The sequence below is a fragment of the Colletotrichum fioriniae genome, assembly GCF_027942845.1.
Source record: "Colletotrichum fioriniae strain IMI 355084 chromosome Unknown scaffold_7, whole genome shotgun sequence".
In the NCBI taxonomy this organism is placed as follows: Eukaryota; Fungi; Ascomycota; class Sordariomycetes; order Glomerellales; family Glomerellaceae; genus Colletotrichum; species Colletotrichum fioriniae.
In genome coordinates this window covers 2,366,199-2,467,841 of record NW_027076843.1, presented here as the reverse complement: position 1 = coordinate 2,467,841, position 101,643 = coordinate 2,366,199, and the positions used below count along the sequence as shown (strand labels likewise).

The following is a 101,643-nucleotide window of genomic DNA, read 5'->3' as shown; positions in this document are numbered from 1 at the left end:
CTGGCTGATTCGGGCCACGATCGATCATGAGACGTTGACTGTGTGTAACAATTGTGTGACGTTTGCAGCTGCAGCTGAATTTTCAGCAAAAAGTCATGGCTAGAAGTACACATAAGGATGCACTGAACCCTTGATATCTTATCGTAGCTGAGTTTCGAAGGATTCGTCAAGTCAATTTGATCAAGCCTTTGGCTTGTTGCAATAGATAATTAAGTAAGTTGGGATTCCACGATTCGGTGTAACGAAATGCGTCAGTTCAATAACAAGTCAAACATCAACTAGACTTTATGATGACAAATGGTTTCGTAGAACAGGCATCGACGCGACTTGTAACTGATTGTGGGACACAAGGCTGAATCACTGTCAGACTTGATCTACAGATTCGCCTCGCTGGATCTCGGTAGTAGCGCCGACAGCCTGACCACGAAAGATGATCGATCGTACAGATCTTATGGATCGTCCTATTAAACGCATCAAAACTGAGCTATAGTAACTCGAGTCGACACCCTCTAGACTTGTTCTCCTTATCAATTATATTACGTACACACACCCAAAACGAAGTATCTTTAGATATCAAAGCAACCGCTACACATTCAAAGATGCTCCAGAACATCCCTTTCATCGCCCTGGTACTTGCAATTACAGCATCAGCGGCTCCCCCTTGATGACACCAACCATCTCAACAACGCGGCCTCGGGGCTCAAAAGACGACAGGTCATCCCTCCTCCTTGTATCCCCTACATCAGAACGCTGAAGCACGGCGACGGGAACCCCAAGAAGAAATTCCTACACAAGCAGGTTACCGTGAGTAAGAATGAAAGCTTTCGCAACTTCCAGCTTCTCATCAACGTGTCAGACCACGCACAAATGCACCGACGGCCCATGCGGCATCGAAAAAGAGGACAGCGAGACCTACACAAAAACGAATGGAGCGCCTCCATCGCCGACCCGCGGGGCTTCTTCAGCGCCGGCTTCGCCGTATCCCAAGCCATCACGACGGGTCAGACGCAGGTCTGCAACAACAGTGACGACACGGAGAACCAGTCGCTCTGCGTGTCGTGGTCGATTGCGCATACCGAGTACGAGGTCCCAGGACTGGGAGATATCGGGCTGCGGCAGTTCAAAGCCGAAAAGAGGATGTGTACAGCATCACGGCGCCGAACTCGGACTTGGGAGAGAATACTTCGTATTGTGTGAGGAATAGCTGTAGGGGGGACGGGGAGGAGTACTGGGCGGATAACTAGGCGGTACGGGCTGATGAATTGGGGGGTTATACGCAGCCAAGTTTGGTACAGTTCTTGTTGATCATGCTCTCGTTCGGCTTTTGATTAGGGAGTTATATGAGAATAGGTGGCCGAAATCGTGATGAAGATTCTGTTGAGGTAGCCGCCAGGGGGGAACCATCACTTTGTCGATGCAGGGTAACGACGCTTGCACTGGCTCAAGGATTATCTTCTGTATGTGTTCGACCCATCGTTGTTTCTACGCCGATTTCACGTCTTGCCCTTTTCCCAAGACGGTGTGACAATGAAGGCGTCGTTCACAGGTATACAGGTAAGTTGGATATGGCTGTCAAACCCCCTCCCGGAGTGGCATCTGGGAAAGCAAGACGCCGAATCACGGTCCCTGGATTCAGTAACCGAACTTGGTAAAAGCAACGTTTTTTAGTATTTCAACCATTGTGTATCTGCATTCTGCAGTCCCTAATCTATAAGACAAAGTCCACAATCCAAATCCATCCGGAAGACGAACGAGTCCCAGTATGTAGCCACCTGCTATCACTTCCTCTATTTGATAGAAACCTACTCCGCCAAGCTACTCGATCTACCTCGCAGTACCTGTTCCAGGTTGAAACAAGCTGCAAGTTCACCACAGTTAACATGTCGGGCTCCTATCGTCACGCCATCGTCACCCACCACTACAGAAACATCAACACACTTCAAAAAAGAAATCAAAAACATACAACACCAGGTATTCGCTGGTCGTCACCGACCCAACTACTAATCCGGCCCTCATTGGCTTATCTATGGGAGAGCGGACGGGATCCCGAGTTTTCCAATGGGTATGGTCGTATGTGCTGGAAAGTGAAGTCAGAGTTGACTATAGTCCGCGATATTGCAACAGCCACATATCACGACTTTGCCAAGACTTGGGAGAAACATTTATCCATAGATGTCTTACCATTGGCACTGCATCTAACTTGTGTTCAAATCTTATTCTTCAAGACTTGGGTTGAGTATGTGGCTCATCACAACAGGAGACCCTCTGGCTCGTTAGTCCTGATAGATCATGGCTCACACCACGTCTCTATACATGCACGGCCTTATTCTTTACCAGTTTCAGAAAGAGGCAATTTGTAGTGAAGGCTTCATCAACAGTAAGTGAATCAAGAAAGGCGAGATGTCTTGAGAGAGCTGCCTCTTGTTCGTGTTGCTTTCTCATAGTGTGTAACACTATCGGAATGTCTTGACAGCACAGCGATGGCCCAATAGACAACGAGCATGGTTCGAAAGAGTCACAAAGAAAAGAATATGCGACTAATTCATCAACAGGAGAAATCTCAGTAGGGTGAGAATATGAAGCAGAACGCTGTGGAGTGCCATTTGCTAATCAGTTGGACTTTATCCCCACCCATAAGGTCCTACACGACTTACACTGAGTACATGGCTCTTGGCTATGCCAAACAATTGCAGCGACCTAAATGGGAAGTAGTCAAATATTAATTGTCTCTATTGCCTTGGTATTATCCTCAATATCAAGGCATGCTGCAATACATTGCATATATAATAACCGTGTCGATTGCTCCGGTTGCCGATATTCCATTGCTTCCACGAAAGCTCCTTGCCCAGTGAACGATGTCACCTCAATATCCGAGGTGTCGAAGCAGCAATCTCGTCGAACAGCCGTGAACTCGTTCGTCTGCGTAAATGTCCGCAAATGAGTTCCAAGCAAGGTCCAAACCCAACTCGATGGCGGCTGTCCTACCTAATTTCACCCAAGGACGAAAGAGAAGCTCCTGTGTACGGTGTACCCCTAGCCTTGCCAAGTGGGTGACATGATAGGTTGTCGGTCTATGGTACCTTCACTCTGCTTCTAGAATGCCTATTACTACTACTGTCGCTGCTGCCATTGTTATTTTATGTTTTATGGATATTCATTAGGAGATACGCCTTAGAGAGTACACGATGCCAATGATAATGGTAAAGAAGGCGGCCACGTGTGGGCCGGCATCCCATTCCGTCTCACACTTGCGTGCTTCCCCGATCTGGTGCTGGTATGTGCTTAGATCTTGCAAGCCTCTTGATACTTTAATTCTCCTGGCACTGGGGTATTATCGTATGATCTTGTGAAAACCGGAATTCGGTCGTTGAATTCCTTGATAAGATGCGTCGTCCGTCTTCGATAAGGGGAAAGATCAGCAAGAGTCCATCTCCATTCTCCAACTTCCAAGGCTCCAACGTGGGAAGAGGAAACCCCATTTGCTGCGACATCAGGTTTCTTTGTACCGTGTACTCCGTACCAGGCTGGGCATTCCTGACAGGTCGGCAAAACTTGCAAAGTTGCATCCGACGGATGATTTTCCAGAATCGGGTTGGTAGAGGCGGCTGGCCACCTTTGAGGGTAGTATCTGCCAATCTGGATCGTTGATGGTCCCTGCATGGTGGCCCCCAAGACTTCCCGAGTCCCAAGTGATGCGTCAATGAAAGAGGTTTCACCATCGAAAGGGTGGAATAGAGGACGTTGATGGGCGCATGGACGTGGAGAACAAACAGCCAACTCCAAACTCGATGTTGCAAATAACTTGGTCGTGATTGTTGACGCCATGGGCCATGGCATCGCTAGACATCACTGGCAACTTACACATAACCGAGTCAAGAACGCCAGAGATGTTACACCGGGTAGTATTGAATCGAGTCATTCCATCTAGCTAAGTTAAGGATTCCAAGACATCAAGGTTAGACAGACTACTCCGTTCTACTTACTGGATGTATTGTGCCAATAAAGCAATTTGCTCGCGTCTTAGGCCGCAACACAGCAAACTCACCTTTGCTAAGCGCGAACAAAAACTGACGCCCGAAGCGCATAGGTAGTGAGTCCAATGCTGTACCACTGGAGAGAAAAAAAACGAGAGGAAGAAAAAAAAGACACGGACACCGGTCGGCGCTCTGGATTTCGGTTCTCAACACGGCTCTCCCCCGTCCCGAGGCTCCCCGCCTGGGTAGCTTACATCTCACCCCCCCACAACGCTTGAGCCCATATCCGTGCGCGCCGCGCCATCACCACCGGCCGGCACAGGGCAGCCCTATATGTGGTGGTTCATTAAGACGAACCTCACCTATTCGTACGAATGGCCCCTTCTCTCCTGTAATAGCCGAGATATACACTTTCGGTCAGGTAAACAAGCCAAGCCAAGCCGAAGCTGATTCTACACCCGAACGAAGAGATAACGGCCCGCGGGATCCCTGCTGAACGAACCAGTGACGAGTTTCCGGTCGCCGTCCCATTTCATATCCCGGGACCTTCATCTTCATCCTGAAATGCTTACGCCTTCGTGCCACCGCGTCCCTTTCTAGACGTACGTATTCGTACGTGTACGTGCGTCTCTCGATTAATACATCCCCAGTCATCGGTATTGTACGGATTAGGTACAGACAAACAAGCATTTAGGAGGATACACCCCTCTCTCTCAGCTCTTCCGTGCCTCGTGTTGTACGAGTATCGTTACCCCTACCTTATATTCAACAAACAAACAATACCGCAATTACCTTTCTCGAACCCAAGCGTAAAGGAGAACATGTCCGCAGGGGGGTTCAGCAGGAGGGACGGAAACTGGCATCTACAGAAGAAAGGGCAATCCCATTCATACCCAATTACGCATTTGTACACTCGTAAGCCAGGTAGCACCGCCAGGACCGGTCAGATTCTCAATCAGGAAATCAAGCCCATAAACCCAGTGAGCTAGTTACCCACGCCCAAAAGGTCTCGAACGCTGATGGTGAAATCCAAAACAAATGCCCACATTCCTCCCCGCCAGGAGGAGTGACGATTCGACGGATGGAATCTCTCTGACATGTCAAGTCGAGAGTAGAGACACTGAAAAAAACAAAAACGAAACGAAGCTACGGACAATTAATTAGACTTGCGTCAAAGTCAGGGCTGGCGGGCCATTCTTCTCGAGGTAGCTGTCATGCTGGTGGTTCCTGCTCCCGTGCCCTCACCCCCATCCGGGACGGACACATGGAATGGAAGCGAATACCTGCCATCGTTTCGGGTTGAATCAGAATTGGGACCTGTCCTGCGTAGAAAAAAGTCTTGCCCCGCCCAAGTATACTTACTTACCTTAGGTAGGTAGGTAGGTACCTACCTTACCTCACGTAGTGCCAACTCCCTGTACCTTATCCTGAACTGCTGGCGAAGGTACCTTTCCGCGTGTACATACATTGCTCCTGGTAACGGTTCTCTTTATTGCCTCATTGCTTTTTCCACGTTGAGAGCGCACAAGCTCAAGAACCAAAAAGTTAAGTAGCCGTAAGGAACTTGAAGTCAAGTACGGATGAACACTGATTCAACAAGAACTGCTGAATCAACCAATGCCAACGACGCGGTTGAGCGCCCGTGTGGCGCACACCCATCCAGTCAACCGGTTTCGAGACGCACTGTCCCCAACCCGATCCGCGCGTCAGAAAGGGGGAAAAAAAAAAAAAACACACCAAGCCAACAAAAAAAAAAAAGACGTCGAATCGTCCAATGATCCAATACCTTGAAAGACCTGGGAAAATCCGCGCCCATACAGACTTAGACTTACCTCGGATGTGCACCTTGACCTTGGCCAGATCGGGGAGGGGGAAAGAGAGTCAGGCACAAAATCCACCCCCAACGTAACCAACGTTGTAGGAATAAAAAAGAAAAAGAAAAAGGGAGCGAAACTCTCATTACCGACGTCGACGCAACCTCGAGGTCCGGGCACCCGGCACGGGCAATGGCCCATGGCCACCCACGGCGGCGGGCGACGGGCGGAAGGGCGGCGGCGGACGGGGCTCACCCGGCAGCTAGGCCCCACCGGGAAAAAAGGAGGGCGGGCCATGATTACCCATTACCACTGAGGGGGAAAAAAAAGAAGAGACGCCCGGGCACCTTGGAAGTCCAAGAGAGAGGGAAAAAAAAAAAAAAAAAGCCAAGATTCTCCACTCCTCATCTCCATCGCCGAGGGGATGCTAATCTCCCGCCCCGAGCTTAATCCAGCTCTGCTATACCATCGTCATCCCTTCTGAGCGTTAGTGTAGCTCCCTCCCACCCAAGTCTTGAAGTTTGCCGTGCGCCGTGTCAACCCAGTGCCTAGTGGCCTAGGTGCCTAGGTAGGTAATGCAACGTCCGAAGTTGGTGACTGACTTTTCATCACTCTCTCTCTCTTCCTTTCCCATTGTCCTTACCTTTGGCCATTTCCGGCTGGCAAGGGGGGGTCAAGCCACGAAATGGCGAGAGAGTGAGAGAGAGGAGAGGAGGGGTAATAGGACAACTCGGCGCAGGGCGTCATCTAATTACCCTGGTTCCCGGCCCCCTTCCCAAATCACCCCTCCGGCCTTCCCACACCCCAACGCGCAATAATCAAACAAGCGAGATAAGGTATCAATCTCCAAGGGGTTGAAACACGTCTGTCCGTCTCTGCAAAAATGCGTCTTGTCTTGTTTTTTGTCTTTTCTGCAGGGTATCATGATACATGTAAGATTGCCCAAAAGAAGCCAGCCCTAGATTTCAAGAAGCCAACAAGAGTGAAGATATTGCCAAAGTCCACCCTTCCATTTCGAGAAGAACTTGTCCAAATCGAGAAGTTGAAAAATAAAATAACTCCAACCTGAGTCTTAATGCTCTCACCAAACCCCCTTGATGATTCTCACTTCGCAGGTGGATTTTGGCCGGCCGTTGATGATTTCACCACACCCGACAGCTATAGGTACACCCAAACAAACAAATGCAGTGTTGACAGTACCATACACGTCAAAACACCAGGTGTGGGAAGAAAGAGAAGCAGAAAAATTGAATCCATGGTAAAACCCGAGGCTCGTCGGCTGTGGATGTACCCGCCCGCCTGAAAGAAGAAGAAAAAAGAATCGAAAGAAGTCAAAAAGTGCCGTGACCCGTGCATGCCTTTGGAAGAAGTGAATAATGCGCGCCTCCAGTTCCAGATCTTCTGAAAAGGCGTCAAGATGGGAGAAGAAATCCAAGCCTCTCTCGTTGAAAGCGAAATCATCGACGGCAGTCTGAAGCCGCCGTCGAATGCTCTCTCTGCCTTTTCCGGCCCCCCCACGCTGTTTCCAGTCAAGAGGGTAGCAAAGGCCGAGAGTCATAGCCGAAGAATAATGTGGCGGAATGAATCCGATAGAAGCGAAAAATTCGGAAGAAAATGTCGTACTCATGCATCTCGTTTCGCGAAATTTCGCCGTGATGGTATGGCTGAAACAAGTCGTAAAATTGGCCCGAGCCAAATTTCAATCAGTGCTGCCTGTCGCATGGCTGCTGATCCTGCGACCCCACGCGTCCATCTCGTCCGTCCACCCCTCACATTGGGGATCGTCATCGCTCCTCGCCCTGCCCTTGATAAGCTTCCGTTGGCGTCGGTCCGTACTGAGCCGCGTGCGATGGCTCTTCGGACAACAAGGATGAGACCGAATGTCCACCAACACTCCTCGGTGCTTGTTGCTGCTGCTGTTGCTGAGCAGATACCGAACTGGCGCTACCATACTCCGGTGCCGTGCTGAAGCTTGCGACTTGAGGAGACATGCCTCGAGGCGTCCCGAAGCTCTCACCTCGGCCACGACCCGTCGGCCGATACGACGAAAGATCGCTGCGCTGTCGTGTATGCCCCCGTCTTCGCCCCGGCGGGGGGTTCTCAAGCGTTGATCCACCGTGGAAAGGAGGCGACCGCAAGCGTTGATGTTGACTTGGCGGTGGAGGGGCTGGCTGCGGGCCTGTGGCCTTGCGCTTGTTCCTAGGAGACTCCCCTAACGGCCACACCAGCCAAGGTTAGCCTAAAGCGACTCTCTCTTTCGTTTGGTCTTGCTGGACGCACCGGAGGGTGTCGCAGGCTGAGTAGAGCCACCTCCGGCTTGGGATGTCGGCGGGTGCCAGTGGTGAAAGTAGATGGACGGGCTCGGCTGGGCCTCTTGTTGAGACTGCGCAGACTGCGCTGCTGCGTGCTGGTGGCTCTGCAGTGCCGACGGGCCTGGTGGGCCAGAATGGGGGACGTTCGTGTTAAGGCTGGGAAGGTTGCTAGATCCCAGTGGCCGAGACACTGAACCGGTCGAGGACAAAGTCGTTGCCCTTCCCCGCTGGGGAGAGCCCGGATAGGCGGGGAATCCGTGAGGTCCGGGGGCGGAGCTTGGGGTCGAAGGGACGCCCGTATATTGACCATAGGGCTGGGACTGAGAATCGCGGCGATGCTCGGGCGAAAGAGGACCTTGAGAAGGCAGCAGCTGGGGGTGCTGAGGCTGTCCCTGCTGGGCGAGAAATTGCTGTGCCCATTCCAGAGCCGCAGGAGGAACACCGCCTCCCATTCCGGCAAAGACAAGAGGGACGATGGGCGGGGGGATTCCGCCGCTCAGCGAGGTTCGTAGCATGTCGGCCTCGATGCGCCGTTGCTCTAGACGCAGAGTCTCTTGCCTCGTCTTCTCCTCTTCCTGTCTCCTGCGCTCTTCTTCAGTCTTTGCTGCCAGCCAGCTCCTCATGGAATCCTCGGCGCCTTGCCACTGCGGCGGTGGTCCAGGTAGCTGGCCCATCAGGTGGCCATGGCTAGATTGAGCTTGGCCGATGGATTGGGGCGCCGGAGGAGGTGGCGGAGGAGGAGCCGAGCTTGCGTGAGGCGGCTGGGGCGGCAAAGTCATGGCCGCCGGGGGAGGCAGGCCACGATGATGTGCCGACATAGGCTGGCCAGCTGGACTGTGACTACGGGGAATGGACGGCAGCAGCTTGTGCGAAAGGTGATCTTGATAAGCCAAGGGAGGCGAGGGTCGGGATGTCGAGGGCGGAGTAGGTAGGTCATGGACGGACTTGTAGCCGTAGTGTGTTGGCTGCTTAACTGTGAGCATGGTCATGTATACTCATGTGCTCCAGGTGTTTTTAAAAGTTGTTGAAGGTGAAATCAGACAACATGGGTGGCTGATATTTGTTTCTGGGGTTGATGTGTGTGTGTGTGTGTGTTTTTTTTGTTTCCTCGGGTTGTTGCGTGTGTAATCGTGTCGAGTCAAGAAAGTGAAGCTGAAGCTCAAGCTGCTGGTGAAGAAGAAGAAGGCAGCGAGCAGTCGGAGAAGAAATTGAGACAAAGGGGAGTTTGAAGGAAGGTCAAGAAGTGGAAAAGTGAGGAAAAAAGCTGCTGGCTGGCCAGTCAAGATGGGTGGAAGGAAGACAGGTGAAGAAAGTTTGAAGAAAAAACCCGAGGCGAGAGGTGAGGTAAGTAAGGTAAAAGGTAGGAAAGAACAAATGGAGGTATGGGGGGGTGCAGGTGGTGGAAATAACCTTTTTTACAGGCGCGAAGCTGGAAGGGCGGCCAGCTCCAAGTTGGGAAAGAGACTTGGGTTGGACTGGGAAGGGAAAGGGACAGACACCACCTCACAGACACCACACACCGTTCTCCGTACCGAGTACATACATACACGCCTACTCCCTACCTACGCCTGCCCTGGACACCTCTCTTTCCACCTAGGTAGGTATTTCACGCCCGAGAGGGGGGGGTACGCATCTTCCTCAGACTCCCACCCAGCAACAGCACAAGCACAAGCGGCAGTAGCCAGCAGCTTCTACCTATCCGCAAGGTAGACACATACTGCGTACAGAGTAGTAAGGTACTCCGTAGTCCAAGGTACGGAGTACCTCACTTTCCTTTCTCAAAGGACGAGAGGGACCGGAGACCCAGAGATCCAGAGACCCAGACCTAGACCCAGACCCAGACCCAGACCCGAACCCCAGGGCCTAGAGAGAGAATGAGAGGCAACTCCGTGCCCGGCTGGGACTAGTAAGGCACAGCAGCTTGCAAGGAACAGTCCAGCTAGCAGCCATGCCATTGTACGGATAGGTGTGTACGAATACTTAGTCCGGATAGTGAGGGAAAGGCGAGCCAAGGTCAAGGAAAGCAGAGTAATCACATACCATGGCACGCGTGGGCTCTTCGTTCATAGTCCTCGCCCTCGTCTCTCCCAGTCTCAGATACCTCACCTCACAATCCTGTACTGTATCCATCCGCATCGGGATTCGTAGTATAGACCAAAGGGCGGGGCGTACGGTGCTGAACCCAGCCCCACGAACGGGCCCGGCCTCATTTAGGCATGAAGACGTTTTTAGTGCCGTCTATGTAGGGCAAGATTAGGAAGGGCTGAGGTGGTTGCTCTGGGTTGGCACAGCAAGCAAGGCTGATGGACGGACAACTTGCATCGTGGAATCGATGTACAGACACGCAGTACTCGAGGCGGAATCACAGTCTAGGCTAACCCAGAACTTGGCGGTGACACTGACCCCCAATGTCCCTTCCCTTTGACCTGTACCGTAGATCTCCGGAGCCTCGAAACCTCTACGGCAGGATATGGGTTGAATCAAAGCGCCAGGTGCTGGCGATGTGCCGATGCATCGCTGGAGTAGTAACGAGAGCCAGGGCGTAACTGTGGGTATTGTAAATTGTGGTTTCTGGGAGGATGAGGATGGATCATGGCCATGGAGGGGGCAGGCAGGCACGCTGGCAGGCATTGAACGGCTTCTGTTCTTTGGAAACCCGCGGGCCCACGGGCGGGAAGAGTGACGGGGGTGTGTCTTGTACAAGTACAATGTGCAAGTGCCTGGATATGGAAATCTGCAATGTGTGTGAGTGTGAGTGTGTGAGTGTGTGTGTGTGTGTGTGTGGTGTAAGTTCCTCCTCTCAACAGAATACACCACATCGTAGCGTAGTCTCTCGTGTGTGCGCGTGTCTGTCTCCCTCTTGTGTTATTTCGCCATTTCCCTTTCCCAAGGAACCCCGGCCGGGAGTGCAGGTGCGGATACAGATGCAGATGCAGATGCTGGATGGAGACGCGGGAAAGGAGATGAACCACTCCAGCAAGGCCCGACTAATTCGACGAGGCGTGCAGGAATCACGGTATGGATGCCCAGGCCCATCCAAGGCCGTCGAGGTACTACGGATACTCAGGAGTCAGGAGTCAATCTAGGAGTCTCCAACTCTCCTGGCAAATTTGAATCGCAAGCACCACCCACAAAGTGATAAGTGCGGATAGTAGGAGAAAGCACAGGACAGAGAGAGAGAGAGAGGCATACGAGCCTAGGAGATGGCCCGGCCGTTTACGGACAGTTCAGGATAAGGCTCGGTGCGGAATGGATGGTGGTCAAGGTGCGTTGCCCGTGGTGGAGAATGACAGTGAGCCTGGTTTATTTCATTTACAACCAGCGCGTATCAGAAGAGATGACACATGGAGGGGGATGAGCACAGGGGGGTGCGCGTTGTTTGTGTCCAAGCCCAGCTCAGTCCAGTCCGCGGTCCCAACTCCCAACCCACAGATCAAGTGGCGCGAGGGGGTGTCTGCACGCCCACGCCCACAGGGACTCCTCCCACTCCCAAAACCCCAGCAAGGGCCCCCAGGGAGGGGGGTGATGGGGATATGAGGAGGGGTGTAAACCCGGGAACTGTGGCGAAGGCGGCTAGTCAGTATTGGGCCAAGATGGGGAAATCCCACACTGGCGTAGAATCAGACTTCAAGATGAACTGACGGCAGAGGCGAACGAGGAATGAGGAATGAGGAACGAGGGATGTGGGATGTGGATGTGGATGTGGGTGTGCTGTCTGTGGATGCTAGATGCTAGAGGGCCAGGATGCCGGATGATGGATGCTGCAGCAGAGACAGTTGGAAATCGGAAGTTGGGGGCGAGAAGTGATGTAAGAAATCTACCGATCCCTCTCCCAGGACCAGAAAAGGCTGCATGGTGGTTGGGCTTGAGTTACCAATGTCGAGAACACCGACGTCTTTGGACCGGCTATTGCCTTTTCTCAGCCAACCTCGAGCTGTTGTAGCAGTACTTCCTGCGCCAGTATCGGCTTCGTGTTACTGTCAGCTAGAAGTAGAAGTGCCAGCCCAATCATCACCACAGCTCTAGGGACTGTACCGTGACCCAACACCTACGGCTTTTGCAGCCAAAAGAAAGAGTTGAAAAAAATAAATAAACCGTGACCGCATACCTACAGTATCTATACTAGGCTCTAATACGAGCTAAAGAGCAAGAGCGGGGGTTAGACTGCGGTATCGTCGAAGTGAGACGAGAACAGGAGGAGACCAGTGTCCGGTGGCAAGGCACAAGCCACCCTCACTGACAGGATACGCACGACACGCAAGACAATGCATGAGCAACGCTGCGTATGACTACCAAGCGGTGCTGGCAAGCCAGCTCGAGTGAAGGTAGGGCAGGACGAGCCGGGACATAAGAACTTCGGGCCTTGGCCTTGATATTGACGTCCATTTGCTGGATGTTGACGCTACTACCGCCGATGAGACTGCTGCAGCTATTCCCTCTTCTGACTGCGCAAGGTGCTTCTTGCTTGCATCGCACACAGTCATCTTTGTCCCCTGGTCCGTCGATAATTCTCCGCGCCCTCATGCTTGGCATGCAGCTTTGTGACCTGATTATGTATAGAGACTCCGCCAGGAGCTGCCGTCGGTGGGTAAGCATTGTAGCTTCGCCTAGCTTCCCAAAGTGGGTAGGTGATTGAGGGGTGTCGTCGTCGGGAAACCGTGTACGCGTGCGAGTGCCGCTGTGTTCTGTTTGAATGCAGTTCAACATCCGTAGTTAGCAGGGATAGCCTGGAACGCACCTTTGAGGTAGTAGACAAATGCAGAAGTGTGTGAGCAGAGTTCGACCAGAGGCGCAGGGTCGATCCTGATGATGAGTTGACGACACCATCACCTGTAAGACAGAAGGAAAGAAAGAGGAGAAGTCTCAAAAGCGCATGAAGAGTTAGTTGAGAGAGAGAAAGAGAGAGAGAGAGAGACAAAGAGGTCGATATCAGGAAACTCGGTGACGAAAAACGTTCTCTAAGCTTGATATCAACCCATTTTGATCTGGCCCGTACTCGGGGCTTCGTCTAGACTCTGCGCATTGATTTCTCACTTTTGTATCCTCAAGCTCAATACGTACATCAACGAGATGGAGCTGGGCGGGGTTGTGGCCGCAGGTCAGCTGAGAAAGCGAGTTCGAGTGAGTTCACTCGCAAAGCTATCATTTTAGAGATACTGATTGGACGCTTTCGCTGCAGACGCGAATGGGACGCGATGCGGTCTCGTGCTGAAGCAGGCAAGAACAAGGATACGTCTCCTGGCTGTGCTGATGTTTTGTCTAGCCCCTTCTTGTCTCGTCTGGGGGCTTGCTGGTGCGTGTTCGAACATGAAAGTCGCCTCGTGGAGGAACCATAATGCGTTTCGGGGTTTCTCAGATGATATGTAGTATTTGCTGAGCTTCTTTTGTCTTCACTTAGCAACAGCTCACAGATCTCATCTATAGCTTATTGGACTATATGGTAGGTAGGTATCGTTTGATTCAACAAGCTCAGCCAAGCAGGGATATACGTACCTTGACTGCTGAAAGCGAGTTGAGTGATGGATGGGATGTCGAGCCCAAGATTCAGGTCTTGAGTTCGGCGCGGAGCTCCTACTCCAACGCTTGCGTTTCCGCGTCTGCCTCATGTACTCATCATCCTTGACCGTAGCAGCAGAGTTTCTGGCCCAAGAGAAACAACGAGGTATTGGTACTGTAGCCTTCAGTAAACAGACTCGAGCTCTGCAGCAGCAGCGGCGGCGGCGGCGGCGGCAGGTTGGAGTGGGGTTGGCTGTCCGTGGTCAAAGGGGATTCAAAGGAGGCCAGCCACAGTTGGTGGTTCAAGAACCAGCGGAGAGCTGGAGAAGAGGGTGTGAAGGTGCCATAAGGGGGTGTGTGGATTTTTTTGGTTTGACGAGGTATTAAAAAACGGGCTGTCGTTGCTGGTGCGAGAGAGGAGGCCACCGAGGACGAGGTCAAGGGAACGAAGAAGCTGGGAATGGGCGTTCGTAGTTGGCAGAAAGAGAACGGGACAGGGTGCCTTAGACGCCTCAGTGAGGTACGTAATTGATGAGGACGTACCGAGTTCCCAAGGGGCGGGCGGCGTGTGCGTCCGAAGGATTCTGGATGCTCGGGAGATACCTGGACACGTTACATCGATACGTACCTACGGCTGTGCGCCATCTCTCCCCTAAGGTTAGGTAGCTTACCTTCTTTACCTTTACCTTGCCTTGCTGCGAATGTTGGCATGCAAGTGCATTGGGATGAAACCGCGAAAACTGCCTTGTAGATTTTGGATTGGAGAGCACTGCCCAAGTCAAGAAGATCTGTGTAAGGTATTCCGAGATACCTTGAGATGGTAAACATCCTCTGTTACCCGTGCTGCTTCTCACAGCTCAATTATCTTGTAGATGATGAGTATTGCTTTTAGAATCAGTATTGAGCCATATGTTTGTCTGACGTCGACATTCAATCAACCTGTCAGCTGAATAAAATACCAGGTATTCTGTGCCGTAAGCTTATGAGATCATCATTGAGATGAGCCAATGTCAATGTTTGTTGGCATTCGAAGGCACGGCAATGTTCACGCATGGTAGATCATTTACTTCGGCTAGCCGACTGACAGACAATGGTAACGGGAGAAGGTGATGTCCCTCATATAACTCCGCACTCGAGCTGGTATAGAGATAGCGCCCAGCAAGCAAGCCATCTGGCGTTGTTGAATCCTCTCAGTTAGGCGATCTGGCGGTGCAATCACTCCAAATTCTAGCGGTGTGGCTGTTGGCCGGGAATATAGTCAAGACAAAGGCGAGACCCGATGTAGAAATCGAGAAACCATGTCTTTCGTGGGCGCTTCTGTAGCGCCTTTTGCTCGCGTACTGCTTGAAAACCTATCGATGGACGTCGATTCGGAGAGCCAGGCTCAAGCCGTTGAGGTGTCAAGGAGAGATGCCAACCCCGAAAGATTCTCTCCGTCACCCATGGGATAGATAGGTGGTGGGAAGCCTGCCTGGTCCAACGGCGCCTGGGCTAGGGCTAGGCGGCCGCAGCTATTTGATGCAAGTTCCTGTCTCGTCTGCCGCCCGCCGGCGCTCGTCTCGTCCTCGGTAGGTCTACGGGCAGGCAAAGAAGCCTCTCCTGCACCATCTCTGCGCAGCATTGCCTCGATTCAGCCGGGCGCGTTGCGCTACATGGCTTTCAGAGGCGGGAACGGATGGTCAAGTCATGTCCGACATCGCATTGTCTACATCTGAAGGAGGCAGAAGACGTATGTGCGTACGGATAGTCGTTGCTAATTAGTTTTGACGCTGGTTCGGCTCCGACAGGGGACTGGCTGGAATGGGTATGGTGGTCGAATGCATCGAGAACCGAGAGGAGATTGCAAGCGTTCTGAGCGCGGTCCACAATGGCGACTGTGCGCAAACGAAGCCAAAGTTATCAACCTAAATTGCCCAACGGCCAACGCATCGTGATCGGGGAACGTCCGGCTAGGCAGCGAAATGATAGATACACCTAGTTGAACATGTGCTGCGGTAGTGTCATGTTGGCGGCCAAGAAAGATCAATAGCATAGTTCTCTCCGTTCTCAAAACCGAGGTGAGGAGGAAGTTGACGCGAGCTTGGTGTTGAGCAGCCTTCCTTCTGGTCCCGTCGCTCAAGCGAGAGGAGCTCGGCGATTGGGCTATGCGACATCAGTCTTGTAGGAGCCTATCGCTGAGTACTCTGTGGAAAAAGAAGCAAGGGGTGATCCGAAGTCAGGGTTGAAGTTATTGCAGTTCGTTTTGATGCCGTTCCGCAAGTTATCAAGATGCGATGCACAATTCGACATGGTCTTCGCGGTAGGAGGCAGATGCGTCAACTATTAAGCTCACGAGCGAGCACTCGTCTCCAGGAACGACCCTCAAGCTTGAGCGATGTAATCTGTTCATCGAGAAACTCTTTGAAAGGTTGTTGCTACTCGTCATCCTGTCAGTCGCAAGTGGATTTGTCGACTAGGATGGCCAAATAGGTCACGCCGACAGGCCCATCCCGGATTCCCAGGCTAATTGGGCATGCTGCTTTAACTCAGCTCAGCAAGTCTAGAGTTAGAGACGAAAGAGTTTCGGTCTTGTGATTGGATGCCTCTTCCAGACAACAGCGGCGTAGTTGCCAGAATAGGATATGAACTCTCTTCTGGAGTATCTCGTTACGCAACATGGAGGAAGGCGGTGGCGGCCAAGTTTCGGAGCATTCGTATGTTTAGGAGCACGCGGTACTCTGTGACTCTGTACGCCATGGCCGAAACTTAGTTGTATGGAACAGCTCGTTCGACTGCGGCTGGATCCCATTGCCGTAAAAATAGCCCTTCACGTTACACTGTGGATGAATGGCCGCGTTCTCGTGATGAGCGTTACACTACTTTGCTGGACTCGAGTTGGGACCAGATACTGACTGATGAGTCGCGATGTGCAGCGGCTGAAAGCAGACAACATATCAAAAGTGTACCACTCTGTTGAACATCGGTAGAGGAGTCGCCGTTCATTACGTGGTGGTGGTTGTGTTGACTTTTCATTCTGGTGGTGTTAATCTTTCCTGTGTTGGTGTATTGGGACTAGGGGACTGGGCTAGACCGGAATCTGGAATCCAGATTCTCGACTTTGGACCCAGCAAATCTCTTTGCACTTGCAAATGCGATGGCGCCCGGACGATCCCAGATCGCTTTCCATCGAATGTTGACCAATCAACGGGGGCGGCACTTTCCCCTCTGAGAAGTTTGTGGCAGGAGCGGTTCCGTCCCTCGATTGGCTCTAGTCTCCTTTTGGATAGCGATGGAGACCAATCTGCATGACTGTGCAGTACGTATCCCCGCTAGGGTGTGGAAACAGGGGGACATGCGTGGATGTATCCCGCGTGCCCGCTCCTTCTTCACAACCACGACGTTTCCTGGAAGCTACACCCCTGCTCACCCACCCAGTCGGAATGAGCTCCCAAGGAAAGACACTGGGCAACTAAGAAGGTGCGGAGCTAAAAGACAGGTGAACCCTTGTCGTGACTGTTAATCTGAAACACGGTGACGAGGAAACAGGGGCCATCCTTTTCATCCACGTTGACCACAACTGCCTGCACTACTGCAGTCACGAGTGACCACATAGCACCACTTGATACCTAGGTATTACCACCACCACAACAACGCAGGAGCGACCAGAGGAAGGAGGATGCGCCAAAAAAAATTATCAAAAAATAGAGGATAACAATGAGAACAAAAATAACGCTTGATTTCGTGAGTGTAGCAGTCACTACATTTATCAATTGTCGCTGATGGGAAGCAACTTCAGTTTCCCGGAATTGCACAAGGCGCCCGAACACGCCCCAGAATCGCTCAACCCGTCGGCTGCAGTAACCTGCAACCATTCCATTGCGCTTACTCGAAATTCTCTCTTTCTTATTACACCTGTCCAGCCTCGCTACGACCCTCACCCGACCTCTTCCAGTCATCCAAGCATCCTGCAAAGCATCTATCCACTACTAATCAAACCGCCATCTTTGTCCCCAGGGTCACTGTCCGTTACGGGCGTACGCATCTCTTGATCCATGCTAAGGTACTCAGACGAACATGGTCAGCGCCCACACAACACGTCCATTACTGTAAATGGCTTCGGACGACCTTGCCTCAACGTGACGGACAAGTGCCACCTTGCCATGGCCTACAGCCTACGGATACTTCTTCTTTCTATTGTCAGTGGCCCAGGCTAGACTGAAGCTCCTCAGGACGTGCATGACAAGCTTCTGGCGACGCCACGCATCTCAAAACTAATCATGCGGCTCTGGGGCACTTGACTTCAACTTTGGGCTTGTGGCTCGATCCAGCAGCTTGGCTCCAACTATCGCCAGCCCAGCCTCGCAATATTTGCACTGAGGTGCACTCTACGCCCGCCGCTACCTTGGCCACCAGCACTCGGAGATCCATCCTCTCACCTATTCCGGTCACGACAAAGCCGAGTCCTCGATGGTGCATTCGTAATACCGCCAAAAACGGTATCGTGGTCCCGCAAGATGGTCTGTCAACCTTATCCGGAATTTGGGCGGTGGTCCTGCGCTTCTGCTTCTCCCACGACGGAACACCGAGGCATGGCCGTTACCCCCCATCCCCAAGGCCGGACAACGCCACGTCCCTGACCGTTCGATTCACCCGCCCGCTGCAGGAATCTCCAAATCACAATCTCCCCTAATGCCGTCAGCCCTGGACCCGTCAGACCCCGCCAAGCCAGCGCTGGACACACCCACACATCCTCAGCCTTCCACTGTCCAATTTGGTGGCGGTTTCATCTCACCCTTCTAAGATGCCGACAAGGGCGTTGGCACTCTGGGAGGCTCTTCTCCTCAGCTGTGGAAGTTAGGCCCTACGGAGTCCCAAGCAGTCTTAGTGTACCATGGAGGACTGAAAGCGAAATCTACCATGCTGTGCATCGACAGCCTGGCATTATAGGCTCTCGAAAAGGCACGAAAGGACTGTAGATCCCTCCTTCTAACGAAACGAAACGAAGGAACCGTTGGCTACCGCTATCCGAGAGGCTTGCTCAGCTACCACAACCCAGGAACGCAGTTACAGACTTGGCGGGAATAACTTTGGATTCGCGGACTTCCGGAGAGAACTACAGAGTAAACTGTGCCCGCTACAACAAACGCATGTTCCACTGGTCGAACCAAGCATCTAATTCGGCATGCGACGATTCGCGGCGCAGGAAAGGTCTTCTGCATTCTGTGTTGATGCTCACGAACTGAACATGCAAAGCGCATTCCTCAGCTGCAGCCGACAATCCGATTGGCTTAGTCTAGCCGGGAGTATCGTCCAGAAAGTTGTGAGGACGGTTCAACATTGCTGTCAGGCTCCAGGCAGGGGTTTGATCCAGCTCAACTCCCGCCATCATGACTGGCCTGGCATAGGTCTCGTCTTTTCTAGCGATTGCAGTACCTCGAATTTGGTGTGGTACTTTCGGATAGGCCTTTTCTATGAAGAATCAGCTCCAATGATGGCCAGCTCAGCACAGCTAATATCCAAGCTAGCTCGGCACACTTGGCAGAAAAAAGGCACGATCGTCAGAGTTGGACCAGACAAGTGTGGCAAGCATGTGCTTTGCATGCGTTCCGCGGCGCATCATGCTCGTGCTTTTACTACGCTGATCCTCCACGAAGCTTGCCCTAAAGATCTACGTAGTACGTGGGAGAGGGGGAAGGGGCCGGGTTATCGGCGGAACGCGATCGATGGGCTAGGGAGGACAGGACGGGGACGGATAACGAACATCACCCAGCCCCACAAGCTACACTGCGACACTGACAACCACACCGTCCGAGTCTCGACTCGACACAGAAGCATCGCTACGCGCCAAAGTCCCGCTCCTTCGGCTCATTGGAGCTTGCGCAACTGTCCTACATGCCTAAAAAAGATCTGTTGACCGAGCTGATCTGCGATGAGGCCGCATGAAGATCCTTGGTCAACGTGATTAGCGAAGTGGAAGAGTACGCTCAACCAAGCGTAACCCCCGGAAACGCGGCTTTTTCAGCGCATTCTAGACACGAGCAAAGAAGACACATTTGTGATCATCACACGGAAGTTTTGCTCTATTCTTCTCATTCGAAGACTCTGTCCGTCTATGGCTAACGAAAACACCTTTCTCTTCCCGACCGTCGCGAGCTTCGCGCTAAAGTCGATCCTTTAATCAGGGACTGGGCTGAATTATGCAGTTAGCTAACTAACAGCTTTGCCCCTACGAGCGGCGCGGTACTAGCCTCTCTGGCCTATAACATATTCGTGCTAAAACACTGGTTTAGCAAGCACGTTTGCCCGCCACAGGGCACATCAGCAGATTGGTTGGGAAGCGTGCGTGGTTGACAGATGTCGACCCAAGCCAACAACGCCATGTGACGCCAACTCAGTGATTTCTGAGACAATATCGTCTTCTTCCTTCGAACTCATGAGATGGCCCTACCTACCTAGGTGCCCGGCATGCGACTGCATGCAAAGTTATGACAGGCTGCCATTGCTATGAAAACACAAGCTTCACTTGTGAATGTCGTTGTCTCGAAGGGCTCTGGCCACCTGTTCCCGAGTCGGCGCTAGCTCATGGGAAATTCTGGGCCTTCGAGGTACTAGAATTACCTCTTTGTCATCTCCTGTGAGAGTGAGCCATGGCTAACCTGCTTGTGGACGACAGAGAGATTGGAGGGCAAAGCGCCGCCAGGCCTTCCCTTCCGATTCCCCTTCCGTTCTCCAGAACGCCAATGTGGAAGGGAACAAGGATCCTCTCAGCCGGCTCTCTGCCACTCTGTTGATTGGATCGAAGTTTCGATGATAGTTGCTAGGGAGGTGAAGCTCGACTGATTGCGGCATTGGGCTCGCTAGCTTTTGTCACAAGTTTATTAGGTGGAGAAAGTCAATCCGCCTGCCCTCCCATCCAACCCATCTCATGCATCTCGTCTCATCTCTTTCTGCTTGAGTCGAAGATGATGCTAGGGAATGGCCCGTGACGCTCTGGCCGATTTGGGACGATGTCCTCTCGAGTATCCCTACCGTTCCATTTTGAGACGACTGGATAGTCACTGGAAGCATCAGGCCGCCGTCCGAAATGCTCTTCGACGATGCTTATAAGGCTTGCGTCGAAGATAAATGAGGGTAGCGAGGGATACTACCCTGCCACGCCTCGGATCCTCGGAAAAGGAGATTGTCCCGCACGTCATGGTAATTCCCTGTTCCCACCGTCTCTTTCCAGGCGTGCCAGGGGAACTGGACCAGTGTCCATAGACAGGTCCAGGCCAAACTCGACACAGCTCGCCTAAGCATAGTCCATACGGTGTACAGAGTACAGATTACGGATACAATAACCTCATCCTGTCGTGAAGTGGGGGATGCACAAGCAAGGAGAGGATATGCAAGTGTTCCTAGCAGATGCGGGCTGGACGGCAAGATGGTCGCATCCAATTTGCAAGGCGCAACACCTTGTTTCTCTCGCTTTTAGGGCTCGTAGGTTTCATCTCGTCTACAACGGAGAACTCAGCACACGTTGGCCGACCATGCGAGGGCGTTTGCAAAAGCATCTCAGGGCTCGCTTGTCAGACTAGGCCAAGGTTTTGACCGAGTCTGGAGTTCACAGCACGTCATTCCCACGAGTCTATCCCGTTGTGCAATAGACATCCCAAGGGCAGCGTACAGGGAGGGCGGCCTTTGTGAGGAGTTTGAAATCGACCAGACACGAGCCCAGGGCATCAGCGCCCTACCGAGACAACGGCAGGGCTAGTCAGTGCCACTTGGCCATGCGGACGTTCCCCGGCGAGACGAGGCCTTTTGTCCTTTCCAGCTAGCGTCCCGATATGGAAATGATCTTTGAGAGGTTGCATCTCAAAAGCTCACTGTGGCCAAACCCGTTTTTCAACGTGCCAACCTCTATAGTCTCAACCCCCCAACCCCCCAAATTCACGGATACTACATCCGGCGAGTCACTGCGGGAAATAACGACAGGCCAACCGCCAACCGGCCAGGGAACTGGGACTGGCACCGAATTGCCAGAGGCATGGGGTGCCCCTAATCCCGCAATGCGTTTTCTCGCCATGTTCTTGGATGGTCGAATCCCTACCCATGCCTTGTTGTACCTGAGAGGTTGAGGCTTGAGGCTTGAGTGAAGCCCATCCGCATCGGAGGTTTACCCCCCAAAGGCGAAACAATGTTTGCCTCCCGTCTCAACGGCTCGCGTCTGCCGTGCACGCCGTGTCCGCCGGGGACCTTCTTTACGATCCCCACCTTTGAAGAGAAAAACAGACGATGATGTTACGCGAATGACGGGGTGGGGACAGCAGGCTCTGAGACGGAGTCAGCAGGACGCATCGCGGAAGAGGGGAAGGGTGAACGGCGACGGGAGGACTGGACGGGCGGAAAATGGCGAGGCAGACACCAGTTCTGCTTCTGCCAGTTGCCCCCCACAGCCGAGGGAAACTGAAGTCGCGCTGGGCAAGCGGAGAGGCGGAAATCATCGCAATTACAGTGAGCAAAGAAGACCCAAGCAGGACCCAAGTATGTTGCGGTCACCGGTGCTCTCGAGTCTGGAAACGGATCGGTAGGAAACGGTATTCAGGTGTGTCTCTCTCCAGAAACCCTTCCCGCCCTTTCGCCCTGCCCTTTCCCATTCTCCACCATCAGGGAGATGAGAAATAAAGCGGTTCTCGATGGACCGCGGGGAGGCTTGGCACTAAGCAGAAGGAAAGGCAGCAGGCCAGAAGACGCTCTAGAAGGAAAAGCAAAGCCTTGTCCATCAAAGGGATTCCTGGGATCTGCCTCTTTGCCATGGCTTTTTTCTCCATTCAGGCTTTCCTCCCTTCATGAGTGGACCCTCGCCATATTTTCGGCATTTCCTTCAACTCGGCGTTGACATCCACATGGTGGCAGAATTCGTGGTCTCGGAGGCTGGGAGCACGGTGTCAGGACAAGTTGAAGCGTCGTGTTCCCAACTTCCGACGACTTGACATGATTTGTCTCGAGATTTTCGGCGTGGCAGGCTGATGTTCTGCCCACCAACTCCACATCTCATCTGTCTGTAATCCATTTCCCCCTTCTCCTCTCTGTTGTTACCCCCCTTCCTTCGGCTTTTTAATCTTGACATGGAAAGTCAGAGTTTGAACTTTGAAGATGAGATGAGAATGATCATCACGAAAGCATCATTGAGGAGACATCATGCCTGTTGGCTATCAACCAAGTATAGACGATGACGGGTCGGCGGGAACAACCTGAGAAGAAGAGCATACTAAGCTCGCACAGACGTGAGGGGGTGTAAACTCTGTTGGTCCAAACATGGGATGATCCTGTGATCTGAGCTGCTGCATTGATAACGTGGACCATTAGAGGAACCTTTTATGATTGCCTTTTGGTTTCTTTCGTCAATCTTTGGGTGTAAGGGCATTGCTTGATCCGGAACAAAAGGTTTCTGACAAACATGGGACGGAAACTGTCTACCGAATTTGTTTCCCATTCCGATCACATTTCTGTTCGATGCGAGAACTAGTGCTAGTGCTAGTTTGGACTATGTGCCTTATTTGACTGCCCAGTGTCTAAATTGAATGGATCTCTCTTACTATGTCCCTTTGTGGGATGATGCCTCTGCCTGGAATGAGCGTTTCATAGGATTTGTATTTGCTTCTGAACCTTGGAAACTAAGGCATGCAGAACGGGCGAGCGTAACGAATCAGGCAAGAGGCAAAGCAAGAGGCAAAGCAAGAGCAGGAGATGATGAAATGAGGAAGAGAGAAAGAAAGAAAGAAAGAAAGAAAAAAATAAGTCCTGAATCTCCAGCCCAGCCACACAACGGCGAGGCAGATTTTCTCCCTTGGTTCTTGCAGAAAACAAGTTGTCCAGATCCATTTCGAGAAAATGGTCCATAGGTACAGAGTACCCCATGAGTTTGTAGAAGGGGAGATAGGAAATAGAAAGAAGGAAGGAGAAACGAAGCTCCACTCTGAACACCTCGTTCTCTTTCATTGCGGCGGCTTCGTTGCCGCAATTCGGTTTACGAGTAAGTTTTGGCCCAAGTTGGTCAGCCATGGATTCTGTCGTAATCTCTTTTGTCTCTTTCTCTTTCTCGATTCGTATCTCTTGTGTTTCCCCTCTGGAGTTGCTTGGAGACAATCAAACTCCCAATGGACGTTCTATTCCATTCATCTTCTTCTCTGAGGCTCTGAGCTCTCGGTGAGATTCTCTGATAATGTGTGATGTGAAACCGCGGGGGTATTAGCCCCTCCGATGAAAATGAGGCCATTTTGCGAGTCGTTCTTGTTAAAGCTGATGACGATGGACATTCTTCTTCATCTATGATAAACCCTCTTTATTTCTTTCCCATTTCCTTACTCCGTATTATGGCCCCCATTCTATCTAATTGAGCTTCTCTCCTCACGCCCACCCGTGCACACACACACGCGCCCCCCTCCCCCATCACTCCCTCATCATCCACATCCACACATACGCACACAAGGCTAATCTGGAGTTCCGAGGGACCGATTTACACCCTGGCGACTCAATCTAGATATCCTTGTCAAGCTGGGAAGAATCAAAATGCGGTGATGCCTGTTCAGGGTACTTCTTTGGTTCTTTGGTGACTGGAAGTTCGGATCGGGCGAGGGATAGTATATTAGATCAACCAAAGAAAAATCCTCACGAGATCCCAAATGTGAACTTACTAGGCATCCTAGAAAAGAGGAAGAACAGAAGAGAACAATCTATCGAAGCAGCTCCACCTTCTCCTCCTCCTTCGTGTTTCTCCCATCTTGGAGCTTCCAAAACGGCCCCCAAAGAGGTCGCACCCCTCCCCCCGCCGGCCTTCCCGGCAGAAGTGACGAGCATGAATGAGATGAACTATATCGCACTCTCACCGCCAGCCGCTCGGTCGGCCGGTAGGTCCTCCCCAGATTTGGTTGTCCAATTTGAAGCAGTGTGGCCGTGTAAGTAAGATGAGAGGTCCCGGCGATGAACGGCGGTGGGAGTTGTGGGCTGGGAAAGAGGCGCGTGAACGCGTAGACCCTGTTGCCTTCGTGTTATTCATCTACGAAAGAGCACTGCCACGGGAAGAGACCAGGGAAAGGGCAGAAGTCGTCAGAACCCGTGAGAGGGAGGCAAGAAACACTGTTCGTAGCATGGGTGGTGGGGGTGTGATGCCGTAGCCGGTCATTCACCTCTTCTCGAGTTGCCCTGCTCACTCTCCTCGATCAAGTTCATCTGGGGAAGGGGATTCTAGCCATTATTTTGACTCAACGACCGCGCGATACCCGCTCGGCAGTCGGACAGTGAGCGGGCAAGACCGCCTTGTCTTCAATACCCAGGTGAAAAGCTCTGTGTTCCTCCATCTCCGATGCCCAGGGGCGCAATGAAGGAACCCGAAACCTCACAGTCAATGGATGGATGGCCCCATCTCAAACTTGAAAAGGTAAGTAAAGTACTCTTGGGGGCCGAAAGAGGAAAGGAGCTCGCAGACAGGAAGGGAAAGGAGCTCTGCGAGTCTACCTTACGAGTGAGGAGTACCTCGGTAACTACCCAGGTAAGAGACAGAGAGAGAGAAAAAAAAAGAAATAATGGACAGAGAGAGACGGTTCATAATGTCTTAGACGCTTAAATGCAAATCACCAGAAACAAAGAAAAAACCGTTCTCCTTTCTTTGCGCAAACACCCCTTCCAAAAGTTCCAGTCCATGATCGAGGCTCATGGGAGAGACAGAATGGGAGAGGGAGGGAGAGCGTTTGGTCCGCCTTGCCCGCTTTGCCGCCCCTTCTTCCCCCGATTAGGGAGCGGCAGAGAGAGAGAGAGAGAGAGAACGTTGCATGGGATTTGCATTTCCGGATCTCTTGTCTCACTTTTACCACTGCCCTACGCCCTCTTTCAAATGCCCCTGATATCAGACATGCCAAAGACAGGCGTGAGTGTCGCGCAACGCGTAGCAACGTCGTCTACTGTTGGCAACCCTCGAGTTTATATCCTAAAATTGCTCCCTCTTTGAGAGGGGATAATGAATAAGTGCGAACGTGATACGTTCCAGCCTCCCCCCCCCCCCTATTTAGATCCTTGATCTTGCTGATTAGCGGTTGTGAAGATCTGTTGGTAAATCGAAAATGGACAATAAAACATTCACACCTCGTGGCAGCTTCTCAAAAGGGGCCGGAAGGGAGGTAGACGTGTCTCGGTCGATCGGTGAGAGCACGCGGGAAGACAGGAGAGAAAGCCGCAGTACTCTGTACAGACATGAGCTGAAGCAGAGAGAGGATTTGCAATTCTAGCCCATCTAGACCCATCTGTACATTCCCGTTGTCTCAAACCATCTCATGCACGTCAACGGCGCCACTTGCGACAGGCTGGACTGGGCTGACTGTGACATGGCCCATGAGAGACAGTACAAGCGGAGATAGACAGACGGAGGTGTGAGAGTGGGGATGAGGAGGGCTCCCGTCATCAGCTTACTTCTGCATCACGGTACGTACGGGCGTGCTCAGGAACGACATAAGCTTGCTTCACCTTCAGACCTACCTCTTGGCAAGACAGGACGAGGCAACCACTCAGCATATAAGGCGCGGCGAGATGGACCCGTAGATCATTTGCAATGATATGTAAAATTCCTTTTACCTCCTAAAACTCCCTTAAACCCTCGACGGGCAGGCTACGTGTCACGGTGATGCTGTGGTGTGGTGTTTGAAAGGCAAGATGGCCTGGAACTGTGGTGCTCGAAAGATGCCCGTTCAACTCCCTTTCTTCCCTTTCCGATAATATCAGACACAATTCCTGCCAGCTGCAAAATAAATCAAAATCGGAGATGCCTTGCCTCCCGTTTGGAGAGAGGAAGCCGTTTCCTCGAGCCTCCTTTCCCTCCCTTCTTTGGCCCTATGCTGTGCCCATACTGGGCCATGTTGATGTAAGACAAGAGAGGAGATGATCGAAGCCGAATTCGGGTAAATCCAGCTTCCACCCACCCTGACCATCTCCGTCTTCACTGTTTTTTTTGTTTTTGGAATCACACCCTCCTCGAAAGACTTCCCCCTTCTCCGTCCCAGCCACAGCTGGCTAAGTTGGTATGTACCGAGTGTCCTTTTCCTTTCTAATCAAACGGCATCATTCACTCGTCCCAACACCCTAGCTAGTCGTCCAGTCCCGTGGATTGAGAGGGAAGGAGGCGGCCTCCGTGGCCCTAGCTTGGGAAGATCTTGTCTCTGCTACTGGACCCCTGCGAACTCACACTATTGCGGTTTGTGTGGTATGGTAAATTCTCCGGCTTGAGATTCTCATCCGTCGAAGAGGCCGTGCCCTGGCGCTGCGGCGCTTTCTTTGTGAGCACTGCCCTGGGTTTCTCGGCCGGTAGCGACTCGCTGCTGGTGCGTGTCTTGGTCAGCTTGCGAGACGCACGTTTCTGCGAGGGCGCTTGCGACTGAGTCTCAGCAATGGACCCCAGGTCCGTAGTGGACCTTGTGTCGCTCGATACACGACTAGGTGTCGAGGTGCTGTTTGACGGTCGGCTATATGCCGGGTTGTCTCTAATGGGAAGGTGGAAGCTCGCTGCGGCTCCGTTCTGGTCGGTGGTTATGTATGAAGGCGAAGTGGAAGAAGAGCGGATGGCATCAGGAGATGGGGCGGCCTGGGTGGCTGTTAGCGTTGAAGCCTCGAAAATACGACTTGAGTCTCGCTTACGGATGCTTGAGGGCTGACATAGGTGTCCAACTTCTTCTTTAGCACCTCCGAGCGCACCGGCTTCGCGAGATAGTCGTTCATGCCTGCCGCTAGACACTTTTCTCGATCTCCTTGAATGGCCGATGCCGTCATGGCGATGACGAGGATCTTCCGTACAGCGTCTATAGAATCCTTGCGAATCATCTTGGTCGCCTCGTATCCATCCAATACGGGCATCTGTACGTCCATGAGAACCACATGGTAGGGTCGACCTTCCCTAGCCTTTTGCCGCAAGCCCTCCACTGCCTTCAATCCGTTCTCGTAAGCATCCACGGTAGTGTAGCCTAGTCGCTGCGCATACTGAATGGCAATCTTCTGGTTGATGGGGTTATCCTCTGCAACGCAAATCCTAATCTGGTCTTTGGGAACGGCAGTGAGGTCCAAGAATGGATTGGGCGACTCGCCGCGCTCGAGGTACGCAGAGCGCTCTACGGCTGGAGGTGACTTCATTTGCTGCGCGTCTCCGGCAGAAACGTCAGACTTGGCTTTATCGAAAGTGACCTTGAACCATGCCGTTGTTCCCACGCCTTCTTGACTGTCGAGTTGAATTTTGCCCTTCATCATCGTTTCGATCAGAGACTTGCAAATGCTCAGACCGAGGCCACTGCCGCCATACTTCCGTGCTGTGCTAGTATCTGCCTGGCTGAAGGGCTGGAAGAGCTTGACCAATTGCTGTTGGGGGATACCAATTCCGGTATCCTGAACTCTGAAGAGCAATGTTGCTTTGTCGTTGGTCTCCGATTCCACCCGTGCACCAATCGTAATCGAACCGTCCTCAGTAAACTTCAAACTGTTGCTGATAAGATTGCCTAAGACCTGATGGAGTCTGATGGGGTCTCCAAAGATGAGCAGAGATGGCAGGTCGATATCCTGTATGATCTTGACGTTTTTCTGTTTTGTCTTTTGCCGGTTGCTGTAGGACACCGCTCGAACAACCTCCCGGACCATTTCTTCTGGATTGAAAGCAATCACGTATAGCTTCATCTTGTCGGCCTCCATTCTGGAAAAGTCGAGTATGTCGTTAATGACCGTCAGCAATAACTCTGCCGACACCTTGATGTTGTCCGCCATCTCTTGTTGGTCCTTGTCTAGCTCGCTGTCTTTCAGCAACTCCGAGTTGCCAATAACACCGTTGAGCGGTGTTCGCAGCTCGTGCGAAACGTTGGCAAGGAATATCGACTTGGCCTTGGCGGCCTCTTCAGCGAGCTTGACGTTACGCTTGGCCTCAGCTTCAGCGTGCTTGGCTTTCGTCTCTGCTTCCAGTGCCTTTGCAAGGGCGCGCTTCTGCAACGCAACCATAGAGACGTTCTCTGCTGAGACTTTCTCTACGGCCTTCATGGCCAGAGCATTCGAGTAACTGATGCCAATCTGGTTGACTAGCAGCTGAAGGACGGATACATTACGATCAGTGAAAGACCCTGGCTCGCCCTCGAGATAGAGAACTCCGAGTAGCGGTTTTGAGCCGTGGCAGATGGGGATCGCGATGATGGCCTTGCTAAGGACGTTCCGCTGTAACCAAGCCTCGCTCACGTTACCAAAGCGCTCATCACTGATGATGTCGGGAATGAAGACAGCCTCTCGGAACCGCGTGCAGTAGAGAATAACGTTCTCAGCAACGAGTGAGGTGCCAGCAAGTGGAAGACCAGGGATATGAGCTGATGCTCCCCGTTCCGGGTCGCCGCTGGCTGCGAGAGACCACCCAGACTCGTCCGAATCCTGCACCACAATAGCGGCTAGCGTCGCCGAACCTCCGCAGGTCTGCAGAATGACATCGCACATGGTTTTGAGGAGCTCGTCGACCCGAAGAACGCCAGAAATGACCTGGGATGAGAGCAGGATCGCGTGCAAATCGATCATATCGAGTGCTGGCAGACCTGCCCCAGGTTCATTGTGCTCATGCATTGAGCCACGCCACGCGCCAATCCGATCGCCTTTGATATCGGCGATGGCGGTGTGGTTGGACTGTTGCATCCCTTCCGGTCCTTCCTCACCATCTACAGCGCGGTAGTCAACAGTTCCGCTATCTCCCGCGAAATCGGTCTGAACCGCAGCGTCTATCGCTCTGGGATTCCTTGTCGGGCTGTGAAGAAGGATGGCGTGTTCTTCCTCTAGGCGCTCGGCGACGGCGACGGCGCCGAACTGACGGTAGAACGCAATGGCATCCCTAAAGGCAGAGCGAGCCAAGCGTCGAGCCTTGCGCCTGACGAGTGTGCCGGCCATTAGTGTGTTGCCTAGTGCCGCTTCGAAAATGTAATTATGCTCCTCGGCGTTATCCAGAGCCTCCTCGTAGAGCTTAACCGCGCCACCATAATCGCCGGTCAATTCTGCAACTTGAGCCTCTAGAATCTTGGACCATGAAAGGTAGTTCACTTCGGTGTAGACCTCCCATTCCTTGATCCGTTTGGTCAGTTCGCGCAGGGAGCGTAGAACACTTTCGGTTTCGCCGTCCAGGCTGCTGGGATCTAGCCGGGGGTCGTTGAGCCTCCGAAGCATCCTTCCCGCGAGAGCGAGCCCGTAGAAAAAGATGACTAGCCTGCTGTTGCGAGCCGACCATAGATTCTGGATGGACTCGTAGCACATCTCACCTATCTCAATGGCGCGATCGTAATGGCCGTAGATGAAGAGCGGAACTATCTCAATGGTCTCATACCAAAGAACCGACCGGTTGCCGTTTTGTGTGTTGGCTCTCAGCCATGACTTGTAGTTGGCCGAATTATGATGATCATCAGTCATGACCTCGTAGGGATCAGTCGTCCGCGTCTTGCCCTGCAAAGCTCGACAAGCTTGCCGGATGGAGATGAGAAGAGTGCCACCCCGCGTGTCCTGGTGCCAGTTGGGGATCTCTTCACAGCCGTACTGGCAGAAAGCCTCCAGGTCGGCACAATTCTCGCTTGCAAAGAACTTGAGCTGCGCCGCAAGTCCAAAGCTGAGTATCGAGGAAATCCGATCCCCTGCTGCAGCCGCATAGTCGACCGAGCCCTCCAGGTGCGTCAAAGCCACGGCGATCGGAATCTGAACATGTCCGATGAAGTTGGCGTACAGCATGTAGCCTCTAGCCATCGAGAAGGGATCACGGTATCGGTCAAGTAGCTCAATACAGACGTTGCCCACCTCAACTGCAAAGCTCACCATGTTGAATCTGGCCAGGGCGATGAGACCAAGATGTAGAAACGCCATGCCTGATTGGGGGAAAGCGCCGTGGGTGAGATGTAGATCCAGCATGACGAGGGGAGAGATGGTAAAATCGTAGGTAGTCGCTCCACCACGCAGCGCTTACAGTCTCCGCCAAAACAGCACCGATAGACGGCAAGCCGGGGTCTGATGATGGTGTCGGATTCATCAGCTCGTTCTTGTCCATGGTCTGTATTCTCACAGACATCTTCTCAAACTGATCGTCGCATTTCTCGAAGGTGGGCTCGTCATCGAATTGCACGTCAAGTGCCTGTAGACATTCTTTCAGTGCAGCCAGCGCGCCTCGAGCATTGCCACCTTGCGCTAGTGTTCTGGACTGGAGGACATAGGCTGGCGCCTTGTCCAGAGGGCTTCGTGCACACTGGAAAATTGTCTCTAAGAGGGAGTTAGCTGCGGCGTGGTTGCTCATGTAGAGGTAGCATTCCGCAGCCCTTAAATGCAGCTGCATCGTCTCATCATACGAGACATCCTCAAGCTCGTCGTTCCATGGGTCTGGCTGAAGTAGAGCGACTGCCGTACTGTAAAGTTTTGAGCCAGTTGGACGGGCACAGTTCTCTACGGCCGACTGTGCGCACTCGTACAGTAGCTTACGGTACGTCTGGCGTCTAGGGACACGCTTCTTGATAATGTCGACGGACTCGCAGATGTGCGCAGCGGTATTGTCCTTGGCCCTGGGATCAACTGAATAGTACTTGAGAAGCGTCTGCGCAATCACGAAATGCATCTTTCGCGCGTTGCATTCCTTTAATGCTGCCGACGCCTGGATAAATCGGTCGTGGGCGAAGCGGAATCTATCGTCTGTCTCGCTCGGGACGATGATGTAGGCCTGAACCGCGGCTTGCAGTCCATTGATTGCCTCTTGCTGAGAGTACGTCGCGTGGTATTGTTCGTTACCTGGGCCTTGACAGGATGCCTCCTCATTGTCTTGGTACTGGAACTCGCCACTCAGAAGTCTGCAAATGAGCTCGAATGAGAAGGAAGATCCGAGGAGTGCAGCCCATGCAAGTATCGCTCTAGAGGCTGGAGGTAGCTCGCTCAATCTTCGTGTGATGAAACCAGTATCGAGTATGTCATAATCGCTTGCGCCTTTGAAGTGTTCGAAGAGTCTATCAAGATCGAAATGCCAATTGCTGTCTCTGTAGTCGTACCATATACACTTCTTCCGGTAACATGCGCTCAGCATTTCTCGCATATAGAACGGGTTACCTGCTGTTTTGGACTGTATGACTAAAGCCAGAGGGAGAACCTCCTCCTTTGGTCTGCACAGAGTCGTCGCGACGTATTGAATGATGTCGTCCTCGCAGAGGGGAGTAAGTTTGATTCGGGTCACTACGGGACCGCCTGACCGTGGGAACTCTGCTTTCTGGTCAGCATTTAGTGACGGCCTTGGAAGGTGCGAGAAACTTGCCTTCGGACTCAGGGGGTTGAATGATAGATTGGACTTGTTCCGGTGATAGCTCCTCTGGACGATAGGTTATGATGACGACCATCTTCATTCGTGCCCCAATAATCTGGGTGATCAACTCCATGGACTCATCATCCGCAAAGTGAAGGTCATCCAGCACAAAGCATATAAACTTGTGTGACGTGAACATGCGAAGTACGTCGAGGAAGGTGTTCATCAACCGCATGGTTTTGGTTGCACCGCCAGTTCGTAGGAAGTCCTGGGACGCTTGCGAAGAGATGACGGTAGGCTTGTTCAGGCGACCCGGTGAGCTTCCTGGTGAGGAGCCACGCCTCTTGAGCCCTGCCCTGATGGACCGAGTCTGAGTTATGCTTTGAGTGATGGACACTGATCGTGGAACGGAGTTGTCTAGGGCGCCAATGAGGAAGTCCGGTAACCCAAGAACCTTGTGCAGCATTGGCCACACCGGACGAACGTACTGCTTTAGCGCCTGGTGAAAAGGTGTATCCGTATTCCGTTCGCCGAACACCTGTTTGAAGAGTGACGACAGCAGCTTAAGCAGTGGTCCAAAAGCAGTTCGGCGCGCGGTATCGAATTTTGCCGTGGCACAATATCCCCTCCGCCTGGCTTCAGCGAGTACCGACTGGTAGAGGCAGCTCTTGCCCAAGCCCCCGGCTCCTTCGACGAGGACGATCTCGCAGTGCCCGCGCCTACGGAACTTTGCTGATCCGAGCTGACGTGACAAACTCGAGGACGATGATTCCACTGCACTCAGTCGGTTGCTGTCTGTTGGCGTACCTACACCATCAATGAGACTTCGGGTTTCGATCGAGACCGACTGGTGTCTTTCCCATTGCCTCTCCCACGGCCTGGTCATTCTTGCAAACGGCCCAGAATTAGACGAGGCGATGGTGTCGCCCGATATCGTCTGGGTGTCGGATAGGACGGATGGAACAAAACTAGCCTTTGACTGCCTAGGATCAGAGGACGTAGTATGTGTGAAGGATCCGCTGCGACGTGTTGTGCCTTCTGCCGAGCTTGCGCCCTCGCTCGACAGGTCTCCGCAGTCAGGGAGCTCAACCGAGAGCTGCGAACCATCGGAGAAGCGGTTATTTGTTGTAGACTTTTGATTCATCGAATGGCTCTTGGCGACCCGCTCAATGACTCTGATAACTTCTGCTCTCTCCTTTTGCCGACCGATCATCATACTGGGTAGAATGAAGAAGGACGAAATGTCTTTTTCGCCAATCTTCCACTCCTTAAGCGCTAACCAGTCGCCGTCGGTCAAGAACTGCTGCACCTTGAGAAGGTCATGCTTCAAACCACTAGCCGAGTGATATCGATCAGCGACGGTCTTGGCCGTGCACTTCTGTATGATACGCCCGATAACGTCGGGTATATCGAGCCGAACTTGCGATACATTGGGAATTCTCCGCCCTAGGACGCCTTGCACAATATCGAGGGGCGTTTCGCCATCAAATACCGGCTGTTGTGTGAGTAACGTCCAGAACACGACCCCAAGTGAGTAGATGTCAGTCCGACTATCAGGTTCTGCCGGCATACGACCTGTCTGCTCTGGGCTAATGTAGAGGAGCTTATTCTTGGCGCCTAATTCTTTTGACAAGCTCGACCACGAGGTGCTTGACAGGCCGCCCTCGAAGGATCTCGTCCCCGTGCCGAAGTTGATGAGCTTAACCGAGTTTGTCTCGATATTGAAGTGGAAGGCGTCTGGCCTGATCTCTCCATGCGTAATCACCTGCCCATAGTGGAGAATTTCGAGACACTGACTTGCGCCAATGGCAAAGTCGAGAAAGTATTGTAGGTCTATCGGAGGCTTCAAACGTAGATTCTGTTTGCGATACGCCTCGTATCGGTCGTCAACCTTCCTGGCCTTGTAGAATGCCGGTCCCATGTCCATCAGATCAAAGAGGTAATTCTGGCCGGGATGCTGATAAATTGCGACCACAATGGAGCCCCGATCGCCAGGGTGAGGGGCGAGACGGATGAGGTCGAGTGGCTTGACAATGTGCAGTCCTTGAGGGTCGGCCGTGGCAAACAGGTTCTTAGCTATGTGGAAGGCTCTCTCCTCACGGAGCACATGGTAGGAGACGCGAGCCACCACTGGCTCTTCTACGTATGATATCTCTGCGGCGCCGGCGGGAACCGCGGGCGGCGAGGTGGCCGAAAAGTCGCTGCTTGCATCGCTGGGTAGGCCTGAGTGAAGGCTGGAGGAACTCGCATGTTCGGAGGGCGACGGTCGGCCGGACTGTAGTCTCGCGATCGAGCCGGGACTCGAGGCGGGTAAGGATGAAGAGGACGAGGGCTGGTATGGAGATACAAATCTGGTGCCGCAAATGTGCCTATCCGCGCAAGTTAGCCGTTGCAATATGCTCGAGGAGAGGTAGAGAGAAAGCGACAGAGATTACTGGTAGGCAATGATGTGGGGGCAGGACTCACCAGATGTCGTAAGATGTATGGAAGGGAAGCCGGGACTCGTCCCAGGTAAAGCCGGCGATCTGGCGAAGGCGCTCAAAAAGGCGCGAGGGAGGGTCGAAGTGGTCGTCCGACACGATGGCAGTGCCGTCCATCATTGAGGCCGGTCATTAGGCGCAAGCCGGAGCTTGGAGGCCAAGTGCAGTTGTCGATGGTGGGGGTGAGTGGGATTTGGGGGGCGCGCAGTTCCTTTAGTATCGGCGTCGGCCTTTGTTTCGCAATCGGCGATGATGTCGTCGCGAGAGTCAAAGTTGACGTAGATGGGGTCGAGATTGTCAGCTAGAGACTACCGTCCATGTCATATTTCTATGAGAAACTCGAGGCGCAACTTGTACGACGGTGGTTGGTAGGCAGGAGGATTACAGTGCGGATGGTGTTGATGTTTCTGTGCATGCAAGAGGTCTCTCGCATCGGCCGGGTATGGGTATGCGCGCGCAATCGGATCAGGTGGACGAGGGGTGGTCGGCCTCGCTATGGATACGGCGAAAGGCAGCAGCAACAGCAAACTTCAGCAGTCTGGGAACTGAGGCAGACGCAGAATAACTATGACTTTGGAGGGCGTCGTCGGGCGACGGACGGGTGAGCGAGTGGGCAGCTGTCGGAGGAGGAATAACCAGACGTTGACGGTGCTGTTTGAACCTCTCGCTTTCACACCTTGGACCTCGACAGAACAGGACAGGACAGGACAGGACCTTTGCTTGGCCGCCTTGCTGACCACTTAGGTTCGAGATGGGGCAGGATGCACGTTGCACGGAGACGTTGGGCGATGGTGGCATCCGGCGACAGGGCAGCCGGAGGTTGTTTAAGGTGCGGCACTGTACAGGCGCGGGCAAGGGCAGGCTGAAGTTCTGAAGCAGCAGCACCCTTGAGGAGTGGAGTACGTAATGATTTTTAAGAGGAGCAAAGGGCACCTCCCAAGCGCCAGGGACCAAGCCCACGCCTTCCCATCTCAAGCACCAAGTTCTCTCCCACCTTAGCTGCTACGGAGTACGGATAACTTAGGTACCTTTACCTTGCTGCGTGAGTGCTAAGGCATCTTTAGTATCCATCCGCAATGGGACGTATCTATCCAGCTTCCAAGTGACAATGGAAGTCTGCACCTGCCCTGGAAAACTTGAACCAAACCAGGCCAACTCCGGGCACTGTAACCTTTCAGTTGTCTCTTGGAATCGTTCCAAGAAAGCAGAGAATACTTACGCCTGGAAGTTGCGGTTGAAGTTGCACACAGAGCACCCCACGTTGTGTTAGGTATCCGGACAAAACAGAGAATTCCAGGACCGACACGCATGTGCCTTAACAAGTTAGAGGCCAAATAGGGAATGGGGTAGCTATCCAGTATGGGAGGCATCAAACGCCTCCCCAAACTCCCCTCGTCAAACATGCAAACGTTGGTGTCTCTGTTAGACAAAATCGGGACCCACGCCAGTGACATCTCGGCGTCTTTTCCTTGTCTCGTTCCTTTCGTTCCCCTCAGGTCGCTCCTTGTTCCTCTTCTCCTATTCTCTATACGAATACACAGAAAAGCAGGCTCTACCAGGGGAATTCGATACTCTTATGAACAAGGCTCCGCAGCGGACATGTCTGCGCTGAAATTCGGAGAGATGAACAAAACAGATCACCAAGAACGAGGAAAAGGAAGATGCATGCCAATCTAACCCCTGGTCACAGCAGTGGAGGAAGAGAGAAGCTATCCACTTATTTGGGGGCTCTAGGCCCTTGGGCAAAAAGCATTCCCAGCCCATCATTACTCGTTCCTATCTCCAGTGCTCCAACGGAAACCGCAGATAAACGTGAATGGAATCATGAAAGGCGTATTCGGCAGGCAGAGGTAGCTCGAAACATAGGTAGGCATGCAGAAAACAGTACAAGAAAGGGGTAAACATCCACCACGGGCAATGATTGGCAGGAACAAAAAAACAATCAACGCTACGTTCTCACCTTCTCTACGGTCTGTTTGGCCGAGCTCGTAGATACAAAGTGTCGATCATCGGAGCTCTCAGCCGTCCACATTCGCAACGATAAACAGGGCTAGCTGGGGTGACACACAGCATCTTTTGCTCAATCCCCCCCAATGGGCGCCCATCCATGCCCACCAGTCAATCGACAGGCGGTACCTCATGCTCATCGACTCTGAGAGCCTCACCTCACCTCTTTCATCCACCAAGCTCCCGACGGACTTTTCGCCAGTTGGAAAATGACGGGAGACATGAGATTACAGAAAACCTTCAATTCGTTCTCAAATCTACGGATAGATCAGGCCGCCCTCCTTCACACTTGAACTGCCGGAGCCTTTGTTCCCTCCTTTTTTTTTGTCCGTTTCCGCTGCTTTCCACCCGTCGCCCTTTCTCCGTCTCGCTTGGTCCGCCGCGCCATGATGGAACCTATTACTTTAGCACCACCGGCTTTTCTTCCCCTTCCCCCCATCCAACGAACCCAACTCCCGGTTCCCGTCCTGTTTTTCCTTGCAACGGGCACCGTTGACCGCTAATTCCTTTACTGTTCCGTTTCAACACCCAGGCCTCTTCTTTGCTGATGTTTTCTGCACGCCCGGTAATTCGCCGGAGCTGAATGTTTCCGTTTGACGCCTTGCTCGAAGTCTTGAAGCCCGAAGGCTACCAAACGCTCTGTATATAACTGCTCGAGCATAGACATGTTGACCGATCTCAGTAAAGACATATTCACTGATCTTCTAAGGTAGCCCTGGTTCCAACCTCAATCTACTCTAAGGACACTCAAAGGGTCCAAAGTTCAATATGAACCAAACATCCAGCCGTTTCTTCATGCCAGGGTAGGAACAACGCCGTCCCTTTCACCAAGGAAATAAAATAAACAGCGCCCCCACTGGTCGTAGGCTCCGCCTTTTGGTTCTCAATCTCATGGCACTGACAGCGCCGTCGCGACTCATTCGCATACCCAACCCCTGCTCTCCAAGTTTTCTAGTCCCAGAATTTCAGCTTTCCCACCTTCCCTAGAGAAATTCTCGAAGGTGTCTTCGGGGGGACGGGGGGGAGTAAAGATCTAGTAACGAGACTAGCATCGAATCATCGAAGCTACCTTGGGTATCCGTCTCATCTTTTTTCAAGATTTCTTGCAGATACCTGAGTCGTGACACATACTGCACACACACACACACACACACAATAGAGTCCTGCTTCGAGAGTTTAGGGCGAACAAGTTGAGCCCAAAAGACAAAAAAGAAAATGATGTCATTGGCGCACTGCCAAACTAGTCTGTGCTACGATGCTACCTCACTCGGACCCTGAGATTTATTGATTTTATTTTTTGGGCTGCGTCGCTTTAGTTTAGCGTTGCTGACGCGCATTTCGAGAAAAGGGTGTGAGAAAAGAAGTATCCGTACAAGCAAGCCATGAAATGGTGTTGACTTGCGTGACTGCAACAAACCACTTCGCCACTTTTTTTTTTTTCGTTTCCCGTCTGATAATACCCAGATTCTTTTACCCGCGGGGTCTGGGGACATTACTAAGAATAAAAGCTCTCGCACGACCAAAACACCGAGTCCCTGTTTCTACGTGCAATAATGGCATAGGAATATAGGTCCCTGAACCAGTTTTCCATTGAACTCCATAAACCAAATATCAGGAATCAGCGTCGTATTAATGGAGAAAATAAAACACAGAATCTCGTATCAACTCATCCGAGGTCGTGATGGCAGTCCCAAATTCCTTGGTTCTAATGAATTGAGCCTCGCATGCTAGATATACGCCGACTAAGTTTACGTCAACGAGAAATAGCGGGGGAAAACGAGAAAACAAGCGAATAAGGACATGTCAGACGCCAAAGACAAGGGTGCCAAACTCAACGGCTCGCTGGATCGTGACTTTTTCAGATAGACGCTAGTTCGACCGGATGGCGGACCGTCTCCCTTGATATGCCCAGTACGCATCAGTCACACTACACCTTCATGCACAACGGTCGCAGCTATGCGGACGCACCTCCGGCGCCGAGGCCAGACGGGAGACGACATAGCAGTATCATCAGCGTAAACAGACAAATGCTCGAATGGTGTGAGATTGTAGAAGCCAAACATCTATACTCTATGTAGGTATTCTTTTTCGAGGGCATGTCAGCCCCTCGCGCCCACAGTTGCGCACGACTCTCAACATCGACATCGTGGGTATGGCGCACCGGATGATATTCCCTCCCCCCGCCCCAATTCAACATCGTAAAAACTCCCAGGTATTCTCTTTATGCTTAGCCAAAAGCAGCTCCCTTTTCCTGAGCTTGCCTCCTTCCATTGGTCATGCCCATGCTTCTTTCTATTGCTTTATAGCAACAAGACTTGAAAAATCAATGCAATTCTTTGCCTCCTTTTCTAACAGCTTCCGCCACCAAATGGTAGGCTTACTTGCTGTGCGAGGGAATGCCGTTGGCTTGGGAGCCGAAGGCGAATGACGCGGCAAGACGACGCTCCTCGTTCTTGCGGCTGTTGACGAAGTCGGGGTAGTTGAGCGTGAGCTCGACTGCGCCGTTGACAATGTTGTCGGCGGCCTCGACACCCAACATGAAAGAGTGGTCCTGGTTACCGACCTCGTATCTCCAGGAACCGAAGCGGCCACGGGAGTAGATGCCCTGGTCGAGGAGCTTGGGAAGGAGGTCCTTGAGGACACCCTCTCTCTCGAGCGAAGGAGTGGGGTAACCGTGGTTGAAGCGGCGGTGGTATGTGGAGACGATCTCGTCCTCGGGCTTGATCATCTCAGTGTTGATGAGACCCTGGATGCACTGCTGGAGGAGCTTCTCCTGCTCGACGGGCTTCATGGAGGACTCGGAGACCTCAAGCATGATGGACCAGTAGGGACCCTCCTTGGCCTCGGTGGAGGAGGCCTTCTCGCCGTTGGCGAGGTACAGCGTAGGCAGCTTGACGTCGGCCTCGGGCTGGTTGTAGGGGGAGTAGTTGGAGAAGATGGTGGCGCGGTAGAAGGGGCAGTTGTCCTCGGGGAAGTACAGCCAGCACTTGTCACCAATGCGGTCGGGGCGAGCACCACGGATACCGACACCGATAACGTGGGTGGAGGAGTAGAACAGGCCCTTGGACAAGCTGACGAGCTCCTGGTTGCCCATGCGCTCAACGAGCTGGTCGACGTTCATGGTGGAGATGAGCTTGCCGTACTGGACCTTGGTGCCGTCCTTGAGGGTGACAATCTTCTTCTCGGCGTCAACCTTCTCGACGGTGCCCTTCTCGCCGTAGCGGGTCTTCTCCTTAGGCAGAGTGTTGGCAACAGCGATCCAGATACCACCGGTACCGTCACGGGCGGGGAACTTGAAGGTGGCGTTGGGGCCCCAGTTACCGGCAACCTTGTTCATGACGACGTTCTCGGTGACGAGCTTCAGGTTGGGAGCAGCGACACGCTCTCCGAGCCACGCGCATTGCATCTGTAGAGATTGACGTTAGCAAGCAGGTCCAGTCTCAAGAGGGATGTTGTCGCATGGGGAAGTAGGCTTACCTTGGTCGTGGGAACAGCCCAGACCTTGTAGTTGTAGGGGCGCATGAAGATGTTGGCGACACCCTCACCGCAGTTGCGGAGAATCCACTCGTCGAAGTCCTTGGGCTTCTTGTCGGCGACACGGCACTCGAGGGCAGCATCAATGAGGCCGTTCATGCACTTGACCTGGTCCTCCTTGGGCAGGATAGAGATGTTGTTCTGGAAGGGGTAGGGAACCCAGATGCCCTTGTAGCGGACGTAGGAGACACGCTCGTGCGTGAACCAGTCATCCTCCTTGGGGAGCGCCTCCTCGATGCAGTCGTCGAAGTACTTGTAGTGGGAGAAGATGACGTGGCCACCAACATCGTAGAGCTGTTCATTGGAGGCTGGTTAGAAGAGATTCTGGCAAAACAACACCCAACTTCCGAGCGAGTCTTGCTGCTCGGAAGCGTGGCAAAAAACAAAGGAGGCACTCACGAAACCCTCGGGGGTGGTATCAGTGCCAGCAAGACCACCGGCCTTCTCGGCGGAGTCCACAAGAAGCCATGAGGGGCCGTTCTGCAGTCAATGTTAGCATTGGAACAATGGGCGGGCCAGGGTGGTGGCGATTTGGCGGTGAAGACGCACAATCTGGTTCAGACGCTTCGCAGCACCGAGACCGGTCGGGCCAGCGCCGATAACCAAGACGTCAACGTTGCTAAATGAGGGGAAACCACAGTCAGTCGCAATTCTTCAATGATTTGAGCGTATGGAATGCCAGACAGATCCGGAGCCTTGGCTCTGGAATGGGCGCAATGGGCAAGCGAAAGACAATTGGGGTGGGAAGGGGGCGAGGAGAATAACTCACATGTCAGCCATGGTGGGGGATGTGTGTAGAAGGTGTTGATGATGCAGCAACAGAAAGAGGGTGGCTCTTGTGGAAGATGATCTAGCAACAAGAGAAGGATTGCAAGATCAAGGAGCAAGTGATGCACCGGAGGGGAAGAGAAATCGAGGTTGAGGATTGGCAGCAAAGAAAGGAAGGAGGAGGAAAGGAAAGTCGCGCGGGAGATGGTAGTCGTGGCCGTTGCTGTAGATATGGGTTTCTGGTTTCGAGCGGTTCCAGAGAAAAAGGGGACACACACACACACAGGACTGGACTGGACTGGACTGGACTGGCTCTCAGGTACCGAATTCGACTGGGACGCGAGGTGTGTGTACCTGCTTCCTGACTGATGGAGGTAGGTAATGAGGTACCTGACTGACTGACTGTTCTTGCTGGCCCCGACGGAAGATGGTGGTGGTGGTGCTTCTGCTGCCACTTCCTGCTTCCTTCCCGCACCGCAACTGTGATGGAGGGGCCAAATTATTATTTGGGACAAGGGGTTTAGCGGGGCCCCCTTGTCAAGGACATGAAGCTCACATTTGGTGTCTTTCATGGGTGATGGGTCCATGGTGCCAAGTGCCAAACGGTACGTACCGTGGCTCCTACTGTGCATGTACCTTAGGTAGCCTCAGCTTAGTGTCATGTTCCAAGATGCTCCGTTCACCATCTCATGGAAGGCACGCCGCGCTCTTCTATGTAGACACACCCCCACAATTCAAGATAATCGCAACATCGACACCACCACTGCCACCAGGAATACACACTTCAGTACTGCCATTTGAAGCTTGTGCTCGTACTACTTTGCCAGTGGCATCCTCTTTTCGAGATACTGTTACTGCTGTAGATCCTCAGCATTAATTGAATCACCAGTGTCGAGTCTCGACGAGGTGTGATCAAAAAGGCGGAGACATCCTCCGGTACGCCGTACAGCAGATTTGCTACTTGCTATACCTACCTACCGGTACTGGATTGGCGGCTGGCGGCGAAGCTACTTTATCTGCAGCCACCACATGCCTCGCCGTCCCCAAACGAGGCTCTCAAGTAAAGCAAGCGGCCAAGCGTGTGTGCTTCCCGTCTCTATAATAAAATAAAAACGTTTCCTACGTCCCGGCGCATCTTGTCCCGACACTTTGAGACAAGGTCTTATTTGACAGAAACTCTCCTTGCCTCGTGGCAACCGCCGCCGAATGGCAATGCTAGTATTTGCCATTATTATCTCGGTCAAGGAACAGACTCAGGTCTCTCGCTATCCGTGCCGCACTCTATCTATCCGCAGATGACAGCCCGCACCCAAGTTCGACTTCGCTCCCTCCCCTCGTCCGTCATCAGCCAAGACAAACCACCTCATTCTCCTTCTCACAGGGGTCTGGGCCCTGGCCTGCACAGCAAAACTGGAACGGGAACGTCGACAGGCGGCGCGGACGGCAGCGAACCGCAACCCCAGGCCGGGCCCTCGTGCTGGCTCGCCACACGCTTTCTTGCATTGCCTTGCTTGCTTCCTTCCCATTGCCCCCCTTGCTCATATGAACCCCCAACCTCTAGACTCTAGAAGTCTGGGCATTTCATGATTTCATGTGGGAGCAAGAGAAAGAAGAAAGACGCGGCGGCCGTATGCTCACCACTAACCATACAGGGGAAGACTCTCGACTCACTTGAAAGTTGAGACTCTTGCTCGAGAGGACGACGGATGCCAATGTTACAGCCACAACAGTGGAGCTGCCAGAAGCTTGTCCACCATCGCGCACCGCTCAGAAGACAGGCCGTCCGGATGCACATACCGCATTCCAATGATTTCAGTCTCCAAGTTTCTGCAATAGCGGCACCGGGGCCTGGGTAAGTTCCTGCGACCCACGGCGGGTTACAGAGTTGAGAGTGCGGATTGCCTGTAATTGGCTTCACGGACGATATCATCAGAGACGAGTGGGTTTTTTTCTTGCTTTCTCGCGATGCAAAGGCACTGAGCCGTACGATCATGACCGTATCACCCGTACGTAGGGGGATTTAGTGAGACCAAGTCTCGAGAGACACAGGCTGAAAGTCCGAATCAGCCCTCAACAGTCCAAAGCGAGGCATTATAGACGGGAACCGCGAGCGTGAGTATGATCCGAGATCAGGCCCGTATCGAGGTTCAAAGGTGGGATGGAGGAGAGATATGGGCCACACACCCGCCATCCACCTGGGTCTGGTCTGGCCTGGTCTGGTTTGTCCTGTTCTTCCTATCCACAGCTCTTTTTTGTGCGGTCTGGAAACCGGGAAATGGAGAGAGATGTGGAGGCAAACTTGCCTTCGCTTCCCCAAGGACTCGAGGACACGTTCCCTACTTTCCCATTTTTTCCCTTGTCCCCTCCCCCCCATAGGTGCCCATCTACTACGTACGCACACGCACCCGTCAACCCGTTCCAATACACTAGTAGGGGTTGGTACTGGGCCGTAGAAGAACCCAAGAGGAACAGTTCATGATCCACCCTGAATAGGTCCGCAAGTTGCAACCCCTCCATCATACGGAGTAGACACAAGTTAGTATGGATACTAGGAGCGAGCAGAGACTCGTAACAAAGTAACAACAAAGAACAAAGGCGGGCAGGCATGACGGGAAGAAGTATAGCAGACTGCGGCAGACTTATTAACCAAGTCACCCTACCAATTTGACACCTTGGAGAGATTGACTTTCCAAACATGCAGATCGTCCGTGGTGTAATCAACGACAGACGGGCACAGGGAAGAGCCCGCAAGGTTCACAACCCAATCTCGAATCTACGTCGAGCGTACCCGTAGTTGTAGGAAGGTTGTCGCGAAACTCGGAAACACACGCCTCATGGCCGCTGCTCATCATTCTGATTGATGAAAACCTCCAATCTAATTCGGCCTCGAAGCACCCACCAGCAAACACCCACCCACCTTTTCATGCACTACCGCAGTAGACGGTGACAGACCGCCAAGGCGATGGTAACCTATCTGCACGTCTCTTGTTGACCGCCTCCCGTCGGGGATTCAGTGCGTTGGTTCCGTCGAGATGCTGCACCTTCATCAGCTGCCGGCAAACCAGAAGAGAGGGATCTGAAAGGCCCAAGGGCATCGACAGCGACCATCTGTGCCTCTCTCTCTCTCTCTCTCGTCCTCTGCAGGGTCCCTGGTCCTGCCGTCAAAGCAAGGCTTCCGAATGGTCAATTGCCCATCAGTTTGTCGGACGCTGTTGGTGCTGGCTTTGCTGCCCGCTGCCGCTCCTTACCCTGTCCCGGACTCCCGGCAACGCAGATCCTATGCTGGCTCCTGAAGTTCACGATCCTCTTTGGGCTAACTCGTTGTTGCTCTGAACACCTAGTCTTCGACAACTTCGGTCGTTCCCCAAAAAGGCATTTGGCTGAATCTGTTCCATACTGTCCTGGCAATGAGCGGCGCTTCTCTGACCCGTGAACTGCCAGTTCCCGGATGGCAGATGCTGGCGTGCCAATCTCTCCGCCATTCGGAAGTGGGTTGGACCTTCGATGTGGCTTGCGCTAATATATTTTGATAATTCGACTAAAACCCACTGTCAATCTGCATTCACACGTTGTTTTCGCCTCCATTTCCCAGTCGGGCAGCTGCCGTCCGTCATTTCGCTCAAACTCTCAGACTTCGGGGCTTCAAGCCTTCACCTGTCATTCTTTTCGAGTGCGTCTGTGTACCTGCCGTTGCCGCTGCCGCTGCCGCTCCCGCCACATTGTCATCCTTCCGTGGACCGTGGGGTTTGACCAACCAAGTTGGTATGGTTGGCCGGGGAAGGATTCGACTCATCTTGGCTATCTCTCGGACATTAGCCAGATGGTCGACCACGTTTCTGTGTGGTTTGATTCGCGTGCTATAGAGCCTCCATGGTGACATGAAGTACGGGGCGCCTAAGGTAAGGTAGTCTGGGCCTGTCGCAGCCCGCCTTCTTTGAGATTGTCTAGGTTGGAGAGCCCTGAGCCGAGTTGCGATGTCTTCGATAACGGAACCCTGCTCAGTGTAATCTCATAAAATGAGCGCAATCCCACCTCCGTGGGCACGCTGCAGCTCGTCAAAGAGCCCGTCATGCAAAGCAGCAAAACAAACTTGCCTCCATTTGTTCAATTTGTTGTCCCGCACGGCAGCAATGACACCATGGCTTGTTGTGAATCGTTTCGGCCTGGCGACAACTCGGCGGTTCTCCATGAGTCGGGTACGCGTCCAAGGCCGAGCCTGAGTCGCAGACAAATACCCAACCGTACCTTTGCTCCGTACGAATAAGTACAAAGAGCCGAAACGTGATATTCGTCGACGTTTTGGACTACGTTCATGCCGGCGCACCTCAAGCTACTTTTGCTTCTGCGCCAGTAAGACAAGCCGAAAAGGGACGCCAGCAGTTTTGTGATTCAGTGTCCCGTCGCCTCTACCCGCACTTTATCCTAGCGGAATGGGGCTCTCCAATCGCCTGCTTGCAAAAGCCCATGTTCCATCTGCTCATTTTCATCAACTTCGTGCATCGCCAATCAAGATGCGGGCAGGGATATCGTTGTTTCCCGCGCTGGTGTGAGGTGGTCTGCAACTCGCCTTTCACTCAGCGATCGTCGTCTCAAGAAATTTGAAGTCGGCCTTTCTTATTTCTTCTCGCCTTACCACTGCCCATGCTGCCCCCACGGAGCCAGCGAGCTTGTTGTGTCTTGTGTACTAAGGAAATAAGATGAGCCAGGGCAAAACGGTGCAAGGGACTGGGAGACAGGCGGCAATCGGGCCAAGTGCCACCGTTTGAACATCTAGCAATCTGGGAAATCTTCCCGTGCTCTTCTCTTCACTCCCCGTCCGTTGTCGTCACCGCTGGGTCCGCGTTGGACTGTTGATGGAGCAGCACGACTTAATTTCGATCCGTCGGTAGTTGTTACAAACAGACGCCGTTCTGGGTCCCTTGCCAGCTTTGGTTGTTGGCGATTGACGTTTCCATCCCAATGTGGGATTGCCCCTGCCTCTCATCTGCGGAGCAGCAAAGGAGGCTGTGAAAGTCGATCACCAACTGTTGCCCATCGGTCCGTCAGTTGGTAAGTGGTCCATTTGGTAGGCATCTCCGTGTTCGTGCATTCGAGCACGCGTGTCGTCCCCAGCACCACCTCCATACTCCGTACTCCGTACTCCAGTATCGAAAGACGGCCTCTCCCCCAAACAAGACATTTGCTGGAGTGCTTGCCCGGCAGCCGGCACAGGGGTACGGGACCCATCTCATCAACATTCTGAAACAGACAAACTGGGCCTCTTGTAGATCAGCCTGGCTAGTTTTGGGGCACCGCATGAACCTCGACTTGATCAGCCGCCGATTCAGGGAAGCACTCCAAACACTGAATTTCTAATAACAGCAGCTCCAGCTGGAGAATTGCAGCGGAGACTTTGGCTGACAGAATGCTTGGTATCGAGGCTGTGATCACTCATCCGTTGAGCGAGTACGAACATGTAGCATCGAGCGGCTTGGAAGTACTTTCATCTGATGAACATTCGAATACCTGGTGCTGTATGCACAGGTCACGGGTTGATGTAGTACAGCAAGCTGCAACCCCGCGGCCAAAAACACAAATAGCAACATCAAGGAGATGCAAGCCAAGATGCATGGCCCATCAAACAGATCTAGACGGATGGATCCAATGATAATTGCCAACTATGTCAGTCTTTCCGAGATGAAAGTGGCAGCCTCGTCGCAAACACAGACTCGAAGCTTCCTAAGATCGATGGTTTGCATCTGCAAAAACGGCATGCTGAGTCGAGGCTTGTTGGCTCCGGTATCTGAACTGGCGTGCCATATGCCACATGCTACGTGCCACACGGCAGCTGCCACCGTTAGGTTTGGACATAGTCATACGGATACTGAGGAATGATTTGGTACGGGAAGTGTGGCAGTATAAGTAAGGCTGGAGTGAGACCTGGCTGGACGCAGAAGTTGGAATGAACTCTTCGGGGCCTGGAGATGATGGCCGAAAGCATGAAGGACGTGAGGCGAGCAGACTTCAGCCTCCCGAACCCAAAGGACCCAAGCGGCCGGTGTCCACGATCTGCCATCTGTCCGAGGAAACCCGAAAGGCGCCTCAAGGCGTGGCATGGTGAAGATGGCGTCCCATCTTTGAGAGTAGGGCGATGGGAGGAGCAGGGGGCAGCTTGGAGCCGTGACCCAGGGACCAGCACCCACGTCCCGGATTCCGCTTTCCGGAACGAATCATCACCAATTTGGCACACTGATGGGCGACATGTCGACGAATTCGGTCTTTGGAGGCGACGAGAACAAGAACAGTGAACGAGAGCGAGGGCTCTGCGTGTCAGTCGTAGGACGATCCAAAACTAGGTTGGGTAAGGTATCCGTAGGTGTAAAATACCAGGGTCCCACCAGCTCGCGACTCGTGGGATGAAAGGGCAATCAACTTGAAGGCAGATCATAGGAAACGGGGAATGGTCGAGTTGCATGTACGGAGTACAAGGGACAAACTCGGGTGCCTCGGGGACCTTATTCGTACAAAGTGCGATGTTCCAGGTGTCAAAGTGCCTCGCAGATTGAAAGACTCGGGAACAGAAGACAACGTCTTGGGGGTCTGAGACTTTGAGATGTGAAAATACAAGCAGCATGGAAGGTGCGACTTCAGGCGGCATCCCATCCGGAGCGGTCTTACCTGCGCAAACCTGGAAGGCGCCGTGGCACCTCACAAGAAGGAAGCACTGACTGATACGGATAGTGACGGAAGGGAGGATGGGGTGTTGAACCGCGTCCGCACGTGTTCGAGAAGGGTCTGTAACCAGTAAAGCAAGCGCGAGTCTGACATTAATTACAGCCGAGGAAAGTGCCCATATTAGGAATGATGCCATCTTTGTTAGAACAACCAGTTATTAGTGCCTGCCGTAGAAGACGGAAAGAAGCAGTGCGGACTACCTTGCTTTTGCTAAGGTATGGATGGTGCTAATGCATGAGCCTCCCTCCAAGGGAAGCAAGTTTCTTTTCTTCTTTCCTCCTGCGGCTTCTAGCTTATTTTTAAGATCAGTTTAAATTGCAGCGTTGAGAGATAAGGCGTCGAGATCTCAGATACACAACTGGAGTCACCAAATATAGTCATATAGAGCAGTATATATGTATACCTCACGGTTACCGGCACTAAGAACGCATGCCAGTTACAGAGCTTAAAGGCAGTCTAGTCTATCACATGGCCAGAGACCATGGCCTTTAAAGATAGACTTGACGATAACTATGCTACATCCTACTGCCACAAGTGACAAACGCATTGAGATGTCATTTGGACACTGGCGACAAGACCTGACCGAGACCTGCCTTAGCTGCGGCTGTAAGGTCAAGGCCCGATGTATGAGACTGCAAGACTGAGGCGAGGCCGGGGTGGCTTGGCCCCCCTTTCGGAGCAATCGTCCAATTCTCTTAACCAACAGTAAGAGCCTCTTTTCGCCTAACACAGTAGCGATAACACCATAGGGTTGAATGGCACGTATGGATAATGGTGGTGATGGTACTCCTACTGGATCTGTAAACGGCCGGAAGGGCTGCAAGGTACGGATACATGTACAGCCGCCCAAGGGGACAAGAGCTGCATGAGATGCAGTCCAATGTAATATCGAGTGCCTGCCACAATATAACGCTCGTGAGTCTCATTAGGACTAGGTGGTGGTAGTGCTCTTGAAGGTATCCATAGCGAGCGGGACACTTTCATGAGGGTTCATTGACAAGAGTCAAGCATCGCTTCGCAGGTCTACAGTCCGGTACCAAGACTCAGTTGATCTTCATAGCTCTTGCTTTGCTGAGCCACGCAGAAACGACCTTCCTAACTCTATCTGCAGCGCCATCGCCGTCGTCCGACCTGCTCAAGAGTCAAGCCTCGCCCATTGTAATACTTCAAGGTTCTGAGGTGAGAGAATGAGAGGAGCCAGATGCCGTGGTACCTTACCTTAGTCACGTCGTTGGTGAGATGCCAAGGACCAGAACGTGGGTGAGCGGGCAGAGCTTGATTTGCGGCCCCTATCCAAGATTGGCAGCACTAATATTAGTCCCATCGGAGCCCCTGAGAGGGTGGCGTACCACGCAGTCGCATCCACGCTTGCCACGGCCGACGCTGGAGTCTGGAGTCTCTGTCAGGACAAGTGGCCCCCTCCATCCTGCTCTCTCCCTCACAGTTGCAGAGTGGGACCTGGGTATCTTCTCTCTGTACCAGGTACATGCGGGTTGCGCTCCGGCCAAGGTGCCAACACCTTCTTAGCGGGTAGACTGCTCCACTCTACCAAGTATCCGTGACTGTACATCGCCTGCCGGATCCTGGATTGGGCGGGCTTGATCGCGTCAACGTGAACCTCAATTTCCAGAACAAGAGCAGGAGCAAGGAGAGAGAGGGTACCTACGCAACTACACACGTACCTACCACACAGTATGCGGTAAACACACCATAGAAAAGGGAAAGGAAGAGGCAGAAGAAAGAGAGAGAGAGAGAGGGGCGGGAAATACCTACGAATACACTACAGACGAGGAAATCGATTTTTTTTTTCTCTCACGCCCATCGCTGCTAATTGCCGAGGGGCATCCATATCTTTGCTGCACTACAACCTCGCCTACCCACCCCCCTTCCTCTTTTTTCTTTCTTTCTTCCCCTTTCCCTTTCCAACACCCTCCAAACAGCCGCTGTCCTCTTTTTTCAGACCTCTATTAAACTCTTCCCGTAGGGTCGTGGTTGTCAAGAGCTTCCTACTTCCGGTTTCTCCTTTCGATTCTCCTTCTTCCTTCATCACAGGTTACAGATTCACAAAGCCGTGCTCAGCCCCATTCCAAGGTTTGAACCGGCTCAGGTACCACCACAGGTGTCCGTTAACGTCTAACTTTGGGACCCCCCATTGCATACTGTTAAAGCACCCGTCGCCTACCCCACGACACCTTTAACGAGTTGCTTGGCCGTCCCGTCCACTCGCTCGCTCTCGTTTTTGCGCGTCTCGTCTTTTTTTGCCCTCGAGCTGTATCAACTTGCTCCTGCATCAACATCAACCACCACTACCGACGACTTCAATCAATCCTCCGTCCACCTCAACCCCTCGTCCCCTACTTCCTTTCCCCCATTCCGCACACCAAACCGTCACAATGGGTGCCGACGAGAAGACGCGCGTTTCAGGCGAGGTTCCTCGTGGAGAGAACGGCTCTATCCTGCCTACCACGAACCAGGACGCCGAGAAGTCCTCACCTCAATCCAAGGGTCCTCAGATCCATCCCGCTCTCTACGTCATGTAAGAAACCAGAGTCTTGAATTTCTGCTGCTGCGACAGTTAGCTGACCCAATCCTCTCGCAGTGTCTGGATCTCGCTGTCCTCATCCGTCATTCTGTTCAACAAATGGATTCTCGACACCCTCAACTTCCGTAAGCCGACCGAGACGAAAGCCTGGAGCTTTGGACAGCATGCTGATTGACCACAGGCTACCCGGTTATTCTGACGACCTACCACTTGACTTTCGCAACCATCATGACCCAGATCCTCGCTCGCTGGACCCACGTTCTCGACGGACGCAAGTCGGTTAAGATGACTGGCCGTGTCTACGTGCGTGCCATCGTGCCTATCGGTGTCTTCTTCAGCTTGAGCTTGATCTGCGGTAACTTGACCTACCTGTATCTGTCGGTCGCTTTCATCCAGATGCTCAAGGCCACGACCCCCGTTGCTGTCCTCCTCTCTGGATGGGCCCTTGGTGTCTCTACCCCCAACCTCAAGGTCTTCCTGAACGTCTCCGTTATCGTTGTCGGTGTCATCATTGCTTCGATTGGCGAGATCAAGTTCGTCTGGATTGGTGTCATCTTCCAGATTGGTGGTGTCATCTTCGAGGCCCTGCGTCTGACCATGGTCCAGCGCCTGCTTAGCTCTGCCGACTACAAGATGGATCCCCTCGTTTCCGTCTACTACTTCGCTCCCATCTGCGCTGTCATGAACTTGGCTGTTGCTCTCATCTGGGAGATTCCCAAGGTCACCATGGACCAGGTGTACAACGTTGGCCTGTTCACTTTCTTCCTGAACGGTCTCTGCGCCTTCCTGTTGAACGTCTCTGTCGTCTTCTTGGTAAGTTTTGATGTCTCTGAAATCGGCCAATCATTGTTGCTAACTCTCTCCAGATCGGCAAGACCTCTTCCCTGGTCCTGACTCTCTGCGGTGTCCTCAAGGACGTCATGCTGGTTGCCGCCTCCATGGCCATCTGGGGCACCCAGGTCTCTGGTCTCCAGTTCTTCGGATACAGCATCGCCCTCGGTGGCATGGTCTACTACAAGCTCGGCTTTGAGCAGATCAAGGGCTACATGGGTGAGGGCGGTCGCCAGTGGGCCGAGTTCGGCCAGCGCAAGCCGATTCTTCGCAAGCTTACCATCATCGTGTTCTCCGCCTTCGTGCTCTTCACTATGCTTGGTGGCCTTGCACCGACGTACGCTCCCGAGTACGACCCCCACAACCTCATCAACGAGGTCAACAGCCACTTCGGCAGCAGCAGGGCATAGGTTATGGGATAGAAGGCGATAGCATCTTTTCTTTGGCCTGTCATTTTCCTATTTGTGGGCGTAGAGATGTGATGATACCAAACTCTCTACGCGACGATTACCCTGTTCTGAGTACATATTACGAACTTCCTTTCAACCGTGTGCACTGTTGACCTCTTTTTCTTTTTTTTTTTTAATCCGGAAAACGGAACCAACTTTTGTTTGATTGGGAAGTTACACCCGTGTACAGCTATAGAGCAACGGCGCAGAGCGCAAAAGGGTTCAGGTTGCATAGCTTGCATCATGAAGTTCTAATCTCATGTACTCTAGACGGAGGAGGATATAGACATGTACGTACGCAATGATACATAAAGCTTAAAGCAAAAGATGGCGGTAGTTCGCAACGAAATGGCCGGTGACATGCGAGGCGATGTGCGCGGGGTTCGAAGCTTGCATGCCAGTGGTGTAGAAATACATCGACTCGGCTCACTGAAGACCATTTGCTAGGCATGCCAGACTTAGGTACGCGAACGGAACCTTCGACCAGTAAGACTGTTTCTGGCGTATAATTAATGCCCCCAGCTATTGTGACGTATCAGGCCAGAAAACAACATCAGGTGGCCAGCATCGAATCAGGTGCCATTCATTGTTCTCGAAGAGAGTGCTCAATCTAAACGGCGACGGTCTCATCATCTAACGTAAGTCGTGGTTTCAGCAATTCGGTCTTGGCTTGTAATAGAGGGTTGTGTGGGTGGGTTGCAATATTTTGTGCAACAATTGATGTGGGTCGCACAGCACCTGAGCCGGTGGGCATCCGAGCATTGATACGTGAAATTGAAAGCAAGCACCCAGCATAGGAGGACCATGGCAATTATCACGACTCGACTTGGCTGGAAAAGTTGATTTGACTTGCTTATTTCATGTTCCATTGATCATGGCCATCCCACGGCCGAGGGCTGAATCATACCCATCAGTCATCATAGACCCTTGACCCCTTTTTAATCTCATCTTCTTTTGTGTCTATCACTCTTCCGGTCACAGCAGCAGCGGCGGCATTTTTTCCATGTTGTTGAGGTATCACAGGGCAAACGTCTTGGATTTCAATGGTTTCTCATTGGGAGCCCTTAAACCGAGGACCTCAGATGCCAATTGATGCTCTTTACAAGCCAGCCCAACTCCCCGACCTGTTGACGATTGCAGAAAACGGTTTGTCCTTTAAAATCCTGCGCACATGATGTTAGTACATGGACGAACTACCAGTAGCCGACGCGTAGCCTCTGTCCCGTGGGGAGGGCAAATCCCGGAGGCAAGATAGCACACGATCGATATGGGGAGGGGGGGTGACATACTCAGAGGCGTGAAGAACCATCTGTTCTTTCCGCTCGTGTAACGCTCCTCCAGAACCTTCTTCACCTGCTTCTTGGCATCCTCACGCTGGGTGACCTCCTTGAAGGTGTCGTTGCTGACGACGCCCTTGAGGCCTCGAGCTCGAGGGTGTAGCGGGTGGGCATCAAGTGGTTGTAGTTGACAAGCTTGACGAAAGGCTTGATCTTGTTGCGCTTCTCCTGGCGAGTCTTGGACATGCGCCGGGTGATCTTGGAGGGGTAGCGCTCGATGCCGGCGACCAGGGCGTGACCGAAGGGGTGAGCCTTGTTGCCAGAGTCGACAGGCTGGATGATGACGACCTGCAGAGAGGAGCGTTAGCAATCGCTCGAGATTGTTGAATACGTTATGTGTGGGCATCATGGCCCGACACAATCAACCTGTGTCCTCCTCCGCAGCAAATTTCGTGAATGCCGTCAACCCAAATATCGAACGCTCGAAGAGTGTAAAAGTGTTTGGTCGGACCGTTGTTTCCTCCTGTTCTTTTCGCAATTCGTAATCGGTTCGTATAGTCGTCGCCATGATTTCCTTCCCAGTATTCCCTGACCAAACACTTTCACACTCCTTGACGTCGATGTTGGGTGGTCTTCATCCGCGCCCCTCCTTCTCGCGAAGTCGGGGTGAAAATTGTACTGCGACGGGGTAGGCTTTCTCGAGAATTTTCGTATATAATCGTACCTTCTTGCCGGCGTAACGGCCGTGGGTGATGATGGCGACTCTGCCGACCTTGAGGAACTTCATTTTGACCTGCGCTGTCGGTGGGTGCTGGGCGTACTGGGCGGTTGGTGAAAGTTGCTGCGACGTGAGATCCTGGATTTGATAACCTAGAGGAAATTTCAAAATTGATCCGTGGGAGGGAGGGACCTAAGCATGTGCCCGGTCACGTGGTCGAAATTTTACTGGGGAATAGGCGAATCAATGGTGGTGGGTGGTGCTGGAAGTGGGGGCGGTTGGCAATGGAAGGACGCTTCCACTGACCGGCGTCCGCGCTGGAGCTCTACTGGACGGTGGTAGAAGTACCGTGTACGGCCCTCAATCTGCTCCACTCCCTAAGCTGACCACGGAGCTCATCGCGAACTTCCTCCGATCCATTTCAACAACAGCCCAGCTTTACCACGCTCCACGAACGACGATACCTAAACGCGCACATCATGGCTGCCCCTCCTGCATACATCATCTCCAAGGTCGCGGACCCCATCTTTGCCCTGGTGATTGGACTCGGTGCCGCAGCGACTAGAATTAATCGCGAGGAGAAAGAAAAGGGCAAGACTACGCAGGAAACCATTGCGGCGGCAAAGAGGTATAGTGCCTATCAGCAGTACACTGGTGCGAGCCCTAACTAATTGAACTGGATGTCTAGACGTCTAGGGCTTCTCAAGGCTTCTGCATAAGCACTCATAGTCACAGCCACTGGCAAGGGAGGAGATGCGACGCCTCAACCGCATTTGCTTGCATTCACAATTTGTTGATACTCTATATACCCTTTACTCTCCATAGGACGGCCCGTACTCCTTCTTCATCGCTTCCCGAACCATCTGTCCGCACAGCTTCGCCGTGGGATTCGTGCTCACCGCCAGACCCTTGGCGATCTCGTTACCGAATCTTCCGCCATAGGCAAAGTCCCGAGACGCCGCCTCCTCGAACACAAGCTTCGTCCAGCTAGCTTCTCGCCTCCCGTCCGCGACCTGCACGCTGTGCTCCTCTACGAGCTTGGCAGTCATGTGGTAGATGGCGGCGCGCTGCGTGTACGCCAGCGACAGGGTCTTGGCTGCCTGAGGCGACATGGCGCCGAACATTGTGCGCGGCGTCAAGAGGAAGATGGACTTTTCAATATCTTCCAGGGCGATCTTTGAGTACTGGATCAATTCGGTGCTTTCGGGCGCCCGTACGAGCCGCTGCGGCGTGGATGGTGCTCCCGCCAACAGCATTGTGTCTCCGTACAGCCGTCTCAGCGCCTGTACGCGGTTATTCCTCGCGCTGGCATAATTTGGGTACTCCTCGATAAAGTCGTTCAGCTTCGAAAGAAGACCTTTGTACTCTTGTACCGGTTCGGATACAGTTCTCGGCCGCAATTCTGCCAATTGAAGTTCGAGCTGTTGCATGGACAGAATAATCTCGCGCTCCTTCTGTATCACTCGCTCGTAGACGGCGGCATCAGCGATGTGAGGATCCCGGGGCAGGGATGGGTCGAGGAGGACGTTCGCCGAGGGGTCGGATTCGGGGTCCTTGATCTTGTCAAGGACGTTAACGTCTCGTCGAGACAGGTCCACAGAAGCCATCTTGCAGTGTTGGATTGGAGATTGATCGGTTTTGGGAAGAAATACTGATGTTCTTTGTCGAAGGAACAGATTCGAGATAAATCGAACTTTTTTCGATGCGTGACGATTGACCGACTACACGTTTTTCCGATCTCAAAAGTGACTTTCACCGCCAGGACTGGCTGGCAGCACGGCAACCTTTATCAGACGCAACACTTTCCGAGCGGCTCCAGCGGGGGGGGGGGCGAGCAGCATATGCTCACATTCCGCACTGCGACGGCTACGAAAGGGTTTCAGAGGCGATGAGATAAGGCACATGCCGTCATGGTGGGTACCCCACCCATCCCCCAAGCAGAGAGCCCAGACGTTCCCCAGGATGAACGGAAACAGCGGCTTGGTCGCCTGTGCCCTCCTATTCTTTGTATTCCAGGTTGGATCTGGGAGCTGCTGGGCGGGATGGCGGGCATAGCCTGGAGCATCCGAAGCATGGTGGGGAACCCGTCAAAGCCGCGCCGCACATGGGCCGGCCAGCGGCGGCTTATCGCGGCTCACCGCGGCCATCACACTCGGCCGGCGCCTTTCCGCTTGCGATTGGCATCTCACCTCAACGCTGTACCGCCGGCTCTACGCTTTACCGCTGCCAACCTCTCCTTCTACTTCGGGACGCTACTGCCAGGTATCGAAGCCATTCCAGGATGGCGCCGGTCCTGTCACGAATTGCCTATGCGCAAGGACTGTGGACAGAGACAGGATCCAGAGACTACCCCCGCCCGGGAGGAAAGGTCAGCCAGTGGCAAGCGTTAGATGCGGCGACGGGGAGCCACCAATCTGCGGGCATGGAATGCAGGATTACTCAAGTCCTTGTCTTCCAAAGGCGGAAGTCCGTCAATGAATAAGGTTCACATCTGATAATACAGTGTCAGTGTCTTGGTACATATAGAATGGACGGTACGACGTACATAACACGGCCATCTCCCCCTCCTTTTCCTCAACGAGCAACGTATACAATCTCACTAGATTAACCATCGACTCTGTCTGCCTCTTATCAGAGAATCCCAACGCACTTACACTCACCCATACCTCCTTGACCCTAATCCTGTCACCCCCGAAAACTTCTGAGTGTCAATGTCCCCTTCTGCCATCATAGACTCCCCGCCACAGAACGCCGCCTACCCGGCATCAACAGATCTCGGCGATGGACTCGCAGTACAGCATCCGCCGCCCAACTTCCAGGGCTACGATCACGTAACCTGGTGGGTTGGCAATGCCAAGCAGGCCGCTGCTTACTACACTACTCTCTTCGGCTTCAAAACCGTAGCATACAAGGGCCTTGAAACGGGCAGCAGGTATATCGCCTCGTACGCCGTCGCCAACAACGACGTCCGTTTCGTCTTCACCTCCCCGGTGCGATCCCTGGCCCACCTCCCCGAGGATGAGCCCATCTCAGACGCGGAGCGAGAGCTCCTGCGCGAGATTCACGCTCACCTCGAGAAGCACGGCGACGCCGTAAAGGACGTCGCCTTCGAGGTCGACAATGTCGAGGGCGTATACAACAAGGCCGTCTCAGAAGGCGCCGATGCTGTTCAGCCTCCAACCGTCCTCAAGGACAAGGAGCACGGCAACGTCCTGACCGCCGTCATCCGCACCTACGGCGACACGACACACACGCTCATCTCCCGCAACGGATACTCGGGTCCTTTCCTCCCGGGCTTCCGCGCCGCGAAGCCCACCACGGCCACCGTCACGCTCCCCAACGTGCCCCTGGCCCGGATCGACCACTGCGTCGGCAACCAGTCCTGGAACGAAATGGTTTCCGCCTGCGCCTTTTACGAGCAGTGCCTCTCCTTCCACCGCTTCTGGTCCGTCGACGACTCGCAAATCTGCACAGAGTTCTCGGCCCTCAACTCCATCGTCATGGCCTCGGCCAACAACATGGTCAAGATGCCCATCAACGAGCCCGCGCCCGGCAAGAAGAAGTCCCAAATCGAGGAGTACGTCGTCTTCAACTCGGGCGCCGGCGTCCAGCACATTGCCCTCCTGACCCAGGATATCATCACCACCGTGTCGGCCATGCGCGCCCGCGGCGTCGAGTTCATCAACGTCCCCTCGACCTATTACGACACCATGCGCCACCGCCTCAAGACGGAGAAGCGCAACTGGGAGCTCAAGGAGGACCTCGCCACCATTGAGGCGCTCAACATCCTCATCGACTACGATGAGCAGGGATACCTGCTTCAGCTCTTCACTAAGCCGCTGATGGACCGCCCTACCGTCTTTATTGAGATTATCCAGCGCAACCACTTTGAGGGTTTCGGCGCCGGTAACTTCAAGAGCTTGTTCGAGGCTATTGAGCGCGAGCAGGCCGAGCGTGGAAACCTGTAAAGCAGAAAAAGCTAGTTAAACCAAGTTAAACCCATTTCAGTGTGACAATTGTTCCTATCCACACTCGTGCTTGTGTCGAATGTGAGGCTATGATGCTCATCTCTCAGCCAGCCAACTTCTTGTTGAGGGGGTTCTGCAGGGTACGATAGGTATATTTAAAAACATGGTCTTTACCCGGACCTCTTGCGCCGATATACTCTTTTCACCAATTCCGGTGCTCCGTTGATGCTGTCATCCGTTTGTCCAAATGCAAATTGCCGAATGTTGGCCAACTCTGGCCAGAGCGCTGTTCTCTTTCTTAGTCTCCCCTGCCACGGGAGCTCCACATCTACTCCAAGATCCGCCATCCCATATTCCGTTTCCCATATATCTGTTAATGTCATGAGTCCACCACCATGGCCGTTCCATTGGTTTGATGCTCATGGGTCCCATTCGTCTCATTAATCACCTCCATCGCCGCCCCACGGGTGTCACTTTGGCATCCAGGGCAGTTGTGAATGACCTCATGCGCGTAAACGTCGCAGTCAATGCAAAAGTGATTATCGCACACCGTACAGGCATACCGTCCGCTTTCGCTAACCCCCTTCAGCTCTGCCGCTTTCACGGGGGTCGGGGCGACGGGCCCTGTCGTCGTAGCCACGCCATCTTGGTCCTTACCCTTATCCTTCTTCTTGGAGGCCTTGGGCGGTTCCGGGAAGTTGGTGAGGCACGAGTAGCATGCTTTTGACTTGGCGGCTGCGGCCCAGGGGACCTCGATCCAGTTCCTTAACGGGAAGAGATGGTGGTATGAGCGCGCGAGATGGGTGGAAAGGATCAGAGTCAAACTACAGGCAGGGCACTCGATGGGCAGACGACACACGCGGGTAGCGCAGCGCGTGCAGAGGTAGCCTTCGCGGGCGGGATTGTTATGGCAAGCGCATACGGCTGTCGTCTCGCCCTGCGCGAGGGTGCGAGAGGGAAAGCCCATCATGAGCAGAGAGGCGGTGCTCTGGGCGGCCGTCCGGGTGACGGGCGGGGTCGTGGCGGCGAGGAGGAGATCGCGGAAGTGGGCATCGTTCATGCAGACGCTATACTGTGTGTCGTCGCCAGCATTGGTGCGAGTGCATAGCTCCCCGCAGATAGCGACCTGCGCCGCGAGGCCGACGATGGTAACGCGGATTTTATCGGATATGAGGGAGTCTATTGTGGTATGGATGTCGCCCGGGTCGGAAGAGAGGAGTGCGCCGAATACGATGAGGACTTCTCGTGTGCCATGGGAGGGCGCGTGGCTGTCGGGTCAGAGTCAGTATGTGTCTGTCGAGCTCTGGGGAAGGCGTTGTCACGTACAAAAGTGCACCGCGACACATCTCGAGCGCATTCTGCAAACTTGGATTGCCTGACGGATCTTGGCCCTCAAATTCCTTCAGCTTCTCCAGGTGGTCTGTCGGATTGCCGCTCATCTCGCTGATTCGTAGGGCCACGCCATCCCGCATGCCGACGATGCCCAGCTGCGAGATTGGGTTCTGTTCAAAGTACTCCTTCACGAAGTCGGCCGCGTACGCCCAGGCTACACGATAGCGGTTCGGTAGCATGTCCTTCTCCGTCATGGCGAACGACATGTCTAGCACCAGAACCAGATGTCTGATAATGCCGCGCTGCAGTGGCGTTGTGTCTCTGAGCAGCCTCCTCCTCTTCTCGGCCTCCAAGCTTGCCCCGACCGCGAGACTGCCGTCGGCGCCCTCTGTGACTTGCTCCCAACTTCGCTTGACCTCCTCCCATCGCGCCTTGGAGTTGCCGCTCTTCCCCTTCTTTCCGCCTTTTCTCGCATCGCTGCCTCTCCCGTTGGTCACCTGCAAGTCATCATCAGACATGTCATGGTACTCGCCATCGGAGTCGGCCATGATGGATGACGTCGATCGGAGGCCTCGATCCTTGTTTTATTTCGTGCTCGGGTTTCGGTTGCTCGATTTCGCAAGTCTGGCGGTCGCAAAGCCCCGTCGGAATGTCCCGCAGGTCGCGAATTGTTTGCGTAAGAAATTAATGGTCGATCGGGCAGGTGAGTTGGAAGAAGTGAAAGTGGGCGCCACAAGGCTATGAGGAAAAGATCGCAGCCTCGCACTTTAGGCCTGGAAGCTCCTTTGCCACAGCCAATCAGAAGGCGTGTAATGCACACCCTTGTTGGCGGTTGCTTCACATGCAACTTACCATTGCCCTTGCAGCACGTTTAATCGCTGTATACTTGACGCATTTGTTTTGAGGTTTATGTAGACATGTTCGAGTACTGTCCTCAACGAGTAGTCTGCGAGCCTTTGAGCCCCAACAGAAGCAGGTCGATGCAGCTCCAACCATCGCCTCTCTGAGGTATTGCGACGAGAGTTTCGCAAAAACTACTCCCGAGTCGCTCGGCACTGTTATGGAAGCTATTGATCATGAGATTGGGTCCTCGAAGATGCGGTGGATAGTGGTCAGCACTCCCAGTTGTTTCTTTCTACTACTGTGTTGTTAAGTACGCTCATTTGCTGCTTGGCAGTCAGGGTAGGAAGATCGCTCACCATGCTGCATATACATATCCGAAGTGAGACATTCACGATGCTGTATCCCCCAATGTCGAAATAGATACATTGGCGGAGCTATGGTGGGGTCTGACAGGGGACACCCGAGCCCCGGAGCTCCCGGGGGTTCGGCTTCGCGGTTCTATCCGGATCGGCGCCGGTCCAATGAGAGTGGGGAACACCCAGCCGTCCGGTCTTCCGAGGCGACCTACCTAGCCTTGAATGACTGAAGGACAAAGGATGCAAGCAATTGTGAAGCTGTTTTCTACCTTACTCGATGGTTATTTTGCGCCTTGGCAAGACGCCGTCGTGTCTGGATCTTTCCTATTTTCAGCTTCGCACATTTCTCAATGTCCAATATCACTTGACGGGCTAGGAAAACCACCGAAGGTCCGGGTTGGTAGTTTCTGGATTTCTATCTTCATCCATGTAGTTCAGAGCCATTATAGCTAGCATCTGATTCACGAGGAACTCAAGTTCGTCAGGCCAAACGCTACTTCCCTGAGCGAACGAGTTTATATTTCCTCTACTTGCCATGTGACATTCTCACCCGTCACTCTAGGCGCCCTTTTGATAAAATCCGTGAGGTCTTGCGTACAGCTGCCTGAAACAATTAAACAAGGAAAGGCAGGGCTTAGGGGTCTTTTCTCTAGACAGTGAGTCTCGTCGCGGGTCTCGGCAGTCGTGAATATGCAACAACAAAAGGTTCCATGTCGAGGATGCAGATTGCCTACCTTCCAGAGACGAGACGGTATACTGAAATTCATGACTGTGCATACTATCGAGAGCAACTGACATACATTACACCTTCTGACTGGATGTACGTCACAGGACCCTCAGCACTCCTTCGAGACTGAGGTGTACGAGTCCAATATTTCTGCACTAGATCGTATCCCCCTCTGGTTTACCCAATTCTTTTCCGTCAGCGCGGCGAGAAGTACAAATCGGTCTAAGGCGATCACGTTACACACGAGATTTGGCGAAGATTGCGATTGAGGATGCCCATGAAAAGATATCCGAGTGAGTCCCCTTTACCGTTGTCCTCGGCATAGCATTTGTTCGAAGTTGCGCATTCTCCCCAGACGCTTGGAAGATCACTTTCCTATACCTTTTGAGGGAGCCAACATGTTTAAGAGTCGGCTTGATCAGTTTACTCTGCGTCACTTGAGTTGTGTTGCAAAGCACATCATCCAGCTACGGAGAGGCATAAGATCTTTTGATGACACCATGTTGGTGGTGTTAGAGCACTCAGCACAAGGTGTACCTTGAAATATACTCCTATTATGGAAGCCTTCTTTCAGGCTGTTTCATTGGTTCTATGTATGTATCGAGATGTACCGCGAGGAATCACAGAGAAAAGAATGCCAGGCCTTTAAGAAGTCAGCCCCGACAAATCTCAGTATCCAAATCACCCGTCGAACCTGTAGACTGGCATAGGTGTCTCCCTCTCAACCCGTTTCGCTCCCCAAAGTTGACCTCGTGGGGAGGGAGCTCGTAGTCACACGGTCGCTGTTAGCCCTCCTGCATATGTGGACTCATCTTTCCGTCATTCGATACTCTGCGTGTGTCATGAATGATACATCACGAACGATCGAGACTTGCTGACTTGTACTAGGCTCTCTACTGAGTATCATTTAACGCTGCAACGGCATGGTCAGAAGAGATACAGATTTACATAGCTTCATCGTCCTATCGATTTGCGCATACTGGCTCCGAAATCCAGATGCAGCTCGGCAGTTGTGATAATTTGAAGTAGGTATCACAAACCAAAGACTTGGACCCAACAAAGCTAAACTCTGCTGATAGGAGTCGCAGTATGCTGTAGAAACAATTCATGTCCGTACAACTTCAAGGACAATTGTTACTTTTGCGCTTGGCTATCCGAGAGTGTTGAATATGACCCAGGTATCATATTAACAAAAATCAAGAGCTTTAATATAGATGAGTCACCCGAGATGAAATTTCAATTGGTTTCAAGTCTGATTGTAGTTTAGTTGTACGTTCTCGTGCGGCTTCAGTAGTGGCGGTTTGGAGGCGCATCGCGAATCGTTTTTCCTACTGCATGGCACAAGCACCTAGAAGCTATGACAATTCTTGTTCAACAAGATATGAAGTTGAAGAGAGGACGATCTGGCCATTGAGGGGGTGCCTCAAACATTTGTCAACCCCTCCGTTGACTAGATCTTGTCGGATCTTGGGCGAGGAAATAAGGCTGAGAATGCGAGGCAAGTTGACATCGCCAAAACACCGCGGCATAAAAGCAAAATCAAAGCTGGAACATTGAAATACAGAAATTTATACGCCAGTCAAAATGCCAGACTTGTTGACAGAAAAAAAAAGAAGGATCCCTGGATTGGTTTCGGGAGACGGACGCCAGAGCCGCAACACCACGCAAAGTTCTCGTAATCACCATATGTTCAACTCTGCATCGCCAAACTACCACATACGACCATACCCATTGGAAAACTCGGGATCCCGTCCGCTCTCCCATAGATAAGCCAATGAGGGCCGGAATAGTAGTTGGGTCGGTGACGACCAGCGAATACCTGGTGTTGTATGTCTTTCGCATTCTGTTTTGCCAATTGTATGTTATGTTTTGCTGGGGACGTCATTCATGATACGACGGACATGGATGTCTGGAACGGCGTGGCGCACTGAACACGAAGTGCGATCTAAGCACGTCCGTGGGCCTTCTTTTGTTGTCATTGAAGACAGGAGGGAGCTCTAGACCAAAGAGTATTGCTGCAAGTGTTCCACGACAGCTAGCTCATCTGCCCTGGTTCCTAGGAAACCGGTTCTCGATGGGCACTAAAGGAGGATCTTACATATGCTCATGGACAGGATCTATCAGCTTGCAATCCTGGCGCTACGGCTGAGCATTACCCGTCGAGACTCAAGAAAGAATCCTCCCCTATCCGTACCAGGACTCCAGCAGTGGGTAGATGAGGCAAGACTACACTGCGGTGGGCCTGTGTGTCAAAGTGGTCCGGAGCCTGCTCCTGACGGTGGCTCTTAGTGTGTACGGAGTACTTCATGTCAACCACGGTCATATTTGCCATGGATCATCACTGGGCCGAGACGAGGCGGAAAGTAGAATGGTCGGTTCTACGGCATTGACAGAGCCTGAGTTTGATCGCAGAACTTTTAAGCCTCTCGCGGAGAGTTCATCAAAGCACCTCCTGCTCGGCCGAGTCCCAAGTAATAGAAACAAAGTCCAAGAGACGCGACCAAACAGCTGGGATTCGAGACCAAAAAAAAACTTAATCGAGAAGAATCGGGGGCAACTAGCCAGCCTCTCACGCCTCTCACTCTTGGGCTAAGGTAGGGAATGGAACTGTCTCCGGCAGAATGCAAAGTGGAAACCAACTAGCATCATCATCGAGATCGACGATAACGTCTACTCAGTACTCTCTAAGTCTTCAAAGGCAGAGAAAGGTATTTCATCTGCCGTCTCAGCTTTGGTCTGTCGACGCTAACGTCCGGGGGGGAGGCTGGAACTTGTCCACAAAGCGTTAGCCAGCAAGACTGCAAACTCCTTTCCCGGGCCCCCATCCATCAACTCGGGACACGTTTAAGGCTTTTCGGGGCAACAGACGGAAATTTCAGCGCATTCTGACTGATTGGTTGGTCAATATGCCATCCGCCATAGCTGCCACGCCTCAAGGAGGGTGAAGTGTTGAGCAACTTTGGACTTGGGCATGCGCCGTGCGGCGTGCTCCCTCTTATGAGCCCGCTAAAACCAGTCGGCCGCCCGGAACCCACTGCTTGTGGATTTCAAGTTCAACCCTAGAGGAGATGGGATCCACCCAGGTGTATGTAAGGTAGACAATTTTCCATGAAGCTCACGATGTGTTGATGTCTAGAGCGTTCGTAGCTGATACGAACTACCCAGCCACCCGACGTGGCTGGAATTTGTGGCTTGTAGGAAAACGGGGATCAGCTTTCAAGCATTTCCCAGTGCCGATGCTGCCGTCTTGTCAGTTCCGGGCCTTGAATCTTGATGTGGCAAAACCTTGGCACACGGACAGGAACAAGAAAGTCTCAGTGAAGATCAAGGCAAACGCTGCGGGTTTCGCAACGAGAGATCGGCCTTTCCGCTGCTTCCGCCATTCAGCGGTCTCAGGAACACGTTGAAAGACAAGTTGATCTCGTTTTCTCCTTCCCCCAATTCGAATCTGGTAAGCCACTTTGTGGCTTCCGTCTCAGTTCATCCCATGTTCAAGCTCGAATGACGAGCGTGCTCCCCACGTCCGTCTGAACGTTTGGTCGCAGGTGTTTGGGCTGGCGTTCACTGTTCAGTGTGGTATACGGGATAGTCTATGATGACTAAAGCCCGGAGAAAGATGCCCGCGTGGCACGCTGAAGGCGGGAGGCGGGAGACGGGAGACGGGAGACGGGGTACAGATAATGTGTGTGTAAAATGCATGCGTGCCTGCCGCAACTAGATATAGCACGAGCGCTGTCGTGTCTGGCAAATATCGGACTCCTGCATGTCAACCAATGCGGATAGGTAGCATACTGCGTTGTCGCGCTGTGTCCTTGATGATTGGCTTGGTCGTACATACTATGCTGAGAAGTACGCATCGGGGCCTAATAGCGGCGGAATCGCGCATGGCTGGGTTAGACGGAAGAGGAAGGCTTCTGGAGCGCTGTCAATCTCGTGACGGTCTCACGGAATACCTACCACAGTAGTCACAAATGACAGATCTTGCCATCTAAATCAGTGTCTAGCTGGAAATAGACGACCTTGGTACGAAGTAGTGTTGGAACAGGCCAGAGTATCCCGGGCCTGGGGCTCGGTGGTCTGCTATCGAGCAAGGCGCTCAAGCGCTGGGCAGAAAAAGCTGTCAGGTCCACGGTGATGGTTATGTTGGGACGATGGTCTCCCGGGACTGGGTTTGTGGAACCGATGTGATTGGCCGAGCTCGCATTTGATTTTGACTGCATCGACTCTGTAGTTGGCCAATTACGAGCTAAGGTAATAAGTACCCTAGGTGTCGAATGCGATTCGTGTAAGGGGACTGCGAAAAGAAGGCTCGGATAATGGAGAAATGCAACAATTCGCCGCAATGCGGTAGCGCGGTAGGTTGTTGGTAGTGTACAGCGGTACATTTGTGCCTCTGGGACTGGGAGGAGGCACAAATGTACATTCCCCGGCCCTCCAGGACCAGGATTCCCATTGCAGTTAGGGCGCCATCGAGAAAGCCACCTGTCTAACGATGCATATTGACGTCATTTTATCCTCATCTAGCGTGGGAGAGACAAGCTTCAGGGGTCTGAGAGGTTATGCGTTGTCGGAAAGGGCGAATCCGCCCTGTGGAAGCGCCTGCGCAAGTCGTGAGCTAGGCACAGCAAGAGTTTACTCTCATTTCAAACCGTATTCTGGTCTTCACTGGGTTTTGTGGGTAGCTGATAGGTAGGTAACACGATGTGCTCGAAATTGGCTCTCTCTCGTACGGAGTACTTCGTCCAAGTACCTGAAGCTCTCCTTTGAATCCGGAGCAGCGTCCGTTAGCTCGAAGAGGTGGTCTCGTCCTTGTAACTTTGTAGAATGTTGTCTTGTTCTCTGTGTACATGTAGGCTTGTATAAATCAAGGGTCCAACCTGGATTCGGGGTCGAGTGAGAGGCGATGGCTGTGTTTGTAGTGTTGGTATGAAATTCACTCATCACCACCCGCTGTCTCTCCTATGGCTTGACGAGGATGAGGAGAGAGTGCGTTTCTGAGTAAGGCAAGAAGTGTCAATGTTGCATCATGCCGTCGACGTAGAGCCTCCTGTCTTTACTATCGAATTCATGGGGAGGAGCAGGGCGGGTCGCGTGACTAACCGTGTTTTCCACGAATATTGGGAATAGCGAGCACACCTTCCGTTTGTGTGAATGAGCAAGTGAGTGAGTGAGTGAGTGATAGCTTGCTAAGGTACTGAAACTTGCAAGAGAAAACTGAACAGGGGAAAGGGGAAGGAAGGGAGCACTTGGCGCAAATGCAAGACAGACAAACACTGAACGGAAACAAGCCCGTCTAGGCTGTGGCCCAGCCGCGAATCAAATGTGGACGGAAACTCTGCCGCGGCAGCTTCGCCGTCCACCCCTCGAAGAACCTCCGAAGTTATCGCATCTTGTTCAGAAGTGGAGGTTAGTGAATAACCGGCGCATTGGCGGCGTGACACCCGCTCCGGCTGCAGAGCCAGAATGGAATGGCCACATTCTTTTCTGGAACAGGCGCCATCTAGCTAGCCCACTAACGATCATCTCCCCGTCTAACTAAGCCTTTGGCGTTCACCGATACAGCCTGACAAGCTTGTTATGCCCCGTGGACCGCGCGTTAGTGAGGTCCAAGATGCCAAATGCGAGTTAATCAGTCTTTCCATTTGGCTGGTCGCCGTTCCACGATCGGGGTAAATGGGAACTGGGCAAGAAACGTCCTGTGTTCACTCATCGGCTCCTCAGCAGGAGCAAATAGAGTGAAAGTGAATCCCAGAGTAGCAAATTGCCGTATACGGGCTGAAGGGGCAGGAAATTTCTGCAAAGCGAGGCTGCTGACATCACCGTGTCGTTGTTCCAACTCACCGTTTCCCAGGGCATATCCCAATTTCTTGCCCTGGTTTGGTGGAGTCCAGCAACAAGACGAGTGTATCAACCCCCACAGGCTCGATCGGAGTCGTCAACTGAGTGAAGCCTCAGATCGCGACGCCCAAATAGCGCCGCCCAATAATTAAACAACCAGGTCCATCACAGTGCGGGGAGCCGGGGCGGGAGCTCTGTCAGTTGATCACCGTCAATTCAATAGATGGCCTAGCATACCTTGCCGTACTAGCTTGTCGTGAATTGTAGCCGTGCAGATGGAAACGGATGCTGGAGTCCGACGCGGACGACCGTGTGACAATTCGATTCTGACTAATTTGAGTCGGAATAACGGCGGCGGCTACTAGAGCGCAGACCAGACGAGTAAAGAACATACGCGGTCTGAGGTATTGCACACGTACCTGACAGAGTCAACGGAAGCTTCGTAATTGTGACACATTCGTGACTCGATCGGAGTCTCGCGTTGCTGCGAGATAATATACTGTGCCTGGCAAACCAACTTTCTTTCCGCGTCTTTTGTTGGAACACGATCGCCCTGGGTGCCGTCTTAGTCGCGAACTTGCTGCAACGATGTTGTAGTTGTGTTCGACCTTGCCTTGTGCTGTTTTGAATTTTTTGTGGGCAAGCCAGGTTAAGGTTGACGGCAGCTCGGCGCATTGGGATTTGCCCTGGCCATCTTTGTTGGATTGTTTGCGGCCTGTACCGGAGTTCGGGGGAGTGCAGGGGGGTTGCCATGAGCATGGTGGTCGATCTAAACGTTGTGTACCACGAGTCTGAAGTTTTTGATGGCCGCGTGGTATCTAAAATCGGGCCGGTTTGCCTGGGTAGTTCCGTCTGTCTACCGGGTTGAGGTGCGGTAATCCGTGTCCCGTGTCGTGTCTTGGACGTCCAGCCAACCTCCATCGCGTTACAACTTGGATACGCATACGATGGTGGTGGTGGTGGGTAGAAAGCGCAGAGTCATGAGCTTGCTGCTGCCTTGGAGGTTGAACGGAGACACCATGGTCCGGGGAGCGTTCGACATGTCAAAACAAGGCCAACTAGTGGTTGTCCTGTAGCGGCTCATGTGTGCGAGGCGAAGGTAAAGGCTCTGTTCAGGTATGGGAAACCCGGCCTTGTAAGCGGCCGGGTGGGCTCCGTTACGGGAGACGTGGAGTTGCCATTGAAACGGCGGACAGAATCCGACGGAGCCTCACTGCCTTTCTGGCTCCGGGATTCCCAGGGCCGCGAGCCGTGAGCCGCCGCGCCTTTGCCAGGGGGCATTATGCGATGCGGTGCGGACTGCGGCGTAGTCTGGGGGTGGATCCCGGGATGGAATACAGAGAATGGAAACAGAATTGGTTGCGTGCTCAGATGCAGATTCGCACCAACAGTGCTCCGTAGAGATGCCATGAGTGAAAGTCCGCCTGTGCGGCAAACCAGGACCAGCAACCATTGCAGAAACGGACGAGTTCGAGACGGAAGGAATCCCAGAAGCAATTAATCGAGGATAGACGGGTTTAACGAAGACGGAGAAGCAGATTTGAGTGGATGCCGCGCGTGTGGAGCTTGGGGGCCAGCGGCAGCCACGCCCGTGTGATGTAATGGGGCACGTATCGGTGCAGGACTCCCCACATCTTGCCAGGGCACGCACATTCTCATGTATATGTACTTCCGCTGCTGTGCATCCACGCGACTTTATCGGTAGTGGACGTTGAGGTTGTGACTAGGTGGGTGGCACTGGACCAGTGGCTGCGGCCGGGTATACAAAGGTACGTAGCCATTGCTACTGGATGTATGGCGGTGCGTTGAGATCGTCTCTGTATATGAAAGCCCGAGAAGGGCGAATGCAGTTCAGCTGGACACTGAAATGTGTTGGATTCAGACCCGTCGGTCCATCTGTCATGAATACTCGATAGGACGGATGAACGATAGGTAAGGTACATTGAAGAGAGTGAGTAAGTCGAGTATTGATACTTCAATGGTGCAGGGATGACAGACCCACTAGACCAGTTATCTTCCAAGGAAGCACCCGTTGGCAGACCTGTGTGTTTTCTTCTTCTTTCCCTCTGCTTGGTGGCTGCCCGTAATTAGCTATTTTCTGCCCAAGAACCTTGGGAAAGAGCTTGATTTGATGAACGGGATAGGAGGCAATGGCCGGCGATTCCAATTCCAACAGCTAGCTAGCTTACCTACAGTGTTGACCGAGACATTGACGACGCTGGCGACTGAGGGTTTACTGACTGGTTGGCCCCCTCGGCGACTGAACAGCTGAAGCTGACTGTGATTTGTTGCCGCCGCCGCCGCCGCCTTTCGCATGCCGTGCGGTTGGAATCTGAGGTGGCCCATCCCGTCAGGTACCTTATTTCTCAGCTGGGCCCGGGGCTACGTCATAGGCCCCCGGTGGACCGTCCACCCTTTCCTTTCTTGATCTTTTCGTCCATTGTGCCTCTCCTTCCCAAATTCCCACGCCCTCCTGCTGCGTTTCTCGCTTCACTTCGCTTCCTCCAGTCTTCTGCCCGCTCCCCGCCCCCCCCTGTTCCTGTTCTCCGTCATCCGTCACCGTCACCGTCACCGTTCCCGTCAGGCCCGCCGTCCACGCAGACTTTTGAGAAAGAGAGAGAGAGAGAGAGAGGAGAGAGACAGAGAATCAGCGCAGGGAATATTGCACACGCCCCTCAACACACCACGATAGGCATTACGGATAGCTCTACGCATACTTGCTCCTGTCCCCATTCCCAGTCCCAAAAGACCTGCTAGGTAGGCCTGGTCCCAGTCCCGTCCTCTTCCAGTCCATACCTCTTTCAGTTCAGTCCAAACGCACATCCTTTCCGTACCATCCCACACCAACCTAACCTTGCCTCACCCTTCACCACGAGTTACCAACACAAACCAGACCGTCGCAATCTTTCCTCCACCACTGCACCACGCGCTCTTACTTACGGCATTTTCCTTCGACTTCCAGATCGTCACCTTTCTTCGCCTCACCGCATCTCGCCGACCGAATTTTTCACAACTGTGACTTCCCCCCGCTCCCACTTCAAAATACCGCGACCGAACCCCTCGTTGTCCACCTCCTCTTTCGACTTTGCCACGACACGTTTGTTCGCCGTCACTGTTCGTCACGACCCAGCCGGACACCTTCTCGAAGCGACATCACCAATCCCGACCAAGACTTTACGATCTCTGTGTATGGGCTGCTCTATTCTATGAGGAATGCCAAGCACGAGCCTTCCAGTAGACAAGAAAGACTCGTCCTCTGCGCGTCGGCTTAGCCTTCCAAGACGAACGACGCCCGATTCGAAAAAGTCGCCTACCAAAGAATCGCCCGTCAACCTCCCGAGTCCCCGCCATGGACTGACCCTTGATTCTCTCAAGTCTGGTAGAAATGCGCGAGCCGCAATGTCGAATGTGTCCAAGGAGCAGTCTTCAAAATCGTCCAGCGACCGCTCCAGGGCGCAAACCGAACCCTTCGTCACCAAGGCTGCAAGTCCTGGCAGTGCTGGTTCGGATACTAACCTAAAGCGCAGCGTGGGTGCGTACAGGGCTGATGATGACGTCGCTGGTGGCATGGGCGGCAAGGAATCAAAAAGTAAAACTGAGAATGCTACAGTGACCGACGACGACACGCCACCTGCCCTTTCTGAATCCCAGATACAACTAAATCGATACCGAGAACGATTGGCACGAGACCTGGAGAAGCGCGAGATGGCGACGAGAGGCTTGATGGCGACAACCCCCGAAAAGGTGCGCGTCTCACCAATCCAGGAGGAAAGTGGCAATTCGCCGCGCACACAGGCTGGAATCGCGGGCTTGGCAACGACATCGTCCAATCTAACAACAACGTCCACCGAGTCCGGCAACACCATCCGTGGCGGCATGACGCCCGGTCATGTCGCGGGAACTCCTTCTTACCCCTTCCCGCGCATGTATACGCCGGGGTACGGTCCGGGCGCGATGAATCGACCATTCGGAAATATGTCCCCAACTGCGGCCGCTTTCATGGCGCAGGGTATGTCGTTCGAGGGTTTCGGCGCCGCTCAAGATAGAGTCATGTCCGGCTCATCGACACCAGCATCGGCCCTTACTTTTCTCCCCGCCGGAGCTACTGGCCAAATGGAGGGCGATTTCCCAAGTCCCAACCTCTATGATTTATCGCTCATGCTCAACGCCGAGCCGGGAATGGACGCCTGGTGGAACACCGTCGTTCAAATCATGAGAGACGTGTACAAAGCCGAGAGAGTAACACTTGCTGTACCGGCTGACTCTACCGATATCGAGAACGTGCCCTGGGGCCAGAAAGCAACATATAACGAGCACCAGGAGGACGATCTCAGCCTCGGATATATGGCAAGGGGAAGCAGTTTGATACCAAGTAGCGCCGGCGATATTGGCTCGGAAGAGCCTCCTTTACCCGAAGATGCCGCACGACCCAGGATGCTATCTCGACCCAGTCTCCAAACCCGGCACTCATTTACGACATACGAGGAGAATAGGGAACGAAAAGGGAACAGCAATGAGAGGCTCTTGCCCTCGCGGCGTCCTGCGCAACTGGGCAGAAGCAAGAGCTACTTCCCGCCCGGCAAAGCGACTGAGGATGTTGCTCAAGCGCCACTTGGACCAGCTTTGAACCAATCTGCGCTCGCTGAGCATGATGCTGAAGAGCAGAACATACCGAGCTGGGAGGCCCCAACTGGCGCTCACTCCGACACAGAGGGCAGAGTGCTTCCTGTGCTTCAAGCTCTGGATTACGAGGCCGATCCTCTGATCGACCACGGTGGTGTCATGCGCGTTCTTGAACGAGGCAAGGTCATCGCACTGACAAGAAGTTACCCCTACCTTCAAAACTTGCCAGAAGAGACGCTAGCCAAGTCAAAAGTGACAGCCAACACGACCTCGGCTGAGGCAGCAAGGAAAAAGTTGAAAAGGGGCCGGATCGAGTCTACTCAGAAGCTATCGACGATTTTGAGTGGTTCAAATTCCTCCTGGAGCTCTAGCCGTAGCCACAGCGGTGACAAGCCCTCTAGCATAATCTCGCGACTTTCCGAGGACGAGCCACGTCCACCCACACCAAAATACGAGGAGTTTGAACAGGCGCCACCATCGCCCTGGTCCCAGTCCCCGGCGCCGTCTCCGGCCGTGCGGGCAGATCCGAACGAGAACCCCTTCTTCACTGATGCCATGGTCGATGAGGACTCTTTCAACCCCGAGTCTGCACCTGCAGACTACACAGGAATGCGACCTCCTGAAGCTATTGGCGTGGATAACGCGTGGACAGTCCTTCATATCCCGTTGACGCATCTACTGCTCTCAAAGCCTGTCCATCCCTTCAAGCTTGACACAACCATCCTGAACCAAAAGTCTCACTCTCGCAGCCGCAGTGAAGCCCAGGACGCTACTGGCGGCAATGATGATGACGATGCTGCCTCATCCCCGTGGCAGCGCAAAGACAAGCCCGCGCCTATCGCCATTCTGTCGATACTCAGTCCCGTCATCCCATATCCCTCAAACCTTCGCCATTCACTAGAGTATCTTGCCCCGCACCTAGCAACCTCATTTTCTCTATGTCGTCATTATACGAATTTGGAGACAGAGCTTGCTGGTCTCAACCGGCGCAGGCCTCACACTGCCGGGTTTGGCGCGCTTGCTGCCGACGGACGTCCCCTTGCAGACCCTACCAGCATCGGCAATCTAAGCTTCATGGCCTCGGATGACATGGCGGCCCAACGCTCGCTCGCCGGCAGCATTACCAGTCCCAGCGATTACTCAGGTGTCTCCAAGAGTGCTACTGGTTCCCCACTTGGCACACCTGGTTCTATGCACCATGCTATTGACAAGTCTGGATTTGCGATTAGTCCTGCGCAGGTTGGGGGAGACGGTTACTTCGGCACCAAGCTGAAGCAGGGTAATTCGAGGGCCGAGATGGTTTCTGCGACTTCTCAGAGGACAAGAAGAAGCTCAAAGGAAGATCCGCCACTGGACAAGCGCCAAGCCCGTCTCTCTGCTTCATTCAAGCCTCTTAACAAGGAGCCTGCTCAGACGCCCGGGGAGAGCGAAGACCCAGTCGAGCTCAACGTCGAAAGCCGAGTGTCGACGCCGGGAGGTTCCAAGAGAGTGCTCTCTCACGAACTCAAGAATTATCTCGATGAAATCGCTGTGCTCGAACCTCGACTCAAGTCAGCTGACCAGAGGAGCTCCGACGGCAGTCATCACACCCTGCTGCATTCCTACGGTGCCGACTTTGCGACGAGCTTCCAATCGCTACCACCTAGCTCGAGTGTGGTCAGTAGACCGGTACCCCACACTGCACCGACTCGAACAGGCTCCATCAATGTTGGCCCGGTAGACATGCCACCGCCGTCAGATCGTCTCAAGGGCCTCATACTTGACTCTTTACCTGCTCACGTTTTTGTCTCGCTGCCACAGTCGGGCGAAATAGTCTGGGTCAATAGTCGCTACCTTACCTACCGTGGTCAGACAGTCTCTGATTTGGCTGCCGACCCTTGGGGCAGCATTCACCCGGACGACAGAGACGAATATCTGAAGGCATGGAGCCATTCCTTACGCACTGGTGAACAGTTCTCGAGAACTGTTCGCATCAGACGCTTCGATGGGGCCTACCGATGGTTCTATGCTCGTGCCGTTGCATCCCGCGATAAACGTGGAGTCATGATGCAATTCCTCGGCTCCTATATGGATATCCATGACCAACATATCGCGGAACTTAAGGCTGCACGGCAAGAGGAGATTGAGGCCTCAGAGGCGAAGCACAGACTTCTGGCCAACCTCATCCCTCAAATCATATTCACTGCGACCGAAGACGAAGGCATCACGTTTGCCAACGAGCAATGGCTTTCGTACACGGGGCAGAGTTTCGAAGACTGCCTCGGCCTGGGTTTCATGGACTTTGTGCATCCTGATGATCTGGCTAAATGCCACATACCCACAGACAGACCACCAACGCCGATGCCCTTCAAGTTCGATCGCACAGGCCACCAAGACCCAGTGTCATCTGAGGCGACGTTGGCTGGCCTTGTATCAGGCAAAACGCAAAGCCAGATGGAAACCAACCTTCGAGGCATCCACCAAGCCTTGTCACGGAATAACAGCTCGAGCAGTAGCTCGGTCTACGAGATGCCCACCGCTGATCTGACGGCTTTGGCCAGGCAGGGCATTATCAAAGTGACAACCGACAGCAATGGCAGACTATCATACACGACCGAGGTGCGGTTACGATCAAAGAACGGAGAGTATAGGTGGCACCTGATCCGGTGCGTCGAGATCGACAACATTGACTTTGGAAACGGAGCCAGCTCCTACTTTGGCTCAGCCACGGACATCAACGACCACAAACTACTCGAAGCCAAACTCAAGGAGGCTATGGAGTCTAAGAGTAGATTCCTGAGCAACATGTCGCACGAGATCCGGACGCCACTCATTGGTATTTCGGGAATGGTCAGCTTCCTACAAGACACCATTCTCAACGAAGAGCAGCGAGACTACACCAACACTATTCAAACCAGTGCTAACAGTCTGTTGATGATCATCAATGACATTCTGGATTTGTCAAAGGTCGATGCCGGAATGATGAAGCTCAAATACGAATGGTTCCATACGCGCTCTCTCATTGAGGATGTCAATGAGTTGGTCTCCACCATGGCTATTGCTAAGAGACTAGAGCTCAACTATATTGTGGAGGAGGATGTTCCGGCTTGGGTCAAGGGCGACAAGGTCCGCATTCGCCAAGTGCTCCTTAACGTCATTGGCAATGCCATCAAGTTCACTGCCGAGGGAGAGGTCTTCAGCCGATGCAGGGTTCATACCAGCAAAGATCCGGCCCAGGAGCAGCACGAGATCATGCTCGAATTCGCCATCATTGACACAGGTCGCGGTTTCTCAAAGGAGGAGGCAGACCTCATCTTCAAGCCATTCAGTCAAATAGATGGAAGCAGCACCAGACAGCACGGCGGAAGTGGCCTTGGACTGGTCATTTCGAGACAGTTGGTGGAACTCCACGGAGGCAAGATGGAAGGAAGCGCTGTCCCTGGCAAAGGATCAACGTTCACCTTCACTGCCAAGTTTGCTTTGCCGACAAAGGAGGATCACCCTGATGCACCCTTGAGCCCTGAGAGCTTGCATCCTACTTCTAAGGTGACTCAAGATGTGGCTGCTATCCGCCCTTCAAAGAACTTGCCCTCACCTACGCTCGCATCGACAGATAGCCCCAAGACTGATACTGAGTTCACGTCGCCTGCTGTCGCTTCTAGCGGAAGTTCAGCTCCATCAGTCCAGTCTGGCATCTCTCGGGCTACAGAGCGTACGTCTGTTACGTCCGTGTCCTCGATCAACGTTGGGCTTGTTCACTTCAGCGAAGCTGCAAGAGCAAGTGGTCAGGATCTGTCGCAAATGAAGCTTGAGCTGCCTTCCAGTGAGTCTTCGCCAGGCAAGACGCCCACACCAGAGACCTCCAAACCGACGAAGCCTGAAGACTTGAAGCCTCCTATGTACTCCATCCTCATCATCTGTCCTCAGACTCATAGTCGTGAAGCCACTGCGCAACATATCGAGATGACCCTGCCGAAGGATGTACCTCATCAAATCACGGCACTAGACTCTACCGAAAAGGCGCAGAAGTTGCTTGGGGGAGAGGAGTCCGTCAATTTCACTCATATCGTCCTCAACTTGCCGTCTCCAGAGGAGATCATCAGCCTCATGGAGCAGATTACCAAGTCGACAACCATCAGCAATACGACAATCCTCATTCTATCAGATTCAGTTCAACGGCAAGCTGTAATGAGACTTGCGACTGATACGAAGTATGAGAAACTTGTGTCAGACAATGTCGTCACTTTCATCTACAAACCTGTCAAGCCATCGAGGTTTGCCGTCATTTTCGATCCTGACAAGGTCCGCGATTTGAGCGTTGATCGCAACCGCTCAACTGCGCAACGTATGGTTGAAACTCAGAAGGCGAGTTACCAGGAGATTGGAAAACGTATGGGCAACAAAGGGTATAAGGTGCTACTGGTTGAAGACAACCCTGTGAACCAGAAGGTTCTGCAAAAGTACTTGAAGAAAGTTGGCGTGGAGGTTGAAGTGGCTGCCGACGGCGCCGAGTGTACCGAAATGGTGTTTGGACACGCCCACAACTACTATTCCTTGATACTCGTAAGTACCCATGATTCCGCAAGACAAGCTACTCCGCTGACTGACTTTCTAGTGCGACTTGCATATGCCACGCAAGGACGGCTACCAGGCCTGCCGAGAAATTCGACAATGGGAGAAAGAACAAGGGTTCAAGAAGCTTCCCATCATTGCGCTTTCAGCCAACGTCATGTCCGATGTTCAGGACAAATGCGTTGCGGCCGGGTTCAGCGACTACGTCACCAAGCCCGTCGACTTCATTGATCTCAGCAGAGCCATGTCCAGGTTCTTCTAAAGCCTAGAGAAAGACGCAAAACCAGGATAAACAATAACAAGAGGCAGGACTACCAAGTCTCGTGTGTCATACACTTCTGCTTGCTGCAATCGCACAGGCACCCGCACTGCGCGGTTATATTCAAACACACAAAAATGGGGTTCATACTAGCAAGGCATGGCATTGGGGAAAAACAGGAGTTTCAGGGATTCACGAAAGATTCAGGTTCATCATGATTAATATGGTCCTTTCTGCTTATTGTGTACAACTGCTTCGAGGCGGATACCATCATAGAGACGTGCCTCTAGAGGAGGGTCTATTGCAAGGGGGGATTACTTCAGGATTATACATTAGCTTCTATTCTTCTTCTTATGGATTCACGATAGGGATGACACAAGTTGTCGTAGCTTTGGCGATTTATGTGCATGGCGTCCAAAGTATGGGCCAACACGGTTTCTAGGCAGTGATGGCGGTAATCGTGATTGAAAGACGATATCCCAATACATTAAACAACGCTAAGAACTTATAGCCGCTTCAGCTTGCGTGGATGTGAGGAGAGTAAGTGACTGTCGAGTCTCGTGGCTCTGATTGAGGCCCATAGGCAGATTCGTGGTGTCGTTGAAGCTGGGTTATTGCTCAACCTCAGTTTGGGATGGCTTTGTTCCTGCTTTGTATAGCTGATATAAGCCGCCTTCCTGTAATCTTCTCCTCTCTTTCCTGATATATCGCAGTCTTCAGGTCTTACCTACTCTATCCGGACGAGGCAGCGCCCAAGACACCAGAGAGAGACTGAAGTTGTAGGTGATCCGGCCTTACTCTTGCCCGGTTCGACCCTGCCGATGTAACCCACTTCAAAGTGTATATACTTTGCTAATTACCGAATCCAAGCTGAAGCGGGAGGACACTTTCTACTAGAGGTCGACACGAGGCATGGAGGGTGTTGGTTGAAGATTCAGCCTTTCCACCCACACCGCCAAAGGTCTTTCGCAAGTCTCAACCCAACCTTTTATTTTCTTTGCCTCGAAGATTGGAACACGAGAGTTCTATCTGTTTCCTCTCCTTCTTTTCTACTTCGATGACGGCTGTCCACTCGTTTGTCTTGCACGTACTCGCTGCCTCTGCCACCTTTGGACCGCCTATCTAAACACTCAGTTCAAGGCAGCGGCGACAAGCTTCCCTTCCTTTCGTCACGAGTGAACCTCGCTCTCGCCTTTGAGTACTTCTATGGAGCCTAAGACTTCTTCTTCTTCTTCAAATCTCGCTCCTCTGCATGATACACTACTTGCGAACAACCTCCCTACCGGATCACTCGGCGCAAGTGGCTAGGATATCTGATACCAGCCTTCCACGATCCTTTCGAGCCTCCGGGCGAAATCAACTGATATACAAAATTCCGAACCAGTCATTGGGACTGAATCAAAACTCGGCTCCTTCCGTTGCTGGTTTTCGTGTGGGGTTCAGTCGCCATTCATCCTCGAGGCATCACACAAGTCTCGCCAAGTACAATACCACAGCATACTCTTCAACCGGCCACGACTGAGGCAATCAGCAACATGACTTTGCCCTGGGTTCCACATGAAAAGAGGCGCGCGAGCGAAGACAAGAGCAACGCGCCTAAAAGAAAGCGAGTCGACCAAGACACCCGTTCGGGCGTGGCCGGGCCCAGGGCAGCACCTCGGGTGATGGTAAGAACGAGGCAAGAACAGCGACAGCATCAATATATCCGAAGACACAAAAGTAACATGGCGATTACAAACCCAGGTAATAGCTCGAAGGATTGTGGTTGGTCTATAGCTACGAACTTTTATCTCCGAAAGAGAAATTTCATTGCTGATATGCCGCAGTCCGAAACCCAGATTTTCGCCCACCGCGGCCAACTCGTCTTGGCTGCTTCCCTGAAGTCTCCCGCCACAGTAAGAGGAATATGCAAAAAATTCAATTCGGTTTCCTTCAATAACAAAAGTATCAGGCGTGGCGTCGCTTTGCCGAAACCAAGCAGATGGCCAAGTCGGAACCGAAGCCGGCTACAATCTTGCCAAGATGTCCGACTTCAAGCCTGGTATGAGCGTTCAGGAGAAGCTAATTTTAGGAGTCCGCACTGGATTGCAACGAAGGGACGAGTACCGAGCCAAGGTTGAACAAGACCCAGACCGTTTACGACATGAATCTCGAAACGATATCATGGCTTTAGGTGGCATCGATATGACCGACCGTGCCCTCGCCATGCCGAAGTCTTTAAGACAAAATGAAGTCATCGACGCTGCTGAAGCTGAAAAATGGCGTTTTGGCTTTACATCTACGGAAATTACTTTACCAGACAAAAGCCCAGATTATGGCAAAGAGTGGTGGAGCATGTACAGCGCTTACATCAGAGCCAGATCGATGTTGGTGTAAGTTATCTTCTCGTCGATAGAGAACATTTCGCTCATCAATGAACAGTCAAGGGGCATCTCGCAGGCTTACGGCGGTAGCACGACCATACAGCAAGACCATCCATAGCATTCCTGGAGTAATTGCTCGGCGGCGTGCTGATCAGATCATGAACATCGAGTGGCAACCCAACTATCACGGCATGTCAATGAACATGAGCTTTAGCGCCTTCCAAGCCAGATCAATGGAACTGAACGGGTATCGGAGGCGTTCGATACAGTACGTACACTTCCAAAGGGAGAATAACAGGCAAGAGTGGCTTTCGGGGCCTCTTCTGGATGCTGATAAAGGAAACGACGACGACTCGAGTTTCACCACAGAGATGTTCTTCAAACACGATCGGAAAAATGAGCTATCACTGATAGATTTGGATATGTGAGTCTCTTGCTCTTGTTCGAGATATGGCCGAGCTAAAAGTTTTCCCAAGCACCGATATCAACGGAGTGAGACGCAGATGGTTATGCATCGAGATAACCAAGCCTCTGGCCCAAGTCAATGGCCCAGCTCCGATCGAACTGACGCCAATGCCACAATCATTCATCAAGATTGCTATGCCGGTTGACAAACTCCCAGTAGTGGTGGACCCCAGCAAGACACCGCCTATCTTGAAAGAGCAATCGGACAAGATGGAACCACCACAGCTTAGTGACTTTGACAAGCTTACCATAGGGAGGGTCGATCTAGGTCTACAGGATGTGAAGATGAGGCTAAAGATTTCCAGAGACGGCGTGCCAATTTTCGTTACCGGATCCAAAAAGGGTCATATGCCGGATGGCAGCTCGCGTGACGACTTTCTCTGCGCATCGGATGTAGATGGTCTTCCCTGGAAAGAAACAGACAGGCGTGTCAGCAAGAATACTTTGTTGCTGAGAAAGGCTGAGTTCTGGGACCGCTTTGATATGGCGGCAGCCATCGACAAAGCGCGTTGGGAGTCACTCCAGGACGCCATGGCGAGAGATGAGTGCATCGTAGACATCACCTTCGAGGGTGAGTGGCAAGTATTTGCCCCGGTTGTCCAGGCGTCTCAGTCAAGGTGGACTCCTTCACAGCATGAGTCGTCGCAATCTCGAAATAATATTAGGCCGCAAGGTCTAAACAGAAGGCTATACAACAGGCACCAAGGCAACGCGGCGCCTTCTAAAAGTTCTGGGCTACGCAACGAAGTCCATTGGCAGGATTAACACCCCAGGTGGCAGTTCGGGATCGAGTGGGAAATGGCCGAATTGCCAGCAAAGAGTACGCAGGAGATAGAAGTTGCGTCAAATGACGAGGGGGGTTCAATGATTCAGGGCATGACCGTCTGGGAAACCTATGGCATAGGATCTCTTTCCAGCAGATTAGCAGCGGCTCATGAGGATTCTGGGTGCAGCAAGAGCGAGCATTCCATAGTAGAATTTGATCTATCGGTGCTTACCAGCCCAACGGCCCAGTGTGTCCTCTGAGTGATTCATGGCTTTCACAAGGGAGAGAAAAGAATACAAAAAATTGACTTCAATAGGGATTGAACAAAAGGTTGAGTTGAGTGAGGCTCGAGGACTTTCAGGTTAGTACACAGTCCCCCCCCATCATACCCCTCGGCTACGTTCCCCCGACCTTTTATGAAGAGATCGAAGACAATCAGGCCTGAGTACAGCATACTTCCTTGCCGGGAGTCTTCAAGAGCTAGACCTCCAGACGAAAGAGGAATACCTACCTGGGATGGGGGGTGCTCTCGACAGAGGCCTTTTTTACCATTCCATAGGGGTGATGTCACTAAGGGGCCAGTCTGCTGGTTGGGTAACCCTTCGTCTTGCTAGCGGGCCCTACGTATGTAAAAGAGCCCTAGCTTTCCTTATTGATTCTTTCTGAAGACGTCCTGAATTCCCTGGGCCCTAAAACCTCTGCTGGAATTACTCCTCTGTTCGAGAAAAGGCATATCATCGTGGGCTAGAGTATGAGAGGAAGGGGCACACTTGCCGGCAGGTCAACATCAATATTCCATTATGAACATGGCTAAGGCCTATCCGGGTGGCTGCTACCCAATTAAGCGATATTAAGCCAGTAGAAAGAACTACCTCTGCCGTGCGCACCTCCCCTCCCCATAGGTATGTGAGAGAGTGTTTTCTGGGACGTTGTCAAAGGTGGGTCCATCGGTGTGCTAAGCCAGAAGTTAGGTGAAGCTCGGTGAAGCCGGGGGAAAGGTTCCGCCGAGCTCCAGCTTCATCCCGCCAAAAAACAAACCCGCCCAGCGAACTTTTTAGAAGCCCGGTGCCTTGAGCAGCAGCAGCACCACCACCCCCGCCATCTCCACGGTTTCCTCTGCAACGGTGAAGCTCTTCGCCGAAACACACATTCTCTCGACGACACCAATTTTTTATCGAGTTTTTCAAATCGTCGTCGCACAACCATGCAGGCCCCAGTAGTGGTAATGAGTATGGCAGCCCCTCCTTCCCCAGAGCTCTGACTAGCTACCCCCAATATCACGATCAGGTACTAACTGCGTACCCTACAGACACCGGCGCCGGTGAACGACAGACGGGTCGCAAGGCCCAGATGTCCAACATCGCGGCTGCCAAGACGTACGATGTCCTTTCGAACACTCTATAGACACTCGCTAACCCCACCATCAGCGTCGCCGACATTATTCGATCATGCTTAGGTCCCAAGGCTATGTTGAAGATGCTCCTGGACCCCATGGGCGGTATCGTCCTCACCAACGATGGCCACGCCATCCTCAGAGAGATTGAGGTCTCGCACCCTGCAGCAAAGAGCATGATCGAGCTCAGCCGGACACAAGACGAAGAGGTTGGCGACGGCACAACAACGGTCATTATTCTGGGTAAGCCCCTGAAAGCTATCCTGCTTATAAAGCCAGAGACTGACCGGGCCCAGCTGGCGAGATGCTTGCGCAGTCCCTCCCCCAGCTCGAGCGTAACATTCACCCCGTACAGATCATCGCTGCCTTCCGCCGCGCGCTGAAGGACGCCCTCGAGATCGTCGACGACATCTCCCTCCCCATCGACGTCAACGACGACAAGGCCATGCGCGGTCTCATCTCCTCCTCTATCGGCACCAAGTTCGTCTCGAGATGGTCCGACCTGATGTGCGACCTGGCTCTCCGCGCCGTCCGCACCGTCACCTGGGAGGCCGGCAACGGAAAGACCGAGGTCGACATCAAGAGATACGCACGTGTGGAGAAGGTGCCGGGCGGTGAGATCGAGGACAGCAGAGTGCTAGACGGAGTCATGCTCAACAAGGACATCACTCACCCCAAGATGCGCCGGAGAATAGAGAATCCCAGAATCGTCCTCCTCGACTGCCCCTTGGAGTACAAGAAGGGCGAGTCGCAGACTAACATCGAGATTTCCAAGGAGGAGGACTGGAACCGTATCCTGCAGATTGAGGAGGAGCAGGTCAAGGCCATGTGCGAGGGCATTATCGCTCTTAAGCCCGATCTGGTCATTACCGAGAAGGGCGTCTCAGGTGTGTTTTGTTGTCGGCTAGATATTGGGGAACAATGGCTAATATCCTACAGATCTCGCTCAGCACTACTTCATGAAGGCCAACATCACCGCCCTCCGCCGTGTTCGCAAGACGGACAACAACAGAATAGCAAGAGCGACGGGCGCCACCATTGTCAACCGCGTCGACGACATCCAAGACTCCGATGTCGGCACGCTCTGCGGCCTGTTCGAGATTGAGAAGATTGGCGACGAGTACTTCACCTTCCTCACCGGATGCAAGAACCCCAAGGCCTGCACAGTGCTCCTCCGCGGCCCGTCCAAGGACGTGCTCAACGAGATTGAGCGTAATCTGCAGGATGCCATGGGTGTTGCCCGCAACGTCATGTTCAACCCCAGACTCTCCCCCGGTGGTGGTGCGACTGAGATGGCCGTCTCGGTGCGGTTGAGCCAGCTCGCAAAGGGCGTCGAGGGTGTCCAGCAATGGCCGTACAAGGCCGTTGCCGACGCGCTTGAGGTTATCCCCCGCACCTTGGTCCAGAACGCCGGTGCCAGCCCCGTCAGAGTACTGACGGACCTGCGTGCCAAGCATGCAGAGGGCAAGCACTCGTGGGGTATCAACGGCGACTCTGGCGTTGTCGCCGACATGAAGGAGTACGGTGTATGGGAGCCGGAGGCTATCAAGTTGCAGAGCATCAAGACGGCGATTGAGGTATGTCTACATTGGTTTTACGTCCTTTACCACTGCGTTCTCTCTTTTTACACATTGTTCAATAATACTAATACATGACTCACAGTCCGCTTGCTTGCTCCTCAGAGTAGACGACATTTGCAGCGCAAGAAAGGCGGCGCAAATGGGCAACGGCCTGCACGGAGGTGGCGATGAATAAGATGCCTGTTAACGTTAGTCGGATTTGGTATTTTTCATGACGAATAAGAGAGGTTGTTGCAATGAGCAGTGATGAAGATGGAGAAAAAAAAAGAGGTCATACCCCTGTATGGATGCATAGATATGGGATTAGAAATTACCTAGACGACTGAAGTTCTCGGGACATCTCCAAAGGACAAAAAAAGCTTTGATGCTCATGCTCTCTCTGAAATACCCCCTGCCTTGTGTCTCCTGTCTGTCAAATCAATGTTTAAGATGGGCGCGGGACCCACCGGACATTTGGTGTTTGGTCTGAAGTTATTTTTGGTCACGCCAAGCTTATGTTCAAGCTTGAAAAAAGGCTCAAAGCTCGAGAGCAACAACAATAACCCCCCCGGTCCAGGCCCAAAGGCCCTCCAAACCACGGGACGATGAATCAGTCATCGTCGTGGATCACGATACCGGGGGGCTGAGCAGCTCCTGACGAGGTCGTTGCCGTCTCTGCGCCATTGCTCTTGCCGTCCTTATCCTCCTTGGCATCGTCATCCTCCTTGTTTGTAGATGTTTCCGCCGCAGCCCTTGCGGCGACACCACCACTTGACGAAGAAGCGGCGGTACCAGCCCCTCCCTTTGCCAAGGCAGCACCAGGTCCCTTTTTACCCTTTTGCTTCTTCTTGTCCCTCTTTTCCCGATTCTTCCTCGTGCGTTCCTCGTCCTTGGCAGCCCGCTCGGCCTTTTGCCGCTCAAACTCGTCGTTCTCCTTTTCTTGCCTGACCTCGTCGTCCATGGCGCGCAGGCGGTCGTATTCGCGACGGCGGCTGGCCTTGTAGACGTGGAACTCGCCGGAGCCGGCGCCGGCGGATGACCCTTGGACGTTTGTGACGATTTCAGGCGGGGCGGCGACGGCGCGTTTGGCGACGGCGCCGGCGCCGGGGGGAAGACGGATCTCTTGGTCTGGTTTGGAGAAGAGGGTTTCGAGGTGTTTTGCGTGTTCGGAGACGGGGGTGAGGGCGCGTTTCTTTGTTGGGCGGCGGGAGCGGGGTCAGCTGAAGTGGGGATTGATTCGGGGCCTTCGCCGGACATTTTTGCTGCTGCTGCTGCCGCTGCCGGTGGTGTTCGGGGTGTGTGGAAGGGATGGGGAGGTCGGGAGGTCGGGTCGAGGGCCGGCTTCTGCGGGTTCGACGGTGGACGGTTGCGTTGAGAAGCTTTGAGATTGGCGGGGGGAGAGTCGTATGATTGTGGGATGAGGCTGGATGTGGAGTGGGCTGATCCGGGGGTGAGGAACGTTGGTAGGCCCAGCTACGGTGATTGTGCTATGCTAGCAGCTATACGATGGGCTATGCGGACGGGACGGGCGGGAAGGCGCATGTGATGGCGGCCGTCTGCGTGCGCAGCTAAGGGGTTTGCGTTGCAGTCTTCCCCGGTCTAGGCAAAGTGTGACTGTTGGAGTGGGTGGAGTGGGTGATTGAATGTTGGTGACTTGATGTTTGATTGCGAGTTACCACCAAAAAAAATCGCGAGATGGAGGCGCGCGGGCGCGGCGTAAGGTGAGGTAATCTAAGCGGGAAAAGATTGGCGCGCGGTGGTGTGGTGAGAGGTCGGTCGGTCTGTCGGTTGTGGGCGGCTAGGAGATGGCCGGGGTGGCGGCGGCTGTCTGCTGTTCCTGACCTGCCTGTTGGTAAAAAACCCCGTAAGAGTCAAGCACGTTTGCGGCGAGGTGTGCGATTGCCTGTTGCCAGTTGGAAAGGCTGAGGAAATGAAGCAAGGTGATTGGGGGCGGCGGGAGTTTGTAAGGTGTGGGTGAGGTCGTGTGGATGAGGTGGGGAACAGGATTGACTATCGAATGACAGCGCTGGGAATGGGCGGTTCTGGCCAACGCGCCTAATCGGAGCATGCAGATGAACCACGTCAGAGCCAGACGAGATGCGGATTTGATTGACACAAGCACTCGGTACGGGTATACAAACTTTTTTGAGTTTACCTTACTATGAGGGTATGGGGTTACAGTGATGTTGGTTGTCAGGCGGCAAAATGGACATGATGAGTGAATCACAATCACAGGAAGAGAAAATTGGTTGGGAAGACTGCAGCAAGAGGAGCTGCACAGCAACGTCCAACAGAATGTATGCGTTTTGCTCTTCGTCTGTTGGATGAAGATGCATTTTGGGGTAGTAGTTTTGCTTCACTTGGAATGCGGGCACTTTGGTTCTGCAGGTAAGACAGTTGTACCAGTGCCGGCGGACCCCGTTTCCCCTCCATTTTTCACAAAATCCAATACGTGAATGGATGTCCGTATTCGCAGACCCCATTCATAGGAAATCTAAGCTTTCATAAGGTACCTTTACCATGCGGGTGACAGATTCATCCTCCTGCCTCCTAGGCCAAAACATGCCCCTTTAACATTAACTAAAAGGGATAAATTAAATTTTTATTACAAAAATACCTCTATTAACTCACTCTTAATAACTAGTCTTCTCTTAGGTATCCTAACTTATTCAGTGCTGAATAGGCCTTGGGTAAAAAGAGATAGATTGAAAGAGAAGGGAGGGAAAAAAAGAAAGAAAGAGGAAAAGCTATGCAAGTGCCGCCGTGCCGCCTCAAGGTGGGGCATACAGCCTCGCCGCTTGTCGGAGGGTCGGTGCGCCAATCAGGGGCTTCGGATTCCCTGTCTCAAGGTGCCAGCTCGAGCCCTGCCTCTGACGTCTGGTTGGCTGACAGGGCGTTGAGATCTTCCGATGTACCCCGCTGTAGAGCAAGAGATGGCCAGGGGCCGTGGCTCGTTGGAACAAACTTGGAGGGGGGGGACGGCCCTGCCTGTCTTTTACCCCCCGCGGAATAAAGAGCCAGAAGTCGATTCGGTTGTCTCTGGTAAAGGTACATGGCAGAGTGTGGATGGGTCTGTTTGACTGTCATTCATTTGGGTGGGACGAGGGGTCCTTTTCTCTAGTATACCTCCTACAGGAGATTTGCGGTTTTGCGGCTGGCTTACGGCTTGCGGCTTGCCATGGCAATGCCCAAAAATACCTGGCACACAAGGGGCAACACGCCGTCGATTGATGTACAGTCCTCATGCCCCTATGCGGGAGTTGATCATTGTCACTAATGGCGGCAGTGGCATGGGAAAGATACGTATCGCATGCATGCAGTCGGTGATGGATGCACCAGACAACCCAAAGAGTCCCTGAGAGTCACACTTCCCCTCCAAAAAAACATCCCTGAGACTTCTCTCGCAATGACAGACATGTCCATTCCATCCCACTTAAACCACTCCTTGCTACGCCTTACGTTCCTTGCACCTTCAACCCAAACTCAACCCATCTCAACCTCTTCAACCTGCTGGTCGGAAACGTCTACACACTACTAAAGCAGGCTCTTTCCCTCTCCCCGTCTGTTCCTAAGGTTAAGGTTGGCATAAAGCGATACACGTACAACGGCAGCCCCATCCCAAGGTTTGCCTCTGCGACTAGCATCCGCTCCCCCCGTCCACCACTCTCGTGCCTTTGCCCCGCCACGCCTCATTCTTTCCCCTACACTTCCATATCCTTCCCGGTCAACAAGGTTCCCAACGCTACGACTTTTTGCGACAAGAGGCTCGCGTCCATTTTGTTTGCACAGAGCTTTGTTCCCTTCTTTGAATGATATTCTTGGAGCAATAAAGGACTTCTTGTTTCTTACAACAACCACCGCTCTCACTACACCGCCGACAACCACATTTTCGACCGCTTCAAACAACCTCTAGGCGCCCGACCTCGATTACAAACCGGAAAACACACCCGTCACAACCCGACATCATGGTCAAACCGAGGCTCATCATCCTCATTCGGCACGCTCAGTCCGAGGGCAACAGTGCGACTCTCTCTCTCTCTCTCTCTCTCTCTCTCTCTTTCTTTCCTCTTTTCCCTTGGTCCGAGATATCTCCGTTCGACCGGGTTGCTAATCGATTTTGAACACACAGAGAACCGCGATATTCATCAAACGATACCCGATCACCGAGTAAAGTTAACACAAGATGGCTGGCAACAAGCCTACGAAGCTGGTCGCAACCTGCGCAAGTTGCTGCGCGCCGATGACACACTGCACTTCTTTACCTCCCCCTACCGCCGGACTCGCGAGACAACCGAGGGCATTCTCTCGACGCTGACATCCGACGAGGAGGACCCGTCTCCATTCAAGCGCTCAAACATCAAGGTCTACGAGGAACCCCGCTTGCGTGAGCAGGACTTTGGTAACTTCCAGCCGTGCTCCGCCGAAATGGAACGCATGTGGCAAGAGCGTGCCGATTACGGCCATTTCTTCTACCGCATCCCCAATGGCGAGAGCGCCGCAGACGCCTACGACAGAGTTAGTGGCTTCAACGAGAGTCTGTGGCGTCAGTTTGGCGAGAATGACTTTGCCAGCGTTTGTGTACTAGGTATGTCGGGCATCTCCGAGCCGCTTGGTCTTGTGTTGCTAACTACTTTAGTTACCCACGGCCTCATGTCCCGGGTCTTCTTGATGAAGTGGTATCACTTCACTGTCGAGTACTTTGAGGACCTGCGTAACGTCAACCATTGCGAGTTTCTCATCATGCGCAAGCAAGAAGAGAGCGGCAAGTACATCCTCGAGAATAAACTCCGGACATGGTCAGAGCTACGCAAGGAGCGGGCCGAGTTAAAGGAGAAAGAGGAGAAGGAACGGAGCGAGGTCGAGGGGAACCAGGAAAGGTCCACCAAGGATGCCAAGAACGGTACTCTTCTCGAACGCAGTAAGACCTTCATCGTCACGCGGCGCTGGGGTGGCTGTCCTAACGGGTGTAATCACAAGAGCCACTACCAGAGGCGAGACGACCTGGAAGCCCTTCGCCGAACGGACGAAGTCACCTCTAATGGGACTGTTGGCCTATCCCGTCGGCAGTCCCCTGCACCAGGACGGCGACCCATTAAGCGATGCGAGCAGGGATACACATCCGACGAGGGCACCGACAGCGATGGCCGGCCACCGCAGATCGACGTCACCCGAGCTCGCCATGAAGTCGTTTCATCTCCCGATGGAACCCCATCCTTTATCTCTGCCGAAGATCGCCTACGGAGCATGATCTCGCCGCACCTGAATGTTGGCCGTGATTTTGGTGGAACTTTCTCCGGGCAGACCTCGATTGCCGGCAGTGACACAGACTCTTCCGAGGAGGATGGCCACAGACCGGAGATTACAGCCGTGACCAAGATCAAGGTTGGCATTGTGTCTAACGGGGACAATAACGGCGCCAATGGCAGTATCAACAGCATCGTCGGTGGTCAAACCAAAGGCAACATGACACCAAACACCGAAGACGAGCAATCAGACGAGAAGAGCCGGCGGCGCCGCGCCAACCGCCTTGGTGATACCAATAGCAGCCATCGGGGCTCCGAGGCAGACGAGGATGACATTGACGCTGCGGAGAAGCGAGACAGGAGTATCTTGGGTAGTGTTTACTGAACGACATGACGAAGGCGCCACGCGGTGGTTTATCACAGGCCACACGAAGCTCAGCGGGTTTCTTTGTGAAAAGGCGCATCTACGAATATGGGACCTGTGCAGGAATGCGGCCACTTTCTTCTCCTTTGCTCATGAACGATTTACATGCATGCGATTGGGGGTTCTTACGCATTAGACGGGCATGGGCTACTTCATCGATGGCGCCTTGTTGGATTCGTTGTTTAGTTGTTGGTTACGAAATGAGGAGGATATACCTAGATTGCATGGTGCGAATAGACAAAAAGGGCAGTCATGTCAATGCCCACAATTGGAAACATTTAAGCGTACTCTGCCAATATGACTGTGATGTTGATTTGATATGCAAGTGACAGGGCCAGTATCCGTGGTGTGTAGGCTAGAGTGCCCCTTGCTTACGTCGGCATAGAAGATGAAATTGATTCCTTGGGAGCCAGGTCAGTCATAGGTGTAAAGGGAGACGGATTACTTGTTGATGAAGAGAAATTGAAATCATCCCCTCCTACTTCGCACAACCGTTTGATAACCCACACTTGACTTTCCAGATCACTCGAGAAAATCGTGAAGAAGGGCCTCGTGGTATAAGAAGCAAGCGTCGACTGTTGAATTAGCGGGGTATAGATGTCAAAGAGTGCCGCTGTAGCCGGTCAGCGCATGGAAAAATAGCAAAGCTATCCCATGACTACCAAAGCACGAAGAAGGAGGGGTTGGTTCCCTTATGTCCTTCAACGCAACTGGCTGACCACTCTCTTGTGTTCCAGCCGAGATGGGTGGCGGACAATGATCCCGTGTACGAATGCATATTTACCCCATCTACAGAATACACACAGGAAGGAGCTCATATATACCCCCTCAACGCCATTCCCGTCACCAGCCAGACGGCGCCCGTCTAGGTCGACGGGTCAGGTCAAACTGGCTGGGTGGAGGAGTGGTATCTAGGTCAACCATTATTCGCCAATTACATGCCTACTCGACGACAGGCTCCGAGTCCGATTCTGAGCATGAGCACCAAGAGATGTAGCCCCCAATTCAGCACCCGCCGAGGGGGGGGGGGACCCTTTTGTCCCCCTATCTTCATCTGGAATGGACCTTAATTCCATGATGTCTGATGGCCATTTGTATTAGACACCCTGCCTCGTGTCCTTCGTTAAAGATGAAGCCTCCAGCTTTCGACTACATAGCTCTACCAAAAGTTCCAGTTTGCGGGAAGAGGTCCGCAAGCGGCTATTGAGATTAGAACCCCGGGGGGAGCAGGCATCCTAAGGTCAACAAATAGTCTAGCTGCAGCACTGCTTCTTTTTTCATCTGGCATGATGCTGTGGTATATGCGTGGTGATAGTGATCAGTGGAGCTGATCAACCGGACTTGGATCATGAGAGAAGTCTCGGAAAGGTAACCACTTGCCATCGCTCTTTCCGACTCCTCGGGAATCACTTCGGTGTGAGCCCATGGAAGCGGCATCTTGGCACCTCTGGCGCCTTGAACTTATCAGCGCCTTAATTGGGTCGAGAGGAAGACGACATGCGTTGGGCAACCACCAATGCAAGAAGCCTTCAATGCAACAGAGTCCTAAGCTGGGTACAAGTTCTAGTCTCTGAGTCAGACATACGGGCTGTACGGACGAATCGTATATGCCGGCGGTGTGACAAGTTCAAAGGCCCCTGTGAGGGCGGCGGCGGCCCGCTACGTAGAGTTGAGCCAGCTTACTTGCCGCGCGCTTCTCAACGTCTTGAAAAAGAACATGATGAGCTCTTACTTCAGTCTTTGATCGGTTGAGGTCCATGGACGCTGGACCAGAACTCTCTTTCCGAGAGAAAATTAAACAGCCTGCCTGGTGGAACCGGCCACAAATAAGACCCGTATATTAGGCAGTTAGGTGGCGCTTCTAAGACCACTTCACGATAGCTGCTGGTGAATGCATCCAGAAAACTTTGGAACTTTGATTAAATGAGATGAACGACAGAAGATCGTACCCCCGGTTAAATTCAGGAGCAGTCGAGACAGTTGTGAGCAATTGATTCCAAGCATAGTTACGGAGTAGTTGGCATCAACAAAGAGGATGCGCGTATGAAGAACGCAGCTCAGGTCGCTATTAAGACTTAGCCGGAAACACCAGTAATCAAGTGGAATAAGGCTAAGTTTATTCCTCATCACGATGGTCACGGGCCGACTGGTGACTGCCGTTGAAGAGTTGAAGGTCGAAAGTGTCCGTCCGAAGAACTCAATCCACCCCGGTTACGTTTGGGTTGAGACTAGAGCCAACGCTCATACGCCTGCGCCACCTAGGCAATAATACTTCATGAAGTTGAATTTGGGGGGCTGCATCGGCAAGAAAGTTTTTCTTATCCAAGGTAAGGTTAGTTTGACTTGTTCCGGGAAATTGGTGGTCGATATTCTGCCCAGCTCTGCCGCCTTGGTCAAGACAACATGCGTCTTGAGCCTTGGCTCTCGTGCGCATGACACGACTCAATGACAAACATTGAAGGTGGATCGTGTGATGCACAACGAGCATACAATTGTCAAAGAATAAAGAGGCGCCAGAGAATCCGTCTTAGTTGCAAAGCCTTTGAAAGCAATTCCTATGTTCGCAACAATCCCACAGGGCCTTGGGAGTTAACATCCTCTAGTAGAGCGAAACCGAAGTAGTATATTGTGGTTCGTGCCATACAAACCACAGTCTTCAGAGAACAAGCTTCGCCACAAGAGAAGTTTCCAGGGGTTCAGAGATACCCGTTCCTATCACAGCAACTTTTACTGCTGCTCAAATGCCGGTCTCCTAAACGCATATCGTTCCCAAATAAGATGAGGCTCAAGCCACTATACCCGTAAAGGAGACTTGCCGTAGACCCATATCAGGGAGTTAACCGTAGCGAAGAAGTAACCTGACTCAAGAGGACGGCCTTAAGAACCTTCACATATTAACCACCGCCCTGCTTCCCTCAGACTTCCCAAGTTTCCGTCTGTACGGTCGCAGATCTTTTCTGCCCTTTCTACGGAGCACTTAGGCAATTTTCCCCTCACGTTGTTCAATGCTAACTAGCGGGCCTCAGCACGGATGGCAAGTTTTCTTGAGAGTCTCACGAACAGACCATCTTGCTCCATCTTTCGCTCTATCAAGTTGATCAACTGATTCAGGCCCAGAACCTGTAATTAAACTCTACTGAGGTAGTGCGAGTGTTCTGTTGCGGAAGCCCCGAACGGCTTACAAGAAACTGACTGATGCGTGGACTGGACAACCTCAACTCCGGTGCGCGTGAATGTAAGTCCACAAAGAATATGAGTCCGCCCAAGTAGTCAAATACAATATCCTCGCACAAGTTGACCAGCGCGTGAATCTCATTTCAGTCTCCCCTTGACCTCACGCCGCGATCTTTGTGTAATATAATAGTCTGTAGTTCTTCCATCACTCATTCAAGGAAGACACAGCATCCACTCTTTTGTTCCAACAAGTAATCTTTTCCAAAGTCTTGAACTTTCAACGCTGAAGATGGCCTCTGTTTCGTTTAAGAGCGTCGCGGCTCTGGCCCTCGCCCTCTCGCAACCGGCTCTCGCCGCCGTGTTCCCGACAAACATCTTCAATCGTTCCGAGATCGAGGCCATGTCTCTGGAGAAGCGCGGCTCCATGTACCCCTATCAGCTCTGGGACGCCGCAGAGGTCCCGTACATCCTGCAAGGCCTCCCTCACGACCTTTCAGAGTCGATCCGGTCCGCTATGAGAGAGTGGGAGCAGTCGACTTGCATCCGTTTCCTCCCCAAGACGAGCCAAGGTGCCTGGGCCAACTTCAAAAAGGTATAATAAAAATTTGAAAAGAAACTTGGTTTGGGCTACGTGACTAAGTGACTCCTAGTTTGACGAAGGATGTTATTCCTTGGGCTTAGGCTCTCCTAGCTCGGGAGAGAGACTCGTCAATCTCGATTACCCCAATGCTTGGGAGAAGTTTCTTTCTGCGGGAACGCATAAGGCCTGCCTCGACGCCGGCACGCCTTCCCACGAGGTAAAAATATACCATATCATCTTTACAGTGTACTGGGACTCATGCCAGAATTTCAGCTTGGACATCTCATCGGACTCACCCACGAGCACCAACGTCCCGACCGTGACCAATACATTCGCGTCCTTACAGACCGTGTCCAAAAGGACGAACTCGACCAGTTCACAATCCACACGGGCGCCGACGTTTCCGTCCCCTTCGACTACAACTCCGTCATGCTCTACGACACCAAGGCCTTTGCCAAGACCAACAAACTGACGCCCATCTCCGGCTCGGCAAGCTTGAAGCACACAATGGAAACCATCACGGACAAGAAGATCGACCCTTGGGCCTCCCCGACCGCCAACGACTTCAAGGCCGTAAATAACGCCTACGCCTGTGAGGAGTACTACACCCGCGTGATCCCACAGTGCCTCGCCGGCAGCATCCCGTCCAACGGCGACTTCTCCTCCTACTCCTTCATCCTCGACAAACACACCGAGGCCTACATGGCCGCCAACGGCTACACCCACGTCGCGGCGCACCAGAACTGCCGTGCCAACATGGTCGGCCAGGATACCGACAACTGGGGCTTCACGCCGCTCAACGGCTGGGGACCCCGCGCGCAGTACAAGATCACGACGAACCGCTGCAAGAAGGACCACGACCGCCACGCCAGCCGGTACGAGGTCGCTCTGTGTAAGGGAGACAATGAGGGTGCCTGTGATATCAAGTGCGGTCTTCGCCGCGTCTGCCCCTTTGATGCGAGTGGCAAGCAGGTCGATAGCAAGGCTATTGATGTGGTTGACAACAACCTCTGGATCTGCCACCCTCACTAAATAAACTTCATTTATGTTGACCGAGGCCGCCATGATTCAAGCCCGGCAGGTAGTGTGGCTCATCGACTGGACTGTACACCAGTAGAATGTATGAGGAGGTGAGAGACGGCATAGCATCCGGCATGTTGGGGGTTCCGGGGGTTGCGTAGTTGTCGCGTGAGAAGAATAGGGACTGTGTAATAGCCTAGCTCAATTACATCGATAGAATCGAAAGGTCAGTTTAGGCATTGTTGAAGAAGCTCCTATGGTAATCTTCATCACCTCGAACTAGACGGTGTCGCCTCACTTTCCTTGACATCACGGCTGAAAATAGACGTCTGATCATGTTGAATGAGAGGATCCCTGTTAGTGATTTCAAAGGTCGCCATTACCTCCGTATTACTTCTGCAATAGCGTGTTGCATGATTAGAAAGCGTGACTCTCTTTCCATGCCACTAGTTGAACAGCATAGTAACTCTCACTTTATGGATATCAACTGGACTTGATTTCCTTCTCATTAAGCCGGGGCATTCCCACAATCTTGCCTCCTCCCTTGTCCAGCCCTAAAACTATGCTACTCAGGCATGACGACGACATCAGAGGTCCGAAGCGACCAGGGGGGACTCTCTTTGCCGCTTTGCGAAGCGATGTACATGTAGCTGAAGTGAAACAGAAATCCAGACTATCTGTGAGTCTCTGAGGAGCATTTGCTACCGGGGATAGCTTGTTATCATCGTAGACACTTCAGTCAAGCATCTGCACAGCCAAGCTGAAAAGGTGTTATCATTGCCACGAATAAGAAAAGTAGAGAGCCCAAGATAGCCAGTTGAAACTCGCCTTCCCGTGAAATCCTCGGTGCTGTCAGAAGTCGTCAAACCGCCAACCCCCACGCCAGACGAAGCTATCCAACATCGATATCAAGTTCATTTCACACTCCTCTCAGAGTGTGTCTGTATCTCGACGAGCCGTCTCTACGCTGACCCTCCCTCCATCGCGTGCAAGGCACGTCTTGTAACCAGATTCACGCACCAAGAGACATTCGGCCACGGAGCTTCATCCTTGTCATCAACGAAGTGCCCCCCTTCCGATTTTGCAACAATCCCGGAGCAAACCCCGTCTTCCAATGGCTGACATGCACCATAAGGGATTGAATTAGGCCCTCGATCATGCAAAGCCGGTCCAGCGGAGAGACGCAACCAAAGCCTGGCCTTTTCTCTGAGAAGGGCCGTCACGCCTATGATGGAGATGGAAGCACCAACGGTCGAGGATTGCATGATCGTGGCGCATCATCTGTCGGGTAACTGCAACCGTACAGGCAGAGAGGCAGAGCGAGACGCCATGGCTAGGTCTCTGCCCTCAGGCCTTGTGTTTGTGCTATCGACGCGGTGCAAATTCGTGCGACGTTCCAACCTGTCTCCCCCGCCATCCATGAAAACTCACCCCGAATTCCGAATTCCAGCGTGTGAAATTGTTTCCAGGGGCTGTTAAATCACTCACAAAGAAATCCAAACCAGTCCTTGCGAGGTTGCGTGCGTGAGTTTGCCGATATGGCTTCATGATCAATAATGGTTTCAGACGCATGGGTGCTCATATCGCTTGCTGAATGAGAGGCCAAGAAGACCATATCAGTCGAATCTTTTCTGTTTCGTCACTGTGATGCCTCCAAGAGCATCGCCCCGCAGCTAGACAAGGGGGATGAATTCTTCGCACTCACCAACATGGTCAAGCTTGAGAGAGCTGGAAAAAAACGCACTCCAACAAACAAAATAATCCTAGCAAAAACCGAAATCTATGACCCGCACGATCTCAACCCCTGGCGCCATCTAGATCGCCCGACCATCGCCTCGCCCATCCCCAACATCGACGTGTGAATACACTAACCAAAGACCAAAATTGTCCTCCTTGGACCTCCTCCGAAACTGATCTCCTCCCTAAAATGGCACTCGGCAGCCAGACCGATCTGTCTCTAACCGAGATACGCTTCCTTCATCGTGATGAGACCTGCATGAAGAAAACGATCCGGTCGATTCGTGGAGCATTAACGTGTGTCCGGATCCCTCAGCTCTTGCGCGTTCACACTAGGAGACGCACATCCAGCTGCTCTGATCCCATCTGCACTGCAGCAGCAACCCTTGCTCACCGGAGACTTAGCTATTACGCCCAAAAACTTGACGGTCCACGGATGCTGGCATTCTCGACGCGATCGCCCGTCTCTCTCCTCATCGTCAGCACAGCTGAAAAGGCGCCTCGGTGGCCTGGCGCGACCCCAAGCTAGGCAAGCCGAGCTGTCTTGATGCGCGGGCACCTGCATCCTCGCCTGCTCCCATCCTCATCCCCATCCTCAGCAGACCGAAAAGCAAGGGAGTAGCAGAAGCGCCGCCACAGCTCGCCGCCATGCTCTCATCCCCGAATCGAAAGCTGCGGCCTCCCGTCTTTTGCTTACTGATGTCCAGATAGCTGTGGTAGCTTCCTCTTCCCCTCTCTCCCAAGCAACAGCTCCGATCGCTCCACATCCCACCGGTGTGGAGCCCCAGCTCCCGTGCCGGAGGTTCGCCCTACCGGCCAGCGACATGCGGGCATGGCATGGCGTGGAGAGAGGAGAAAAAGAAAGCCCGGAGACGGGGGGACCCTCATCGGTGAAGATTGGCAGTCTGTGCGACAGCTCACCGGCTGTTTCCGTCACAATTCGTGCTTTCTTTTTCCTTTCCAATTCTCAATTCTTGTTTCCCCCCAACCAACTGCCGTTGTGAATCAAAAAGTCGAGCGCCATGAACACAAAAAAGTGCCAACTTGCCAAGGGGTGCATGATGTATCACCTCCGAGACGCCCCCGGTCTCTTTTTTTGTGCAAACTCCCATCTGCCATACCGGTATCTTGCCAACAGCCCCCTGTGCGCCCCTGACTCTGGGCCTCTTCTCACAACTTCAAAGCCGTGTCTACCCATCTGGACAAGATCAGCAATCTGTATCAAATAGCCGGTTAATGTCCGTTAGAAACAAGAGCTCAAGGGGTAGATTTTTCTTCACTGATCAACAAACTCCGAACTCCTGTCCACCTCGAACAGGGGGGGCAGTGAGATGACAGGGGAAGTAGAGTGTGAACGGACGGTCTAGGCCCGGCGGCTCGGGAGATGGACGGGTTCCATTGATTGGATCCCCCCAAACAAAAACTCCGTGGTTTCTCGCCGTTAGGTCCGGCCGGGGCCTTGCAAGGCAGGCCGCAAGAGCGCGCGCGCGCGCGCGCTCACCCACGGCGGACGGAATCCGGCCCAAATTTCAGAGGAAATTCCCATTCCCCAATGAAAGCTCGCTGACAGCTGGCCAGGGCTCTGATCCCACCCCCCGGTAGCTCAGAAATGAGCCTCAAGATGAAATGATGAAAAGCAGTGTTGGTGATCCGTAAGCCAACCAACAATAGCTCGACAGCGCCCGCTCTCGAGCGAGAAAACTGGACTGCAATGGCAAGGATCGAATCCCCTTGACCTTGGTCCCAGGCGGAGGGGAATGCCCCTGGCAGATTCGGCAGGAAACGAAGTAGCAAAAAGAAATGCCGAAGAGAGCTACTCTCAGGAACGAAGATGACAACCTCTCATTGGACTGCTGACCGGGACTTACCTCCTTATTCGCCAGGGCTGGACCGGCTCACGGCTCACCTGGCTCGGTGACCTTTCTCCCCCACTAGACCATCATGGATCAAATATGGAGGGGTGGGTTTTCCGTGATAGGAAATATCCCGTGAGGCTGGCTGACACGACGGTGAGATGGCGGTTACCTTTTACGAAAAAGAAGCAGGCTGAGAGCGAAGAAAGTTTCTGCTTCATCAGGAGGACGAGGTTTCATGGCCAGGTGAGCCAGTATCGGCTCTATCGTTTCCCAGAGAGGTGGGTATGAGAGACCACCAGCAACACATAAGCTGCTTGCCTTGTCATCAGCCCCCTTCCTGCGCCTTTCTTGCTCACGGTGTGGTCCGGTCAGCCCGGTCTGATGCAGGCTACACCTTCAATAGTCCAAGTTGGGACAGCCCAGGCCAGAGAGGGGAGTCCACGGGCGTGGAACGACTGGATGTGGACGCGAGTATGGGAGGAATCTTAGCTGAGCGTCTATTGTGTGTAATTTTGCCCCTACATTGGCCTGGGTGGCGAGGAGGTGGAGGAGGCCGCAGAGGGAAATGACCCTACCCTACACTTGGCTTGGGAGGCAAGATGGGCTGTTGAATGTTTGGCGTCGAGTGACTGAGTGACTGGTCAACGATGGCTGCGCAGTTGAAATGGAGGGGTCGCAACCACCACGCACAAGACTGGTGCAGAAGTGTGGGAGGCAAGCCCAGCGCGAGGGTGTCTGTAAGGTCTAGTCTGTCCCCCCTCCTCACCCTCTCTCCCTACCTAGAAATGGGACGACAGTGGTGTCGATGGTTGGAGTTCGATGGTGGTGGCCGGGAATCTGCACACTCGTGCATCCCGTCACAGATGCGTGCCTCTCCTTTGGGACAGAGCGTGGGAGGAGGAGGACGGGGGAACAGGCCACATGGCGCCGTGGGCAGAATAGGGAGCTGGTTCAAGACAAAGCTGAAGCTTCTTTGGAGCGGACCTTTCTCACTACTCTCGTTGACCAGCGAGCGATAGGTGTGCTTGGTGGCGTCGGACGTGTCATTTCCTCCTGCTTTTTCGATTTCCAGTCTAAGCATTTGGTTGTCTGCATATCGGCGTGGTCTTGAAGCAAGGGGTGAGGGGAAATGGGTCGATTGGACTTGGAGGAGTGAGGATGGTCTCTCGTTCATGCTTCTTTTCTTCCTTTCCTTGTTATTGTACATCGTACGCTACTAAGAGAGGGAATGTTTGACCGTTCGCCACAAGAGGAGAAAACACGCCCACGAAAGAAGAAGAAAGCTGAGACTTACGAGGCCAACGGCGTCGAAGCGACCCTGCGGCGCGTGGGTTCGCGTTCCAGACGGGACACCACCCAACGGCGTCTGAACACCGGAACCGTTTGAAAAGAATGGGCAGAATAATACCTCTATAGCAGAAGCGAGATGCAATACGTGTCACTTGTAAAGTTGTAGATGCCTAGCTTCACACCAACAGCAGTCGATCAAGATAGGTTACGTAACATTCATGAACCGCAAGGCAAGAAAAAGACTGAAGGAGAGAAGGACCGGCGAGATAGTGTTGACTATCACGATGTTTCCGAGACATTGCAACGCCCTCTCAATTTCCAAAGTCATACCTACGCATTCGAGTAGGCGCAGCTGATTAGACCTAGGCGGTTGAGACGGAACCAAAGGCACGTACTCTTTTTCGCCTGCTGCAACCATACGATCCTAGTACCCCAACCTCACTTTCATTTCGTCGACGGGGGCAGGCAAATGCCGTACAACTCTTGCGTAACTCCAAAAATTGTGAGATATTATGGACGTATAGCACGATCACCGGCAGGCTATAGGACCAATGAAGAAGTGATTATTGATTGGGCACCCGCCGCTGTTGTCAGTTCTAGCCCCCAGGCCTCTGCAATCCTCCCCCTCCCCCCTTCCAAGTTGACAGTCTTCGGAGGGCGCCGCCAGGGTATCACGGACCAACTGCGATGCGAGGGTTACGAGCCTCCCGAGCAGCTCTCACCAGTGACCAAACCCATCATTGCCTGTGACCTGCCTTGCCTGCCTGCCCAGAAACAGTCAGGATTGCGGTGCCATTCGTGTAACACCAAATCCCAAGGCCCCCTCTCGCCCAAAGCATGTTGAAGTACGGAGTAGTGAGCAATGGGCAAACTTCGCCCCTCACTCAAGTCGACTTGGACGTTTCGAGTAACGTGAAAATGACATAGATAACAGAGATATCAAGTGGGTGATAATGGCTCGAGGACCACGCATGAAAAGAGTTCCACAATGCCAAACTACCGCATATCAAGCCTCTAATCAACAAGTCGTCGCAGACCGAGACAAGTTTGTTTACTGCCCGCAGTGCCGTCCCACACAAAACGCAACGCCCGCCCGCGCGCCGCCGCGCACCCCGCAACTTTTGTCAGTTATCACGACCGTTGCGTCAGATAGGTCCTAGCCTAGCAACAGAATTCCTTCGTTTCTGCCCGGGCCAGGTAAAGTACTAAGAGGTAAGCGCTGTCCGAAGCGTCGCAGAGCCCTCCAAATGCCCCCCTCCCCTTCCCCCACACCCCTGGAATTAAGTAGCAGCCAGGCTAGAACGGCAGTGTCGGTCCTGTCGGATACAATAGTGTCCGGAGGCTAGGCTGGGGGTGTCGGTTTGGTTTGCCAAGCCACGCGTCCCTTTCCCAGTCCCCCTCTCTTCTCAGTCTCTAAAGTCCTAGACTCTTTGAAGTTTACTAGTCCGAAATGCCTCTTATTATCCATCACCATACTTGTAACTTGACCATAAGCTCGAGGCCTGCAAGAGAACCTTCTCCCCCACCCCTCGACAGGCTCTCCAGGAGACGCTAAGCAAAGCAGTGAGTGCGTGATCGCCTTGGAAGCAAGGTAAACCCCAGGTCTCCAAGGCTCACGAACCCGTAATGCTTACGAGGTTGGGGCAACAAGCAGGCGGGCAGGCAACCACCAGTTCTCGACCATGCTCACCATCAACCAGAAACTACATTCTTACGGTGCCAATGGCCCTGACATGTTCGGATATGCAAGTCGCCCGTTGCGGTCATCGTCTTTCTCTCCACGGTGCTTACTACCTCTTTCTCGCTTCCTTCTGGATAAGCGATTGCAGTTATTATGAACAGGCTGACAAGGAGTTGCACCCGTCGCTGGCTTGCAGCAGCGCAGCTAACCCCCCCCCCCCTGACAGGTTGGGGTAAGAAAATTGGAACAGGGAAACGGCGGATGTGGGTTCGACCTCTTTTCGTGCGTGGCTTTGGGGGGGGGGGGGATTTCCAATAGTCGACAGGGACTTGGATAGTCGTGGTGTGGCGTTACGCCCGGAGTGATACTATTCATGGATCGAGGAGGCCTTTGCACTCTTTCGTCTGATGTATCGCCTTCGTCCGAATATCAAGAAAAAAAGGACTACGGATAGACAAGTTCGATTCGTGCAGTCATGCGATGTCGGTGGGAAATATTCAATTTGGCTTCTTCCAGCTGTCTAGCTGGAGCAAAGCTGGTTTGAGCAGCGCCCAAATTTGGACTATAGCAATATTGAAATCATCGTCAGTTGCTGGGCCTCTCGACCATGTCAACATCGAAGCTAGAGATGCAACGGACTGTAAAAGGATATACAAACAAAGGTATACTATGGATACAGCGTGGAGAGCGCATCCAAGCCTCAAGGATTCAAGCAAGTGGGCGGGCAAGCTTGGCTTTGTTGGTCGATGCGAGCCATGCGTCGGGATGGCTCCACCCGTCATCTCGCCAGGAATGCGGGGAAGGAAAATAACGTGACACGGAGATGCTCGTCGTCCAAGTCTCAAATTGAACTCCTCCCGAGAACAACGATTGCATCACCGCCCACTCAGCATGTACGGGACTTGGATCACCACAGTGCTCCGTAGTCCGTACCAGTGTGCAGACGTACCAATACAGAAAGATTGGCAGTCTTTCCCATCCATGCCCACCGGTCAGCCGCTCCTTGAGCCTTGGGAGTGTGACCATCCCCCATCGTCGTCTTTTGCTTTTGTCTCGCCATGCCTGCGCCGTTTCCCACGGACCCGCCCCGTTTGAGATGAAGGAGAGCCCACCAAGAATGCGGAGAAAGGAAAACCACACTTATTGTTTCGACGCAACACCTCACTGAACCGGCCCATTTGACACGAATAGTGGGCCCATCACCAGATCACTTCTCAGACTTCAAGTCCAAACGAGGCTTAGCATCAGCACGCTCTTTTGCTAAACTAAACCTTTTTCTCCGTGACCTACGCCGCACGAGCACCTTGGGAAAGAAAAAAAAAAGCAATAATTATGTGAGACAGGAGGGAAAGGCAAGGGACGTACATACATGGCCGCATGGGGTGGGCTGGTGGTTGGCTTGAGGGCATCTGGGGTCATTCGGTAAACCGACTTGCGGCTTGCGTGCTTCTTCTCGTCCACGATGAATAGTGATGGGCCAACGTACGGGTACCATCTGATTCCACTTGATACAGGGAATCGTCATGAGCCAATCAAGGGGGTTTACCCAAACCCCGAAATGAGGTGAAGAGGCAGATGAGAGGCGGCTGACACTGTCGAGCAAACCGACAAACACCAACATGCTCGTCGCTATGGCGCGAGCATGCCTGGCTGCGCATGTTTGCTATTGGAGCAGGACGTGTTTACCCGAGCCCGTCGTCCACTCGCCTTCGAATCCAGTACGGTGGGTTAGGCAACGGGAACAGAGCGGCCCCTCGCTTGAGGGCTCTCCCGCCGCCTGTGTTCCTCGCCATTGGGATTTTCACCATGCGTGGGTCGACACCACTCGCGCCTTGCTGCATTCAGTACAATTCTGGTCACGACGGCGCGGGCGCTCACCTCAGCCCGATGCTCGGCGGCTCCTCCAAGGGATTCGGGAATCACTGAGACTGGAGCTCTGCAGGTAGGTGTCCACCGTCATAATAAGAGGAACCTCCGATGGTGGTGCCCAAACAAGACACGAAGTTGCAATAACGTCAACACCAAATGTCTGAGACTTGCTGTGTAGGTATGGTTCTCGTGAAGCCGGGGAGGACTCGAGTTGTGAAAGGGGCTGCCAGACGCCTGGCCCTGAGCCGCTTTGCGTCTCCTGCCGCCACTTCTCTTCCAAATGGTTGACACGGTTGTCCGAACACGGGCTATAGCAAAGGACTTGAATAGACAGGCCTCCCCTGCCGCTCCCGTCGCTCTCGCCAGTCGGCCATTTTCTTCGCACAAACTCCTGACGCTGTATCCGTAGTGTAGTTACACTGCATCTCCAGCATATCGATTTGACCAGGGCATAGATTGGTCAGTCTTCTCGCCAAGGGTTAGAAAAAAAAATTCAAAGAAAATCAGAGAGTAAAAGCGTGGGGGACGCTGAGCACGACAGA

The 101,643-nt window shown here is 53.0% G+C and overlaps 13 protein-coding genes across 13 annotated transcripts; 6 read left to right on the top strand and 7 right to left on the bottom strand.

Annotated features, from left to right (window-relative positions):
• Nucleotides 1-8,027: 8,027 nt before the first annotated feature.
• N0V96_006804 (uncharacterized protein) lies at nt 8,028-9,089 on the bottom strand (the record flags this gene model as incomplete). The annotated part of the gene is made up of 1 exon (XM_053196367.2): nt 8,028-9,089. The coding sequence occupies one exon, from the start codon at nt 9,087-9,089 to the stop codon at nt 8,028-8,030; it is 1,062 nt and encodes a 353-aa protein (XP_053046230.2).
• A 17,651-nt stretch (nt 9,090-26,740) lies between these two features.
• Nucleotides 26,741-34,461, bottom strand: CHK1 (Chk1 protein kinase; the record flags this gene model as incomplete). Its single annotated transcript, XM_065757830.1, is given in 5 exon segments — nt 26,741-27,184; nt 27,238-30,392; nt 30,574-31,831; nt 31,851-34,233; nt 34,331-34,461. 5 exon segments carry the CDS (start codon nt 34,459-34,461, stop codon nt 26,741-26,743), a joined length of 7,371 nt encoding a protein of 2,456 aa, XP_065613747.1.
• Nucleotides 34,462-38,728: 4,267 nt separating this feature from the next.
• On the bottom strand, nt 38,729-40,665 carry N0V96_006802 (uncharacterized protein; the record flags this gene model as incomplete). Its single annotated transcript, XM_053196364.1, has 5 exons — nt 38,729-39,757; nt 39,829-40,179; nt 40,285-40,365; nt 40,435-40,504; nt 40,655-40,665. The coding sequence occupies 5 exons, from the start codon at nt 40,663-40,665 to the stop codon at nt 38,729-38,731; spliced, it is 1,542 nt and encodes a 513-aa protein (XP_053046227.1).
• Nucleotides 40,666-49,760: 9,095 nt separating this feature from the next.
• Nucleotides 49,761-51,150, top strand: N0V96_006801 (uncharacterized protein; the record flags this gene model as incomplete). The annotated part of the gene is made up of 4 exons (XM_053196363.2): nt 49,761-49,903; nt 49,967-50,034; nt 50,091-50,722; nt 50,776-51,150. The coding sequence occupies 4 exons, from the start codon at nt 49,761-49,763 to the stop codon at nt 51,148-51,150; spliced, it is 1,218 nt and encodes a 405-aa protein (XP_053046226.1).
• Nucleotides 51,151-52,344: 1,194 nt separating this feature from the next.
• On the bottom strand, nt 52,345-53,253 carry RPL27B (60S ribosomal protein L27B; the record flags this gene model as incomplete). Its single annotated transcript, XM_065757829.1, has 4 exons — nt 52,345-52,352; nt 52,479-52,602; nt 52,659-52,814; nt 53,191-53,253. The coding sequence occupies 4 exons, from the start codon at nt 53,251-53,253 to the stop codon at nt 52,345-52,347; spliced, it is 351 nt and encodes a 116-aa protein (XP_065613746.1).
• Nucleotides 53,254-53,996: 743 nt separating this feature from the next.
• On the bottom strand, nt 53,997-54,791 carry N0V96_006799 (uncharacterized protein; the record flags this gene model as incomplete). The annotated part of the gene is made up of 1 exon (XM_053196361.1): nt 53,997-54,791. The coding sequence occupies one exon, from the start codon at nt 54,789-54,791 to the stop codon at nt 53,997-53,999; it is 795 nt and encodes a 264-aa protein (XP_053046224.1).
• Nucleotides 54,792-55,895: 1,104 nt separating this feature from the next.
• Nucleotides 55,896-57,152, top strand: N0V96_006798 (uncharacterized protein; the record flags this gene model as incomplete). The annotated part of the gene is made up of 1 exon (XM_053196360.2): nt 55,896-57,152. The coding sequence occupies one exon, from the start codon at nt 55,896-55,898 to the stop codon at nt 57,150-57,152; it is 1,257 nt and encodes a 418-aa protein (XP_053046223.2).
• Nucleotides 57,153-57,531: 379 nt separating this feature from the next.
• On the bottom strand, nt 57,532-59,032 carry N0V96_006797 (uncharacterized protein; the record flags this gene model as incomplete). The annotated part of the gene is made up of 2 exons (XM_053196359.2): nt 57,532-58,420; nt 58,479-59,032. The coding sequence occupies 2 exons, from the start codon at nt 59,030-59,032 to the stop codon at nt 57,532-57,534; spliced, it is 1,443 nt and encodes a 480-aa protein (XP_053046222.2).
• Nucleotides 59,033-69,647: 10,615 nt separating this feature from the next.
• On the top strand, nt 69,648-75,684 carry N0V96_006796 (uncharacterized protein; the record flags this gene model as incomplete). Its single annotated transcript, XM_053196358.1, has 2 exons — nt 69,648-75,413; nt 75,466-75,684. The coding sequence occupies 2 exons, from the start codon at nt 69,648-69,650 to the stop codon at nt 75,682-75,684; spliced, it is 5,985 nt and encodes a 1,994-aa protein (XP_053046221.1).
• Nucleotides 75,685-80,479: 4,795 nt separating this feature from the next.
• CCT3 (T-complex protein 1 subunit gamma) lies at nt 80,480-82,423 on the top strand (the record flags this gene model as incomplete). Its single annotated transcript, XM_053196355.1, has 6 exons — nt 80,480-80,504; nt 80,585-80,651; nt 80,703-80,911; nt 80,965-81,555; nt 81,608-82,245; nt 82,331-82,423. The coding sequence occupies 6 exons, from the start codon at nt 80,480-80,482 to the stop codon at nt 82,421-82,423; spliced, it is 1,623 nt and encodes a 540-aa protein (XP_053046218.1).
• Nucleotides 82,424-82,837: 414 nt separating this feature from the next.
• N0V96_006794 (uncharacterized protein) lies at nt 82,838-83,769 on the bottom strand (the record flags this gene model as incomplete). Its single annotated transcript, XM_053196354.2, has 2 exons — nt 82,838-83,355; nt 83,754-83,769. The coding sequence occupies 2 exons, from the start codon at nt 83,767-83,769 to the stop codon at nt 82,838-82,840; spliced, it is 534 nt and encodes a 177-aa protein (XP_053046217.2).
• A 2,423-nt stretch (nt 83,770-86,192) lies between these two features.
• Nucleotides 86,193-87,855, top strand: N0V96_006793 (uncharacterized protein; the record flags this gene model as incomplete). Its single annotated transcript, XM_053196353.1, has 3 exons — nt 86,193-86,247; nt 86,357-86,812; nt 86,864-87,855. The coding sequence occupies 3 exons, from the start codon at nt 86,193-86,195 to the stop codon at nt 87,853-87,855; spliced, it is 1,503 nt and encodes a 500-aa protein (XP_053046216.1).
• A 3,502-nt stretch (nt 87,856-91,357) lies between these two features.
• N0V96_006792 (uncharacterized protein) lies at nt 91,358-92,680 on the top strand (the record flags this gene model as incomplete). The annotated part of the gene is made up of 2 exons (XM_065757828.1): nt 91,358-91,637; nt 91,914-92,680. The coding sequence occupies 2 exons, from the start codon at nt 91,358-91,360 to the stop codon at nt 92,678-92,680; spliced, it is 1,047 nt and encodes a 348-aa protein (XP_065613745.1).
• Between the last annotated feature and the right edge of the window lie 8,963 nt (nt 92,681-101,643).